At 36.7% G+C, this 144,179-nt stretch overlaps 5 protein-coding genes and 1 non-coding gene across 7 annotated transcripts; 5 read left to right on the top strand and 1 right to left on the bottom strand.

Moving 5' to 3' along the window:
• Window positions 1–71,843: 71,843 nt before the first annotated feature.
• On the top strand, window positions 71,844–80,078 carry LOC136223045 (aldehyde dehydrogenase family 3 member F1-like). Its single transcript, XM_066010831.1, has 11 exons — window positions 71,844–72,039; window positions 72,218–72,512; window positions 74,187–74,255; window positions 74,398–74,494; window positions 74,577–74,783; window positions 74,930–75,054; window positions 75,167–75,271; window positions 76,158–76,330; window positions 77,381–77,471; window positions 77,588–77,737; window positions 79,668–80,078. The coding sequence occupies exons 2-11, from the start codon at window positions 72,315–72,317 to the stop codon at window positions 79,926–79,928; spliced, it is 1,476 nt and encodes a 491-aa protein (XP_065866903.1). The 5' UTR covers window positions 71,844–72,039; window positions 72,218–72,314; the 3' UTR covers window positions 79,929–80,078.
• Window positions 80,079–89,690: 9,612 nt separating this feature from the next.
• LOC136223033 (origin of replication complex subunit 1B-like) lies at window positions 89,691–103,175 on the top strand. 2 transcript variants are annotated; one of them, XM_066010820.1, is made up of 17 exons: window positions 89,691–90,066; window positions 90,803–92,087; window positions 92,167–92,302; window positions 92,749–92,901; window positions 93,003–93,143; window positions 93,232–93,383; window positions 93,459–93,558; window positions 93,694–93,816; window positions 93,900–94,058; window positions 94,155–94,212; window positions 94,307–94,485; window positions 94,651–94,765; window positions 96,266–96,336; window positions 97,586–97,681; window positions 98,019–98,095; window positions 98,746–98,829; window positions 102,916–103,175. In XM_066010820.1, the coding sequence occupies exons 2-17, from the start codon at window positions 90,982–90,984 to the stop codon at window positions 102,977–102,979; spliced, it is 2,814 nt and encodes a 937-aa protein (XP_065866892.1). In that variant the 5' UTR covers window positions 89,691–90,066; window positions 90,803–90,981; the 3' UTR covers window positions 102,980–103,175. The 2 variants fall into 2 exon arrangements, with proteins under 2 accessions (XP_065866892.1, XP_065866888.1); XM_066010816.1 differs by having other exon boundaries at window positions 90,798–92,087.
• On the top strand, window positions 92,809–92,886 carry LOC136216271 (small nucleolar RNA snoR28). Its single transcript, XR_010683265.1, has one exon. It is a non-coding gene; the product is annotated as a small nucleolar RNA snoR28 (small nucleolar RNA).
• Window positions 103,176–104,413: 1,238 nt separating the features above from the next.
• Window positions 104,414–113,742, bottom strand: LOC136223024 (polyadenylate-binding protein RBP47B'). Its single transcript, XM_066010807.1, has 8 exons — window positions 113,527–113,742; window positions 109,412–109,895; window positions 108,397–108,470; window positions 108,193–108,323; window positions 107,426–107,510; window positions 106,183–106,335; window positions 105,097–105,188; window positions 104,414–105,000 (listed from the first exon to the last, which is right to left on the bottom strand). Exons 1-8 carry the CDS (start codon window positions 113,662–113,664, stop codon window positions 104,910–104,912), a joined length of 1,248 nt encoding a protein of 415 aa, XP_065866879.1. The 5' UTR covers window positions 113,665–113,742; the 3' UTR covers window positions 104,414–104,909.
• On the top strand, window positions 110,108–111,429 carry LOC136211143 (calcineurin B-like protein 4). Its single transcript, XM_066002692.1, has 6 exons — window positions 110,108–110,149; window positions 110,232–110,340; window positions 110,455–110,507; window positions 110,736–110,816; window positions 110,919–111,031; window positions 111,366–111,429. Exons 1-6 carry the CDS (start codon window positions 110,108–110,110, stop codon window positions 111,427–111,429), a joined length of 462 nt encoding a protein of 153 aa, XP_065858764.1.
• Window positions 113,743–128,985: 15,243 nt separating the features above from the next.
• On the top strand, window positions 128,986–138,042 carry LOC136223016 (1-acyl-sn-glycerol-3-phosphate acyltransferase 3). The gene is made up of 11 exons (XM_066010797.1): window positions 128,986–129,282; window positions 130,374–130,496; window positions 130,994–131,033; window positions 131,169–131,242; window positions 131,664–131,723; window positions 132,444–132,521; window positions 132,594–132,752; window positions 133,712–133,837; window positions 133,962–134,054; window positions 136,460–136,546; window positions 136,985–138,042. Exons 1-11 carry the CDS (start codon window positions 129,202–129,204, stop codon window positions 137,207–137,209), a joined length of 1,146 nt encoding a protein of 381 aa, XP_065866869.1. The 5' UTR covers window positions 128,986–129,201; the 3' UTR covers window positions 137,210–138,042.
• The last annotated feature ends 6,137 nt before the right edge of the window (window positions 138,043–144,179 follow it).

The following is a 144,179-nucleotide window of genomic DNA, read 5'->3' as shown; positions in this document are numbered from 1 at the left end:
AGTTTTTTCCCAACAGCAAACATCAACATCAAACAGTAAGTAAAACAAACGGGCCTTAAGTCATTATAGAGTATTTCACACAAATTAAAAAATATAATTAATATAGAATCAAATTAATAAATTTACATTGGTAAACTAAAAGAAAATTATCTCTCAATGTCATGGTTGAGGAATAAGCTTTGGAAAGTTCAAAAACATACTGACAAGATAAAAAAAAAAAATTAATGTTTGGACCACAAAATTAAACTAAAATTTTTTACAAACTAGAATAACTTATATTTAGAGAAAAAACTAATTTGATAGAATGACTTATATAAGAGCATCTGCAGTGGGGTGAATTACTTCCCCAAAGTAATACAAAAAACTGTATCACCCCATTGGACTAGAGAGGATTAAGTGAGGTGAGAGAAATTTTGTATCACTTTTGTGATACACGGAGAGAAGAAATAGATGAAAAAAAGGTAGGGACTGAAATTGTAAATCACGCGGGTATGGGCGGCTGAGATCGCGCCTCAGCTGGCGCGTGTAATACACGCGCGCTGAGGCATGTCTCAGCCGCAATTGTGGACTTAATCCACATTATTTTAAAAAAAAAAAAAGGAAAAGCGGTGGATGGGCAAAGCCAAAAGAATTTGAATGTTGAATATTTGAATGTTGAATATTTATTTTTTTAACCAATTTATAGATTAATGGAATTATTTAGATTGAATGATGAAATAATTTGATTAATTGTTTGGTGGAAAGAAATAATAATTTATTTGGAATGTGTAAGAGTTTTATGACAAGTGGGTCCTACATAAAAAGTGATACAAATTGGTTTAATGAAGAGGTAGTTGAGTGTATTAGATTTTTTTGAAAAAAAGTGGGGTTTTTTTTTATATGATACAAAAACCTTGTATCACCCATTGTGGGTGCTCTAAGGGAATTTAGGGAATAAACCGTAAAAAAAAGTAAACTATCCAAAAGTAGTTTTGTATTTGTTTTTAATAAATTGAAGAAATTAAAAACATTGGAGTTAGGCTCTGTTCTTTATCGCTGAAAAGAACTGAACTGAATTGAATTGAATTAAACTGAATTAAAATGAACTGAGCTGAACTGAATGCTACTGAATACTGAACTGAACTGAATTTAACTGAATGCTACTGAACTTAACCGAACTTAACAATAAACGATGATATTAGACTTTAAAATAATTTTCATGATAATATTGGACATTAATGAACTTATAATAATAATAATGGTTCTAATAAATTTAATAATATCAATAATAAATAAATATATTATTAAAGATAAAACTAAATTGAATATTAAATAAAAGCCCGGGTTGATAAAATCTTGGCTCGATAAAAGCCTATAAAATTAAATAAAAATGAGTCTAATTTAAATTAAAAATACAAATTACATACAAACACAAATTTACATATAATTTAAAGTCTATGAAATTAAATATAAATTTTCATATTAATACAAATTTTTAACTTTTTATTTTAATTAAGGGTTAAAATGTAAAAATAACGTTTTGGATCAGGAGTAATTTTGAACTGAACTGAACTGATTGTTACTGAAATTAAGTGATAAAGAACAGGACCTTATTTCTAATACAATTGAATTGAAGAATCATTTGGGGGACCAAAAACAAACAAGCATGCTAGTGGGTCAGGAAATTAGTGCAAAACTTAAATTGATGCGACTAAAAACAACTCTAGAGTGTACCCAACAAAAGACAAAACATGAAAAATAAAAAACTTTGGAGTTGGTTGTTTAATTTGGTAGGAATAGATATTCTAAATAAAGGTAGGAATAAATATGGACATTGCTTTCAAAACAATATGGACATTAAATTTATATAATTTGGGTGAAATATACTCTATCACATAGAAGATTGTGAATTTTAATTATTTATATCGAAATGTGTTATTCTTTTTATGAATTAAATAATTATTTTTTTTAGAAAAAAGGTAAAGTAGTTGTGTTTGATAAAAAAATAAATAAATATTTAATTTTAAGTGATAGATATTATAAATATATAAAATATTAAATGGTGTAACTATTCGATAAATATTAAAAATAAGTACCGAATCTAAAAATATCAATAGATAATGTTCTACTTAAAATTTTCAAAAAATGTTTTGATAGATATTAAAAATGGATTCCTATATACCCACTCATGTAATAATTCATTTTACGATATATAAGATCCATCTGTATAGATATCATCATCTACACTCAGAAAGCCGCATGCTTTGGAAGAAGCTTGTACAGTTTGGGAAGAGGTTTTGATTGATCAAAAAGAAGAATCTACTTCAACCGATATGCCCTTAGGCATACATAACACAGAAATCACACTTGGAAATGGTGGACAATTAGTTAAAGCTGCAGGTGATGTAGCGAAACTGATTGCAAAAGAGGGTAAATCGGCCACATTAAAATTAACTTCTGGGGAGGTTCATTTAATATCCAAAAACTGCTCAGCAACAGTCGGACAAGTAGGGAATACTGGGGGGAACTAGAAAATTTTGGATATGAGAGAATAATTGATTTTTTAACTTAACTGAATTTTTTAAGTGATTTTATCAAATAAGTTGAAAATCAATAAACATTTGATATATTAAATTTAAGTGTTGAGTTTGTTATTAAACAGTCCAAGTGTTTAACATTTTTTTTTGGGATCCATGCAATTTAGTCAATTTGCAAGTAGAGGATGTTGATTTTTTTTTTTTTTTTCCAAAAGAGAGCATATGCTTTTTAAAGTTAGCAAAAATGAAAAAAAAAACTAAATAGTAAGTTGACTTTGATCACATGATACATTAACTTGTTGACTTTGTTAACACAGCATAATGAAATATTGATTTTTGATGATGTACAGTAAAATCTCTATATAGAAATACACTTGGGATCGAGCTATTTATATAACAATTGAGAGGTTATTACTAAATAGAGTTTGGTATAATAACATTTCTCAACACATAAAATAATATGAAATAATACCACTTGAAATTGATTAAGATTATCATACGCATATATAGTTTATATATAATGTATAACAATAGACATTAATTGAACAAATTAAATATTTAGAATTTCAATTTAGAGTTTAGGTTTTTAATATATAGATATTTGGAAGAGTTTTATGAGAAAAATGTAAACATCATTGGGAATACTAGATATTTATAATTTCAAGTTGTAGTTTGTGTTTCCAACTCATGGATAATTTCAATAGTTTTTTTTTTAATATTTTATAATTTAGTTTAAATTATTAATATATATATATATATATATATATTTATATAATTATTACTATATAAAGGCATAGTTTCTAAAGGTGTGACTTGAAAAGTGTATAACAAATAACGTTTTGGAGGTTATTACTATTTATAACTGGCCCAAGTTGGGACCGAGTTTTTTTATAACAAAATAGAGGTTATTCCTATATAGAGTATTTCTATATAGAGGTTTTACTGTAGTATGTTAACTTAAAGACATGAAATGGTGACTTGTGAATGTGATATCTTGACTTAATGATATGATATGTTGACTTGATGATATGACAACTAACTTTATAAAACACATGCCCTCTTTTATAAAAAAACTCACAATGATTTCTTTTTGGCTTAATGCATATATACACACCTAAACTTGGCAAGTTTTGCCTAATGGCACCCTGAACTTTTAAAATAACCTATCACACACTTATAGTTGCCTTTAAAAACCTATCGTACACCTATAGTTGACTTTAAAAACTTATCACACACCTATAGTTGGCTCATTCGGACCTCCTACACACAAAATCGTTGATTTTTCATCTTTGATGGATGAGGTGGCATACCGAACGAACTCCCGCGCTTTTTTTTTTTTATAATACGCATACCACCTCGTTCGTTAAAGATGAAAGATCAACGATTTTGTGTGTAGGAGGTCCAAATGAGCCAACTATAGGTGTGTGATAAATTTTTAAAGCCAACTATAGGTGTGCAATAGGTTTTTAAAACCAACTATAGATGTGTGATAGGTTAGTTTAAAAATTTAGGGTGCCAATAGGCAAAACGTGCCAAGTTCAATGGTGTAAATATGCATTAAGCCTTTCTTTTTTGAAGCATCTTAACATCCTATATTAGGCTCGCACCTCTAAAACATTTCAATGAACAACTAAACTCAAGTATACATGCAATGCAACTAAGCAAGGAAGAATTGTTTTGGATCTGGTCTAACTCCTCGATTTTTTACTTCTTCTGGAAAGGTTGACTTGTGCTGCTATGGAGCTCGGTGTAAATGCTAAGTCACCCTTAGTTGCAATTTGCTGCTACAAATCGAGGTTGAAGACGGTTTTTAAGATTTTATTTCTTTTTTAATTCAAGAAGAACCAAACCATTATGTTTTTTTTTTGTCCTTGAATAAAAAAAAAAGTGGATTACTAAACTTAGCCACAATTTCTCACCTCTGGCCCTGTGAAAAGATGAAACTGCTCTTGCAATAAATTCACTAATCCTCTCAAATTCTCAAATCATCTCAAAAACTCAAAACTCTTTAAAATCTAATCCGACTAATTTGGTAAAGAAAAAACATGGGAAATGACTAATAATACGTAATTCTGTTCGAAAATATGTTTTATTTACGGTTGTTTATAGTAAAATCGAATAATTTTTAAAAAATCAATTTTTCGGTGTCGGGGCATGTGAACAATATGCCTCCATCACAGATGGGGCGTATGAACATCACGCCCCACCTGTGGTGGAGGCATATTGTTCACGCCCCACCTGTGATGGAGACATATTGTTCACATGCCCACGTGTGAATTTTTTTTTCCCAATTTTACATTTTAATTATTATTATTCTAAATAATTGTATCCATGGATCGGTGTGTGATAGATTTAAGAAAGATTGCTCACATGCTGAATTTTTTTTAATTTTATATTTTAATTATTATTATTCTAAACAATTATAATTATTCTAAAAAATTCTAAATATTATAATTATTAACATTATAATTCTAAATATTAAAAAATTACAACAAGTCAATTTGTATGGTTTCATTCCTCCATGGATCAGTGTGTGATAGATTTAAGAAAGATTGTTCACATACCCACGTGTGAATTTTTTTTTCTAATTTTATATTTTAATTATTCTAAAAAAATCTAAATATTATAATTATTAATATTATAATTTGAATTATAATTATTAACATTATAATTAAATAATATACATGAAGTATCAAATATCTATTAAAATGTGTTAAAAGCAATAAATTCACACGTGAGCATGTGAACAGTCTTTCTTAAATCTATCACACACCGATCCATGAAGGAATGGAACCAGACGAATTGACTTGTTGTAAATTTTTAATATTTAGAATTCTTTACAACTTATTGTTTTTAACACATTTTAATACATGTTTGATACTTCATGTATATTATTTAATTATAGTGTTAATAATAATAATTTAAATTATAATGTTAATAATTTTTTAGAATAATTATAATAATTATAATATTTATAATTGTTTAGAATAATAATAATTAAAATGTAAAATTGGAAAAAAAAATTCACACGTGGCCTCACATTATTTAATTATAATGTTAATAATTATAATATTTAGAATTTTTTAGAATAATTATAATATTTATAATTGTTTAGAATAATAATAATTAAAATGTAAAATTGGAAAAAAAATCACACGTGGGCATGTGAACATCACGCCTCACCACGTGGTGAGGCATGTGGCTATCACGCCTTACCGTGTGGTGAGGCGTGATAGCCACACGTCCGCGTTCCGTAGAGAGAAAAAAAAAATTACAAAGACTAAAACAATAAGGACAGTTTCGTCATTTCACGGGGCTAAGGGTGGGAATTGGTGGCTAGGTATAACAACACCATGTATTATAACAAAACATGGACAGACCTAGACCTTGTCATGGGCCGATGAGCCCGCCCGCCCGGTCCGAGTCCAGGCCCATTTAGCCGGGCCTGGACACATAAAATTAGTGTCAGGCCCGGTCCGGCCCAAGCCCGATTAAGCCCGCCTAGTAAATGGGCGGGCCTGGGCTATGTAAATACCCGACGGGCTTGGCCCGGCCCGGCCCGTTATATATATATATATATATATATATATATTTTAATTTAATTATATAAATTTTAAATAGCTATATTTTATTGTTATGTTGTAATTTTAGATAGTTATTTTTTATTGTTATGTTGTAATTTTATTTCGAACTTAACTATTAGTTTGTTATATTTTTCTAAGACTTATTAACTATTATGTTTATTATTTTTTATTAAAAAAAGTTAGTATTTTATTTTAATTGATTTTTTCTTAACTATTATGTTTATTATTTTTTATTAAAAAAAAGTTAGTATTTTATTTTAATTGATTTTTTTTAATATAGATATGGGCTTGGGTGGACGGGTTTGGGATTCCTTGTTTAGGCCCGAGCCCGGCCTGGCCCGAGTCCGAATCTAATTAGTATGGGCTTGGGCTTATCAGGTTTTATCACAGGCCCGACCCGAGCCCGGCCCAGCCCGGCCCATGCCGAGGTCTAGACAGACCCAAAGAAAGGCATTGAAAGCCTTTATTCTTTCGTAATCACGTCTCTGTTTTATTTTACTCTCACCAAAATTTACAAAAACTTCCTACTAGAAAAACTCTGTCTCTTCATCTTCTTCTCATCACTCGTGTTTTTTCTTGCTACCGTTGTCCTCCTCTCGGAAATTTCTAACTCCGCCACTTGATATTGGTAGCTGATTTTCCTTTTCAAAGTAGTTGTTTATCAGTTCTAAACAAACATTCCTATTTATTCCACTATTTATAGTACAAAATAAAAGGGATAATAACCAAATTTAATTCTAACGTTTTCGGTGAAATGTAGATTTGGCTCCAATATATAGAATGGTCTAAATTTAACCCTAATATTTTTAAACAAGATCAATTCTAGTCATATATTACAAAAAATGTGAAGGTTGGTTTAGCTATTATTTAACTGTCACATTGGAGCTTCCAAAAATCAATTACGTCTAAGATATTTAACTGACACAGTTACAAAAGAACTTGTTAAAATACTAACAACTAACTCTACTACATAAAAGTTAATAAATAAAAAATTTGTCAATGTGTTTAAAATGTGTGTCGTGTTACTAATATAGTTATGAATAACCGCTTAAAAATGTGTGAAACTACTTCAGTTTATTATTGATAAATTTGTTTTGACGGTCTGATGAGATAGTTAAATAACAGTCAAACAAACTTTTCCAAATTTTTGGTAACATGTGGCTAAAATTAATCCTGTTTAAAAATGTTAGAATTAAATTTTATAAAATTTTATACGTTATGGTTAAATCTGCACTTCTTCAAAAATGTTAATGTGATATTTGATTTTTATTTTAAAAATAAAAATATAAGCTACAAAAAGGAAACGCCTGATACATTATCAGTTCCCTGAACTTGTCTAAAATAGTAGATTGGCTCCCTGAACTTTGCAAGTGTCCCACCAACTCCCTAAACTTGCTTATTTCGTATCACCAACTCTCTAAACTTGTCCATAAAAGTAGATTAGCTCCCTGAACTCTGGGATAAATTACACCAATAGTACCTGAACTTTACCTATTTTACACTTTGGTACCTAGATTATATTTTGTCCCAAAAATATACCCGAAGACACGATGACCGGACAATTTAGTAAATTTTACCGGTAAATGACCGGTCAATGCAAGTTTGTCTGAGTAAATTACATCAATGGTACCTGAACTTTTCCTAATTCACACTTTGGTACTTGAATTTTTTTGTCCTAAAAATATAACTCAAGTGAAGGTGACCGGATAATTTAGTACATCTGATCGGTTAGTGACCAATCAACGAGAGTTTGACCATTTTGAATTAAAAATTATGACCTACAATACACTCAATGTTAAGCCCAAAATATACCTAAAATATCATATATAAATACGTTAAATTTACATTGAAATCGTGCTAAATATATTCATTTAGAGTACTTTTACGTCTTTATTTACTTCTTTGATGCAAGGTACTTAATTATTTGGTTAAATCCAAATAGGAGCTAAAACGGAGCAAAAATGAGGGAAAAACCTAAGTTACGTGCCAAAAATACGTATTAATCAAAGGACCGACTTAAGGAAACGGGAAGCAGCCGAAAGACGGGGAAGAATACCCCTGTCGCGACTGAGATTTTCAGAATCTCAATCGCGACACGTTGATGCCAGTCACCGGAAATCCGAAGTTTTCAGCTTTCTCCTATGCCCCCTGTCTCAGTTGAGATTCTTGGAATCTCATATGAGATAGCGAAGAATTCTGCACAGTTTTCACATGTTTAATTCCAAAAAACGCGTCTGTTCGTTTGGATAAAAGCGACCCTTCACCAGCGGACATGACCCTTCAATTACAACCCTTCACCAACTATAAATAAGTGATCCATTTCAAAAATCAATGTTGTTGGCTAAGTTAGAAAAGTTAGAGAAATCAGAGAGTTATTATGTTGAGTTTCTGATTCAGAAAGAGTCAGAAAGTTAGATTTCATTTCTGTATAAACAAACTTGATGTACACAAGTTGTTATTAGATTAGTTATAAACACAGTAGTATTAGTTTAGTTTCAAAGGTTGATCAGAGACAAGTTTTCATTCTGGTAGTGGACTGACCGGTCTCTATTCCGAAGATTCAGCGAGAAGAACTAACGGCTGAAGCACAAAGAGGTCTGACAAACCTACGGAGTTTGAGGGAAAGATTGACAACCCGGATCTCAAAGTTTTCGTCAAAATGCTATCCATGTTTCTTCCTCTCTGTTAACTTGTGAAGATTCACAATTCACTAATAATATATTTATTTTATTCAATACATTCTTCCTGTTGTTATTTTGATATTGTTCTGACAAAATGATTTTCAAAATGATAAATTGGTGTTTTTTATTAAAACGTTTTATACAATCATATTTATAAAGAAACTTTGTTGAACACTTGAAAGAATTAGTTTTTACGGAAGATATGATCGTGACCGCGGCTTATCGGATATAAAATACTAATTTGAAAAAGGTAGAAATCTGCTCCGACCCAAAGAGATTTCTACGGTTCAAAGCCATTTAATTGCACAAATTCTTATATTATTACATGTTCATAATCTTACCAAAGTTATAGTTGCTTTCTTTGCTTAATGAAAATAAGTTTTATACCTTCGATTTATTCCAAATACGAAAGCGTCTGTCTTATAATCAAAATCTCAAGACAGAATTGTTCTCTAAGTTCAATATAATATTCTTATCTAATCCTAATTAATCCGAACCAATACAATCAATTAAACGATTTTCTTAAGTTAAACCTAATGTCGTGAATAAAACTGAATTAAAATAAGTTTTAGTTAAAAAGCGTTCCCTGTGGGTTCGATATCTTTTATTACTAAGTTTTTGGCGCCGTTGCCGAGGAACGCCAAATTTTTAACAAAAATTTATATTTTTCGTGTTTTATTCCGAACCTTGGTTTATAGTATATGTATTTATTTATTTTATAGTTTTTTTATTGAGGATGGTCACTAGGACTAAATCCTCGTTGTTATTTCACGTTTGCAATTAGATATTTGCAGATAAAAAAAAATCAAGTTTTTTCAAAGAATAACCTGGAGATTTGATTATCAATAAAATTCACAGAAGGAGTCTACCGAAAAGAAATTAAGCATGCAGATACATCAGAAGGAAAAGAAAATTTTATGAAACAGGATGTTAGACGTGACGGATGATTTTTTCTAGAAAATTTACCTCTTCCCAAACACATTTACCTCTTTTCTATACACTAACCCTTCACCAAAATATCACATCTCTTTGTAAAAAAAAATTATTCAAATCCTACATTACATTCAAATAATTTCTTCTTTTATCATATCATTTCCTCAAACACCTACATTTATCTCTCTAAGAAACAGCCGATCAACTCTTCTCAGACAGATATATCAGCAAGTAGGAATGAGGAATACAGTCAATGAAATTATCTTATCCGCCAGGAAGGAATTGTCGATTTTTACAATAGTTTTGAAAGTTTCAGTTAATGTGCGTAGTTTTTGTTCGTGGCCAGAACTAGAAGTTCGGGCATTTAACCGAAATCATTAGATCCTTAAATTGAGAAACGCTAAAAAAAGAAAGCGCTTAAAAAAATGCTAAAAAAAATAATAATAATAATTTCAAAATTTGGGATACAGTTCTACTTTCTTTTATTCCTGCTTGAAATTATTCCCAGGTAAGCTCAAGTCTAGATGGAATGGACCGTTTGTGGTTAATAAAACGTTTGATTATGGAGCTTTAGAATTAGAAAATTCTAAAGGCGATCGATTTAAGGTTAACGGTAATCGATGCAAAATTTATTACGTAGGAGCTCCAATTCAGGCAATTGAATTTGTGGACGAATTCTATGAAAATTAATTTATTTAGTTTTCATATTTTTAGTTTTTAGTTTTTCTTATCTTTTGTTCATAACTTTTATTTCTATTTTTATTTTTATTTTTTTTATTTTTTATTTTTAGTTTATTTTATTTTTTTTTCATTTCTAGTTTTGTGTACAAATAAGTTTTGTAAAATAAAAATCAAATTTAGTCATGTTTTGAAATTTATTTCATAAAGAATAAAGTGTTTTTGAAAAATATGTATTTAAAAATCTCTGTTGAGATTCCAGAAATCTCAGTTGAGATTGTCCATGTTTTAGAACTAGGGAATTCTCAGTAGAGATTCCAGAAATCTCAGTTGAGATTTTCAGTCAGTTTTATCCAAAAGGTATTAGTTTGACACCTTTTCATTTTCACCAAGGCACAACTTTTCACTTAAGTAACCTATATATTCCTAGTGATTCAGAATTCTTTTATTTCACTTCATCTCTTTCCGAATTCTGGATTTCTTTCTTCATTTCTAAGGTTACAGACACACTTTAATTCTAAAAAATGACTACCTCTCTGAAAAATGCTAAGAAAAATACTTCTGCTCGTAGCAAGCATGTTGATATCTCTTCACGCTATGGAGCATGATTTCCCATCTACAATCATGATGAGGGACGATGATATTTGAGGTTTAGATATGCACAGTTTTGTGGAATTTTGTATAAGGACGAGTTCCTGAATAAAGAACTCGGGATCAGCGATGATATGAATCGCTATCTGACAAACTTAGGATGGACCAAGTTTGCATCCATGAAGTTTCCTATTATTGGAAACTGGGTACTAGAGTTTCTATCTACCGTTCGATATGAGGGTAAGATGTTCACTTTTGGATACCCTGAACTTCATTCTTGGTTTGGTTTTCCGCCATGGGACACCACTCCACATCATCCTGGCAGGGATATGACTTCTACAGATATCTGGAGAATGTTGACGGGATTTTGGAGATTCAATCCACGTCTTGCCGATAACAAATCAATAAATTCTAACTCCATGCTGTTTCTTCACAAGTTTCTCTGTCATAGTTGTTAGACAAGGTGCCGAACGGCCTCGCCCGGTTTGACCGGGGGGTGGACACCTCATGGCGATGTATGCGGTGATTGGCGCCGAAAGCAACCAATCGTGGAATCAAGCTGCTCGGTAGGACCGGAGCTCGGAGTATGGAAGAGTCGCCACCCACGAATGGGAAAATGAACACCGATCCCTTGCAGGAGCCGAGAAGGCTAGCTCCTTTCCGGAGAAAGGCTACTAGGCACCCCAACATCGCCCGGTTATGAACCACCGGCCTCCTACTCAGTGTGTTAGGCGATAACAGACTAATCGCATATTTTTTTAAGTTTAAAATTCATTTGAAACCTTTTCTTTCTCGCTTTGAAAACCGTTTTGAGCATGTTATTGAAAGCCATTTTAGTAAAGAATCACCCATTTTGCATAAATTTAAAGTATACAAGAGAGAGGGGGGAAGAAGAGAGAATTGATTTATTCACAGTGTGATTTTATGCTTTAGACTATACACTAACTCTAAGCTAATCTCACTCCCCGAAAAACGAGTTTATTTACATGGTTCGTACCTTAATCACCGTTGGAACGATTTAGGTACGTTTCAAAACCCCGTTAATTTACATGATATCGACTCGAATCGCCGTTGGAACGATTCGAGTGTTTGAGAGTGTGAGATAAAAAGCTTTAACAAGAAAACGTGATTAAGCATACAAGTCCATTTATTTTTGTACAAAACCATTTGGATAAGAAAACGATTCAAAACTCCATTATGTACAATTTAAGAAACGATTTTAATTATAAGGTTCACTTAATCCGTCGTTGGAACGAATTAAGGTTTTAAAACGTGATGTTTTAGGAAATCGTTTGAAATGATGAAAAACCTTTTATTTACACTTTAAGAATCTCTAAAAAACTCTTTAGTTTAAATAATCAAATTGAAGTCTCTTTTTTGTGGTTTATTTCCCTTTTTTTCACTCAATTGAATCTTTACTTATCATAATCACAACAAATTAAATCACAATTACCAAACAAAACCCATTTAAAATATACATATAAATATCTAAAGAATAAAAAGGAATATATACATATATATACCTTTTTAGTAAAAGATGGTGATTACACCTATAGATTAAAAATAAGGTAAAAACATAATATGTACTATAGTTATTGATATATGCTAATAAAAAGGAAAATAACACTAAGTATAGTATACTTTTTATCCTAATTCAAAATATATAAAAATAATGAATAAAGTTCATGAATGAGAAAATAACATTTAACCCCAAATTAGTTTTTACACAATAGCTATATGGAAATTAACCCACCTAAAAGTACATCCCAATATCAATACCCAAAATAATATCTAATAACCCAAAAGCATTTATAAATCATCCCAAATGGGCCAAGCAAATGATCCACAAAAATAATAATTAAATATAGCTTAAATGGGCTTAAAGAAAACCTATATATACATATATATATATTTTTACAAAGTTAGATTAATATAAATAATACCCAAACACAAAATGAGTAAATATATAATAGATAATTATTAGTTATATACCCCAAAATGATTTTAATAAAATAATTACATAATTATATATACATATATTAGAGACCAAATATCAAAAAGTTAAGAAAAAATGGTTAAAAAGGCATTTTTTTCCGAATTCCAGCAGCTTTACCGACGGAAAATCCGTCGGTAAACCGCCTTTACCGACAGAAAAAGTGAAATTACAGAAACAGCTCTTAACAGTTTCCAGATTTATTCAAAAGCTTTAGATCTAATCTATTCTATCATTTTTGGCCTCCGAACTACCCGAATCGGGTCATAGTCTATAATGGAAACTCCCAAAACGATGTTTTATTTTAAAACGTTAATTAAAACATTTTCTAAATCTAGATCTACAACGTTTTAGTCCCGAACTACCCCTAAATGGGGTCACGGTTCGTATTGGGACATAAAACGAGGTTTTTATTTTAGATCCAAACTCAAGTGTTTGTAGAATGAAAGAAGAAAATTAATTTGACAAGTTTAAGAAATAAAAGTGCAAATAAAAGAGTAAAGGAGTAGATCTAAACAATAAAAACGTAATAAAGAATGAAATGAAAGAGTAAACGGGTCTAGTTCCTCGGATTATTACCTCTCAATCGGTAATGGAGATGCCAAATCAAATCGATTGATAGTGTTTTGAGTCGTTTTTTGGGTTTTTGGGCGAATTCGGATCTCGTCGAATTTCTCCAGGGGTTCGGGTTTTTTCCTCCCTCCTTAATGCCTTGGGACTCCATCCTATTTATAGGCATATGGAGCCCCAAACATAATTTATTTTTGGCTCCAAGCCAACTTGGAGCCAAAGGTAAGCTAGATGGCTTTATTGTTATGATTATTATTATTATTATTATTATCATTATCATTATTATTTGTTATTTCATTTTTTTATTTTTTTTTAATAAAAGCTAACAAATGCACTTGGCCGAATGCCAAGTGCACGGAGGGCTGGGCCTGGGCGGCCCAGTCCTCGTCACGGGCCGTCCAACGGCCCGTGACGTAAATACCGGCCCCGACGGGGCCACGTTTATATATACTGTTAAGCCCAAAATATACCTAAAATATCATATATAAATACGTTAAATTTACATTGAAATCGTGCTAATTATATTCATTTGGAATACTTTTACGTCTTTATTTACTTCTTTGATGCAAGGTACTTAAATATTTGGTAAAATCCAAATAGGAGCCAAAGCGAAAACAGAGCTAGAATGGAGGAAAACCTTAAAAACGTACCAAGAATGCATATCAGTCAGAAGAACGCTCGAGGAGGACGAAAAGCAGTCGAGAGACAGGGAATAATCTCTCTATCGCGACTGAGATTTTCAGAATCTCAGTCGCGACTTGCGGAGGCCGGCTCGGGGGAAAAACGAAGTTTCAAGCTCGCCCCTATACCCCCTGTCGCGACTGAGATTTTCAGAATCTCAGTCGCGATAGCGAACCTCCCTGCACACTAAACACATGTTTTAAATCGAAAAAACGCGTCTGTTCGTTCGGATAAAAGTGACCCTTCACCAGCAGACACGACCCATCATTTACAACCCTTCAACAACTATAAATAAGTGATCCATTTGAGAAATCAAGGTTGGTTAGGTTGGAAAAGTTAGAGAAATTAGATAAGGAAGTTGTTATGTCGAGTTTCTGATTCAGAAAAGAATCAGAAAGTTAGATTTCATTTTTGTGTAAATAATCGTGTTGTACACGAATTGTATTTAGATTAGTTATAAACACAGTATTAGTTTAGTTTTCATTCTGATAGTGGACGAGATCAGTCTCTATTCCGAAGATCCAGCGAGAAGAATTGACGGCTGAAGCGCATGAGGTTTGACGAACCTACGGAGTTTGAGAGAAAGATTGACGACCCGGATCTCAAAGTTTTCGTTGCAATGCTATCCAAGTTTCTACTTCTCTGTTAACTTGTGAAAATTCACATTTCATTAATGATATACTTATTTATTCAATATATTCTTACTGTTTGTTATTTTGATATTGTTCTCACAAAATGATTTTCAAAATGATAAATTGGTGTTTTTATTAAAACGTTCTATTCCATCTTATTCATATAAGAACTTTGTTGAACACTTAACAAATTTAGTTTTTATGGATGACATGATCGCTGATCGCGGCTTATCAGAAATAAAACACTAGTTTGATTAAGGTAGGAATCATCTCAACACCAGGGGGATTTCTATGGTTCGAAGCCATTTAATTGAGTATATCGCTATATTGTTACATGTTCATAATCTCACAAAGTTAAAGTTGCTTTCTTTGCTTTATGAAAATAAGTTCTATTTTATTCCGATTACGGAAGTATCTGCTTTATAATCAAAATTCCAAAACGGAATTGTTCTCTAAACTCGATATAATCCTTCTATCTAATCCTAATTTACCAAAACCTATTCCATCAACTAAACGTATTTCTTTTATTAAACCTAAACATGTGATTAAACCGAATTAACTAAAGTTTTAGTTAAAAAGCGTTCCATGTGGGTTCGATATCTTTTATTACTACAAGCGTATACCGTGCACTTGCGGAAATCGCTCAACAAGTTTTTGGCGCCGTTGCCGGGGAACGCCAAATTTTTAACAAAAATTTATATTTTTCGTGTTTTATTCCGAACCTTGGTTAACAATATATTTATTTATCTTTATAGTTTTTTATTTATTTATTGAGGATGGTCACTAGGACTAAATCCTCGTTGTTATTTAACGTTTGCAATTAGATGTTTGCAGATAAAAAAAATTCAAGTTTTTTTCAAAGATAGACCGGAGATTTGATCATCAATATAAATTCCCAGAAGGAGTCTACAGAAAAGAAATCCAGTACAGATACATCAGAAGGAAAAGAAAATTTTATGAAACAGGATGTCAGACGTGACAGATGATTCTTCCAGAAAATTTACCTCTTCCCAAACATATTTACCTATTTTCTATACACTAACCCTTCACCAAAACATCATTTCTCTTTGTACAAAAATTATTCAATTCCTACATTACACCCCACATAATTTCTTCTTTTATCATATCATTTCCTTAAACACCTACATTTATCTCTCCAAGAAATAGCCGATCAACTTTTCTCAGACAGATATATTAGGAAGTAGGAATGGGGAATACAGTCCTTGAAATTATCTTATCCCCCAGGAAGGAATTGTTGATTTTTACCATAGTTTCAACAGTTTCAGTTAATGTGCGTAGTTTTTGTTCGAGGCCAGAACCAGAAGTTCGGACATTCAACCGAAATCATTAGATCCTTAGATTGAGAAAACGCTAAAAAAGAAAGTGCTTAAAAAAAGAGAAAAAATATATATAATAATAATTTCAAGTTGGGGGTACATTTCTACTTTCTTTTATTCCCACTTGAAATTATTCCCAGGTAAGTAAACAGAACCATTATTTAGAACCGGTCTAGATAATTGACTCTGTCCATAATTCTGATTCTCCTTGAGAATTCTTAAGGATTATCTCATTTTTAGTTTTTCCGAATTCCAGCAGCTTTACCGACGGAAAATCCGTCGGTAAACCGCCTTTACCGACAGAAAAAGTGAAATTACAGAAACAGCTCTTAACAGTTTCCAGATTTATTCAAAAGCTTTAGATCTAATCTATTCTATCATTTTTGGCCTCCGAACTACCCGAATCGGGTCATAGTCTATAACGGAAACTCCCAAAACGATGTTTTATTTTAAAACGTTAATTAAAACATTTTCTAAATCTAGATCTACAACGTTTTAGTCTCGAACTACCCCTAAATGGGGTCACGGTTCGTATTGGGACATAAAACGAGGTTTTTATTTTAGATCCAAACTCAAGTGTTTGTAGAATGAAAGAAGAAAATTAATTTGACAAGTTTAAGCAATAAAAGTGCAAATAAAAGAGTAAAGGAGTAGATCTAAACAATAAAAACGTAATAAAGAATCAAATGAAAGAGTAAACGGGTCTAGTTCCTCGGATTATTACCTCTCAATCGGTAATGGAGATGCCAAATCAAGTCGATTGATAGTGTTTTGAGTCGTTTTTTTTTGGGTTTTTGGGCGAATTCGGATCTCGTCGAATTTCTCCAGGGGTTCGGGTTTTTTCCTCCCTCCTTAATGCCTTGGGACTCCATCCTATTTATAGGCATATGGAGCCCCAAACATAATTTATTTTTGGTTCCAAGCCAACTTGGAGCCAAAGGTAAGCTAGATGGCTTTATTGTTATGATTATTATTATTATCATTATCATTATTATTTGTTATTTCATTTTTTTATTTTTTTTTAATAAAAGCTAACAAATGCACTTGACATTCGGCCAAGTGCAGCAATGCACTTGGCCGAATGCCAAGTGCACGGAGGGCTGGGCCTGGGCAGCCCAGCCCTCGTCACGGGCCGTCCAACGGCCCGTGACGTAAATACCGGCCCCGACGGGGCCGCGTTTATATATACTAAATAAAATAAATAAGTTTAACTAAATAAAATACATCTAAAAACAACGTAAATCAATAACGATTGATTTTCGTCAAAACTGATTTTATTAGCTTTTATAAAATTGATCCTTTTACAAAACCATATATATATATATATATATATATATATATATATATATATATATATATATATATTCTTTGGATTGCTCGAATACCAAAATAAAACCCTCTATCATCCCGAGATTTTATTAATAATAAAATTAGTAAGAAAAGGGTGTGAAATACCCCGAACTCGGCGAGATGATTTAAGATTTCACTCGCGGAACCGATTCGCCCGTCATCTCGATTCGATTTCCGAATTCGATCAAACCGGTCTCTACGGTTCCTTCGAACAACGTTTTTTCATTATTATTTTTATTGACTCATCATTTATTTCAATCGACTGATTTGGATCCCTTTTTATAATTTTTCTTCATTGGTCCTCCGACCCCGGTGTCTACAATAGCCTATTTGGTCGAGTCAGAAGTAGTGTCGTCCAAGATACAGATTTGTATGTGTTAGGAGATATTTTCCAAGGCAACATAGTTAATTCCTCAAAGATTCTAATGGAGGGATTAGTTGTCGCTTCACGTTCGAAGAACCGGAAAATAAGGTTTGGGAATATTATATGTGGAATAATTCTAGGAACCAAGGGATCAGTTTCTGTTCCTTGGACTGATAAGGAACCTTTTCCTATTCTTAATTACGAGTTTTTGGAAAATGAGGGACTTGTCAAGAGAGTTTTTCATTCTGGTCCACAATTTCTTTCTCTTGAAGAAAGACAAATCTTCATTCAAGCAAAGATTAACAGGGCCAATGCACGCCGTATTCCAATTCATAGGGATGTTGTTTAACTCTATTTTGTGTGATTGTATTTATTGTGTATATGTTTGGTGTTTATGTACATAGATGCTTCATTTTTATGTCTATATTTCATAAGGTATTTATTGTAATTATTGTTCATAATGAATAAAATGTTCCATTTTCTTTTTATCATTCCTGTCTTTTCATTCAGGAAACACCTTTGGTTTTCCTTCAATTTAATGTTTCAGTTTTGTTTGTTTAAGTTTCAGGAACTAAACTTAGCATTCATGTTACATAATTACAAGAGGAATTGACTTACTCATGTAGAAATTGTCAAAAATATCCAATTTTTACCCAGAAATTCCAGAATCTCAGTTCAGATTCTGAAATCTCGGTTGAGACAGCAAAGAAACAATTTTTCAGCAGCTTTTATTCCCCTGACAAGCTTGCTGTCGCGACTGAGATTTTCAAAATCTCAATTGCGACACGCGAGGAATATGACGGGATTGGGGCAGTTTTTTGGGTTAATTCCTATTTCTACTCTAATTACTTACCTATTCATATATCCTAATCAATACCTACTTCTTACACCTATTTATATCACCTCTATTTACAACAATCAATCATCTTTTACTCTTCCCAACACAAAGATTCACTCACCTTTCCCATAAATCTTTACCCTATTCATCTTCTTCTTCCCTAAATCACCACCATTATCTTTACTCCACAATTTATCTCTTTCAAATTTTTTCATCTCTTTCACCAAATTTCACACAACAAAAATGCCTAGACAAAAGACAGTTGCTAACAAAACCAAAGCCACTGAAGTCAATAGATTACGGGTTCAATATGGAGCACCGTTTGATATTGCAACGGAGGCCGAAGGATGTAAGTTTCGCCACTTTTCTAATAGCACAATAGAATTCATCGACATGCCTTTTCTCGATACTGACACGGTAAACGTCTTTTCTTTTACCGAACGTATTGATGAATATTTATCCGTTCTTGGTTGGACAAGATTTGCTAGTATGCGTTTTCCTAGTAGTAAATCGCATATTATGGAGTTTTTGGTCACTCTAACTCATGATAAGAACAGAGGTATTATTTCTTTTCGAAATAATGGTATTCGTTTTGAAGTCGGGTATGCGGCGATGGGAGCATGGTTTGGTTTTCCTACTCGAAATTTTTATTCAAAACCAAAGACTTTTAATGTACACACGGTTTGGCAATCTTTAACCGGCTTAGATGTTTTTCATCCGAAGAACACTTCTAGTACGTTAATTAAGGATAATTGTATCTTTTTCTTTCACAAATTTTTATCCTTTTCTTTATTTGGTCGGGTTGAAAGTTCAAAGGTGCAAGTCCGTGATTTGTTTGTGTTAGATTGTATTTTTAAGAATTTGACCATTGATAGTATTGGGATGATATTTACTAATTTGGTCCGAGCTTCTGCTTCATGTAATAAGCAAGTGCCAATGGGTAATTTAATTACCGGTATTGTTTTGGGTGCTCGGGGTGAATTAGCGGATTATCGAAATATGCCTCATGTTGGTTTTCCTTCCTTGGATATCACGGCACTTCAAAGAGCCAATTTATTGAAGAAATTGGGACCACCCACATTTATCTCCTATGAAGATCGTACAAGACGTGTTTTTGCTACTTTAGGTGGTGAAGCTTCAAGTCCACAAGGCTTAGGTGCCCATGATGATGATGAGGAGCATGATGAGGAATATGAGGAGGAGGAGGAGAATGTTGATGCCAATGCCAAGAGCAAGCAAATGAGGAACCGAATGTTGAAGAACAAGTTGGATGGCAACGTGTTTTGAAACAAATGAACGAGCATAACCGTCACATGAATTTGCGGTTAGATGAAGTAGTTGCCAACAATACCGAAATGAGTTCGAGGATAAACACGGTGGATGCCAATATTACTACGTTGAGACGTGAGCACAAATCTACTCGTCGCCGGTTGCTATCTTTCTTCCAACGCCAAGGAGTTGAGACTACGCCTTCACCACCGAGTTCACCTTGATAGGTTTTATCCTTTCTATCTTTCACTCAATTTCGTTATTATTATTATGTTTTGTTCACGTTTGGTACAATCTTTCTAATTATGTTTGGTACACTTATATTTATTATTATGTTTGAATGTTATCGTACCATATTTTTAATTCACATTCGTATGATTTAATTTCGTACTATTTTTCGTGTTTTATCGCTTTTTGCACCAATGAGGACATGGTCCAAATTAAGTGTGGGAGGAGATATTTCATATTCGTTTTAATTTTAAGTACGAATGAATGCAACGAATGAGAATGAATGCTATTTATTTAAGTATAAATTCATGTTGTTATTCAAGTTTAAGTAAAGTATATAATGCAACATTTTCAAAACAGAAATGCAACATTTTCAAAACAGAAATGCAACATTTTTATATAAAGTGCAACATTTTTCAAAAATAATGACAATTTTTCATAAACGTAAATTTTTGTTAAGTATATATTTCATATGTTTCAAATAAATTCTACTTTCAAATTAATGTTTAACATATTTTAAGGTTATCATTATTATTAGAAATAATATTTCTATACGGGCAATATTTTTACAAATATTTTTACAAATCTCCGAAACGCTTTTTATCAAAACGTCTCGAGTAAATGTATATAAGTAAAATTTCTTTAGTTTCAAATCTCTATTTTATATCATGAATTCATGATAAATATAAATCTTATTTTCAATTTTCAATTAGGTTTATAGGCATAAATCGAACTAACAACTTTAGTTTTTTAGCTCGGTATGATTTTCGTCTTACATTAAAAACCAATTGAAGTTTTTAAAGAAACTTTAACCATAATACATGTTGAATTTCAAGTCAATATAGGATGAATGTGCTATTTTTCTTTTCCCAATTTATAATTTTTCATTTTTTATAACTCGTGTTAATTCAATCAAGTAGTCGTATTCTTAACTTTTGGCCACGATTGAGACCAACTTTATCTCGACCGCAGGTAAAGTTGCTTTTTTCTAGCGACCCTAGTCTTTATCTCGACCGCAGGTAAAGTTGCTTTTTTAGCGATCCTAGTCTTTATCTCGACCGCAGGTAAAGTTGCTTTTTAGCGACCCTAGTCTTTATCTCGACCGCAGGTAAAGTTGCTTTTTCTAGCGACCCTAGTCTTTATCTCGACCGCAGGTACTCTTTCGTCTTGAAATTAATCATTCAACCCTAATCTCCTGCTCGATCGCAGGCGTCCTTTCGTTTGTGTATCTCCACATCCATCGTTCGACCCTAATCTCTACATCGATCGCAGGCGTTTTCATGTATTGCAGACCTCCAAATCGAACATCCGACCTTAATCTATACATCGATCGTAGGCGTCTTGCTCCAGCTGGGAGGAGCGAGGCCGGGCAACCGAGGAGAGGAGCCGTGTGGATATAGAGGTCCAGCGGGCTGTTGAGGAGAGTTTGCGGATTGCGGTAAAGGGTCATCGAGTTACCGAGGAGGCCTTAGCCGAGGAGTGGGCACCTTACTTCGGAGGCTTTGATTCGTTTGAGGGATTTTGGGACTTTGGGATTCCTCCTCCTTGATAGTCCCGTCATTGTTTCGGTTTACAACTTCATTAGTACTACCGTGATGTATAGCGGGTATATGTGAAAAAGATATTTGTGTAGGCTTTTTATTTGGTGGTGGGGAAAAGAAATGTATAACTCATGACTTACAATACCATGCATTCAGTCGATCATAATAATTCCAACCATTCTCTTCAAATATATTCATGCCTTTGTTTATTTACAAGCAACAGAAATACTTAGCCACTTACACATTATTCCCATAATTGCTCAAGATATAACTACTGTTACCAGGGCCCACCTTTTTTCGGTTTTCAGGTCCCAGCGATTTTTCAACTCTCCTTTTATCATCCCGGAATTTTCAAATGAGCGCCCTCTTGGGTTTTCACTCATTAGGATGTCCCTTATTGTTGCATAGATCGCCCTTTGCGGGTTTTCAACCTATCGGGAATTTTTATTTCTTTTTTTTTATTTCTTTTTTTTTTACGAAAAGTATTTCTTAAGCCTATCCAGATTGGTAGGTTCGGAGAACTCCATGCTATCCATAGTAGTAAGCTTCACCGCCCCCTTGCTCAGGATCTTCTTCACGAAGAACGGTCCTTCCCAGTTTGGCCTAAACTTGCCCCTAGGGTTAGTGTGCGTCATTCGGATCTGTTTCAGCACCATATCCCCTTCTTTGATAGGGCTGGCCTTAACCTTTTTGTTGAAGGCCCGGGCCATCCTTCTTTGATATAACTACACATGGTAAAGAGCCTCCATCCTTTTCTCGTCCACCAATGCCAACTGTTCATATCGGTTCTTTACCCATTCTGTCTCGTGAATCTCTGCTTCTACCGCGATTCTCAGCGATCGCTTCTCAATCTCAACGGGCAGAACTGCTTCTGCCCCATACACTAAGGAGAACGGCGTTGCCCCAGTTGACGTTCTAACCATCGTGCGATAAGCCCATAAAGCGAGCGGAAGCTGCTCGTGCCAATTCCGATGCGATGCTACTGTCTTTACGAGAATCCTCTTAAGGTTCTTATTGGCCGCTTCTACTGCCCCGTTAGCTTGTGGGCGATATGGAGACGATCTATGATGCTCAATACCGTACTCTTGGAAGAGACTTTTCACTTCCCCTTGAAACTGGATCCCATTATCCGTGATGATGTGGTGAGGCACCCCAAACCTAGTGATTAGATGCTTTTCAATAAACTTCCTCATCTGCTTCGATCCCAGCTTACTAAACGATTCTGCCTCTACCCACTGGTGAAGTAATCAATGGCAACTGCGATGAACTTGTGTCCATTTGATGCATTAGGCCTCACCTCACCGATGATATCAATGCCCCAAGCTGCAAACGGCCAAATGGGTGCCAACACGTGCAGTTCCATAGCTGGCAGGTGATTATAATCGCCGTGGATTTGACAATCGTGGCATTTCTTCACACATTCATTGCAATCTCTTTCCATGGTGAGCCAATAGAAACCTTGCCTTACGATTTTCTTTGCTAGCACTGCTCCTCCCATGTGGGCTCCATAAATTCTTGAGTGCACTGACTCCATCACTTCACGGGCTTCTCCCTCGTCCAAGCACCTCAATTGTAAACCATCGGCGTGTCTTTTGTAAAGCAAGTCATTGTGGATGACAAATTGCTGAGCTAACCTTCTGATCACAGCCTGATCCCTAAGTTCTGATTCTGCCGGGTATGTTCTACTTTTCATGAAGTTTACGATATCGAAATACCAAGGCCTTTCATCTGCCCCTAACATCATTACATCTTCGTAGCATGGTTTGTGAGACCTCCTCAATACCAAAGGCTTTGAGGCAAGGTTCCGGGGATTATCCCATACCGACACTAAAGTGGCCAAAGCATCCGTTGCCTGATTCTGTGCTTGAGGAATGTGATAAAAATGACACTCGCTGAATCTCTGCGCCAGTCCCTCCAATTGGTCTAGGTATGGATGAAACCTTTCTTCCCTTACGTCCCAGTTTCCCTGTGCTTGTTCGATAATCAGTTTTGAGTCGCCCTAGATTTCAACATATGATGCTCCCAGTGCTGTTAACGACTCTAACCCGTAGATGCACGCTGCATACTCGGCCATATTATTGGTGAGAGGGAAGGATAACTTCTTTGCCATTGGGACCCTTTCTTCTTCTGGTGAGATAAGTAGCACTCCTACCCCGGCTCCATTTGAGTTAACCGCTCCATCGAAGAACATTTTCCACGGTATCACTTCGATTGCGTTCAAGTGCTCATCGGGGAAATCATAGTTTATCTCTTCCTCTTCCGCATTTAGAGGCTGATTGGCCAGAAATTCCGCTACGGCTCTCCCCTTAATAACCTTTTTCGTTACATATTCGATGTCAAATTCGGACAAGAGCAACAACCATCGGGGTAGCTTCCCTGTTAGAGATGAAGTTCGGTACAGATACTTCACGGGATCCATCCGGGAAATAATGATCACCTTGTAGGATTGAAAATAGTGCCGTAGTTTCTTTGTTGGCCATACTATTGCCACGCACGTCTTTTCGATCATGTTATACTTAAGCTCGTATTCCAGGAACTTCTTACGCAGATAATACACCGCGTGTTCCACACCGGTGTCCCCTTCTTGGGCCAGCATTGCCCCAATAGATCGCTCCTCGATTGCTACATAGAGGAGAAGCGGTTTTCCAAGTTTAGGCGGTCTTAAAACCGGTAGATTAGACAGATAGTTCCGGACACTCTCCAATGCTTACTGGCACTTATCATTCCAAGCCGTTGGTTGATCTTTCCGTAGCAGCTTAAAGATCGGCTCGCAGATCGCAGTGAGTCGTGCTATGGACCGACTGATACACTGAACCTGCCCTAGAAATCCTCTCATTTCTTTCTCATTCTTGGGTGCTGGCATTTCCTGCATGGCCTTTACCTTGTCGGGATCCACCTCAATCCCCTTGTTACTGATCACATAGCCTAAGATCTTCCCCGATGAAACGCCAAAGAAGCACTTCTTCGGGTTCAACCTTAGCTTGAATTCTGCAATTCGGGCCAAAAACTTCTCTAGTGCAGCGAAATGCCCCTCTCTCGTCTCCGATTTGACCATCATATCGTCCATATAGACTTCCACCTCTTGGCGTATCATATCGTGGAACAGTGCCGTAGCCATCCGTTGATAAGTTGCCCCAGCATTTTTCAATCCAAACGGCATAACTCGATAGCAGCATGTTCCCCATTCAGTGGTGAACGAAGTTTTCGCTTTGTGTTTTTCGGCCATCTGAACTTGCATGTAGCCCATGAAGCCATCCACATTCGTGTGTAAGACGCTTGATGCTGCACTGTCGATCAATACGTCAATGTGAGGTAATGCGAATTCATCTTTGGGGCAAGCCTTATTGAGATCTCTATAGTCGACGCACATTCGCACCTTACCGTCCTTCTTTGCGATTGGCACTACATTTGCCACCCACGGCGGATATTCAATTACTTCGATGAAACCTGCCTCTAACTGTTTCTTCACTTCTTCCCTGATCTTATCTACCCATTCTGGCCTCATGCGTCGGAGCTTTTGCTTTACAGGTTTAGCATCGGGGTATTTTGGAATACGGTGAGCTATGATGGATTTATCGGTTTCAGGCATGTCTTCGTACGTCCAAGCAAACACTATTTCGTATTTTTTTTAATTATTCTCTCAAATTCTTTCCTCTCTTCAATAGTTAATTCTTGAGCAATTTGTATAAGTTTAGGATTTTCATCCGTGCCAAGATTGAAAGTTGACATTTCTATTGTATTGATTTCAAATGTAGGCATGTTATATGAATGAGAATGCATGGAATGATCAGAATCAACATTAAGCAAGTAAGCCAAAATCAGAATTCATTTCATTGATAGTATTAGTGAGTACATCATCAGATTCAAACAAAGCGGTAATCTAGTTATCATCAACAGGGTTCTCGGGTTTCTCATAAGTCTTGGAGGTACTGGGCTCATCCACCGCTCCCACAGTGGCCTCAATAGTGATCACCTGCTCCTCGACATTAAGATCTAACATCATGATCTCCTCGATGAAACAGCTTGCTTCTCTTTTTCCCCAGCCAGTAACATCATTGAAGATCTCAAAACCTGGCAGAATCTTTCCTTCGGTGCTAGCAGCCATTTCCAGCTCATCATCAGACTCATCCCAGATGTTGATCGGAACTCTCTGATTGATACCATCCTCGTCGGAGGAACTTCCCCAAATATCCACGACCATCAGATCCATTACGTGAGGGACGTTCGGATTTACGTAGGAAAGGTCCGACGATCCATACCGAGCCCAGCCTATCAGTTCTTCATAGTCCCTGAGGAACACTCCATTCATTCTTCTAGCGACGAGTGGAATAGCACCCTTTCGGATACACATGAGTTTCTCCTGATCGCTCAAGGTGACCCGACATGAGGCATACTTGAACCTCCATCTCCTAGCATAATCCACGAATGCTTCCTCGGGAAATTGCTTGATCCTTTCTAAATCTTCCAACGACCCAGTCCACGGGATGTACATCTCATATCTCTGCACGAAAGCCTCCATGAGGGACCCCCAGTCCCCTTTTGCCTTTGCCGAGAGCATTCGGTGCCACATCAAAGCTTCTCCTACGAGTGTCTTTGGAAAATGCTGAACCAACTCACTTCGATAGAGTCCTGCATCAAACATGTAGGCACGAAAATAGTTTATGTGGTCGATGGGGTTCTCACCTCCTTTATACTTAGCCATGGTTAACACCGCCTTAGGTGTCTCCTCATCGGGTAACATCGGCACTTCCTCTGGGTATCCCCCTGCGGTGTACTTCTTGATGAATCTCTTAGTCATTTCAGCCCAATTCACTTTAACGTTCATCGAAAGAGACATATACCACACTAGTGACTCTCCCGCCAACGAGTTGCAAAACAAACTCGTGATTTCGTCCTCTTTGAAGCCCAAAGGACCCATAGCGGATAGGTAAAAATGCAAGTGCTCCATGGGGTCCTTGCCTTCATTATACTTGCCGACAGTCGGAAATGGACGTTTGATAGGCCCAATTTGCATCGCGCTATGTTCCCCCACCTGTGTTTGGGCTTTTCGATACTTCACCAAAAACAAGCTTGACATCAGTGACCAATCATGCTTAGTCGAGTCAGGTAGCGATTGAAACCACTTCAAAGGTTCGCCCACCAGCGAGAGATAGAACCATGGAGCGACTTCTTCCACTTTGTATGGCTCCCCAAACATAGCGCACACGTATCCATACAAATGAGCTTCGAGGTCTTCTACCCCACTAAACAGTTTCAACACAGGCATGATCCTCCGAGATGATACTTCCTCGATTTTCTCAATTTTAGTTCCATCATCCATCACTTCTTCCGTTGGCTCCTCTTCCAAAGCCGACACATACAAACCATTTCCCACATTATTCTTCTCATCGGAGTCCAACAACTCCTCCTCGTCTTCCCCGAAGGGTTCCACAATCCAACTCTCTTCGAGCCCAGACCCGATCATGCTCACCCTATGGTTAGGCAAGGGATTATGCCTAGTGGAAGGGTTTGCTGACGAAGGATCAGCTATCTTCTTTTCCTCAATCAAATTTTGAATCTCATGCTTCAACCTCTCACAGTTCTCAATAGTGTGCCCGTAGTTGCTATGGAACTCACAGTACCCCCTAGCTTGCATCTGAGGAGTAGACGGTGCTTTGCCATTAGGAGTGAGGGCTTTCAACAATCCCCTTTTCTGCAATCGTTCGAAAACTTTTGCGTAGCTTTGATCAAACTTGGCGAACTGCCTCTTCTCGATAGCGTTAAGTTCAAGCACTTTCACTGCGGCTGATTCTGTGCTCGCACTTGGCCCTCCGGCACTATATCCAGACTTCGTCCACTTAGTGTAAGCTTTCTTCGGCTCTCCATCCCCCTCAACTGTCAAGGCACAACTATACATCTGATTGAAATCGGTAAAAGGCATATACCGCAGCTCATTCTTAATATACGGCAACGTGTTACCAACTACCATTCGGATCTGATCCTGCTTAAGCGGCTTCTGCTTCATGATTGCCGCCTTGGCTCTCCACCTCCTCACAAAATCGAAAAAAGACTCACCAGTTTGTTGCTTAGTACTCTCCAGCTCCTTCAGAGTAACCTCAAGCATAGTGTTGAAACTATATTGGGCGATGAATGACTTTGCCAACTCCTTCCAATCTCTCTTCGTCACCAGCGGCAACGTATGAAACCATACGAGGGCCGCTCCCTCCAGATAAGTATTGAATAGTCCCAGGACTTGATCCTCAGTTAGGATCATGTGCTTGATTACTGCGACATACTGATTCATGTGAGCCGTGGGATCCCCGGTTCCATCGAACTTCTTCATGTCCGAGAGCCGGAATTTCAAGGGCAAAGCCGTTGCCGATAAGCAGTTCTTCAAATTATAAAAGTCTTGACTCCCGGAACTTCCCCCACGCAGATCCTGCACTTCCTGAGTGATGTGCTGCTTCCACTCCTCTTCCTTAGCCTTCTCTTTCTCAAGCTGTTTCTGGATATAATCCTGATAGTCATCCTCGTTCCCGAAGCGGGGACCGGTGTTTACCTCATTCTCAACACGTTTACTACCACTCTTGTTATCCTTTAATGCCAGCTCAGCTAGCTGGGCCAAAATTGCGGCCAACTGATCGTTAATGTTGTTCACAGAGTTTTCCAATTCGACCACTTTTTCGTCGGTCGCAGACATACTGGTAGAAGACTGAGTATACTCGGACGAAGACGATTCAGAAGCCACAACTGCCGATTCGGAACTGTCAATCTGTAGCTGATCAAACTGCCTGACTAGCCGGTTACTCTCGCGAAACCACAACCGCTTAATGATGAAGTCTACGTGAACGGTCATCCATTAGTATGTATGCATGGTTTATATGCATGATTCGTGGTGTGTGCGTTTATTTATTTACGGATATATAAGATAAGAAGAACAAACGTCAGTCTAATTACACGTATCACAGCATCTCTCTTCCACCCTTATTCCTCCACACACTCGATGGTCCAAGTCTCTTTCCTAGGATTTTGGTTTGGGGCTCACATTGCGGTCCAAGGGACGCGTGATGCCGTCGATTATTGTGGAAAATTAAATCATCCATCAGACAATACAGTTCGTTTTTGACGTATCAACATCCAGTGACTAAGATATCCACCAAATGGATTGTCCTTTCGAATAACTCGTCTTTTGTCATTTCGCGAGATGCATTAGTTCGGGTTTTGATTCCCTCTTGAGCGTATCTCGGATTTAGACGTGGTATGAGTTATTTTTCTGGTTCAATCATTCGTTATTGATAATGACTCGTTCCCTTTTATTCGCGTGGGTTCGTGTCTCGATTTTTGGATTACAACGGGATCTTTTTGGATCTATCGAGAGACATAACCACGTGTTCATTTAGTGATGAAAGCACTTTTTATTTTAAGGAACGGACTCATCGCGTAACGTGTTTGTTTTTAGCGTTAAGAATCCGTTTACTCGTTTTGGCTACGTAAAAAGACGGCGAGTCTTATTTGAGCGCACGGTAATCTTTCGACTAGCAACAAGTTTTTTATTCCTTCCAATCTACGGGATATACCACCCTAGCGTGGTTATAGAAAATCAACTTTTCATTGAATCGCATGCTTATTCGAAGCAGGGATATTACCGTTCTTTTTCAGTTAGGCATGAGTCAAGCAAACACGCAGATCGGGCCATACTTCTTGTAGTTTTGGTAACGGTCGAAATGATCGAGCCATTAATCAAACCCACAGTCTCGTCCATATGGCGCAATTATGCGGTTTTAGCTTAATTCGGCTTTATGATTTTAAACGGCGTACATACCGGCTCGAGGCACGTATTTAACGGCATTGGTTCATTTTCTTTAACTACCCTCGGGATGGATATACATCGTAGATACAGAATGACTTTGGTCGTTTGTTTATTTTTTTTTATTTTATTTTTTTAGTCACTTTTTGCGGATACGTCCATTTCTCTTTAGAACAACGCAAGGCATAACGTAAGAGCTCATCTTTTATTTGGAAGGGACGAGCCATGTTTGCAAAACTCTTTACATTACAACGGGCTCGTTCAAAACAGAAATGTTCTTCGTTTTCGTTTCGTCATAATCTCGTTTTATCCCAACCTATTTAAAGAATGTGAATAACGGCTACTGTTAATATAGTCTTTTGAATCGAGATATAACTATCCTTAATACCAAACCAATTCATACTAATACGTGCTTACGTCATAGCGCATTTCCTGAACATGTGCCTTCTTCGGGACACGGAAAGGGACCAGGCGGGTCGCACAAGTTCATTCATACAAGATGACTAAGTCGTCTTTAGTTCGAATCGTTTTGATGTTTTGGGGTAGTTTGTATATCGGTTTAAGAGTATATATTAACATATCGTTTCATTTTCTTTACATATTTTAGGATTAGACACGTATCATGGCAATTTGAAAACACGAACTGATTCATTTATCACATCAAAAATGGTAACGGGTAATCCTACGGCAACTTCTAATGCTACTATATGCTGACACGGCTGATCGCGGGACCTCACAGGACCGCACAAATTCACCCCTAACGAATGGATGGGGACCCTTTGGCGCCTTACTGTAAGGGGGAACTTACACTAGCCTCTTTCGAGCGACGAATGGACTCTCGCTAGAGGTTTCGCGGAAATTACCCAAAAGGTTTGCAATAATGCTTATGAATGCATACTAAAAGAAATAATATGATCCGTCCCCGTTAAGGGCTTAATACACGCCTTCCGGAATCAAATTTCTCGCTTCCCCAGCAGAGTCGCCACTTGTTAGACAAGGTGCCGAACGGCCTCGCCCGGGCGGACCGGGGGGTGGACACCTCATGGCGATGTAAGCGATGATTGGCGCCGAAAGCAACCAATCGTGGAATCAAGCTGCTCGGCAGGACCGGAGCTCGGAGTATGGAAGAGTCGCCACCCACGAATGGGAAAATGAACACTGATCCCTTGCGGGAGACCGGTGAGGGTTCGGGAAACTTAGGTACGAGCCGAGAAGGCTAGCTCCTTTCCGGAGAAAGGCTACTAGGTACCCCGACATCGCCCGGTTATGAACCACCGGCCTCCTACTCAGCGTGTTAGGCGATAACGGACTAATCGCATATTTCTTTAAGTTTAAAATTCATTTGAAACCTTTTCTTTCTCGCTTTGAAAACCATTTTGAGCATGTTATTGAAAGCCATTCTAGTAAAGAATCACCCATTTTGCATAAATTTAAAGTATACAAGAGAGAGGGGGGAAGAAGAGAGAATTGATTTATTCACAGTGTGATTTTATGCTTTAGACTATACACTAACTCTAAGCTAATCTCACTCCCCGAAAAACGAGTTTATTTACATGGTTCGTACCTTAATCACCGTTGGAACGATTTAGGTACGTTTCAAAACCCCGTTAATTTACATGATATCGACTCGAATCGCCGTTGGAACGATTCGAGTGTTTGAGAGTGTGAGATAAAAAGCTTTAACAAGAAAACGTGATTAAGCATACAAGTCCATTTATTTTTGTACAAAACCATTTGGATAAGAAAACGATTCAAAACTCCATTATGTACAATTTAAGAAACGATTTTAATTATAAGGTTCACTTAATCCGTCGTTGGAACGAATTAAGGTTTTAAAACGTGATGTTTTAGGAAATCGTTTGAAATGATGAAAAACCTTTTATTTACACTTTAAGAATCTCTAAAAAACTCTTTAGTTTAAATAATCAAATTGAAGTCTCTTTTTTGTGGTTTATTTCCCTTTTTTTCACTCAATTGAATCTTTACTTATCATAATCACAACAAATTAAATCACAATTACCAAACAAAACCCATTTAAAATATACATATAAATGTCTAAAGAATAAAAAGGAATATATACATATATATACCTTTTTAGTAAAAGATGGTGATTACACCTATAGATTAAAAATAAGGTAAAAACATAATATGTACTATAGTTATTGATATATGCTAATAAAAAGGAAAATAGCACTAAGTATAGTATACTTTTTATCCTAATTCAAAATATGTAAAAATAATGAATAAAGTTCATGAATGAGAAAATAACATTTAACCCCAAATTAGTTTTTACACAATAGCTATATGGAAATTAACCCACCTAAAAGTACATCCCAATATCAATACCCAAAATAATATCTAATAACCCAAAAGCATTTATAAATCATCCCAAATGGGCCAAGCAAATGATCCACAAAAATAATAATTAAATATAGCTTAAATGGGCTTAAAGAAAACCTATATATACATATATATATTTTTACAAAGTTAGATTAATATAAATAATACCCAAACACAAAATGAGTAAATATATAATAGATAATTATTAGTTATATACCCCAAAATGATTTTAATAAAATAATTACATAATTATATATACATATATTAGGGACCAAATATCAAAAAGTTAAGAAAAAAGGGTTAAAAAGGAATTTTTTCCGAATTCCAGCAGCTTTACCGACGGAAAATCCGTCGGTAAACCGCCTTTACCGACAGAAAAAGTGAAATTATTGAAACAGCTCTTAACAGTTTCCAGATTTATTCAAAAGCTTTAGATCTAATCTATTCTATCATTTTTGGCCTCCGAACTACCCGAATCGGGTCATAGTCTATAACGGAAACTCCCAAAACGATGTTTTATTTTAAAACGTTAATTAAAACATTTTCTAAATCTAGATCTACAACGTTTTAGTCCCGAACTACCCCTAAATGGGGTGACGGTTCGTATTGGGACATAAAACGAGGTTTTTATTTTAGATCCAAACTCAAGTGTTTGTAGAATGAAAGAAGAAAATTAATTTGACAAGTTTAAGCAATAAAAGTGCAAATAAAAGAGTAAAGGAGTAGATCTAAACAATAAAAACGTAATAAAGAATCAAATGAAAGAGTAAACGGGTCTCGGGTTTTTTCCTCCCTCCTTAATGCCTTGGGACTCCATCCTATTTATAGGCATATGGAGCCCCAAACATAATTTATTTTTGGCTCCAAGCCAACTTGGAGCCAAAGGTAAGCTAGATGGCTTTATTGTTATGATGATTATTATTATTATTATCATTATCATTATTATTTGTTATTTCATTTTTTTATTTTTTTTTATTTTTTTTTAATAAAAGCTAACAAATGCACTTGGCATTCGGCCAAGTGCAGCAATGCACTTGGCCGAATGCCAAGTGCACGGAGGGCTGGGCCTGGGCGGCCCAGCCCTCGTCACGGGCCGTCCAACGGCCCGTGACGTAAATACCGGCCCCGACGGGACCGCGTTTATATATACTGTTAAGCCCAAAATATACCTAAAATATCATATATAAATACGTTAAATTTACATTGAAATCGTGCTAATTATATTCATTTGGAATACTTTTACGTCTTTATTTACTTCTTTGATGCAAGGTACTTAAATATTTGGTAAAATCCAAATAGGAGCCAAAACGGAGCGAAAACGGAGCTAGAATGGAGGAAAAACCTTAAAAACGTACCAAGAATGCATATCAGTCAGAAGAACGCTCGAGGAGGACGAAAAGCAGTCGAGAGATACGGAATAATCTCTCTGTCGCGACTGAGATTTTTAGAATCTCAGTCGCAACTTGCGGAGGTCGGCTCGGGGGAAAAACGAAGTTTCAAGCTCGCCCCTATACCCCCTGTCGCGACTGAGATTTTCAGAATCTCAGTCGCGACAGCGAACCTCCCTGCACACTAAACACATGTTTTAAATCGGAAAAATGCGTCTGTTCGTTCGGATAAAAGCGACCCTTCACCAGCAGACACGACCCGTGATCTACAACCCTTCAACAACTATAAATAAGTGATCCATTTCAGAAATCAAGGTTGGTTAGGTTGGAAAAGTTAGAGAAATTAGAGAAGAAAGTTGTTATGTCGAGTTTCTGATTCAGAAAAGAATTAGAAAGTTAGTTTTCATTTCTGTGTAAATAATCGTGCTGTACACGAATTGTATTTAGATTAGTTATAAACACAGTATTAGTTTAGTTTTCATTCTGATAGTGGACGAGATCAGTCTCTATTTCGAAGATCCAGCGAGAAGAATTGGCGGCTGAAGCGCATGAGGTTTGACGAACCTACGGAGTTTGAAAGAAAGATTGACGACCCGGATCTCAAAGTTTTCGTTGCAATGCTATCCAAGTTTCTACTTCTCTGTTAACTTGTGAAAATTCACATTTCATTAATGATATACTTATTTATTCAATATATTCTTACTGTTTGTTATTTTGATATTGTTCTGACAAAATGATTTTCAAAATGATAAATTGGTGTTTTTATTAAAACGTTCTATTCCATCTTATTCATATAAGAACTTTGTTGAACACTTAACAAATTTAGTTTTTATGGATGACATGATCGCTGATCGCGGCTTATCAGAAATAAAACACTAGTTTGATTAAGGTAGGAATCATCTCAACACCAGGGGGATTTCTATGGTTCGAAGCCATTTAATTGAGTATATCGCTATATTGTTACATGTTCATAATCTCACAAAGTTAAAGTTGCTTTCTTTGCTTTATGAAAATAAGTTCTATTTTATTCCGATTACGGAAGTATGTGCTTTATAATCAAAATTCCAAAACGGAATTGTTCTCTAAACTCGATATAATCCTTCTATCTAATCCTAATTTACCAAAACCTATTCCATCAACTAAACGTATTTCTTTTATTAAACCTAAACACGTGATTAAACCGAATTAAATAAAGTTTTAGTTAAAAAGCGTTCCATGTGGGTTCGATATCTTTTATTACTACAAGCGTATACCGTGCACTTGCGGAAATCGCTCAACATATACTAAAAAAATAAATAAGTTTAACTAAATAAAATACATCTAAAAACAACCAAAATCAATAACGATTTATTTTCGTCAAAACCGATTTTATTAGCTTTTATAAAATTGATCCTTTTACAAAACCATATATATATATATATATATATATATATATATATATATATATATATATATATTCTTTGGATTGCTCGAATACCAAAATAAAACCCTCTATCATCCCGAGATTTTATTAATAATAAAATTAGTAAGAAAAGGATGTGAAATACCCCGAACTCGGCGAGATGATTTAAGATTTCACTCGCGGAACCGATTCGCCCGTCATCTCGATTCGATTTCCGAATTCGATCAAACCGGTCTCCACGGTTCCTTCGAACAACGTTTTTTTCATTATTATTTTTATTGACTCATCATTTATTTCAATCGACTGATTTGGATCCCTTTTTATAATTTTTCTTCATTGGTCCTCCGACCCCGGTGTCTACAATAGCCTATTTGGTCGAGTCAGAAGTAGTGTCGTCCAAGATCCAGATTTGTATGTGTTAGGAGATATTTTCCAAGGCAACATAGTTAATTCCTCAAAGATTCTAATGGAGGGATTAGTTGTCGCTTCACGTTCGAAGAACCGGAAAATAAGGTTTGGGAATATTATATGTGGAATAATTCTAGGAACCAAGGGATCAGTTTCTGTTCCTTGGACTGATAAGGAACCTTTTCCTATTCTTAATTACGAGTTTTTGGAAAATGAGGGACTTGTCAAGAGAGTTTTTCGTTCTGGTCCACAATTTCTTTCTCTTGAAGAAAGACAAATCTTCATTCAAGCAAAGATTAACAGGGCCAATGCACGCCGTATTCCAATTCATAGGGATGTTGTTTAACTCTATTTTGTTTGATTGTATTTATTGTGTATATGTTTGGTGTTTATGTACATAGATGCTTCATTTTTATGTCTATATTTCATAAGGTATTTATTGTAATTATTGTTCATAATGAATAAAATGTTCCATTTTCTTTTTATCATTCATGTCTTTTAATTCAGGAAACACCTTTGGTTTTCCTTCAATTTAATGTTTTAGTTTTGTTTGTTTAAGTTTCAGGAACTAAACTTAGCATTCATGTTACATAATTACAAGAGGAATTGACTTACTCATGTAGAAATTGTCAAAAATATCCAATTTTTACCCAGAAATTCCAGAATCTCAGTTCAGATTCTGAAATCTCGGTTGAGACAGCAAAGAAACAATTTTTCAGCAGCTTTTATTCCCCTGACAAGCTTGCTGTCGCGACTGAGATTTTCAAAATCTCAATTGCGACACGCGAGGAGTATGACGGGATTGGGGCAGTTTTTTGGGTTAATTCCTATTTCTACTCTAATTACTTACCTATTCATATATCCTAATCAATACCTACTTCTTGCACCTATTTATATCACCTCTATTTACAACAATCAATCATCTTTTACTCTTCCCAACACAAAGATTCACTTACCTTTCCCATAAATCTTTACCTATTCATCTTCTTCTTCCCTAAATCACCACCATTATCTTTACTCCACAATTTATCTCTTTCAAATTTTTTCATCTCTTTCACCAAATTTCACACAACAAAAATGCCTAGACAAAAGACAGTTGCTAACAAAACCAAAGCCACTGAAGTCAATAGATTACGGGTTCAATATGGAGCACCGTTTGATATTGCAACGGAGGCCGAAAGACGTAAGTTTCGCCACTTTTCTAATAGCACAATAGAATTCATCGACATGCCTTTTCTCGATACTGACACGGTAAACGTCTTTTCTTTTACCGAACGTATTGATGAATATTTATCCGTTCTTGGTTGGACAAGATTTGCTAGTATGCGTTTTCCTAGTAGTAAATCGCATATTATGGAGTTTTTGGTCACTCTAACTCATGATAAGAACAGAGGTATTATTTCTTTTCGAAATAATGGTATTCGTTTTGAAGTCTGGTATGCGGCGATGGGAGCATGGTTTGGTTTTCCTACTCGAAATTTTTATTCAAAACCAAAGACTTTTAATGTACACACGGTTTGGCAATCTTTAACCGGCTTAGATGTTTTTCATCCGAAGAACACTTCTAGTACGTTAATTAAGGATAATTGTATCTTTTTCTTTCACAAATTTTTATCCTTTTCTTTATTTGGTCGGGTTGAAAGTTCAAAGGTGCAAATCCGTGATTTGTTTGTGTTAGATTGTATTTTTAAGAATTTGACCATTGATAGTATTGGGATGATATTTACTAATTTGGTCCGAGCTTCCGCTTCACGTAATAAGCAAGTGCCAATGGGTAATTTAATTACCGGCATTGTTTTGGGTGCTCGGGGTGAATTAGCGGATTATCAAAATATGCCTCATGTTGGTTTGCCTTCCTTGGATATCACGGCACTTCAAAGAGCCAATTTATTGAAGAAATTAGGACCACCCACATTTATCTCCTATGAAGATCGTACAAGACGTGTTTTTGCTACTTTAGGTGGTGAAGCTTCAAGTTCACAAGGCTTAGGTGCCCATGATGATGATGAGGAGCATGATGAGGAATATGAGGAGGAGGAGGAGGAGAATGTTGATGCCAATGCCAAGAGCAAGCAAATGAGGAATCGAATGTTGAAGAACAAGTTGGATGGCAACGTGTTTTGAAACAAATGAACGAGCATAACCGTCACATGAATTTGCGGTTAGATGAAGTAGTTGCCAACAATACCGAAATGAGTTCGAGGATAAACACGGTGGATGCCAATATTACTACGTTGAGACGTGAGCACAAATCTACTCGTCGTCGGTTGCTATTTTTCTTCCAACGCCAAGGAGTTGAGACTACGCCTTCACAACCGAGTTCACCTTGATAGGTTTTATCCTTTCTATCTTTCACTCAATTTCGTTATTATTATTATGTTTTGTTCACGTTTGGTACAATCTTTCTAATTATGTTTGGTACACTTATATTTATTATTATGTTTGAATGTTATCGTACCATATTTTTAATTCACATTCGTATGATTTAATTTCGTACTATTTTTCGTGTTTTATCGCTTTTTGCACCAATGAGGACATGGTCCAAATTAAGTGTGGGAGGAGATATTTCATATTCGTTTTAATTTTAAGTACGAAGAATGCAACGAATGAGAATGAATGCTATTTATTTAAGTATAAATGCATGTTGTTATTCAAGTTTAAGTAAAGTATATAATGCAACATTTTCAAAACAGAAATGCAACATTTTTATATAAAGTGCAACATTTTTCAAAAATAATGACAATTTTTCATAAACGTAAATTTTTGTTAAGTATATATTTCATATGTTTCAAATAAATTCTACTTTCAAATTAATGTTTAACATATTTTAAGGTTATCATTATTGTTAGAAATAATATTTCTATACGGCAATATTTTTACAAATATTTTTACAAATCTCCGAAACGCTTTTTATCAAAACGTCTCGAGTAAATGTATATAAGTAAAATTTCTTTAGTTTCAAATCTCTATTTTATATCATGAATTCATGATATATAAATCTTATTTTCAATTTTCAATTAGGTTTATAGGCATAAATCGAACTAACAACTTTAGCTTTTTAGCTCGGTATGATTTTCGTCTTACATTAAAAACCAATTGAAGTTTTTAAAGAAACTTTAACCATAATACATGTTGAATTTCAAGTCAATATAGGATGAATGTGCTATTTTTCTTTTCCCAATTTATAATTTTTCATTTTTTATAACTCGTGTTAATTCAATCAAGTAGTCGTAATTTTAACTTTTGGCCACGATTGAGACCAACCTTATGTTGGGGTTTAGTGTCCTATAGACAATTGTTGCAGGATACAAACTTAATGTAAATGAATTGTTCTTTATATCATTTGTTTTAATGAGATATATGTTTATAACTATATATAAAGGCAATCCCTTTTAAGCACTAAATAAAGTCTAATAAAAGGAAATTCGTAAGTTTGTTTAAAGTGATTATAAAGTGTTCATACAAGCATGAAGTGAGACAAAACTTTATAATAAACTAATAAACTTAAAACCACCCCAAGTCAAGTGATATGTTTAGGATTGATATATCACTGTTGAGACTTGTATGTAACAATGTCTTCTGTCCGACAGAAAGCTGATCTCACGAGCTTCATATATATAGATATCTGGACAGTTACATAGATCCGATGAAACGTTATTCATTAGGATTGGGTATCCGATTTGAGATAACAGGATGGGTAGATTCATCCTTGTCACCTGTTCATCTCATTGGTATTAATAGGTATAACTAATCCTCAGACTCAAAGGAATGTTAATTGGTCATCCTGAATTACTGAATGTGAGACTTTGATCCTGCGGTCCCACGATCCTTAACAGAGATGACTCTGGGGTGTGAACTGCAAAGGTTGGGTGTCACAGGAGGTAATGTTAGGGTAGTTATACATTGGATTGAGCATTTATCACTCCCGATTAATGGGAGATACATCCAAGGATCGCTTGTGGAAGACTCGACTCTAAATCCTTGCAAGGTGATAGCTTAAGAGTAAGAAATACAGATTTCACTTAACCTATCTATTTGAGTTGACTCGGCCTATATAAGTAAAACGAACGTCTCGCTATATGTGACTTGACATCACCCATAGTCATAAGATTCAGTTCAAGGATGTAGTTGATAAAGGATCGAATTATACTGTAACTAATACGGAAGGGTTAACGACAGAATCAACCTGTCTTCTTAACGGACTCTGGGGGAATGATTACAGACTTGCCAATAACATACTCAGTACATCATTCCGTTATGCAAGGATTAAATATAATTCTTGAAGAAATTAATTTAATAGTTGCATACGGCCAGAAGTAGTAAGAACCTAATGGATCACACATAAGACTTGGAACCAAACGAGAGATGGATGTCATTAATAGATGGAAGCCCAAATGAGCCCAGTAAGGCCCATTTAATTAGAGGGGGCCGAAATTTATATATAATAAATTAGGGAATTATTTTAATTCCGTTAATCCTAATTTGATTAGGTTTGTGAATTAAATTAATTAAGAGATAATTAAGTTAGGAGTTTTAATTAGATTAATATACTCCTATTATTATCCAATTAGGTTATTTATTATTATCCTAAATATATTAGATATATTATAAGATAATAATTAGGAATCCTATTCCGAATTGAATTCCTATTAAGTAACCTATTCCTATCTAACTAGGGTTTAGATACAAGTTATTATATATACCCCCCTACTACATGAATTTCGACTAAGCCTAAACCCTCCCCTCTATGTGATTTTCGAAACCTACATCTAGAGAGAGAAAGTGAATTCGCATCCCCTAGTTCGTGGACAAGAATTCATACGGCTTCCGTCGATTGATTAATTTCATTCATCTCCTTTTCTCTTTGATCTTGTGTTGGTTTATTAGAGGCAATCTATTTTGGTTGCATCTCATAAGGGTTGATTCTAACTTGACCTCACCGTGTTATACTTCGTGCTTGGGAACTCGGAGAAGAATTGTGGGCGCTTCTTTAACAACGGTAGATTGTTCTTCAAAAGGTATTCCTTCTTATCCCTCTTTATATGAAATAACGATTAACGGATCCTATGGTTAAAAGGAAGTAGGCTAAAATTTTTATATTTCCGCTGCTATACTTTAGCCTTAATTTCCTTCAGTGGTATCAGAGCCATCGTTAAATCCGTTATTTCATATATGAAAATTTAGAAGTTTTTCAATAGGATTGAATTAATATTTATGGTTAGGATTAATTAACAAATAGTTTGATTAATTAATTCTAAAGATAAATAAATTTTAGTTAATTGTTAATTAAAATAGATTATGCGTATGTTCCTAATTATTTCGGTTGATAATCATTATAACAAAATCTATTAGTTTTATAGTTAGGTTAATAAAATTAGTTTTATTAATTCTAAAAGATAAAACGGAAATCTATTGTAGTTTTTCCTATTTCTGAAAATCGTTTTTAAAACCGTTTTAAAATCTGATATATATACATATATATATGTTTTAATAAAAAAAATATAAATACGACAGCGGCTCGGGTCGCGCCTCACGGCGCGACCAGCCGCGTGCGCAGCCGCAGGGCTGCTGCCAAACGGCAGCAGCCCAGTTTCGGGCCCCCGGCCCGAATCCCACTTGATTTTAATTGTTAAAACCGGCTTGAAAATATTTTGTATATATATATATATGTTTCAGAAATTAATAGTTTTCTGTTTTGATTATCGAATGAATAATTCGTTTAAATGTTTGTTTTTACCAAGTTGTAAATCAAAGTGTTAAATGAATTGAAATCAAAATAATTGGGACATGCATAATCGACGTTTTATATGGTTATATTAATCTAAGAATTAATATAAAGATACAAAACGATTAGAAGTAAAATTGGATGAAAGTTAATTTGACGAGTTAATGTGATTAACCTAAATATTACATAAGACGGTTATGTAATCAACCAATTAAATTTATTTAATTGAGTCTATGCATGTTTGGAGTTATGGACATATTTGGACCTTCTTTTAGTCTTTTGGTATTTTTGAAATAGGGCCTACGAGTCCTGCCTATCTACTATCTATTGTAATTTCTTCTCTCATCTAATTCCTTTCAATTCAGTTGAAGTTTTCTTTAGTAGTATAGAAATTAATATGTAATTTCAAGGCACCATGGAGAAGACGGAGGACCTAAAGAGAAATATGTAATAGTTAGTATTTTCTTAGGTTTGCCCTTTTATTCCATCTCTGGCTCGACGGAATAATTTAGATGATATGTCCATAACGCCAATGTATGTGAATGTATGTGTCTGATGTATGCTAAAGCAAATCAAGACTAAGTTAGATTATGAGACCTAAAATAAAATCCCTCATTAAAAAGTTAAGTAAATAAGCAAGTTATTAAAATCGGTTGCCCCTCCCTAATATTATAATTCAGCCGGCAGTACTGGGGGCCTTTGGGTTGTTGAGTAAACTCAAGCTCGGGGTCTTATGGTAACACCTGAATTATCGAAAATCGTTCTTTCATGAATATGGGGTAATACTTAAATTAGATTATGATAATTGGATGAGTAAACTCATGTTGTCATAAACTAATGGGCAAGATGGTTGGGATTAATATGAATAGCATATTAGTTACTAATGTGGTTAGTAACCCAATAACCTAGGAATCACATTAGAGATGTGATTGATCATATGAATCTACCTAATGAATGAGACTAGCTTGTTGAGTAAACTCAAGGCAAAATCTCAGGAGTTAGGATCCTAGCTCACTAAAGGATTTGTGAAATTCTTCGAATTAATATGGAGGGCTATTAATTTGGCAAAATAGTGGGAGCAATCTGAAATAAATTAAAAGGCCTATAATTTTAGATTTTTATACTTTAAAGCAAATGAATGACATACGTTTACTCTTTCTCACTCTCAGGTTTTGTTTAAACACACACTCTTAAAATCATGACTAAAACCAATCTGCAAAACATTCTTACCGATAACAAACTGAATGGTTCAAACTTCACCGACTGGTTTCGCAACCTCAAAATTGTTTTGAAGTTCGAGAAAATTGGGTATGTACTTGATACATCGATACCCCCTGTCCCTGAAGATGATGCTCCTATCGAGGAAATTGATGCTTATCAGAAGCACAAGGCTGATGACGATCATGCCGGATGCATCATACTTGCATCGATGGCATCGGAATTACAAAGGCAACATGAGGATATGAATGCCTATTCCATCATCATGCACCTAAAGGAATTGTTTGGGAAACAAACCAGGTGCGAACGCTACGAGATATCCAAGTTGTTATATCGTTGCAGGATGCAAGAGGGCACATCAGTCATGACACATTGTGTCAAGATGATTGGCTACATTACCAAACTTTCTAGTATTGGATTTGCGATGGATAACGAATTAAGTGTTGACTTAATTCTTCAATCCCTCCCAGAAAGTTATTCACAGTTCATTATGAACTATCAGATGAATGACTTGCAAACCTCTCTTGAAGAGCTTGCAAACATGCTCAAGTCAGTTGAGCCCAATATGAAGAAAGACAAGACCATATCGGCTCTTGTAATTGAGGGATCGAAGAAAAGGAAAGGGAATTTTCCCAATCCTAAACATCCCAAGAAAGGTAAGAAAGCTGTGTCCAAGGGAAAGAAAGTGAAGAAGCCCAAAGGAGAGTGCCACTTCTGTGGTAAAGACGGGCATTAGAAGAGAAACTGCAAGGAGTATCTAGCCACCCTCAAGAAGGGAAAAGGCGGTACTTCTACATCTGGTATGTTCTATATTGAAATAAACACAGTTTCACTGTATGAATCTTGGGTACTTGATACCGGATGTGGATCTCATATTTGTACAAATATGCAGGAACTAAATCAGACTAAGGAACTAAAGAAAGGAAGCATAAACTTGCGAGTTGGAAATGGAGCAAGAGTTGTCGCCCTCGTAATTGGAGATTATGTTTTACCTTTGCCCTCTGGGCTTGTAATAGAATTAAGGAATTGTTTATACATTCCTGAGATGTCTCGTAACATTATTTCTATTAGCCGTCTTGTTGATGACGGTTTTCATATTTCAATAAAGAACAATAGTTGCAATTTTTATAAAGATTCGATCTTTTATTTTTCAGGAATATCACAAAATGGGATTTATGTGTTAGATGATAAAACTCCTGTTTTTGCAATTGATACCAAAAGACATAAGATAGATAATTCAACTTACTTGTGGCATTGTCGTTTAGGCCATATAAACAAGAGACGCATGCTAAAGCTACATTCAGATGGGCTTATAGATCCAATCGATCATGAATCATTGGAAACATGCGAATCATGTTTAAAAGGTAAAATGACAAAGACACCCTTTAGCAATAAAGGTGAGCCTGTATCAGACACTCTAGGACTTATTCATTCAGATGTATGCGGTCCTATGTCGGTCCAAGCAAGAGGAGGATTCAGATACTTCATTAGCTTCATAGATGACCATACTCGATATGTTTACGTCTATTTGATGAAGCACAAATCAGAAGCTTTTGAGAAATTCAAATGCTTCAAGAATGAAGTGGAAAATCAATTAGAAAAGAAAATAAAGACGCTTCGATCCGATCGAGGTGGTGAATATCTTTCTGATGATTTTCTGAATTATCTAACTGAATGTGGCATATGCTCACAATGGACACCTCCCTATACACCACAACACAATGGTGTATCCGAGAGGAGAAACCGTACCCTACTAGATATGGTACGATCCATGATGAGCATGGCCTTACTTCTAAAGACGTTCTGGGGCTATGCCTTAGAAACTGCCCTCTTCACCCTGAATCGAGTACCAACTAAATCCGCTAGTTCCACACCATATGAATTGTTCATTGGTAGGAAACCCGTGTTCTCATTCATGAGAATATGGGGTTGTTCAGCGTTTGTCAAACGCATTGCGTCCGATAAACTAGATTCTAAATCTGATAAATGTTTCTTCATTGGATACCCTAAGGAAACTATGGGATATTACTTCTATCATCCAGATGATCAGAAAGTAATCGTATCCAAGCATGCAACCTTCTTAGAGAAAGAGTTTCTTGAAGAAACATAAAAGGGAAGCATGATTGAACTTGACGAAGTTCAAGAAGAAGAAACACCGACTGAAACAACAGAGGCGGTTGAGGTACCCGAAGGAGTCCCATTAGATGAGACCCCAATGCCACCTATTCGTAGATCATAAAGAGTTCGTGAACTCCCAGTTAGATATGGTTTTCCAGTGGGAGATGATAATGAGGTTCCCGTGTTAGACGACGAACCCGAAAACTACGAAGAGGCTCTTACTAGTCCAGATTCTAAAGCATGGCTTGAGGCCATGGATTCTGAAATGGATTCCATGTATACTAACCAAGTGTGGACTTTGGTTGATCCACCCGAAGGGATAATTCCCATTGGGTGTAGGTGGATCTTCAAAAAGAAGACTGACATGGATGGAAAGGTTAGCACCTACAAGGCTAGGCTAGTAGCGAAAGGATATCGTCAGAAACAAGGTGTTGATTATGACGAAACCTTCTCTCCTGTTGCTATGTCCAAATCAATCAGAATCATGCTTGCTATTGCCGCTCACTACGATTATGAGATTTGACAAATGGATGTGAAAACAGCTTTCCTAAATGGAAACCTGCTTGAGGATGTATACATGATGCAGCCTGAAGGTTTCATATCAAAGGATGCAAATAAAGTTTGCAAACTTCAGAGATCCATTTATGGACTCAAGCAAGCATCTAGAAGCTGGAATAAGCGTTTTGACGAAACCATAAAACAATTTGGTTTCGAACAAAATTGCGAAGAAGCTTGCATTTACAAGAAAGCAAGTGGGAGCTCTATAGCATTTCTCATACTATATGTGGACGATATACTGTTAATGGGAAATGACATTGCTCTATTACAGTCGGTAAAAGTATGGTTATCCGGTAACTTCTCAATGAAAGACCTTGGTGAAGCAGCTTATATACTTGGTATAAAGATCTATAAAGATAGATCGAGAAGACTGCTTGGTCTTTCACAGGCTACATACATTGAAAAGGTGCTAAATCGGTTTAGCATGCTTGAATCGAAACGAGGTAACTTACCCATGCTACATGGAGTAAAGTTAAACAATCATCAATGTCCTAAAACTGATGATGACAAACGACGCATGACTGTAGTCCCGTACGCCAGCGCGATCGGTTCGATTATGTATGCTATGCTATGCACTAGACCTGACGTAGCATTCGCGTTATCTGTAACGAGTCGTTACCAAGGGAATCCGGGAGACGAGCATTGGATTGCCGTCAAGAACATTCTTAAGTACTTGAGAAGGACTAAAGACATGTTCCTAGTGTACGGAGAAGGAGATCTGAAAATTGAAGGATTTTCAGACGCTAGTCATCTCACAGATGAGAATGATTTTAAATCCCAATCAGGATACCTGTTTATCTTGAATGGGGGCGCGGTCAGTTGGAAAAGTTCCAAGCAGGGAAGCGTAGCTTTCTCTACGATCGAGTCAGAGTACATCGCTGCTGCGGAAGTAGCAAAGGAAGCAGTTTGGATTAGAAAGTTCATTACAGAACTAGGTGTGGTGCCTGACATTGTCAATCCCATTACTCTGTACTGTGATAACAATGGAGCCATTGCGCAAGCAAAGGAACCATGGTCTGATAATGCATCCAAGCACTACCTAAAGCGATACCACATCATAAGAGAGATTGTGGCTAGAGGAGATGTGAGAATAGAAAGAGTACCTACAGAGGACAACGTTGCAGATCCGTTGATAAAGCCTTTAACCCAGAAAGTACATGATCGTCATTTAACTTCTACTGGGATAAGTTTTAGAAACAATTGGCTTTAGTCCAAGTGGGAGTATGTTGGGGTTTAGTGTCCTATAGACAATTGTTGCAGGATACAAACTTAATGTAAATGAATTGTTCTTTATATCATTTGTTTTAATGAGATATATGTTTATAACTATATATAAAGGCAATCCCTTTTAAGAACAAAATAAAGTCTAATAAAAGGAAATCCGTAAGTTTGTTTAAAGTGATTATAAAGTGTTCATACAAGCATGAAGTGAGACAAAACTTTATAATAAACTAATAAACTTAAAACCACCCCAAGTCAAGTGATATGTTTAGGATTGATATATCACTGTTGAGACTTGTATGTAACAATGTCTTCTGTCCGACAGAAAGCTGATCTCACGAGCTTCATATATATAGATATCTGGACAGTTACATAGATCTGATGAAACGTCGTTCATTAGGATTGGGGATCCGATTTGAGATAACAGGATGGGTAGATTCATCCTTGTCACCTGTTCATCTCATTGGTATTAATAGGTATAACTAATCCTCAGACTCAAAGGAATGTTAATTGGTCATCCTGAATTACTGAATGTGAGACTTTGATCCTGCGGTCCCACGATCCTTAACAGAGATGACTCTGGGGTGTGAACTGCAAAGGTTGGGTGTCACAGGAGGTAATGTTAGGGTAGTTATACATTGGATTGAGCATTTATCACTCCCGATTAATGGGAGATACATCCAAGGATCGCTTGTGGAAGACTCGACTCTAAATCCTTGCAAGGTGATAGCTTAAGAGTAAGAAATACAGATTTCACTTAACCTATCTATTTGAGTTGACTCGGCCTATACAAGTAAAACGAACGTCTCGCTATATGTGACTTGACATCACCCATAGTCATAAGATTCAGTTCAAGGATGTAGTTGATAAAGGATCGAATTATACTATAACTAATACGGAAGGGGTAACGACAGAATCAACCTGTCTTCTTAACGGACTCTAGGGGAATGATTACAGACTTGCCAATAACATACTCAGTACATCATTCCGTTATGCAAGGATTAAATATAATTATTGAAGAAATTAATTTAATAGTTGCATACGACCAGAAGTAGTAAGAACCTAATGGATCACACATAAGACTTGGAACCAAAAGAGAGATGGATGTCATTAATAGATGGAAGCCCAAATGAGCCCAGTAAGGCCCATTTAATTAGGGGGGTCGAAATTTATATATAATAAATTAGGGAATTATTTTAATTCCATTAATCCTAATTTGATTAGGTTTGTGAATTAAATTAATTAAGAGATAATTAAGTTAGGAGTTTTAATTAGATTAATATACTCCTATTATTATCCAATTAGGTTATTTATTATTATCCTAAATATATTAGATATATTATAAGATAATAATTAGGAATCCTATTCCGAATTGAATTCCTATTAAGTAACCTATTCCTATCTAACTAGGGTTTAGATACAAGTTATTATATATACCCCCTACTACATGAATTTCGACTAAGCCTAAACCCTCCCCTCTATGTGATTTTTGAAACCTACATCTAGAGAGAGAAAGTGAATTCGCATCCCCTAGTTCGTGGATAAGAATTCATACGACTTCCGTCGATTGATTAATTTTCATTCATCTCCTTTTCTCTTTGATCTTGTGTTGGTTGATTAGCGGTAATCTATTTTGGTTGCATCTCATAAGGGTTGATTCTAACTTGACCTCACCGTGTTATACTTCGTGCTTGGGAACTCGGAGAAGAATTGTGGGCGCTTCTTTAACAACGGTAGATTGTTCTTCAAAAGGTATTCCTTCTTATCCCTCTTTATATGAAATAACGATTAACGGATCCTATGGTTAAAAGGAAGTAGGCTAAAATTTTTATATTTCCGCTGCTATACCTTAGCCTTAATTTCCTTCACCTTATCACAATCGAGGTATGAAAGGGAAGAACATTAAGTACCGTTTACTTTTGGCCACGATTGCGACCACCCTTATCAAGGTCGAGGTATGAAAGGAACGTTAGAAATTAAAGCAAAATTAAATGTGTTTAAAGTTTTAAGTAACGATTGCATCCACCCATGGCATGGTCGGTACCTCTTAAACGAACACAAAAGCAAATTAATTTATATTAAGTCACGGACGAGACCACCCTTATCACGGGTGTGACTAAGCAAATATATTAAACCTAAGTCCTTAATAAATCTATATTTGTAATAGTTTAGGTTTGGGAAAGGAAATTTTGTGCTTTAAATGCCTTGAGACGAAAGATTCAAAAACATGCGTGCTTACACCGTCCCGAATACTTCAATATAAAAATTGAGATACAAGACGAATGATATATCTCTTTTACACTAGCTAGTTTGGTACTTTGCGTATAAATTTACCATGAAAAGTTTATCTTTCGGTTTAACTAATTTAAAGAGGAATATATGGATATATGTTCTATTTATAAAGAGATTGAGTAAAGAATAAATTCAGTGAAATTTTGCTCGGGACTAGCAAAAGCTTAAGTGTGGGAGTTTGTTAAGCCCAAAATATACCTAAAATATCATATATAAATACGTTAAATTTACATTGAAATCGTGCTAAATATATTCATTTAGAGTACTTTTACGTCTTTATTTACTTCTTTGATGCAAGGTACTTAATTATTTGGTTAAATCCAAATAGGAGCTAAAACGGAGCAAAAATGAGGGAAAAACCTAAGTTACGTGCCAAAAATACGTATTAATCAGAGGACCGACTCAAGGAGACGAAAAGCAGCCGAAAGACGGGGAAGAATACCCCTATCGCGATTGAGATTTTCAGAATCTCAGTCGCGACACACTGATGCCAGTCATCGGAAATCCGAAGTTTTCAGCTTTCTCCTATGCCCCCTGTCTTAGTTGAGATTCTTGGAATCTCATATGAGACAGCGAAGAATTTTGCATAGTTTTCACATGTTTAATTCCAAAAAATGAGTCTGTTCGTTTGGATAAAAGCGACCCTTCACCAGCGGACATGACCCTTCAATTACAACCCTTCACCAACTATAAATAAGTGATCCATTTCAGAAATCAATGTTGTTGGCTAAGTTAGAAAAGTTAGAGAAATCAGAGAGTTATTATGTTGAGTTTCTGATTCAGAAAGAGTCAGAAAGTTAGATTTCATTTCTGTATAAACAAACTTGATGTACACAAGTTGTTATTAGATTAGTTATAAACACAGTAGTATTAGTTTAGTTTCAAAGGTTGATCAGAGACAAGTTTTCATTCTGGTAGTGGACTGGTCGGTCTCTATTCCGAAGATTCAGCGAGAAGAACTAACGGCTGAAGCGCAAAGAGGTCTGACAAACCTACGGAGTTTGAGGGAAAGATTGACAACCCGGATCTCAAAGTTTTCGTCAAAATGCTATCCATGTTTCTTCCTCTCTGTTAACTTGTGAAGATTCACAATTCACTAATAATATATTTATTTTATTCAATACATTCTTCCTGTTGTTATTTTGATATTGTTTTGACAAAATGATTTTCAAAATGATAAATTGGTGTTTTTATTAAAACGTTTTATACAATCATATTTATAAAGAAACTTTGTTGAACACTTGAAAGAATTAGTTTTTACGGAAGATATGATCGTGACCGCGGCTTATCGGATATAAAATACTAATTTGATTAAGGTAGAAATCTGCTCCGACCCAGAGAGATTTCTACGGTTCAAAGCCATTTAATTGCATAAATTCTTATATTATTACATGTTCATAATCTTACCAAAGTTATAGTTGCTTTCTTTGCTTAATGAAAATAAGTTTTATACCTTCGATTTATTCCAAATACGAAAGCGTCTGTCTTATAATCAAAATCTCAAGACAGAATTGTTCTCTAAGTTCAATATTATATTCTTATCTAATCCTAATTAATCCAAACCAATACAATCAATTAAACGATTTTCTTAAGTTAAACCTAAAAGTCGTGAATAAAACTGAATTAAAATAAGTTTTAGTTAAAAAGCGTTCCATGTGGGTTCGATATCTTTTATTACTACAAGCGTATACCGTGCACTTGCGGAAATCGCTCAACACTCAATTAACATAAAATTATAATACGAACCTTTAATATATATGTAGAGCTAAAGAGTAATATTTTATATGTTAATTGAGTGTATGATGAGTCTAAATTTCTAATTTAAAATGGTTAAACTCATGTTGACTCGTCAAATATACTAAATTATCAATTCATCTTTACTTGAAGTGTATTTTTTGGACAAAATAAAATTTAGGTACCAAAGTGTGAATTAGAGTAAAGTTTAGGTACCATTAGTGTATTTTACTCATCACACCTGAATTGACCGGTAAAATATACTAAATTGTCTGCTCATCGTTAGTTCAGGTATATTTTCGGGACAAAATATAATCTAGGTACCAAAGTGTGAATTAGGGTAAACTTCAAGTACTATTGGTGTAATTTACTCCTGAACTCTGCAAGTGTTTCACCAACTCCCTAAACTTGCTTATTTTGTAACAACTAAATACAAAAATTTATTAAACCTAAATTCTAAAGATACGTCTTCATCTATTCGAAAGGTAATTTTTTCGTTTTTTCTACCTTTCAACCTGTTATAAAAGTTAGTGTTGCAGGTTTGAGAAATTGAATGGGTGAGGATCGAGAGTTAGTATTATGGTTTTTGTATTTAGTTGTTATAGAATCAGCAAGTTTGGGGAGTTGGTGAGACACTTGCAAAGTTCAAGGAGCTAATCTACTTTTATGGGCAAGTTTATGGAGCTGGTGATACGAAATAAGCAAGTTTAGGAAGCTGGTGAGACACTTGCAAAGTTCAAGGAACCAATCTACTATTTTGGATAAGTTCAGGGATCTGGTGGTGTATTAGGTCAAAAGGAAAAGTAAATAAACTATTATGGGGTTCCTACATGAATATCATGATTAATTATAAAATTACCACTAAATCAAATTATCAAACTATCAAACTTAATTCTGAATATATCATTATTTTCTCATATAATAAATAAAGTATGTTTTTTACACTCTCGTTTAAAACTTCTAAACTTCAATTCATATATCCTAAACTCTAGACAATATATTCTAAATCCCCAATTTATAAACTCCAATTCTTAAAATAAATTAAAAATAATAATTTTATTGGTTTGATATAATTTAAAATTAGGACTTAACAATGATTATAAATAATTTTCAAATGTGAATTTATATATAAATTTCCCAACCATTATTGTACAATACTTTCGGAACATTATATCTAATCAATTGATGTTACTCGTACATTCTTAGAGGTTGTTTGTTTCAGCTTTTCGGAGGAGCGTTTAATGTTTCATTCCAAACCGCAGGAAATATAGCATTTGTTTAGGTTTATATAACCGCAGCATTTAGCATTTTCTCTGGAAACTGCAGCGTTTTGGAGCGTTTCACGAAAAGCTCCTATTTGGAGCTTTTCATAAATAACTGTTTGCAGTTAGTTGTTATTAACATAATTATCCTTCTTATTTACATAAAATATGTTTATTCTTTCACATTATTTATATTTCTACAACATAATTACTGGAAAAACAATGTTTTGTTGAGTTCAATAAATTTTTTATTTTTTATATAGATTGTTTTTATTAATTTGTGTAACACATTTTTTATTTTATAATAGGATAAGGTGCAAAAATACCCCTAATATTTATAATCAGGAGCAATTTTTTTCTTAACATCTAAAATTGTACAATTATACCCCTAATGTTGGCAGTCAAAAATAATTTTACCCCAAACAATTGCACTATTTTAGACGTTAAAAGTAAAATTATTCCTTTTTTTTGGTAGAAAAGGAAAGGAAAGCAAAGCAAAACAAGCAACTACACCGGGATTAGCCTAGGAAAGCTAACCCCAATCCTATCCTCTAAAAGAAGAGGAGAAAGAGCGATAGGGGGAACGGTAAGGGTAGAAACACCTAACACCCCCTCATGGCTTGCCGCCGCCAAGTGATCTGCAACACGGTTCTGCTCCCGGAAAATGTGGTTGAACTCAAGGATATCAAATGAGGGGCTAAGCCTCTTAATAGCTTTAATAAGGTTGCGGCTATGAAGACCCATGGCATGACTACCCAAAATCATATTGATGGCCTCCAAGTTATCTGACTCCATAGAAAGCCTCTTAACACCCAACCTAATCGCCAGCTGGATCCCAGAGAGAATGCCCCAGAGCTCCGCAGAGAAGGAAGAACCCAAACCCAAATTCTGGGTAAACCCAGAAAGCCAGGCGCCTCCCGCATCCCTAAGAACACCTCCGGCAGCAATCTTACCATTACTGAGGCAGGAACCATCAGTATTCAGCTTCACAACCCCCTCTCTCGGCCTGCTCCAGCTCACGAGGTGGACATCACTACTCGGGGAAGATCTGGCAAGGGACTGACCTTTGAAACTATCAATAATATAGGAGAGTTTCTTCAAGAAGAACTCAGCTAGGTTAGGCAAAAGCACAGCTTTATTATCAAAAATCTCCTCGTTCCTCCATTTCCACACTTGATGACAGATAATGGCAAAGAAAATGTCCCCATGCTCCATATAAGACAATAACTTTCCCCTAATACCATCTGAGAACCAGTCGTTCACAAAATGGGACATGAAGGAAGAGAAAGTATGATGAGGGAGAATTTTCTTCCAAACCTCTTCACTCTTAGGGCAATCCCTAAGAGCGTGGCACAACGATTCAACATGGCCTCTACATCTACCGCAAGCTCTAGAGGTCGCCAAATGCCTTTTGTATCTATTTGAGTTAGTAAGTAATCTGTCTTTAACGCCCAGCCACAGGAAGCTCCTTATGCGGTAGGGGATTTTAAGGGACCAAATGGTCTTCCAAATATCCGAGGGATTATCAGTCCTGTTAAGGGAAAAAGCTTCAAAGGCAGATTTGCAAGAGTAGACTCCATTGTTAGTCAGCGCCCAGCAATGCTTATCCATGTCTTCCTCTTGATTACTCACCTTCACTCCTCTAATTCTAAGGAGAGTCTCAAGGCTAAAGAAAGAATCAAATTTAGGCCAAACCCAGTCCCCTTCAGAGTCCACCACATCGGCTAACCTCCAGTTTTGGATATCACTAGGCGGGGGGGAGGGGGGGGGGGAAGTGCACACATCCATTAAAGGTTTATCCCCAATCCAGGTATCAAACCAGAAGCTTATGGACTTACCATTACCCACATCCAGACCAACTCCCGAGTAAAACTCAGCAAAAACGGCGCTAAGCCCTTTCCAGAGGAAGGAACAATTGATAACTCTCTCTTTCGGGCCCCCAAAGATCTTATCTTTTCGATACTTACCACAAAGAAGGCGAACCCAGAGAGAGGAGGGGCATTGCCACATACGCCAAAGGAGTTTCATTAATAAAACTTTATTATTATCCTTAGCTCTCCTAATGCCCAAACCCCCTGAATCTTTGGGCTGACAAACCTCACTCCAAGGCACCAGGTGGATCTTTCTTCCCTCCGCAGCTTCCCCCCACAGGAACCTTCGGTTAATCTTATCAAGATCATTAAGCACAGGATTCGAAAGCTGACAAGCCTGCATGATGTGGTTGGGAGCAGCGGAATTCACAGATTGAATTAAAGTCAGACGGCCAGCGAGGGAGAGAGTCTTGGCTTTCCACGTGGCACACCTCGTATTGGCTTTGTCCAAAGTATCTTTAAAAGAAACTGTAGACACTCTCTCACTATGGAGAGGAATCCCCAGATACTTCCCAAGAGAATTAGTAAGAGGAATACCAGACAAATCACTTAATCTTTCACAAATTCTCGGATTCATATTCTTAGAGCACATCATCCTAGATTTCTGGATATTAAGTCTCTGACCAGAGGCCGAACAAAAACAATCCAGAATATCCATAATGACACTCAACTGCTCATCATTACCTTCAAGAAAGATAAAGACATCGTCCGCAAAGAATAAGTGGGTCACCTGGGGACAGAAACTGTTGATGGCCACCGGGTGGAAACTCCCAATATCAATGGCATCTTGAATAAGGTGGGACAGCCTCTCCATAGCAATAACGAAAAGGAAGGGACTCATAGGATCACCCTGATGGATGCCCCGACCCGGAGAGAACTCCTCCGACATATCCCCATTCACCATAACCTGAAACACAGGAGAAGTAATACAAACCTTAATAAGATTTCTCCAACTGTCCGGGATCCTAGCTCTCTCCAGACTCTCCATCAGGAAGTTCTAGTTGATGCGATCATAGGCCTTCTCCAAATCCAGCTTAAGAGCCACAATGCCTTTCTTCCCTTTCCTAATCTTCATAGTGTGCACCATTTCTTGGGCAATCACCACATTATCCATCATTTGTCTACCAGGTACAAAACTACCCTGATTCTGACAAATGATCTCCGGAAGAATGCCACGGATTCTATTAGCCACAATTTTTGTAATCGTCTTGTAAAGAACATTACAAAGACTGATGGGTCTCATATGCAAAAAGGAAGAAGGCTTATCAATTTTAGGAATAAGGACCAGGAGAGTTCTAGTAACCAGCTCAATATCCTTAGACCCATTGAACACACCTATGATAAACTCATAGATACCCTCCTTCACAACACCCCAGTGCTTGTGGTAGAAGCCAGCTGGAAGACCATCAATACCAGGCGCTTTAGACGCCCCAATGCTGAAGATGGCATGGTCAATCTCTTTTCGAGAAATAGGAAGAAAGGCACTCTGACTGATATCCTCACTGATCAAAGGAAAGCTAGCAATAGAGTGAGCCCTCTCCAGCTGAACAGGATCCTCTTTGAAAAGCTCCTTATAGAACTCCAGAGCCAAATTCCGAATCACCTCATCTTCATACACCCACTCCCCATCAGAATCTTTGATAGCCTCAATTCTATTCCTCTGCCGCCTGATCATAGTAGACAGATGGAAGTACCTGGTATTACGATCCCCATCCCTAATCCAGGATTTCCTAGACTTCTGGAACCAGAGAAGCTCCTCCTGCCTAAGCACAGCTTCCAGCTCCTTCTGAAGGGTTCTAAGGAGGCCATCTAAACTGTGATCAAACCTCACATCCAACCTACGCTGAACGCCCTCCATCCTTTTTAACAACTTATTCTTTCTTCTAATAATGTGACCAAAGACATTCTTATTCCAACCAAGCACCTTCTTCTTGAACCCTTCAGAAGCTTGCAGGACATTCGAATGAGGTTTCCAATTATCTTGGACGAACTCCTTAAACTTAGGATGGGACTCCCACGCCAGCTGGTACCGGAACGGTCTCTTCCCCCTAGGCCGGTTGCCTCTCAAAAGTCTAAACAAAATAGGGCAATGGTCCGAATGACGGAATGGAAGATTTAAAACAGAACACTCAGGGAAAGAATTCAGGGCAGCCACATTAGCATAGACCTTGTCCAAACGAACAAAGGTACAATTACGTTTCCAAGTGAATCTATGACCCGAAGCCCCCAAGTCAGAAAGCCCACATAAATCCATATTATTTTTATGGTGAAGACAGCGATTAACATAATGATTGGAACCTCCTCTCTGGTCACTCATAAGGCCGATATCATTAAAGTCTCCCGCAATAAACCAGGGCTCAGAGATGCTGCCACTCATCGAAAAAAGGATCTCCCACAGCCGTTTGCGATTAACTAAGATCGGATCAGCATACATAAGGGTAGTCAAGAAGGGAGTAATACCAGAAATGCTCACTTTACAGTGAATGAACTGCTTATCGATACTAATAACATCAAAATGAATCCGATCTGGCCTCCAGAAAAGCCAGATCCCACCAGCTCGGCCAGTAGCCTCCGATCTAACACACCTCCAGCTCTTAAACTTATTAACCACCTCATCTGCTTTCTCTCCACTAATCTTAGTTTCCAGTAAAGCAAAACACGAGGGGTTAAACTGTTTAATTAGGTCATTAATATGGATACGGGTAGCCTTGCTAGCCGCACCCCTAACATTCTAGCACAACAAGTCCATAGAAAGGAGGAGACTGACCGCACCAACTTACCTAAGCCAGGTATTTACTAGGGGCTCCTGAGAGCCTCACCGAGGTACCCGCAGGTCCCCTCTTCTCTGAAAAAGCCAAGGAATTCTGGATGCTTTTTTGTTTGCCCTTTGGCCTTTTCAAGCCAGGTTTAATAACCCCCATTGGATTCCCAATTCCAGGTCCACCAGTAAGAATAGAAGAACTACCCTCATTAGTTTCCTTCATCTTTCGGGCCGCCTGAACCAGGGGGCCCCCCTGAGCTTCATTCTTGGAAGCAAATAGGGGATTAAAAGAATCAACCACTAGCTCAGAAGACACAACAGACTCCAGACCCGGCAAACTGTGTTCCATAAGCTCATCTCCCTGGACAGGCTCATGAACGTCTTCAATAGATAGGGCACCAAACCTAGAGCCAGACCTAAGAGCTAAGCTGGTACCAGCCTCCTCCCTAGCCTTGGGGATAGGCTTCTACTTCACACTAGGGGCAGCCATAGGCTTAGAAGGAGCGGAAATCCCCTTCTTGATAATATCAGGAGGAAGATTCTGCATAATAGGAGGCTGAGTTCTACGACGAGTAGTCCGTTTAGCTACCATCCAAGGACCGAAGTTTCCTTCATTCCCTTGGTTACCTACAGAAATACTCCCACTCTCCATAACAGACTCCTTCAAAACACTCTCCCTTCTGGGGCAACCTTCCTGAGAATGACCATAAATGCCACAATCATAACAAATGTTATGTAAGCCTTCATATTCGATAAAGAACACCTTGTTCTGAACACAGAACTTAGATAATAAGGGTTTCACAAGATCCACATCCACACAAACCCTAGCAAACTTGCCCATAATGGCACCAATAGTAGTCTTATCCACATGGTGGACCTTCCCAACCATGCCTCCTATTTTGCTTAGGAATTTCTCACTGTAATACTCAATGGGAAGGCCCGGAAACCTAACCCAAGTCAAAATCCTGTTAACAGTAGAATCATGGGGATTAAAATTAGGAACCCAAGGCCGTAAAGCCAGAACGTGGTTGGAAATAATATATGGGCCCCCCTTGATCACAGTATTGTAATCCTCAACTCTAGTAAACTTGATGACATAGAAGTCATTTTCAAGGTCAGTAATACTGACTTTCCCTTTCCTAGCCCACTGGGCTTGAATCCTTTGGGCAAAATAATTAAAGCTGATCCTCATCCCCAACACCTTAACTATCAACGACACCTTCCACTTCTCTCTGAGTTCCCTCTTCTCTTCCGAAGACAGTCTAATAACCGGACAAAGAGGATCATCCTGGACACCATCCTCCTCGTCCGAATCAGAGAAAAGATCAGCAGAATCCCCTACCATCTCCACTTCCTCAAAGCAGAGCTCCTCCTCAACCACTCCCATAAAAGTGTCTTTCCAAGACCCTTTACCTATCCCGTTATTGCCAACTGCAGTCCTGGGGGAGGCCATATTCCCCTGTCCCTTAATATCATGCCCAGCCTCAAAAGGGCTCTGACTCGAGGCAACCTGCCCCCCAAATGCAGCCTCAGCCTGCCCAGCACTGACCGGAATAAGACAATCAATGCCAGGCACAATGCCGGAAAAACCAGGCCAACGCCCAGCCCCAGCATCAGCAGGCCCCCTGCGGTGCCCGGCGCCATCGGCAGGGAGGACAGGCACCGCACAGTCCGCAGGCGGCAACTTGCCCACCCGTCCATCCGGGATCACGGGGAGCAAGGGGCGGGCAACCGCATCACCCGATCCCATGCTCCCAACCCCCAAACATCCTGCAACCACTGCCCCAGGCACAGGGCACCGCTCATCCAACCTCCCTGCCGATGAATCCCCCTCCAGCGGCGCCGCCTGCGTCCCAACCGAATCCGCAAGCAAGGCAACCGATCCAGGCGCCACGCCCCTATCCCCATGATCCCAGGCCCCTCCAGCCCCCTAATCCCCTAAACCGGCACCGCATCCTGCCGGATCTAACCCATCGGATCCTTGCCAAGCCCCCCGACCTCGCTCCCGGGAGCGGTCCCTCACCCGCTCGCCATGCCCCCTCTTCTCCCTTGCATCCCCTGCCGAAGCCACAACGCCGCCAGCCGACACTCCATCCTGCACCAGATCCGACGCCCGCCTTACCCCAGCCGCCCGATCCGCCTCACCAAGATCGGAATTGCCGCCATCACCGCCCCCCTCCAAGGTCCGCCTAACCCTAGGTATCTCTCTCTCTTTGTCTTTCGCCATCAGATCTGCGAGAGAGAAGACAGATCTGAGAGAGATAAGATAGATCTGAGAAAGAGAAAACAGATATGAGATCGAATGAAGACAGATCTGAGAGAGAAGACGAATCTGAGAGAGAGAGAAGACAGATCTGAGAAAGAGAAGACAGATCTGAGAGAGAGAAAATAGATCTGAGATCGAATGAAGACAGATCTGAGAGAGAGAAGACAGATCTGAGAGAGAGAAGATCGATCTAAGAGAGAGAATAGATCCGAGATAGAATGAAGACAGATCTGAGAGAGAGAAGACAGTTCTGAGAGAGAGAAAACAAACCTCAAAATAACCAAACCACAAGCCGTAGCTCCCACGAGAAGGAGAAAACCATAGCTCCCATAAGAAGGAGAAAACTTCTCTAATGAAAGAAGGAGAAAACTTCTCTCAAGACTAAAAGTAAAATTATTCCTACTTGTAAACGTTATGGACATTTTTTCACATTTTTCCTTTTATAATTTCATCGTTGATTAATTTAAAACATGTCCATTTTAGACATTTTAAATCCGAACATCAACAGTTCAATATAATTTTACCAAACACTTGTAATTAAACAGCTAATAACAAACAGTTAATAGCAACAGCTAACAGCTTACAGCAACTGCAAACAGCTAACAGCAACCGCAACAGCTATTAGCTAACAGCTGAACCAAACAGGCTCTTAACTCCAATACTTTCTTGTGAAAATTAATGGGTTACCGTAAGAATATAAAATATAGTAAAATTTCTTTAGAAAAAGACCATCTAAAAAGTGCCAAATAATATCGAATTGAGGGTAAATTACATACGTGGTGTACAACCTTTACCCTATTTCACACTTTGGTGTACAACTTTCAATTTTGCACACTAAAGTGTACAAACTTCTGGTGACCTCCCACTAAAGTGTACAGTGAGTAATTGTGACCGGTCAACACGAAGTCAACGCGCCACATCAGCATTTTTTCATCAAACTCATTTAAAAGAGTGGGACCCACTTCTTATCTAATTACTAAAATACCTCATTCCTCATACAATTACTAAAATACCCTTATATCCTTCCTTGTGACTCCTTCCTCTATATTTCCCTTTCTCTCTCTAGGCATTCTCTGTAACTCTTCTCTCTCACTCCTGTCTCTCTCTATATGAACTTTAGTCTTCCCAAATTGATCCAAATACTTCAAAAACTCAATCACATGTGCACCACTGCATCACGATATAACGTTAATGGCGGTTTATGATTTTTCAAATATTGTAAAAAAAAGTATTCCAATCTCTTCTCTTCTGTGACTCGTATCGACTCGGTGGCGCTGTTGAAGAAGACGATCCTGATCCTGATACTGATAATCCGAGTGGAGCTGTTGATGATGGACTCCGTTCACCACTGTTCGGGTCGGGTCCTGAACCTCCTCCTGATGTCGATTCCATGGAAATTGACAAAGATTGAATCGGAAAATTAGAGTATTAAAGAAGAGTCAACCGAACCCTAGACTCTCTCTGCAATTTCCAAAACCCGCTTCAAGCCTGTCTCTCTTTTCCTTTGACATTTCTTAGAAGTCTCCAATTTCGAATCCCGGCCATGGACCTCTAGAGAGCTATGCTTGACGAACTCATGGGTGCAGGTATTTGAAGCTTTTTCACGCATTCAGATGATTTGGAATTTTTTATTCCCACTATCTTTTTCTTATATGTTGATTGTTCTTCAAGTTCTGCTATTGGCTTGCGTCTAATTGTTGTTGATTTCGCAATGGTGAATTTTCAGATCGTAATTTAACTGACGAACAGAGAAAAGATTACAAGGAAATAACTTGGGAATCCAATGATAGATTAAATTTGCAGAGATAGAAAGAGAAAATGGTGGTGGCGGTGGAGAAGAGTTTAAATTTGCATACATGTTTACTTCACGCGCATATCTTTACCTATATAAATTACATTTTTTGTTTATAAATGTTTGGGGTGGAGGATTTCAGGTCGTTTAATTTAGAGAGAGAGAGGGAGGGAGGACTTAGAGAGATAAATAGAGGAGTTAGAGAGAGAAAGTATTTAGAGAGAGAATGGGAAAGATGGAGAGAGGAGTTGCAAGGAAGAAGATAAGGTTATTTGAGTAATTATATAAGGAATATGGGTATTTTAGTAATTAGATAAGTGGGTCTCATTCTTTTAAATGAGTATGGTAAAGAAATGCTGATGTGTCGCGTTGACTTCGTGTTGATCGGTCACAATTACCGGCTGTACACTTTAGTGTGAGGTCACCAGAAGTTTGTACACTTTAGTGTGCAAAATTGAAGGTTGTACACCAAAGTGTGAAATAGGGTAAATGTTGTACACCACGTATGTAATTTACCCATCGAATTGATTAATTAGATTTTTTACTTCAAAATACTAGAGAAATTTATCATATAAATTCATACTTGAAAAACTATTTTCAATTAGATCTGTCCATGGGTCCGGGTATCCGTCCGACCCGCTCAGACCCGTATTTTTTAGATCGGGTTTGGACAATAAAAATTATTCATAGGCTCAGTTCGGTTCAGGCCCGCTAAAGTCCGTCTATTTTTTAGACTGGTTTGGGATTAATAAAAATAACACGGGCTGGCCAGCCCGGCCCGTTTATTAATATTAATTAATAAATATATATATTTATATATTAAATATTTATTTGTAATTATAATATTTATTTTTTATGATTAATAATTTTATATTTATATTTAGGTGGGCTTATATGGGTTGAGCCTGGGATTTGATTTTTAAGCCCGAGCCCAGTCTGGCCCGAGCCCGTCTAAATTAATAGTGGACTGGGCTGGGCTTGGATCGAGCATTTTTACAAAAAAAAACCCGACAGGCCTGGTCCGAGCCTGGCCCAACCCGACCCATGCACAGTTCTTCAATTATGCCAAGTCCTAATTTTTAATTATGTCAAACTAATAAAATTATTATTTTTAATCTATTTTGAGAATTAAAATTATAAATTAAGGGTCTATAATATATTATCTAGGGTTTAGAATTTACTATTAATTAGAGTTTAGAATTTTTAAATTAGAGTGTAAAAATATACTTTATTTGTTATATATAGAAAATAATGAGATATTCAGAATTAAATTTGTTATATATAGAAAATAATGAGATATTCAGAATTAAATTTAATAATTTGATTTAGATGTAATTTTATAATTAATTATGATATTCATGTGTTACATTATGATATTCATATAACTAACCAAAAAAAACTATCATACCGTGTTTCAAAAAAGAAAAAACTATCTTGCTCAAAAAAAAAAAAAGAGGAATTTACACAGAAAATCAACTCTCAATTTTTAATTACATTTATCTATTCTCTATAATTGTCTTTTATCATTCCCTTGTATTTAATTCTGTTTTTGTCAAATTATAGTTAACTGCATTAGAAACTCACATTAGAAAAAAGGGGTAGTTTAAAAAATAGAAAACTGAAACGTCATTTTCTTTCCTTCTCCCCTTTCTCATATGTGATGCTGGAGAAAAACGTGAAGCATTGGCAAAAGCGTTTCAGCATCGGAAGTAAGGCCAACAATGGCTTTCGTTGATAAAAATAATGTGTAAATACTGGACTTTTTTGTGTACAAAATCATACTGCAAAAATGCTAACAATGGCTTCCATTGATAAAAATATTATATGTTTAATAAAATTTGACATAGTTGTATTATTTTCTTAAGAATGAGTAATTTGTAATAAATCAAACCTTTCTCGACTTTTTTTTGTAACTTATCATACCATAATCATTTATTTAAGAAAAAAAGCCCACCAAGAATACAGGAAATGTTACGAAGACTCTAGAGCTCTCTTTTTGGACGGGTTTGAAAGGACGTAATCCTTTTTAAACAGGTTTAAAACATTAGTTGGCATCTAATTTATCTAAAAAATTTGTTTTTACCCTAACCTATTTTGGTAATATTTGCTCTCTAATGTATTCAAAATGTTTATTTTCAACTCGTGATCTATTATTTGATTTCATTTGTTTCCCACTTATCAAGTTGGTGAAATCTCAATGATGGTTAAAATTTCACCAATTTTGAATAAATAATAAGACAAATGTAACCAAATAATATGTTAGAATGTAAAGACTAATATTTTGAATAGATCAATAGGTAAATGTTATCAAATAATAGATCAGGAGTTAAAAACCAATATTTTGGATAGATCATGGATCATATGATATTTTAATCCTTTTAGAAAATCCCAAGTAATGTTGAAATTTCAATGCAAGCGCAACGTATTTTACATCATATGAACTCTGAATAATTAAATAAATTTGGTCATTTACTATTAGGGTAAATTTCAGCAATGGTGTACAACCTTTGCCTTATTTCACACTTTGGTGTACAACCTTCAATTTGTCTCATTAATATGTACGAACTTATAGGTGACCTCTCACTTTAGTGTATGGCCGGTTAAAATAACCGGTCAACGAAAAGTCAACTTGCCACATCATCAATCTCCATCCTAATCATTAATAAAAGTGGGACCCACCAAAGTTCAATTACTAAAATACCCTTCAATGACTTTCTTCCCAAATCCTTTCTCTCTCCATCATTTATTTCTTTTACAGATCCTTTCTCTCTATCTTTTCAGTTCTCTCCCTAACTTCTTTCTCTCTCTAACTTCTCTCTCATCAGAGTTTATCAAAGACCAATATCCCATGGATGATTTTGCTCCAGTGCAAAGAACACCACAACTTGACAATGGATGAAAAGACACATCCCTAAAATCGATTACCTGCATTTGGAGACAAGATAATTCAAATTTTGTGTCCCTTAAACACCCTTGCTATTTTGAAATCTTCAATGACAGAACTTACGACATATCTGGTTCAAAATCTAGCAACATTAGTTTCAATTGAAAAAAAGGAAAAAGCCTTTTCTTTTTTTTCTGCAGTAGAATCATGTATTATGAAATCTGACTATTAATAAGTTGGATAATATGAGCAGTGAATTTATTTGTACATTCCATATATTAAGAAAAAATATGGATTATGACCTTCCATATACCATTGGGCAGATAAATATAATCTATTAATAAGAATATTTGGCCGCAAATTCAATTTAACTCAAAAATAATAAACGAATTCATATTCAATCTAAGCTCCTCCGCCGTCTTCTCTCTCACTGAAGATTAAGCAGCCAAAATTGATATAGAAACAATCCGGCAAGAAGTTCTTAGACGCTCCAATCCAACAACAAATCCTGAAGCTAATGTATACAGTTTCCTCCTGGTAGCTGTGGTGGTTTGTGTCACAGTCGGAGTCAACAACAGTGCCTTGCCTCGATCTCCTCTCGTCTCCTCCAATCGGTGTCTCGATCTCCTCTCGTCTCATGTGCAGTTCCAGAAATGTCAATGAGACTGATTTGGATTTCTGCTATAGACGCAAAAGATGGATGAGATCCTGCAAATGTTGAGTTTTAAGTCTGATGAGAGAGAAATTAGAGAGAGAACTGGAAAAATAGACAGAAAGGATCTGTAAAAAAAATAAATGATGGAGAGAGAAGGATTTGGGAAGAAAGTCATTGAAGGGTATTTTAGTAATTGAACTTTGGTGGTCCCACCTTTATTAATGATTAGGATGGAGATTGATGATGTGGCGAGTTGACTTTTCGTTGGCCGGTCATTTTAACCGGCCATACACTAAAGTGGGAGGTCACCTATAAGTTCGTATATATTAATGAGACAAATTGAAGGTTGTACACCAAAGTGTGAAATAAGGCAAAGGTTGTACACCATTGCTGAAATTTACCTTTTACTATTAGGTCTAGACTTATTAAAATTAGAAAAAATTACGAAACAAATGTTTGTGGTTCGTCCCATTTACAAACAGAGACGTGTGGTTTAAAAGTTTATAAATAAAGGTATGTGGTATGTTTTATTTACAAAACAAAATATTACAATTATACAGTTAAGTTTTGATTACAACCAACGACATTTTTATACAACAACAAAGCCATAGTCCCGAAATGATTCAGGATCGGCTAACATGAACCATCATAGAAATCGTGCAATCAAGTCGTGTCAGCGACACAAATTCCCTCCCTCCACTCTGTCTGTCCTATCCACTACCATATTCTCCTCAATCCCTAATAAACTCATATCACTCTTGATCACCCTCCTCCAAGTTTGCTTAGGTCTACTCCTACCCTCACCACTACATCAATTTGCCACTCTTCAGTCCTCCTAACCGGCGCATCAGGCGCTCTTCGTTTTACATGGCCAAACCACCTTAGTCAGTTTTCCCTCATTTTATTCTCAATAGATGTAATCAAAGACATTTTTATCTTAAAAAAATTATTCTTACATATCAGCAAAACAAAACCTGTGAAAAAACAACTTCCTAAATCAAAACAATAAATAATATGGTGGAATTTTACGTTTTTTTTACTAATCTGACAGTTTATAAATTAAATTGATATTTAAGTTTATTTTACACAGTTGCAATTTGATTTTGGGATATATGTTTCGTCAATATATAAATGTAACTGAAAAAGAAAATAAAAAAAAACTATTATTATCATCAATTATTTAAAAGATTAATTTTAAATACTTTGTTTTGTGAAAAGAGCATACCACATACCTTTATTTGCAAACTTTTAAACCACATATCTCTATTTGTAAATAAGGTAAACCACGCATATTTTTTTTTGGTACTTTACCCATAAAATTATATGGTGAAGATTCAAATTATACTAAAACTTAAATTTAATAATCATATATCTAATAATGAATGATCAAATTTATTTAGTCATTCAAGATTTTATAGTAGCGTATTAAGCGTATTTACAATACGCTCATTAAAATTGGTTATGTGACCGTATACGAGTTTTTGTGCAACATGTTCCAATCTCAAGGTAAGGTAATGAACCCTCAAGAATACACATGGAATATCTAAACTCCCTACCAAGTGTTTAATTTAATAAATGCTACTAATTAAAGCAATCACAATCAATTAAATATGCATTAATATAAAACTTTATTTTTGTTAATTAATTATTGCCAATTCACAAATTTGTTGTTTCATTCTAATTTGGTGAGGCTGGTTGCTTCCCATCACCGGAATATTAGATATTCAGATTTTTAATTTATTGGGATTATAAAATAAATCATAGACTTAATTAAAAGGAGTTAATATGCAACTAACTTTTTGTCATCATCATTAATCATGCAATTATTGAATTTAGCTTTTTATATAAATAATATGTGCTATGCTTGAAAACTTACCAACGCATAAGCTAATAATGTAGAATCCTTGCCTTTCCATTCATTGATAATGTGATATATATACACAAGATATATGTGTGAATATGATAATTACAAATCAATTATATTCCTAAATTACAGTAGAAATATCCATATATAATACACCCCCGTAGTCGAAACGGGAGGTGGTCGAACGTTGAGACTAGAGCGGAAGTCGTCGAAAAGAATTTGTGGTAGACCTTTGGTGAAAATATCTGCAATTTGATGACGAGAAGGAACATGAAGTACCCTAACCTCTCCTTTAGCAACCTTTTCTCGAACAAAATGTATATCCATCTCAATATGCTTGGTACGTTGGTGTTGTACAGGATTACCAGTGAGGTAAACTGCACTCACATTGTCACAATATACCAAGGTGGATTTACTAATAGGGCAATGAAGTTCAAGAAGAAGATTTCTAATCCAGCAAGTTTCAGATACGACATTAGCAACACCACGATACTCTGCTTCAGCACTAGAACGAGATAAAGTGGGTTGCCGCTTAGCAGACCAAGACAGAAGATTGTCACCAAGGAAAACACAATATCCTGAAGTAGAACGTCGAGTGTCAGGACATCCCCCCCAATCTGCATCTGTATAGGAGACCAAGGAATCTAGTGAAGAGGTTGTGAATGTAAGTCCGAACTCCAGGGTTCCTTTAACATATCGAAGAATCCGCTTGATAGCTGCCATATGAGACGTTTTGGGATCGTGCATGAATAAACAGACTTGCTGAACAGCATAACTGATGTCTGGGCGAGTGAGAGTCAAATACTGTAATGCACCAGCTAAACTTCGATACTCAGATGGATCATGATAAGCAGAACCAGATGAAGCACTCAGTTTTTGCTTAGTGTCAACAGGTGTTGTACAGGAATTTGCTGAAGAAAGACCGGCTTTAGAAATGATCTCAGTAGCATACTTCTTTTGAGACAGAAAAAGAGAGCCGGCGCTCCGAGTGACAGATATCCCTAAAAAATAACTCAATGGGCCAAGATCTTTCATAGCAAATTCGGAACTCAATTTGTTGATAATTGACTCTCGTAGAGCAGTGGAAGAAGTAGCTAGAACGATGTCATCCACATATAAGAGTAGATATGCCATCTCTGCTCCCCGACGAAAGACAAACAGTGAATGATCAGATTTACTGTGAGAAAAACCCATGGTAGACAAGAAAGAGGCAAACCGTTGGTACCACGCCCGTGGTGCCTGTTTGAGACCATAAAGAGACTTTTGAAGAAGGCATACATGATCTGGATAGTTGGGATCCCGAAATCCCAGTGGTTGATGCATATAAACAGTCTCATGAAGATCCCAAGCATTTTTTACATCCAGCTGATGTAGTGGCCAACCTTTAGAAAGTGCAATACTTAATACAGCTCGAATTGTTGCTGGCTTAACAACTGGACTGAAAGTATCACCACAGTCTACCCCAACAAGTTGATTCGCCCCATTTCCAACAAGTCTTGCTTTGTATCTTTCAAAAGATCCATCTGCATTAAATTTGTGCCTGAGAATCCACCAACTACGAAGAACATTAGCATTAGAAGGACGGGGTACGAGGACCCACGTCTTATTTTCAATAAGAGCCTTATATTCTTCAGTCATGGCTTGTTTCCAATTAGGGTCTTGTAAAGCAAGTGAGGGATTAGAAGGAATAGGAGAAATAGTGGTGGTGTGTAAGTTGAGCTTTCTTTGGGGTTTGAAAATTCCAAGTTTAGCTCGGGTTGTCATAGGGTGAGTCGGTTGGGTTGGCTTGGCGTGTATAGGATCGGGAGAAGGCGGGGAAGTGGGCTGTTGTGGGGAGGTGAGCTGTTGTGGGGAATTTGTGTTTGGGCCGTGTTGAATTGGAGAAGGAAAGGGACTGTCGAGAGGAGAAGGGGGAAGTGCTGGGCTGTTTTGGGAAGATGGGTTGGGACTGTTGGGCCGTGGTGAAACTGGGCTTTGGTTAGGAGTGGACGCATTAGTGGGGAAGGGAATAATGGGTTGGGTTGTTTGTGTAGGTGAGTTGGAAATAGAAGAAATGGGAGGGGAGGCCGAGACATGTTGAGTGGAAAATGGAAATTTGCTTTCATTGAAAATAACGTGACGAGATATAATTATTTTCCGCGCGGAGATGTCGTAACACTTATAGCCTCGATGATTGGATGGATATCCAAGAAACACACATGGAGAGGACCTAGGTTGAAGTTTATTTCTAGAGGAAGAAGGGACAAGTGGGTAACAAAGACAACCGAAAGTGCGTAAGTGAGTATAAGAAGGAGTACGATTGTAGAGAATTTGAGTCGGTGAAAGAAGACTAAGATTTTTGTGAGGGAGAATATTTAAAAGATAGGTCGCATGAGCAAGAGCATGAGGCCAGAAAGAATGAGAGCAAGAAGCATGTGTTAGAAGAGTGCGAATTATATTATTGATTGTTCGCCACAATGACATTCTGCCCAATTTCACAAAGGCAAGGTCCATGTTATTATTGGAAGAATCTGCCCGTAAAAAACGCACAGCCGCCACCGTCGGATCTGAAATTGCCGCCGTTACTATCGCCCAACAGTCCCCGTCGAATCAAGCTCCTCCATATTCAAATCACGTTCGGCCTTCTTTCCCTCAAAATTCTGGCGCTGCTCGCGGTGGGCCGGGGTTATTATCGCCGTGGCAGAGGCGGACGGGGCAGAGGCGGACGATGGCAGCAAAATAGCGGTCCTCGCTGGTCAGGGGCTGTTTCTTTACAACAGCCATGGGGGTACGGGCCATGGACTGGACAGGCGCCCCAATGGGCCTATCCCCCATGTCCTTATCCTTCTTGTCCCAATTCTTCACATGGTGCAACTCATGGTGCAACTCGCGGGCCTGTTTTTAATAACAATTCTTCTGCAGTCCAGCCAGGCATATTAGGAGCCCATCCGCAGGCCCATCTGGCCCAGTATTACACTCCAACAAACATTGAGGCGGCTATGCACACCTTGACAATCACACCACCTGCAGAACCTTGGCATATGGACACCGGCGCCACTTCTCACATGAGCGGGGATGGAGGTAAACTCACATCTTATTTAAATAAGAGTCCTAACACGAGTATCGTAGTAGGTAATGGCACTTGTATTCCTGTTATCGGTCTTGGTAATGCATCCTTAAAAACAAACAACAAAACCCTAGAATTGAACAATGTTTTACATGCCCCTAGATTAATCAAAAACCTTATATCTGTGCGGAAATTTGCTATTGATAATAATGTGTCCGTTGAATTTGATCCTGTTGGTTTCTCTGTGAAGGACTTGCGCACGGGGATCCCTATTATGAGATGTAATAGCACCGGTGATTTATATCCAGTCACATCCTCCTCTTCAGAGTCTTCTTATGCTTTAAATGCTTCTGTTTTATCTCCTTCAGTTTGGCACAATAGATTGGGCCATCCTGGTCCTCAAATTTTAGACAATCTTCGAACTAATAATTTTATTTCTTGTCCTAAAAATGTTGATTTTTCTATTTGCAATTCTTGTGTGCTTGGGAAACATATTAAATTGCCTTTTTATGCTTCTAAAAATATGTCATCAATGCCGTTTGATATTATTCATAGTGATATATGGACATCTCCTGTTCTAAGTTCTAGTGGCTATAGATATTATGTTCTTTTCCTAGATGATTATTCTAATTTTCTGTGGACTTTTCCCTTAGCAAATAAATCTCAAGTTTTTTCTGTGTTCCTCACATTCCGAAATTACGTACGTACTCAATTTGAAAAAGATATCAAAACTTTTCAGTGTGATAATGGTGGTGAGTATAACAATAGTCATTTTCATGATTTTTTTAACAATAATGGTATGCAATTCCGTTTTTCATGTCCACATACTTCCTCCCAAAACGGTAAATCTGAACGAACGATTCGAACAAATCAATTATATTCCTAAATTACAGCAGAAATATCCATATCTAATATAAGCAATGTTCGAGTCGTGTTCATGTCGTGTCATTTCAGGTTCGTATTAAAAAAAGTAAACTTGAATCCAATCTAAAAAAATTCGTGTAATAATCGTGTTAACCTGTTTGGATTAGTGTCAATTTCGTATCATGTTTTCGGATTACGTGTAATTTTCTTATACATATATTAATAATAACTTTTAAAAATATAAAACGATATAATACTATTTTTAAATACTTTATATCATTTTTTTATATTAGTATGTTAACACTAACCATCGAAAATCTGCTAAAATTATATTAGATGGTTATGTAATGTGTTTATAAATATTTAGGGGGTTTGAATCACGTCTGCAAGTAGTCATTATAATTTTATTATCTTCATTAATAAAGTGACATATAAAAATATAAGAGAATATAACAATAATTCGGATTAGTATATCAACCTTAACCCAACTTAAAAATTTGTGTGTCAGTTTCGTGTCAACCAAAAAATGATATATTACCTACTAAGTTAAACCCTAATACTAAAATTGCGTGTCTGTGTACTTTTGTCATCCCTACATATAACCCTCTTTCGGAAAAGAAGCATTTTTAGATTTATACTAATATTTTCGAATTTTATTGATTTTTTTTTTTTTTGAAAAATTTAATTCATAATTTTTTAATTTAATACATTTGTTTAAGAAGAAAGATTAAATGTATATTTATAACAAAAAAAACACCTCGTTATAAATAATTAAAAAATTACAATCTAAAAATAAATCATATGAGCTTTAATCCGCATCTTCAATTTCATAGATCTTTAATAATGATAGACAATGTTTGAAACTGTCTTTGACACAATGACGAGAAACACGGTCCATCGAGAATCGACCTCGGGAGAAATTCTGTTATACTCTCAATGCAATACACTCTTCCAATCAAATAATGTCATTTGTATATATTTATTTCTTAGTCGAATGTATGACATCTAATGCATAGTAGAAGTTCTCCAACTTAAGAGTTTTTATTTCCAAAAATGACTTAATGATTTTTTTATGAGTCAGAATTTTTTGGCTGCTAGGATTTCACTCTCCTCTTTTAATTTGATACATTAAATCATCGATCACTTATAATCATACACATTAAGTATTTTAGGAGTTGTTAAATAATTAAATATTTAATCCCCACAAAAAGTGTATTGATCAATTTTAAATTTAAATGATAAAATGAGACAAATTCAAAAATAACGAAGGTAATACATCTTTAATTTTTTTTTTTTAATTCATTGACATGTAGTAGTCACGTGTTTAACCTCTTTTTCAAATTATTGGAGTTGTGGACACTAAAACAGTCCTTATAATTTCGGTTAATTATAAATAGATGTTATGTGGTTTCAAGTAGGGCTATAATCGAGCTGAGTCAAGTCGAGCTTTGACTTGCTCAAATTCGGCTCGCTATAAAATTAACGAGCTCGAGCTTGAGCCGAGCTTGCTATAAAATTAACGACCTCGAGCCTAAGCCGAGCTTTGGCTTGCTCAACAAGCTTGAACCGAGCTTCGAGCTTGTTTCGAGCCCAAAATCCTCTTTAGACTTGGTTCATTAAGAAAATTATCTAACCATTAATTGTTTGTGAGTAAATCATTAATTATATTGATGAAGTTTGCTCGCAAATAACTCTTTAATTGTGTACATAAACAAGCTCACAAGCAAAGTTCGTGAATAAAGAAACAAAATGTTTACAAATAGTTCATCTATTACTCATTTATTATGTATGTGAACGAACTCATCTAATAGCAAGTGGAATAATATTAAGTTTAGATATTTGTGAACTAACACAAAACTATATAGTTTTCTATAAAACTAAAATTTGTTCATAAATGTTCTAATCGAGCCTGCTCGTGAGCTTTCGAGCCGAGCTTTGGTTTGCTCAAGCTTGGCTCGTTTACGAACTGAGCCAATAAATCGTACTCACGAGCGGCTCGTTTACAAATCGAGCTGAGCTTTTATCGAGCCGACCACTGAGCCGCTCATGAGCGGTTCGAATCATTTACAGCCCTAGCTGTAATCGAACCGAGCCGGGCTTTAGCCTGCTCAAGCTCGTTTCGTTATAAAATTAACGAGCTCGAGCCCAAGCCGAGCTTGATATAAAATTAACAAGTTCGAGCCCGAGCCGAGCTTTGGCTTGCTCAACAAGCTCGAACCGAGCTTCGAGCTTGTTTCGAGCCAAAATCCTCTTTGGACTTGGTTCTTTAAGAAAATTATCTAACCATGAATTATTTGTGAGTAAATCGTTAATTATATTTGTGGAGTTTGCTCGTAAATAACTCTTTAATTGTGTACCTAAACAAACTCACAAGTAAAATTTGTGAATAAATAAACAAGATGCTTACAAATAGTTCGTTTATTACTCATTTATTGACGAATTTATCTAATAGAAAATGAAATAATATTAGTAACGGATGTAGTATTATAGATATCAATTTGCAAATTCGTCGACCGTACATCTATTTGTAATTAAACGTTATAATTTATTGTCACGAGAACAAAACTTTAATGACTTGCAGGTTGCTTTTCACCCATAAGGAAACTACTAATTGAATGAAGAACTCCACAGAGCAGTTACAAGACGAAGCTTCATTACAAGAAAGTGCCAGTGGTATCATGTGAAGAGGAGAGAGGATTCCAATTCCAGCAGCAATCATTCGGATACCCTACGGTGCACAAACTGACATTGAATCAGATCAAAACGGACACCAATATTCAATAACCCGTCATAATCAGGTAAATCAAAGGGGTCTACATTCTTTATTTCTTTCTTAATTTAGCAGATTAGTTGAAGTAAATTAAAAATCCGAAGTTCCTATCGGTTCAGTTACGGAAAGTGAAATGTGATAAGGTAAAGGTACCTTTCCTCCTGTATCCGATTCTGCTGGATTTATTAATGTGGGTACCTACCCAGCTATGTGAAGTAATTTTGTGCAGGAAATGAGCATGTATAAATGGTGGGTGTGGTGGAGCGGTGATTTCAGTCGCCGATTAATTCTATTTCGGGAAATATGGAGGGAGCCGAGGGATTGGGGATTGAAATTCAAAGAATGAGGGAGTATTTTAGGAGTGGTGTCACTCGAGATTTTGCTTGGAGACGTTCTCAACTTCAAGGGCTGCTCAAGTTTGTTCAGGATAAACAAGTTGAAATCTGTAAGGCTTTAAGGGAAGATTTAGGGAAGCATCATGTTGAGGCTTTTAGAGATGAGGTATGTTTGTTGTTTTATAATTATCCATCAATCATTGTTTTCATTTCCTGTGTTCTATTGCAACATTGTTTTCCGTCCCTTGAACCGCTCCTTGGTTAGGGCTTTCATGCTGGTATCATTCTCTTCATATCTTGATGTTGTCTCAAAATGGTCGTTCAATTAAATCACTCCAACCATTCAATTCAATTTGTGTCAATAAAATCATGCAATTTTGAGTTTTGTCTCAATTAAGTCACTCCCACGATTTCAATTTCAATGATTAAAAATGATCTGAATGATGACATGAGTGACACATCTCAGATCTCTAACCGAAACGACACATGACATCCACGTATGCAGCACTTGGCAGCCATGTGTCTCGATATTTTTATGAAAAAAAAACAAAATTTAGTTTTTTCTTTCATAAAAATAACACATGTCGTTTCAGTTAGAAATTTGAGTTAACTCATGCTCACTTAGAGCATCTCCAATAGAGGGTGCCTAAAAGAGTGTCAGCTGATGTGGCATCAGGGTTGGCAACTTTTAAAGGGTGCCCACTATTGGAGTGATTGTGTGTGCCAAGGAAAGTTGCCAATTTTTGGCAACCTCTTGGCAACCTTGTTTAATTATTTTTTAATATACTCTCCTAGAAATAATAAAATCTGGAACATTTTATTTATAATAAAATAATAATTTGTAGGATTATAGTGGCAATTTTTCAAGCAACCTCTATTGGAGCATTTTTTAAGTAAAAGTTGCCAAAAATAATGTGGATGAAAGAGACAATAAAATACTATATTTTAGTAAGTTTTGGCACTCTTTTAGGCACCTCTATTGGAGATGCTCTTATCAGCCATGGCATCATTCCGATGCATTTTAACCACTAAAATTGTTGGAGTGGCCTAATTGAGATAAAACTCAAATGGAGTGATTTTATAAGTTGAGTGACCATTTTGAGACAACAATGTAAGTTCATTGTTTAACCCGGTCATTGCAGGTCCACTAGCTTCCATCTAATTCGTCCTCAAACCAATACATTGTGCGTGGAGAGTTATCTATCATACTAATTGAAAAAGTCATAACACGATATGTGATATATATATATATATACCACGTGATTATGTATGATATAAATGCATCAAAAACGATAATCATGTCAAATGGGGTTATCTATGTAAATCGCTTAGGTATGTCATATATTAACAGTTCTAAAATCTCATTTTTCCGGCCTTACGACTTAAAAACGCGTATGCATGTATTGAAAACAAACCTTGTTGATATAGCACAGTTTTTTCCCCTATACCATCCATTTATGGCCTCTCCCTATGCCGGACTTTCCATTCCGACGCTATCCCCTTAGGAACAGGTCGTTATAAATTCTGTCTCGTCCCAATTTCTATAAAAAAAAAGGGCGGCCCGGTCGCATTACGCGTCCCCGCTGAGCGAGGGTCCGGGGAGGGGTCCCACCACAAGGGTGTATTGGGGGCAAGCCTTCCCTTGCCAATTTAATTGGCAAGAGGCCGCTCCTAAGACTCGAACCCGTGACCTCTGGTCACACGGCAACAACATTTTACCGTTGCGCCAAGGCTCGCCCCAATTTCTATAAAAAAAAAAAAGGAACAGGTCGTTAATTGCATGAAATTAAGATTAGTGGAAGAATATCGATATGAGATTTTGTTACAATTGATTTTGCAGGTTGGCACTTTAATAAAAACACTAAACTATGCATTGAAAGGTTTGAAAAGTTGGATGCAAAGCAAAAAGGTAAATTTTCAGTTTTTAGCAAATTACGTTCTCTCTAAGTATGGCTTTTCATTAATGGATCTGTTAACCATTTCCAATTTAGTAAACAGTTCCCATCTTCATCTTATTTTATTGTTAATGGATGATTTTGTTCCGAGTATAGGCAAAACTGCCAAATATTGCAGTCCTCACAAGTGCAGAATTGGTTCCAGAGCCTCTTGGCCTTGTCCTGATTATATCATCCTGGAATTTCCCTTTTGGTATGCAGATTTTCAGATGATTTTCTTCTTTTCTTACTTTGTTTCAAAAAGATAGAAACCAAATTGTTTTATTCTTTTACAGGCCTATCTATAGAACCAATGATAGGAGCAATTGCAGCAGGAAACACAATGATTCTAAAACCTTCAGAACTGTGTCCTGCTTCTGCTTCTTTGTTAGCAAATACTATGCTTAATTACTTAGACACTAATGCTATTAAGGTTGTCCAAGGAGGCTCGTCTGCCGGTGAATATCTTCTGCAGCAAAAATGGGATAAAATTTTCTTTACAGGTATTCGTAACAGTCTGGCCAAATACTATGTAAATAGTGTCCGTTTTGGTCAGATCGTCACTGTTTTTACGTCTACATGTGTTGAAAACGACTCTTTTACTAATACAATTCAATCACTCTTTCTCCATTCCCGATGGTGCTTTAAGGTAGTTCACGTGTGGGACGGATGGTGTTGTCAGCAGCTGTGGAACATCTAACACCAGTTGTTCTTGAGTTGGGTGGGAAATGCCCTGCTATTGTTGATTCTTTACAATCTTCTTGGGATCAAGAGGTACTTGTTTTTCATGTGTTGTATGATTTTCTTTTCTTTTTGTTTCATTTTAAAGTATCATCAAAGATGATCTTATTCCTGATAGGTTGATCTGATTTGTTCTAAATTTTAGGTGACTGTAAATCGAATAGCTGGAGCGAAATTTAGTCCGTGTGCTGGTCAAGCATGCATTGCTGTTGATTATGTACTTGTTGAACAGAGATTTGCTTCCAACTTGGTATGACAATCTGAAAAATAGGGAAAACCAAATTTTCTCTAATGTGCAAATTTGACCGTAACCTATATAATGGTACAAACTTACTCTTAATGTTTCCATCAAGATGAATTTTACTCCTACATTACTGAAAATGTGTAAAAATTGATTTGACTATTATTTAACAGTCACATCAGACCTTCTAAATATTAATCTTGCTTGAAAAAATTAAGGTTAAATTTGTACCATTGTTGGGATCAAACATACACTTCTCGTTAGGATCAAATTTGGAAAAAAATTGGTTGGAATCAGATGGTGGATTGTCCATGTGGCATTACCAGTCTATAATATAATCTAATAATAATGACATGTCATTATCTAATACCCGTTTCATATAGCCCCAGGAAATCTTTTTGACTTTGCCTTCAATTATATCCGAGAACGACATAAAAATATATATTTAAACATAGAAAAAATATTGTGATTGATATGGTATGCCATGTGGGCACTTCAGTTTCTGATTCCATTCAATTTTGGGTTTTAGTAAATGAAGTTGAAGTTTCTTTTGGCTACGAAACGTTTCGATGAATATTACCTATAAAATATATTTTCATTTCAATTGAATTGATAATCAATTTGGTTTTTGAAGTTTATTAGTAGAAACGTGTTAAATCGGGCTCAAATTGGCCCGTTTTAATATATGATTAATAGTGTTATTTAATACGTGTTGCATTAATTTGATTACAAATGACAAGTTGAAGGGCCATATTAATATTTAAACTTAATTTTGAATTGAATTAATCCTACTAGATGATAACTTTAGGAGCTAAATCGATCCTTAATTCGGTTTCAATTTGTGACTATATTTCCTAATTTTCCCTCCAATGGTTCTTGCTTTCTCTGTGATCAGGTGGAACTAATGAAGGTTTCCATCAAAAATATGTTTGGAGACAATCCAAGAGAATCAAGATCTGTGGCAAGGATTGTTAACAAACAGCATTTTAACAGATTGAAAGATCTTTTAACTGATGATGGTGTCCAAAAATCTATAGTCTATGGTGGTTCCATGGATGAAAAGAATTTGTAAGTTACCAAACTGCTCTCCCAATCCAATCTGTTAAATCTGTTAGTAATGTTTTTACTCGGGTGGGTAAACTGCATCGCCGGTCATATAAAAAATAATAAAATATATTTTACAAAAGTTATTTAACTTCATTTTCTTTTAGCAAAATTACATTTTCAATAAAATTATCCTAGTTAAACGTTGTTGTCGTGTGACTGAGAGGTCACGAGTTCGAGTCGTAGGAGCGGCCTCTTGCCAAAAAATTTAGCAGGGGAAGGCTTGTCCCTTATACACCCTTGTGGTGGGACCCCTCCCCGGACCCTCGCTTAGCGGGGACACGTAATGCACCGGGCCGCCCTTTATATATATATATATAGCAAAGAATACATATGACTATATATCAACTTAGAGCATAATGAATTGTTTTAATTATATATAATTTTTAATTATAATTTTTAGTTATATATATTTTTTAACTATTTAATAATATATATATATATATATATTTTAAAATATTTAATATTTAATACTTATTATTAGTTAAATTAATTGTTTTGTAAGAAAATATATATTGTTAAAAAATAAAATAAAATAAATGTGATTTGATAGTGAGTCTCGTATGATTGAACGGTTGTAGAGTTTAGCCACTAGAGTGTGATATTTAATGAAATGGAGTTTATTATATTAATATGTTGCATGATATCGAGTGGTTGTAGAGTATGAGCATGGAAGATGCTCTTAATATCATGCAAATTATATCTAGTTTTCATGGCTGACGTGACAGTCGGGTCTGTGATACGTGGCACATTCTAAACAATTATATTTTCCAAAACATTAAGTTCTTGTTTGACGCGGTGTTTAGCTGCCATATATAGTCAATTGTTTTCTGTGTCGCATCAATATTTCGATGAATTTTTATACATTAAAATCAAATGTGAAGTTTAGTGATTTTAGTGAAAGAAAATGAAGTTCAGTAACAATCTTTATAAAATAAACCCGATATTTCAGTGACCGTTTGTGCAATTTACTCGTAAATTTGTATGCATATAATAACTTCCCTGTTCTTGCAGGTTTGTAGAACCAACAGTCCTGCTAGATCCTCCTCTCAAATCAGCAATAATGACAGAGGAAATCTTTGGTCCAATTCTACCTATAATTACAGTGAGAGATACTGCTTATCAATTGAATTTTTTTTGTCCTTCTTTTATATTTTAATTTGTGTTCTTAGATAATGCAAAAAAATGAAAATTAATGAAGATTGTGTGTTGATTTGGTAGGTGGACAAGATTGAAGACAGTATTGAATTCATAAGTTCAAGGCCTAAACCACTTGCAATTTATGCCTTCACTAAGAACAAACAATTCATGAAAAGAATGGTAGCAGAAACATCATCAGGAAGCCTGGTATTTAATGATGCCATAATCCAGGTATTTCCAGCTGTTGATTTTTAAATTGAGGGGTAATAAATTGGTGGGTCGTAAATGTGTCGTATCGATATACTCTGATCAACTGTCAAGAGTCAAGTGCGTCCCCGCTGAGCGAGGGTCCGGGGAGGGGTCCCACCATAAGGATGTACTGGGGCAAGCCTTCCCCTGCCAATTTATTTTAGTAAGAGGCCGCTCCTAAGACTCGAACCCGTGACCTCTTGGTCACACGACAACAACGTTTACCGTTGCGCCAAGGCTCGCCCTCAATTATATCAATTGAATAAAAAGGGCGGCCCGGTCGCATTACGCGTCCCCGCTGAGCGAGGGTCCGGGGAGGGGTCCCACCACAAGGGTGTATTGGGGGCAAGCCTTCCCTTGCCAATTTAATTGGCAAGAGGCCGCTCCTAAGACTCGAACCCGTGACCTCTGGTCACACGACAACAACGTTTTACCGTTGCGCCAAGGCTCGCCCTCTAATTATATCAATTGAATATAAACAAAAAAAAAAAAATCTGTTTAAGAGTGAATTAAGGATCAATTTAGTGTTTAAATTAGCTAGCAAGATTGCAAAATCAAGTTTGAGTATCAACTTAACCCTTCAATTTGGCATTTAGTGTCAAATCAACCCAAAAATAACTCGTGTTACTATACGATTGGTAGTTATTTGACACGTGTTCTTTCTTCATATTGACATGTGTCATTTTGGATTATTTTGATCCCAAATGCTAAGTTGAAGGCCTAAATTGATACCTAAACGTTATTTTAAACTAAAATCGATTGTACTAGCCAACTTCAAGAGCTAAATTAATCCTTAGTTCGTAGAAGAATATCTATATACACACTAACGAAGATAACTGACTTATACACCCATAACAGTATATATTATTTATAAAACATAGGCTTAATATATTATTTGTCTCATAAACTTGTCCAAAAAGTTAATGGTCCCTGAACTTTCAAAGTATCTTAATAGCTCCCTCAACTTGTTTAAAATATCTTGATAGCTTCTTCAACTTGCTTAAAAAGTAGTCAATCAATCATCGGTTATAAAGAAGTAAGTTGCATACAGAAATTGTGTTGCACTCGCCTTGAAATGTTATTACATAATTCAGAAAATAGATTAAAATATATTAAAAAAAAGTTCTTACTCGTTCAACTATAAAAATTGTGTTGCACTCGCCTTGAAATGTTATTACATAATTCAGAAAATAGATTAAAATATATTAAAAAAAGTTCTTACTTGTTGAACTATAAAAATTGTCCACTCTAATATTAGAAGACCATACTCCGACCATGGTCGCTTAACTATACGAAGCACGTGCAACACACCTTCTGCATGTAGATTACTTCACTCCAACCAAGTAATTGACTACATTTTAAACAAGTTGAAAGAACTATCAGGACATTTTAATTAAGTTGAAAAGGCTATTGGAACACTTTGAATGTTCATGGGGCGGATAATGTATTAAACCTAAAATATATTTAGGGCTTGATTGGATGAAGGGTAGGGAAGGGTAAATAAATGAAGGATGGAGAAGGGTAGGGAAAGGTAAAGAAGGGGAAGGAAACGTAATTTCTAACCCTTCAAAACCCACGGAATTAGTGGGTTGAAAATTGGATGAAATTTCTTAAAAAAAAACTCTTCAAAACCCCTCCATTACCCTTACCCTTCTAATTTTTTGTGTGTTCCAAACATGGGTTTGTAAAAACCCTTCCCCCTCCCAAACAAGGGTTTCTATCAACCCTTACTAACCCTTCCCTTATTAACCCCTTTAAACCCCCAATCCAATCAAGCCCATGTTAAACAGGTTGGATTGACTCACATGACACGACCACCAATTCGTCAACCCGTGACATGACCTATTTATTTTGCGAGTTAAAACCGGTTTATGATCCGAACCCATTAATTTTGGTTGTTCTTATAATGCAGTATTTAGCAGATAGCTTGCCATTTGGGGGAATAGGAGAAAGTGGGATAGGGAATTACCATGGAAAATTTTCATTTGATACATTCAGTCATTACAAAGCAGTAGCATCAAGAAGCTTTCTGGTTGATTTCTGGTTCAGATTTCCTCCATGGAATGATCACAAGTTGCTTCTCTTTGAATCTTCTTATACTTATGATTATCTTGGAATGCTACTTACCATCCTTGGCCTTAAGAAGTCAACTAGGAACTTTAATTCCATTTAAAACCATATCTTTTACATTAATTGCATAACATTTTTCTTTAATTTCAATTTTCTTGCTTATATCCACTACTTTATGTACACGTTTTCATTTTGTTTATTGTCAACAAATTTGCTATCATAATAATATAATCAAATAAATTATAGTTTGATATCATTATATGGTATTAATGGAATAAATTAGTTTGATATCATTGTATGATATTAATGGAATAAATTAGTCTATGCTATTGATAATATTATATTTCATCCATTAAATGTGCAATCATGTAAATTTTTATTTTGTTTACAAAATTTGTTTTTTCATTGCTTTACATCACAGGAATTTTAAATTCTATGCTTTGTTTATGAAAAAGAAATATAACCATTGCTTAGAGTTAGAAGCAATTTTACTCATAACGTATAACGTCTAAAATAGTGTAATTTTACTTCTAAAATCAGAAGCAATTTTACCTTAACGTTGACAAATTGGGGTAATTTTAGAAATAATACATCGTATTGTCTTTTCAGTCGCAAATTTTATCATCTACGTTTTACATATACGTCATTTTATTACTCATTAGTAACAGATCACAAACATATAAATAAACGTGAAAAAAATAAAACAATTATAATGTATTTTGTATGAGTTAGACAGAAAAATTTAAATATTTTGTCGAATTTAAAAATATTAATCTCTAATTCTATTACTAATTTTAGATGTTAGGAGTAAAATTGCTCCTGACGGTTAACGTTAGGGGTATTTTTGAACATTATCCCAATAAAGAATGAAAGTTGTTTAGAATTGTATTTTCCATGAAATCTTCGTATTTAATTTTCTAAATCACAATTTTGATATTTGTCTCTCTACACTGTCACTTTCTCTTTTGTAACCAAACTACAACTAAATGATCTCGAAACAAAAAAAATCAACAATTAAAATTGCTCAAAATATAATTTTAACAGCTCTATAATGGATGATTACATGCTTTTGGAGGTATTATATTGTTGAATGTTAAAATGGATTATTATGTTAGTAAAGTTTAAAATTCAAGGATTATAATATTTGGTTTTGAAATTCAGGTAAGTGAAAAGTTCAAGAGCCATATGCGTAATTTACGCTTAGAATATTTGAAAATTATTATGTGTTTAGTTCCGTTGTTTTTTTTTTATTATTATAAATAATATTGTAACCGATTATAATTCTAATTAAACACTATATATTACTGAGGAGTCTTAGCTTGAATAATTCTGATCCCTGTGTTATCATTGGGGACTTTAATGATATGCTCTCTCATTCTGAGAAGAGAGGAGGTAACAGACACCCACCTACCTTGATAAGGGGATTCAGTGATGCTATTACAGATTGTGGGTTGTTAGAAGTCAGTATGAAGGGTTATCCGTTCACGTGGGAAAGAGGTCGTGGTTCAAAAAATGCTATAGAAGAGAAACTTGATCGGGCCCTTGCTAATAACAGTTGGTTTACGAAGTTCAGTTCGGCTTCTGTCTTGAATGAAGATGCTCAATGTAGTGATCACACGGTACTCTTTTTGTCTCTAATTAACACTATGGGTTCTATGTCTCGCCGCTTTCGGTTTGAAAATGCTTAGACCAAAGAAGCTGATTGCAAAGACCAGATAAGTTTGGCCTGGCAACATTCAAATGCCAAAGGAATTCTGGTTAAATAGGAAAAATGTGGCGAAATACTGGCAGCTTGGGGAAACAACATTCGCAACCGATTTAAGAAAGAAATTCATTGCTGTAGATCAGAAATTAGAAGACTAAAATCTTGTACTGATAGGCTGGCGATCGAAGCACTATTGACTGCTAAGAATCGCCTTGATGAGCTTCTCCTCCAACAAGAAGCCTATTGGAAGCACAGAAGCAAGACACTTTGGCTCAAAGCTGGTGACTAGAACTCAAAATTTTTTCACTCGACTGCTAGCAGTAGGCGCAAAAGGAATGAAATTCGACGACTGAAAGATGAGGAAGGAAACTGGGTCGACTGGGAGATAGGGTTACCTTCTCTAATTTCAGACTATTTTACAGAAATCTTCACATCTTCAGGGTGTCGCTCTGAACCTATTTTGAACAATATTCAGCCAAAAATCTCGACAGAGCTAAATGTTGATCTTCTCCAACCATATACTGCGGATGAGATAAAGAGGGCGGTTTTCTCAATGCATCCTGATAAAAGTCCTGGTCCTGATGGTTTTAATCCATGCTTCTACCAACAATATTGGGACTTGGTAGGCCCTGATGTGATTCAATCATGCATTCAATGGCTGAATGAAGGGCTGTTTCCGGAGAGCATCCATGACACAAATATTGTTCTAATCCCAAAGAAATCTTCTCCAGAAAAAGTTTCAGATCTCAGGCCCATAGCATTATGCAATGTTATTTACAAGATTCTGGCAAAAACAGTTGCTAACATGCTAAAAAAGGTTCTGGATATTATTATCTCGCCCACACAGAGCGCTTTCATCCTGGGACGACTGATCACGGACAATATTATGCTTGCGTTTGAAGTAAACCATTTCCTGGAACATAGAACTCGAGGTAAACAAGGGTATGTTTCTCTTAAGCTTGATATGGTCAAGGCTTATGATCGGATTGAGTGGGCGTTTTTGGAACAAATGATGCAGAGGTTAAGCTTTGATGACCGGTGGATATTTATGGTAATGCAGTGTGTTACAAAGGTCAGATATAATGTTACTCACAATAATCATGTGATTGGGCCAATTCTGCCACAGCGTGGCCTGCGTCAGGGTGACCCTATCTCTCCCTATCTTTTTTTGATTTGTGCAGAAGGTTTATCAGCGTCGTTGCAAAGTTTAGAAGCTCAGGGTCAGATCCATGGTTGTCGGATAGTTCAATCAGCCCCGTCAATCTCTCATCTCTTCTTTGCAGATGACAGTTACTTGTTCTTCAAAGCGTCAAAGGAAGAGTGCTTAGCGGTTCAGCAATGTTTGTAAGAATATGAAGCAGCTTCTGGACAGAAGGTAAACTTCTCCAAATCCTCAATCTCGTTCAGCAAAAATTGTAGTGCGGGTCTCCGTTCGATCTTAAGTTCGATTTTTGGAGTACCATTGGGGCTGGGCACTGCAACATACCTTGGTCTTCCGGCTTTAGTTGGGAGAAGTAAAACACAAGTGTTCTAATACATTGCAGACAGAGTCAGAGCAAGGGTCACAGCTTGGAAGGCAAAAATGTTATCTTGAGCTGGTAAGGAGATTATGTTGAAATCTATTATACAAGCCCTCGCCTCCTATGCTATGAGTATATTCCTCTTACCTCAACTTCTGTGTGATGATCTGAAAAGAATGATGAATTCTTTTTGGTGGGGATCTGGTTTCGAGGAAAGAGGCCTACATTAGAAGTCATGGGAGAAACTGTGTGTCCCGAAGAGCTTAGGAGGATTGGGTTTTCGAAAGTTACATCTATTTAAGATTGCTCTTCTAGCTAAACAGGGTTGGAGGCTACTAACTAATCCAGATTCATTACTTGCACCGGTATATAAGGCTAAGTACTTTCCCTCTTCTTCCTTTCTAGAGGCGGATCTTGGTAATCAGCCCAGCTTTATATGGAGAAGTATACATGTTACACAGTCACTTGTTATTTCTGGAGCTAGACACGTTGTTGGGACAGGGGAGTCTATTAACATCTGGGAAGACCCTTGGCTGCCTGACCCTGACCACCCTTTTGTAGAAAGTGCGCGACTCCCGGGCCTTGAGTTGGATACTGTGAATAACATCCGACAGCCTTCGGGGGAGTGGAACTTGGAATTAATCAATGGGATCTTTGTGGATCGAGATACAGAACTTATTCGTAGGATTTCTCTAAGTCACCGTCTGGTGTCTGATGCGTGGGGATGGTACTGGGGAAAGAGAGGCAAGTTTTGTGTGAAAAGTGCGTATAAACACATGTGGTCTGAAAAATATGGCAATAATCCATCATTGACAATTGTCGGAGTTAATTGGAATATGGTGTGGCACTTCAGGTTCCGCCCAAGGTAAAAAATTTAATTTGGAGAACCTTGGCTGGCTGTTTACCGTTGCTGAGCGCTTTATCTGCTAGAAGGGTTCCGATCAATAACCTGTCTCCATCATGCCTACAATCGAAGGAGGACGACTTCCATGTCTTAGTTGGTTGCCGTCAGGCTCGACTTTTCTGGGGTTTGACTAGCGTTGCAGGACTGGGAGATTCTTGCTCTTCGTTTAGGGAGTTTTGGGAGAAGCTGGCGTTATTGTTTCCGTCGGAAACTGGTACGGTGGCGGTCTGCTGCTAGTTCTTATGGCTTAACCAGAACAATATAGTATGGTCAAAACAAGTCATGACGCCTACCATACTCTTCTCCACTGCCATGCAATTTATCTCAAGTTGTAAAGCTGCCCAGAGCCAGGGACGTGGTGCAGTGGTGACGACTGCTGAAGTAACTCAGAAATGGTGCAAACCCCCGCCAGGTATGTTAAAACTTAATATTGACGGGGCCACATTTTCTACCTCGGGTACTGCTGGTTATGGATTCATCCTGCGGGATAGCGGTGGCGGGTTCCAAGCTGCAGGTAACGGTACTATTTACTGTTGTCTTGACCCTTTTTTAGTTGAGGCGATCTCGTGTCGTGAGGCGTTGAGTTTGCTGAAGGATTCTGGCAGGCAGAACGTATTGGTAGAATCAGATTCACAATTGCTAGTGTATGCTATTCAGTGAGAAACTAGTGGCAATTCGGCTCTGGATCTAGTTATTGAAGACTGCAAAATCCTTATTAAGGATATAGGTAATGTGTCAATCTCATTTATTCGTAAGTCAGCGAATTCCATTGCTCACTCTTTAGCCTGTGCAGTTACACCTGCTTTTGAGAGGAAGGTCTGGATTTCAGTACCTCATTCTTGTGTCTGTACTGCTCTTGTTGCTGATAATTAATAAAATGATTCTTCCTTGTCAAAAAATAAAAAGAACAGTGGTTTTTTACTTTAGCAGTGATCAACTAAGATCAAATGAATTTAGTCCGTTATCATTAAATATAAATTTATTAAATTTAAATTTATAATGATTTTAATCTTAATTAAGATTAACCAAATAAATTTACTTAGTCAATCATTTATCGGATGAAATTGATTGGTTTTACAGGTTCTTACAATTGTTATGAAAGGAAAATGGGGGCATTTATGAAATTTATTTCCATTATAGATTTTGATTTAAACATATTACCCACTGTGGGTCTCTGTTAACTAAGATCGAAACTGATAGTTTTTCTACCGGTTTTACTTTACAAAGAAACTAGTAGATTAGCTATCAGTTTCTTAAAATATTAACAAAGTAAGTTCATCTAATGGTGGTAAAAACAAAGTAACGCTTACTTTGTCAAAAACAAAGTAAGCATAGTCTAACCCTTCTTGCAAATGAGTTTATAAAGTAAAACAGCGCCCTGACGGATCAATTGAGAGATACAAAAAGATCGATTAGTGGTTCGAGGATTCTCACAAAAGTATGGCCTGGACTATGAATCAGCCATTGCTTTATTAAAGAGTTTTGTCATCAGACAATACAACAGTTCAAATAAAGAATCAAAGCACACGTCTCAACAGGAGAAAGGCACCATCCCCTAAAATCATAAAACACATAAATCCAGATCAATAACAAACATTAAACTATAACGAAGACTTATCCAAGATGTATGCACGTGACAATTTTTTTATAAAGCACACTAAAACAACATTATACTAACTTATTCAATAGACTCACGTAGAATGATGATAGTAACAACATTTCAATTGCATGCAAGAATAGGGCATACAAAGAGTAAATTACACCAATGATACCTGAATTTTATCCTAGTTCACACTTTGATACCTAGATTACATTTTGTCTCAAAAATATATTTGAAGTAACGATGATCGAACAATTTAGTATATTTTACCGGTCAGTGGTCAGTCAATACGAGTTTGACGAGTAAATTACACGGATGGTACCTGAACTTTACCCTAATTTACACTTTGGTACCTAGATTTGATTTTCTCCAAAAATACACATCAAGTAAAGATGACCCAATATTTTACTACATTTGAGCGATTAGTGATCGGTCAATGCGAGTTTGGCCATTTTAAATTAAAAATTAAGACTCATCACACACTCAATTAACATAAAATTACAATACTACTATTTAGTTCTCTCTCTCTCTCTATATATATATATATATATATATATATATATATATATATATATATATATATTAAATGGCAATATTATAATTTTATGTTCATTGAGTGTATAGTGAGTCTCAATGTTTAGTTTAAAATGGTCAAACTCATATCCGGTCACTAACCGATCAAATGAACTAAAATTTTCAGTCACATTTACTTGAGTTATGTTTTTAGGATAAAATAAAATTCAGGTACCAAAATATGAATTAATATAAAGTTCAGGTACCATTGATGTAATTAACATATGAAACTCACGTTGACCGGTCATTAACCGGTAAAATATACTAAATTGTCCGGTCATCGTTACTTTAGGTATATTTTTGAGACAAAATGTAATCTAGGTATCAAAGTGTGAATAGGGTAAAGTTCAAGTACCATTAGTGTAATTTACCGGCATACAAATAACACATACCATTTGTCTATGGAATCATGGGCGTTTTTGGAATTATGCTTATAGGGGTATTTGGGTCTATAAGACTGCAAAATGACAGGTAAGGGTACGAAGAAAGGCAAAAAGGTGGGTCCTGATCGGGTGAAGAAAGTGGAGAAGATAAAAATAGGGAAAAGTATAAAAATAAACCTTGTGGTTACATTCATTTTCGAACCACATCCATGTGGTTTAAAAGTTTGCAAAGTGGTACCATGTACTTCATTCCGTTAGCAAACATAGACATTTTTATCTAACGGTGTTAAAAAAGCTGACTGGGCAGTCAAAGTCAAAAAGTTAGAGAGGCATTTTTGTCTTTTCATTTATTTTATATTTTCTAATTTATTATATTTTTAAAACCTGATTTGTCCCATTCAATTCAATTTCCATCTATCAGTTTCCACAACAACTTCACTCTTCCCTGTTAAGCATAACACTGCATTTTCATTTCCAGGAAATCTCTCATGCTTCAAACTAAACAATCTGCTCCAAAACACCTCCTTCCCCCCTTTTATCAACACCAAACCCTCTAAACACCTTCCTCTCCATTCACAAAATACACACAACCTATTTCCTAATTGCCCCAAACTTGCTCTGCAGATTTTCGGATCGAATTCATCAGCCAACGAAATCACTTCCTCGAATTTCTCCTCAACCATATCGAACGAAACGATCGTGTAAACTTCCTTAAGATCGATTTTCTTCACTTTTAACCAGTACAGAGCTCCATTCCAGAAAATTCCTGACCGTTTAGTAACCGAATCGGAATCGGAATCGACGACGGCCTCGATCTTTCTCCAGGTATTCCTTTTCAACGAATAGAGTTCAATTAAAGTTTCTTTAGTACCATTACCAACTGAATCGGTAACAGAGAGGACTCGGTAATCATCAGTAGAGACATTGTAGCCGAAACCATGGAGGAAGATAGTGTAAATGGCGCCGTTTGGGTTCGGCAATTCCTTGTAATGTCTTGTAGCTGGGTTCCACAAGAACATTTTGCCATAATCGTCGAGCAAGCAAATTAGGCCGTTACAGGATCCCAAAATTCGCACGGAAAACGTCGGAGGACCTTTGAGGATTGCCGGAAAGGCAACGTTTGTTATGGATTGATGGGAGGAGTATGATTCCAGATCTATGGATCGAGGAATAGAAGAAGATAAGAGGAGCCTGTTGCAGTGGAGATTGGTGGTTTGTTTTGTTCGTTTGAGATGCAGCTTGGCGAATTCAGGATCGGAGATTATAGATTGCCATGATTTGCAGACGGATTTCAATTGTTCAGCTTTAAAAATATAATAAATTAGAAAATATAAAATAAATGAAAGGGCAAAAATGCCCCTCTAACTTTTTGACTTTGACTGCCAAGTCAGCTTTTTTAACACCGTTAGATAAAAATGCCTATGTTTGCTAACGGAATGAAGTACATGGTACCACTTTGCAAACTTTTAAACCACATGAGTGTGGTTCGAAAATGAGTGTAACCACAAGGTTTATTTTTGTACTTTTTTCATAAAAATATCCAAAAATTAAAAGAACATAAATAGATTATAAGGGCTCAATTGGAAATTTTAAACATTTATACTCAATTTTACTATTTATTTTCTCCATTTTTAAAGTATAAACATAATATACACATACGGATGACTCATAAATTATAGGGTTAATTATAAATAAATACCATGTGGTTTGGCCGATTTGCAGACCGGTACATGTGGTATTTTTTTTTTTCAAACACAATCTTTATGGTTGTAAAATTTTACATGTTTTTTTACTTTGCCAAATTTAGCTGATAACGATCTCAAAATGAAAAATTTCAAGAATTAAACTTGTGTTGAATAATAGAAGTAATTGTATTAACTTGTGTTGGTTTTAGAAGAAGAGTTTTTTCTTATTTTTTGCATTTTAATAAATTGGTTAGTCATCCATTACTAAGTACCTGTAGTAGAGAATATCCGATGAAAGAAGAAGAACACCGAAAAAATAATTGGAATAATCAATATTCGTGATGCACATATTTATGGATTAGATCAAAAAGGTCTTTCTTGCCATAAAAGAAGTTTTTTTTTTTTTAATATGGAAAGAAAAAAAATGTGTTGAATAATAGATACAATGAATTAACTTGCTGCCAAAAGTATACAACAAGGGTTATGTATACACAAAGAATTGTAACCTAGTACTAATAACCTAGGTTATGTAAGTAAACCTAATTGAATAATTAATTGGCAAAAAGCATCATGTTGTCCTGATCTTTTATTGTTTGGTGCATTAAGTTCTCGATCTTTTATTTAGACACATTGAGCCCTTGATCTTTCATTGTTTAGTGTATTAAGTCCTCGATCTTTCATTTAGACACATTGAACCCTTGATCTTTCATATATGGGTATATTAGACCATTCCTTAAATCAATTCATATATAGGTTTATTAAAAACATGTTTGGTTTGGACACTGCAGCATTTTGGAGCTTTTCACGAAAAGCTCTTTTTTAAAGCTTTTTTCATGAACAATTGTTTGTGGTTACTTGTTATTGAGAAAATTATCCTTCTTATTTCCACAAAATGTGTTTCCTTTTTAACATTATTTTTAATTTTAGACCATAATTATCGAAAAACAAGGTTTTGTTGTGTTAAATAAATTTTTTCTTTTTTATTTAAATTATTTTTATTAATTTGCATAATACATTTTTTATTTTGTGATTTATTTGTTGATTAATTTAAAACAGGTCCATATTAGACATTTTAAATACTAACAGCAGTTCAGTATAATTTTACCGACCAATAATAATTAAACAGGTAATAAAACACAACCAACAACAACAACAAACAACTAATATCAACAGCAACATTTATTAGCTAACAGTTGAATCAAACAGACCCTTAATACACCTATATATGAATTGATTTATGGAATGGCTTAATACACCCATATATGAAAGATCAATGGCTCAATGTGTCTAAATGAAAAATAGAGAGCTTAATGCACCAAGTAATGAAAGATCAGGGGTTCAATGTGTCTAAATGAAAGATCGAAAGCTTAATATACCAAACAATGAAAGATCATGGGTCTCGGGATACTTTTTACCTAATTAATTATAGCAGAGGTATAATTCTAGTGGTACGAGAGCAGAGACGGATCTACATTAGGGACAATGGGCATTTGCCTCCACTGAAATCTGAGAAGAAATAAAATACCAGTTTATGATTTTGAATTCTGGAATTTTGCCCCCTTAAAACTGAACGGCGTCGTTGCTCTCAAAATTAGGACATTTGAATCCTCTTCTCCGTAATACTGTATCTCTCAAAATCCCCAATTTCATCGATCTCCTCACCCTAGTCTGTCGATCTCTCCTCCTCCGTTCATTCCGTCATTGCTCTTCTCTTTCCCATCCAGCGTCCGGCCATCGTCCCCTCTCCTCCTCCATTCGTTCCGTTGCTGCTCCTCTCTTTCCCGTCCAGCGTCCGACCATCGTCCCCTCTCCTCTCCTCTCCTCCGTTCGTTCCATCTCCGCCTCCTTCAAGAATCAAACCGAAGAAGAAGGTTGAATTGAATTTTGCTGATATTATCTTCAATTGTGTTAATTTTTCTGCTATTATCTTCAATTGTGTTAATTATGTTAATTGAATTTTGCTATTAATTATCTTCGCTGCTATTCAAGAATCCATCTGTATATGTTATAATAAACTTGATTCAAGTTACTTGAAAAGAATATTTTTAGTTTTATAATCAAAGTTCTGTGGAATACTTTGAGTTTTGCAATCAACACAAGATTTATGTAAGCTGATTTGAGTTTTATTCTCGTGTTAATTATCCATATTTGAATATGGTGGAAGAAATGTTATTCTTTAGCCCTGAATTTTTCAAAAAATTTGATTAGTCCTCTTAACTTTTAAATTGTAGTTCTAATAGTCCTTTCAACTTGTATAAAATGTTAATTTATATAAAATGTAATTACTCATTATAAAAAAAAAAAAAAATACGTTAAATGGGAGGGTAGAGTTGTAGGTACTAACTCTAACAATTACTACTATAACATTAAAATCTATATCAATAAAAATTGGTAAAAACACGAAATGATAACATAGCTTCTTTTAATAAAATTTATGTCGCAAAAAATTATGATAGTTGTTATTTTTAACAGATTTTTATTGTTTTGATATTTAATATTACAATAATAAAGTTTAAAGATTTTTATGATACGAAATTAGGTGTTATTACAGGGGTCATAATAAATTCCAAATTAAAATGTTATTTTGGTTTATCTTTGAAAGGAAAGTGAGAAGAAGGTTAGCAATACGACGACGGGTTAAGTGTTGAACCCAAAATAGGAGGGAAGATTTTCCCGCCATTTGTTCCCTTCAACATCTGCAACAGCAGACCTTGTGACGCCCCCAGCAGTTCCTCCTCCTCCTCCGTCGGTTTCTTACTCTCTTCTGTCTCTGCAAAACCCTAGCAATGGCAGATACTCCGAAGAAATTCCTCCAATCCCCATCCAAGAAACCCAAACAAACCTCTCCTTCCTCAATTCTACTCACCCCTCAAACCCCCCATACGGTTGATCCTCCTCGCCGATCCACTCGCCGCTTATCTCTGAAGCTCGATGAGGCCGCCGTTCCTCAACATTCCATCTCCCAATTGGAGAAACCCACCAGGAATCCAGTAATTAAAGAAAACCCTCGAAGATCAGTAGGAGAATCGACCAGAACTCGGAGAAATTCGACGATGCATGAGCCTGAGCCCTCAAATGCTAATGAATTCGAAAGAACCCCAAAGTCGAGGTCCATAGTTGTGGAGGCTGAAGATTCATTCTCTCCCATATCAGTCCGAGAATCGACCAGAACCCGGAGAAATTTGAAGATAAATGAGCCCTCAAATGCTAATGAATCCGAAAGAACCCCAAAGCCAAGGTCCAAAGTTGTGGAGGCTGAAGATTCATTCTCTCCTATATCAGTCCGAGAATCAACCAGAACCCGGAGAAATTCTAAGATAAATGAGTCCTCGAATGCTAATGAATCCGAAAGAACCCCAAAGTCAAGGTCCAAAGTTGTGGAGGCTGAAGATTCATTCTATCCTGTATCTTCAGATCAATCAGAGATTAAGAAAAGGAAAAGGCATGGTGAAGAGGAGACGAAGGTCTTAACAAGAGCAATGAAATCTAAGAACTCCACAAATGAACAAAAAAGCAGTAAGAAGAGGGTTTATTATAAGAAAGTGGTGTATGATGGGGGTGAATTTGAGGTAGGAGATGATGTTTATGTGAAGAGGAGAGAGGACGCTAACTCCGATGGCGAGGAGCCGGAAGTGGAGGAGTGTAGAGTGTGCTTCAAGGCGGGTAAATCTGTGTTGATAGAGTGTGATGATTGCTTAGGCGGTTTCCATTTGAAATGCTTGAAACCTCCATTGAAGATGATTCCGGAAGGGGATTGGATATGTGGGTTCTGCGAGGCTAAGAAATTGGGCAAGGATATTATGCTACCAGCACCACCAAAGGGGAAAAAACTTGCTCGAACATTGAGGGAGAAGCTTCTATCCAGTGACTTATGGGCTGCTCGTATTGAGAGGTTGGATCATTTACATATACATAGTTTATTATTTTGTTGAGTTAAGTTTGTGTCTGAAATTGTTCTTCATTATATGCAGCCTATGGAAGGAGATGGATGGTAGCTATTGGTTTAAGGGGCGATGGTACATGATTCCTGAAGAGACTGCTGGGGGAAGACAGCCTCATAATTTAAAGAGGGAGCTTTATAGAACAAATGAATCTACCGATACTGAGGTGATGGAAGCTATCATTTTCAATTATTGATTATCAAATCTGACAAGTGCTGCATAGGTGGAATTCTTGATATAATTTGTTATGTCCTTTTATGAGATTTTTGAGTTTAATTGGTTTACTTGCTCTCTCATGGCACATAAGTTGAGTTGTGTAGTGGAAGATATACATTATAGACCAGTATGCTTTTCTAATCTCATCATTCCTGACATGGTGTTATCTTCTTGGCAGTTACTTTGAGCCCTATTCTGTTTGATTAGATCAAATTCTTAAACTGGCTAGAAAGTTTTTAGTTTTATAGTCATGTTCATGTTTTCACTTGATGTTAAAGGACTATCTTAGCTCTTTGGCTTTTCCAACATTCTATTTGCTCAACTAATCACCATGTCCAAGAGAGGTGGTATTTATCATATTAAAGCTAATAAACGCATGTATGCTTGGTGTTGCAGATGGAATCTATTCTTCAGCATTGTTATGTCATGAGTCCAAAGGAATATGCGAAGGCAACTAATCAAGGAGATGATATTTTCTTATGTGAATATGAATATGACATTCGTTGGCACACTTTTAAGCGCATAGCTGAGATTGATAATGATGATGAGGTGAGAAAATAAAGACAATGTTTCAATTTCTTATCTTGCAAAAGTGCAATTAATCCTATGTTCAAGTTTGCAGAAAATATTTATAGACTACTTATTTTTAGGATGGTGAAGATGCTGACAGTGATGAAGATTGGATTTTTTCCAAAGAAGCAGAATCTGATACAGATGAAGACATAGATTATGAAAAGGAAAATTTGAAAGAGTTACAAGCAAAAACATCAACAGCTCATGATTTGGCTGCTGTATGGAAATTCTCATTCTTATTTATTTGTGGCTTTGAGCTTAGGGACTACTGAATACTGAAAGTAATCAACTATGATATTGTGACAGAACTTGCGAAAGGGCCAATTCTTTGGACTTCAGAAGATAGGGGTTAAGAGAATTCCAGAGCATGTACGATGTCACAAGAAGACTGAACTGGAGAAAGCAAAAGCAACACTTCTGCTGGCAACACTGCCCAAGTCTCCACCTTGCAGGAACAAGTATGTTGACTTGATAGCATTTTCTAGTTTAATTTCCTTCATTATAGTTTCTGATGCAAAACACATTTTCTATAGAGAAATGGAAGAGATAAGTGCATTTATTAAAGGTGCCATTTGTGATGATCAATGTCTGGGTCGTTGCCTTTACATTTATGGTGTACCAGGAACTGGCAAGGTAAATTCTTAAAATTTTAGTCAAACGACTTTCTACTGAAGTCTAATTATTAGGCTTGTGTGCTAATTTGTTTCAAAAAAAAAAAGGCTTGTGTGCTAATTTTCATTCAGTTTTTCTGTTGCAATGATTTCACAGACGATGAGTGTACATGCTGTATTGAGGAACCTGAAATCTGAAGTTGATTCAGGAAATATGAGACCATATTCTTTTGTGGAGGTTAATGGTCTAAAGTTAGCATCAGCAGAGAACATTTACAGGGTAATATGTTTAGAAGTTAACATATTCATATTATATGACTGAATTCTCTGGTTGAGTTATACTATTTGTTCTCTATATTTCAGGTTATATATGAAGCATTAAGTGGATACAGGGTTGGTTGGAAAAAGGCTCTCCAATTACTGAATGAGCGATTTTCGGAGGGAAAGGTTGGGAATGATGATAACCGGCCTTGTATTCTACTTATTGACGAACTTGATCTACTTGTAACCCGAAATCAATCGGTAACTTACCTATCATTTTGTTATATAATATAGTAACAAAGTTTTTTGATGTTAAAGAGGGCGTGTGATATGAATGATTTTTTTCTCTCTATCCAGGTGCTGTACAATATTCTTGATTGGCCTACTAGGCCACACTCACAATTGATTGTGATAGGTAACTCTCACTGCATTTGTGCATAATGTTGTTTATGTTGAGGTGAAAAGTAAGATGATCTTGATTCTAATGCAAAATATAATGTGGTATTCAGGAATCGCAAATACGATGGACCTTCCAGAAAAGTTGCTTCCTCGTATTTCAAGCCGTTTGGGTATACAAAGGCTCTGCTTTGGACCATACAAGTATCAGCAGCTTCAAGAAATAATTTCAAGTCGCCTCAAAGGAATTGATGCATTTGAAAATCAAGCTATAGAATTTGCTTCAAGAAAGGTCTGTCCTGTGTTATTTGTTTCCCTATAGATATTTTGATTTGCTTCATATGTTTTACTGATCTTTAAGCACTTGTTACACATATATCTGGACTTGAATTTTCTTTCATTGAACTTGACAAATTTCTAAAGTGACAGCTTCTTTTTTCTTTTTTCCAATCTGCAGGTAGCAGCAATTTCAGGAGATGCGCGACGTGCTTTGGAAATATGCAGGCGTGCAGCAGAAATTGCAGACTATCGTCTCAAGCATTTAAGTCCCAAAGCTGATTTAACTGCTACAGGTCCATAACTCTTTTTTCTGCACCAAGTTTTTTTTCCCCAAACTTGAAAACAAGAACAAATACCGAGAAACAATATGAATCACTAGTTTGTGCATGTTTTCAAGATATCAAATTTGATCATTAAAAAAGTTCGGAGCAGCAAGACTATGATTCCCAAGCAACTTTGTGTGCTTTACCACTTCAACCACTTGTAGGTGCTTTCAGAACTTTTCAATTGCCTTAGGCATCAAAGTGTTCTTACAATAGTTATTAAAGGCATAGGGTGCACTTAGGCTCCAAGGGGGTTCTGGAGCCTTGGCGCATGGCGCACAATGATGCTGCGCGCCTGAGCGACACAAGGCGCACTAACAAAAATAAAATTTATAAAACTATTAATGATAATACTTAAACTATAAGAATGGAAAATTCTAAAATAAAAATGTAATGAACACTAAACCATGACAATATTCCTAATCTTAAGTAAATTCTAACATGCAATAAACGCCGTATTCTATATCTGAAGTTCAATTGTTCAACTAAATAGTAAATCCTTAGTTGACTAATAGCTACTCCTCATCAAAACTCTCCAAATTCGTCACTCATCATTCATCACTATCACACTCCTCATCTAAAAATCATCAAACTCTTGTTCAAGAAATTGGTCCTCTTACCAAAGGAGCATAGCTCAGTTGGTACACCTCTGGTTTCACATCGAATCCATCCTCTTACAAAAAAATATCAAAAAAAGAAAAAGAAAACTGGTCCTCTTCATCCTCATCAACAAAATTAGTTTCTTCTTCCTTCTCATCTCGAAGAACTCCAGGAGCTTTCCCTCAAGCATTAGAAGAAGATACTTTAGCCCTTTTTCCTACTCGTGTTATAACTTATAAGCACTTGCTTCAACTCCAGCAGCCCTACTTATTGAACCCCATTGTTAGATTATCATCTTCAAACACGAGTTCATAAATCATTCCACAATTCTCTCTCATTGGCTGCTTATGTTTCACTTATGTTTTGTTTCTTTCTCTTCTGTTTTTCTGCTTCTTTCTCTTTCAATAATTTTGCGACTTTGTCTCTTCCTCATTATTGGTTTGCTTATTTTGGACCCTTAGATGTGTTTAGTACAAAGGTGAATATCAAACCTACATTAAATACTTTAAAAAACCCTAAAACTGCACATGTCACAGAGGCACGCCATGGTGCACCTCTGAACACTGTGTCTTGGCGCACAATGGCGTGCCTGGCAAGCGCCAGGGTGACTGCAGCCACAATTGAGGGTGTTAAGGTGCTAAGCATGGAGCCTTGTGCGCCATTAAGAACTACGGTTCTTACTTCTATGAGTTTTACAATCTGGAAAAGTTTCAGTTAGTATTCTACGGAAACTGTGTATTTTTTACTTCTCTAAGCAGGCAGTTTGTAACTTCCAAATCACACATTTATTTTGTATGGAAATACTTCCTGTTGATTGGTTGCGCAGCATGTATATCTTCACACTAAATGAATCTTGGTTTCATTTTCCAGGAAAAGGTCTTGTTGGTATGTCGGAGGTTGAGGCAGCTATTCAGGAAATGTTCCAGGCACCTCATATTCAAGTGAGTTTAATTTCTAGTTTAAATCATGCAAATCGTGAGTGGTTGATGGCATTGGACATAATGATATCTTGATCGTCACCTAAATACTGTCGAAATATGGATGCATGTCTGCATGCTACTGTGATGTCTGGATTGACAGTCCATGTTTGCTGGATATCGCAATAATAAACAAGAGAAACAGAGGAGAACATAGAATGCTCTAACACAAATAATAGCTGTAACAGTGGATGAAATAAGGAATGGGTGTTATTTGATACTAAATGACCAAACAGGAAAGGAAATACAAAGAGAAATAACTAGTAGAACCTCTCCTACTGTCCAAGCTCTCAGCCGATTCCAAAATAACAAACTATCCAAAAAGCATGCCCTTGAATGCTATCAAGTCACCTATATAACAGCCTCTGAACTCACACTCTCCGAGGAAATAACTAACTCTATCCATCATTAGCCTCCATGTGTCCCCATCTTTTCTTCATCGCATAAACTCTCCAAATCTTTGGCCCATGGGACAATTCATCAATGGGAGGCCCCTTATCGCGATCTCTATCAATGTTTTTCCTAGAGGTTAATCATCCATGTGATAAGAAATTATTTACATTATTTTATGACAAGCAAGGATCGGGTGAGTAATGAAATAATTAGGACAAAAGTAGGGGTCACATCTATTGAGAATAAAATGAGAGAAAACCGACTAAGGTGGTTTGGCCATGTGAGACGTAGAGCGCTTGATGCGCCGGTTAGGAGAACCGAAGAGTGGCAAAGGGATGTAGTGGTGAGGGGTAGGGGAAGACCTAAGCAAACTTGGAGGAGGGTGATCGAGAGTGATATGAGTTTACTGGGAATTGAGGAAAATATGGTAGTGGATAGGACGGAGTGGAGGGAGTGAATTTGTGTCGCTGACACGACTTGATTTCACGGTTTTATATGATGGTTCATGTTAGCCGACCCCGAATCATTTCGGGACTAAGACTTTGTTGTTGTTGTTGTTGTATTTTATGACAAGCAACAAGTAATGACACATCAAGAAAATTGTTTGTCTTAAATATGCATTTTGAAATTAATGAGGTGCCTAAAAGTTGCATCATTTGTATGAATTTTTGCTGTGACATTAATTATCAAACTGAAATTAATGGGAAAAAAGAGAGTGCATGTCAGTTTGTAGAGAGAAGTTGTTTCAATTGCAACTTTTATTTATTGTCCTAGTGAATAACTAAGCTTTTCTTATGTTCTTTTCTTTTTCATTTTATAGGTAATGAAAAGTTGTTCAAGGATCAGCAAAATTTTCTTGACAGCTATGGTGTATGAACTCTATAAAACGGGGATGAGCGAGACAACCTTCGAAAAGGTTAAAGGCTAAAAACACTTTGAACTTCTATTCTGTTTCTTTCTACACTGGCATCATGTTTTCAATATGAAAATGGAGGGTTCAAAAGCCAAAGGAAATATGTGCATTCTTCACCATTCACAGAGTGTGACATTAGTTTCGTTCAATTGCACTAAAATGGAAAAAAAAATGTAGGCAAATTTTCCCTGCAAAACAGGTTACACGTGAAATACATAATCAGGAACATGTGGATGATAGGAATTATTTTAAAGGGATTTCATTTACCATTATCCTCGTGCACAAATTTAATTTGCAAGAAATCAAGAGTTCTAGTACTGAGAATTTTTCTCTGTTACAGTTGGCAACGACTGTTTCATCTCTCTGCACAAGCAATGGCGAACACTTTCCTGGTTGGGACGCTCTCTTGAAAGTTGGGTAAGTTTTATCCTTTATCCTTTATAAACTGTTAACTGCAAATACTGTCCATTCATGGTGATTATTCCTTTGAAAAATCCTTTTAGAGACTTTCAATTGAAGAATAATGGAAGTCATGGCTTAACATCTGGTGTTGCCAAGTAGTTGCTTGAATATGGTATAGTGGATACCTCATATTCTCTAGGAAAATTGAACTAATTTGAAGCCCTTGGGTTATGGAAGCACTCCATTTCACTCCTCCCTCTGCATATTCTAATAGATAATGAAAAAGCTATTTTTAGCCCTTATCAGTTAAACTTTTAGGTCAGTTGATTTCTTTACATAATATTAAAACCTCTGAGATCAAGTGATCTATGATTTAAATCCTTACAACTCCATTTGTTAATGGAATTCTAACACAGTAAGATGAGGTTGCGTTGTATACCCTTCAAGTCTAATCCAATGGACGTTTGTGTACGGTGATATCTCAAAGATAATAATAAAAGATGTCTATTCATCATGATTTTTTTTTTTTTCTATTCTTTTTAGAGACTGCAATAAAAATTGTGAAATTTCATTTCCATGTTTCAGATCCTTGAGGTTGTTTTCATTTCCTTCTCGAGGTATATGATCAACTTAAACTATTCTGATCCAAGTTTTTGCTTTGATAGATGCTTGCTGGGTGAAAGCAGAATAATTATATGCGAATCTGGAGCTAGACACATGCTGCAAAAGTTGCAGCTCAATTTTCCAAGGTAAGTTCCCCAGCAGTTCAATCATTTTCATATTTTATACGTACGATTATGTTTACTTTATTTCGCTAACCTTGATAATCTTAAACTTCGATTCTAAAATCTATTTAACAAACCTCTAACCTGCCAATACCACGTTGAGTTCGTGTAATATGTTCAAAGGTTGCGTGTAATTTTACTATCCTTATTAAGAATGACATGTAAAAATATGAGGTTGGAGTCATATTTGCATGTGACACTTGTAATTATTTGGGGAGTGGATTTAGTCTCAATGTAGAAAATAATGCAATCTTAAATCTAACGTTTGTTCGTTGATGTTATTTCAAGCCTAATTGATGAAAAATGAGTTTTTTCATGTGTTGGCCACCCTCCAATCTCCAGCATTCTAGTCACCCATAAGGCTTGAAACTGCACATATTCTATTAATGAAAAGAGCTCATTTTTTGTCGATTAGGTTTGAAATTGTACAAACTAGTAAACATTAGGCTTAATATTGCACTGTTCTATGTGGAGGTTAAATGAGTCTCCATCAATAACCATAAAATTAAATTTATACCTTATAAGATGACATGTAAAATTGTAAGAGAATATAAGAATAATTTTAAGTATTTGTGTCATTTTCGAGTTAAACTCCGCCTGTGAGGGTCACTTGGTGGCCTTTACAGCCGGTCCCAAGCCCGGACAAAGGAGGAGGGTTGCGGTAGGTTTGTGGCGGCCAGCGTAAAACTTAGCCACATCTTATGACATGAACCATAATATAAATACCGTTGGGGCGTTCCCTACTCAGCGACGCGCTGCACTTCCTAGACCCGGGTGTAGTGATAAATGTGCAAGGGTTGCTAGGTCGTCGCCCCGAAGCGGCGCGCCACCCCAGGACCCGGGGGTGGTGTCAAATATGCAAGGGTTGCGGGTAAATAAGCTAGTCCACGGTAATGGTAGGGGTAGGGGTAAGGGTAGTAGGTTACGCTTTGGGACATGGAACATAGGTTCTTTGACAGGAAGATTAGCTGAAATTGTAGATGTTATGAAGAGGAGGAGAATAAATATATTATGCCTACAAGAAACCAAGTGGGTTGGAGCCAAGGCTAGAGAGATAGCTCCTTGGGGTTATAAGCTTTGGTACTCAGGAAAGGATAAGGGTAGAAATGGAGTAGGTATTCTTATTGATAGGGAGTATATTGATGAGGTAGTAGCGGTGTCTAGGAAGAGCGATAGAATTATGAGTGTTAAGCTAGTGATAGGGGATGAGGTTGTGAATGTCATTAGTGCATATGCGCCACAAATAGGATTAGATGTGTCTATAAGACAAACTTTTTGGGATGACTTAGAGGAAGTGGTGCAACAGGTTCCTAGGGATGAAAAAATGGTACTAGGGGGTGATCTCAATGGACACGTGGGTTCTAGGCGAGATGGGTTTGAGAGTGTTCATGGAGGGTATGGTTTTGGAGATAAGAATGAAGCAGGAAATGATATTTTGGAATTCGCATCAGCCTATGACTTGAGTATCATGAACACATGGTTTATGAAGAGAACATCCCACTTAGTGACTTATCGGAGTGGCGGTAATGCGAGCCAAATTGACTTCTTCTTAGTAAGGAGTGCTTGGAGAAAGAGTTATATTGATTGTAAGGTGATCCCTGGTGAGAGTACGACAACCCAACATAGAGTAGTGGTGCTAGATTTTCGAAGTAGGAAATGTATAAGAAAACAAACACCTCAAGTAGAGACTAAGATTAAGTGGTGGAAATTGCAAGGGGAGAATCAACAAAAATTTGTGGATGAGATGACCAAAAAAGATATTTGGACTTGCAATATGAATTCAGATATAGATTCAATATGGAATAAGATGGAGCATAGTATAAGGGAAGTAGCGAAGGAAGTTCTAGGGGAATCTAAAGGTAGCATGCCACCGGGTAAGGACACATCTTGGTGGACAGAAGAAGTACGACAAGCAGTAAAGAGTAAGAGAGAATCCTATAAACTATTGGGGAAATGTAGGAGTGACGAGAACTACGAAAAATACAAAGAGGCTAAAAGGGAAGTAAAGAAGGTCATACGAGATGCTAGAGCAAAGGTGAATCGGGATCTGTATACAAGATTGGATACGAAAGAAGGGGAAAGAGACATATATAGAATTGCTCGGATGAGAGATAGGAAGACGCGAGATCTCGGAAAAGTTAAATGTGTGAAGGATGTGGACCAGAAAGTCCTAGTTGGAGATAAGGATATCAAGGAACGATGGAGGTCCTATTTTGATGACTTATTTAATGGAGATCGCCAACAAGATGTTGGAGATATAAGTATCCATCACGATATGATAAATCATGAATGCCTGCGGAGAATTCAAAAGGGTGAAGTCAAAATGGCATTAAGTAAGATGAAGTTGAAGAAAGCAGTAGGACCTGATGGCATCCCTATTGAGATTTGGAGATGTTTGGGAGAAAGAGGAATCGAATGGTTGACGACGTTCTTCAACAAAATTTGGAGAAACAATAAGATGCCATCAGAATGGAGGAAAAGTACCTTAATCCCTTTGTATAAGAACAAAGGCGATGTCCAAGATTGTGCCAACTATCGGGGAATCAAATTAATGAGTCACACTATGAAACTTTGGGAGCGAGTGATTGAACAAAGGCTAAGGAGGACGGTGAAGATCTCGGAAAACCAGTTTGGCTTTATGCCGGGAAGATCAACTATGGAAGCCATCCATCTAATGAGACAATTAATGGAGCACTATCGAAATAAGAAGAAAGACTTGCATATGGTTTTCATTGACTTGGAGAAAGCATATGATAAGGTACCAAGGGAAGTACTTTGGTGGGCCTTGATAAGGAAAGGCATTTCGCGGAAATATATTGACATCATAAAGGACATGTATGAGGGAGTATGCACGAGTGTACGTACTAGTGTTGGGAAAACTGAAGAGTTTCCTATTACGATTGGAGTGCATCAAGGTTCCGCACTAAGCCCATTTCTTTTTGCCATCGTTATGGATGAACTAACAAGTTCACTTCAAGATGGTATACCATGGTGCATGCTGTTTGCAGATGATATTGTGTTGGTTGATGAGACGAAAGAAGGAGTGGAGATGAAGTTGGAACTATGGAGGCAAACTCTAGAATCTAGAGGCTTTAAGTTGAGTCGAAGTAAGACAGAATATTTGGAGTGTAAGTTTAGCGGCCGTAGGAGTAGGGAGGCAGGGACAATCACCCTAGATGGGAGAGTTGTTCAGGCCTCGGATTGCTTCCGGTATTTAGGATCTATTATCCAAACGGATGGAGAAGTAGATGGAGATGTTGCCCATAGGATTAAAGCTGGTTGGTCGAAGTGGAAGAGTGCTACGGGTTTCCTTTGTGATCCCGGCATGCCTAATAGATTGAAGGGAAAATTCTACCGGACGGCAATTAGACCAGCATTGTTATATGGTACGGAGTGTTGGGCAGTGAAACACTGCCACATCCATAAGATGTCGGTGGCGGAGATGCGTATGTTGAGATGGATGTGTGGTCACATGAGAAAGGACCGGGTGCGTAATGAAATAATTAGGACAAAAGTAGGGGTTACATCTATTGAGAATAAAATGAGAGAAAACCGACTAAGGTGGTTTGGCCATGTGAGACGTAGAGCGCTTGATGCGCCGGTTAGGAGAACCGAAGAGTGGCAAAGGGATGTAGTGGTGAGGGGTAGGGGAAGACCTAAGCAAACTTGGAGGAGGGTGATCGAGAGTGATATGAGTTTATTGGGAATTGAGGAAAATATGGTAGTGGATAGGACGGAGTGGAGGGAGCGAATCTGTGTCGCTGACACGACTTGATTTTCACGGTTTTATATGATGGTTCATGTTAGCCGACCCCGAATCATTTCGGGACTAAGGCTTTGTTGTTGTTGTTGTTGTGTCATTTTCGAGTTAGCGGGCCAACTCTAATCCAATCTAAAATTTGCGAATGACTGATTATATGTTTAATAAAACACTAACCTGTATATTCTTGTTGAGTTTATATTGATTCTCTGTTACAGCCAATTAACATAAAAAAAAAAAGCCATTGATGGCATTGTAATTTGACCATTTATCTCGTCTGTGGAATGCAGTGATGATGTGGCTTTTGCACTGAAAGGAAGCAACGAGTTATCTTGGCTAGCCAAGTATTTATGATCAAACAAGACTGCATTCATTTCTTCATTTATATTATATGAACAATTTTGACTCGGTTCTTTCTTTCTCTGATGAACTATGTTTTAATTTTTAATTCTTGCGGGGAACTGTATTTTATTTGGAGGCACTGCATTGGATATGGAAAACAAATAACAATCAGAGGATAATATTTATTTATTTATTTCTGTTTCTTCTCTATGACCATTCTGCCAAGATCTACTTTTAAGCGTATAGCCATTACTTAGCCATTTTCTGGATATCGTCTAGCAGGATTTCCACGTCTATCAACCCTCGATCTTTACAGGAGCATGCTCTATGAGCCTTGTGATTCCATAGTCTCAATAGGGCTTATTTCTTAGGTAGGGAGGTACTGTTAAGAATTGAAGTTCAGTGGCCATATCGTTAAAAATTGAAGTTCAGTTACTATACCATTAAAAAGTATAAAATTCAATGATCATACTATTAAGAATTGAGGTTTTTTTTTTTTTGGTAATAGTTAAGAACTGAAGTTGTCGGAATATTAAAATGGATCAAGTTGGTCATAAGTGTAATTTACATCCATTATTATCAAGAGTGCTAAAAGAGATTATACTGTCTCATATCAAGAACATAACCAACACATGTCGGTGTTGCTACAATGCCATCGTACATATACAATTTAACCGTTCTAATACCATGAATTTTACATGTAACATCATTATTCATCAGAACATCACCCGTAATAAATTCAAACCTAACATGCCACTTTTTATTGCAAAAATTGCAAATTAGGTTTTTATGAGAATGAAAGAATAGCGAGACACTCCAAATATACTTACTGACCACAACAGAATGACATCATTGACACATTAATGGGAGAATAAATTAGAAAACTCAATGTATGTCTAATGTTGGTTTGGATAAGAAGTTTTAGGTTGAAACTGTTGATACAACTTGTTATTTTGTGAATCGATCTTCATATATGTCCCTTAATATAAAAACTACCGAGGAGATATGGTTTGGAAAACTTTATAATTATTCTAATTCAAAAGTTTTTGGTTGTTTAACATATATGTATATCAATAATAATAGTAGATTACAGTAGTGATCTAGAACCTAGAGCTAAGAAAAGACGGGTTTAATAGTTCTATGGTTAATGCTTATTATTGTCCTAAAATGTAACTCTAACAAGTGAACTTGGTACAAATAATATACTGATAAGTAAATTACCGTCTCCACACATACTGAGTAAATTACTTGAACATCTACCAAACAATCTATCCGTGAGTCGATGTATGTTCTTTTTAATGGTTTAAAATGGATCTCATGCAATAATTATAAAATTAACTGGGAAATTATAGATCTGCGAGTTTTTTTTTTTTTTTTTTTGATGTAAATGAATGAATTTTATTTTATATGTTAAGAATAAGGCAAAGGATAAGAAAATAATGCAACTTCAATGGCAAATTATTAACTTATTAGATTGTCAAGGAGGCATAATTCTTTACATTGCAAATAAACTATCATATGACTGAGTAGAACTGTCAAATTTTTATAGGACAACACGATTCACAAAGACAATTCACCTGACACGATTATCAATTCTATTACTATAACATTGTATGAAATATATAAATCACATAACACAAATTCTAACATGACATTCCGTTTTGACAATCCTAAGTATTCTTCTGGAAAAGTTATTCCTGTCTTCTTCACAGGCAAAAGGCACAAGACTAGTTTCTTCTACAAAGGAAAATGAAGCTCCAAAGAAACACAAAATTGGCACAATAACTTTCCTCTCCCGGTGCCCTGCAGTGTGCAAATCCGACGAATTTTCAGCATAATACAATCCTCCTAGGCAACAGATTTTGCTCATCTAAATCTACTTCTCAATTTCCATCCTATAGAACTATCTGAACAGGTACATCAACAAAAAAGTCCCCGACAGCTATGTTTGCTGGGAAACTGGCAAAGATTTCATCCATAAGGGCCGGCCTAAAATGGCATTTCCATGGATTGAAATGTAAGCAGCATTCAACCTGAAAACAAAACTCAAATAGGTAAAATGAGCAGCCTATAAGCATAAACATGTATGTAGGTACTAGTTGAACCACAAAAGCTGAGAGAGACTTCACTTGTCAACATCAGGAGCAGCTAAGGGATCATAAAGTTCCTCCCTTTGTTCTGCAACTGGAACTATACCCGTCATGTCTTGAGCACCGTCGACCTAAATGTATAATGTATCAGTTAGAAGCTATGTTGCATGGAAATGGAACTGATACAGAAACAGAAACGGATACTAGGAAACCATATATGTAAAAATATAGAAAACGGAAACGTGGGAGGAACATGTAAATACTACAAATGTAGCGGTATATTTATAAATTTTGAAATTATTTGTATATATAAAACAAGAAAAATTATATGTAAGTTTATATATGATAACGCGGTTAAACTGGAACCGGAGGCTATACCGGTCCAAAAACTGGCAATCGGGCCAGGTCAATTGGTGACCATTGACTCAGATACGGTTCTGAGGGTCAAAACGGTTCTAACTATACAAATTTCAGATCCTTATTTTAATAAAATGACAAAAAATAGAGAAGATCTGATTTCATCTTCAACTTCAAGTCGATCAATGGTGTCAAGGAAGGACTGAATAAAAGAAAGTGACATAAACTGATTAGAAGATCTAATAATGTGTTGTCTCCTTCTAAAATCCATTGTATTTTAAGAAACGAGTTTCCAATTTTCTTAAATTATAAAAACGAGGCCCTAAAACATAAAGTTTCGGTTTGCAAGAGTTTAAATGCGGAAACTCTTTGAAATCAAGGTTTTCGTGCAACATAGGTTAGAAGTAACAAATGATCACCACAAAGACACCCTCCACGGAATTCGGAAATTGCGGTTACATTTCATAGTACAAAAATATTAGAACTCGTGGAGCTGGATTGTTAGGTGACAATTCCTAGTACACATCATGGTAGAAGTTCAGCAGTTTGGAACTACAAAAATTTACAAAAATGTGTAAAGGCCTAAAAGACGACCAATTAGTCTTCATAGCAACTATAATAACTTCCCTACCCACAATTAGAGGTGACAATTTGTCTAAGTGGACTCGTGTCAATTATCAGATTAATGGCAAATGAATCAACCCATACCCAACCCACAATATACCATTCTAACGCAGTATTCATGCAGCAAAAGTTAAAAATATTCACCTGTTGAGGATACTGTGGATAGCCAGCATATGCACCATAGGCATATAATGATGGATCTTGTGTTGCTCCATAAGCATAGGCATCATACCCTTGTCCATAACCATAGTAGGCACTCCATTGATCTACTTGCTGACCCCAACCAGCAGTTGCATCCTACAATGAGTCAATACCAAAAATTATCAAGGTCTCTCCCGATGTCAGCGCCAAATTTAAGAATTTTCCTATTTGGAAAACTCCCTCATTTTTGGTTGATGAGAATTCAAGAACATTCATTCAACATCAGGGTTTACAGGCATAATCACAAACAAAGAAAAATGATGAAACAAGATATTGATAACTGCTGTGTGGAAGGAGGAGGCAATTGAATGGAACATATCAATGTTTGTTCCTTTTAGACCTCAAGTAGGTATAAGGACTACTATAAGGGACAGGGACCACACAGTGTAGGATCTCTACCACCCGTGCGTGAGCCAATGAACAGACACTTGGCTTAAGTGATCCACCCTAGTCTATCAAGGACAAGGAGGCTGGCATTTATTGCCTTGGGAAAGAGAGGCGTGATGTTTCCAAAGGAAGGAGCCTTAGGGACACTATGAGGCCATTGGGCCCATAGTGCACGCTCCTATGAAGGCCAAGGTTTGATACATACGGGGAATCTTATGGGACGGTATTCGGAAGTGGTTCACGAGTATTGGCTTATGTTCAGCTATACTCTTAAAAGTAGGACTTGACGGAGTTCTTAAGAGGGGAGAAATTCTCTCGGTATCGGTTGGCTGGCTCGATGGCTTGGGAAAGTCTCGATGCCACAAAAAAAAAAGGGCGGCCCGGTGCACTACACGTCCCCACTAAGCGCGGGTCCGGGGAGGGGTCCCACCACAAGGGTGTACTAGGGCAAGCCTTCCCCTGCCAATTTTTTTTGGCAAGAGGCCGCTCCTAAGACTCGAACTCGTGACCTCTCGGTCACACGACAACAACGTTTACCGTTGCGCCAAGGCTCGCCCTCTCGATGCCACACAGGGACTTTAATTTATTCCAAGTTTATTCCGTTACACTATGCTGAGTCCATTATGATTTACGAGAAGTGTCATTAACCTTCTCCATATATTCAAATTTTTTATTACTTATTTCAGGCTAAGAAAGCAAGCATCGAAGTTCAAACCATGGGACTAACACAGAAAAACACATCTCAAAAGAATACGCAAAAATGGTAAATTCTCCCAAGGCGAATAGAAGTGAAATTTACCTGTTTCCTGCCCCAAGAAATCCGAACCGGGTGTTGACCAATTACGTGACCTTGCATCCTTTGAATGGCTTCTTCAGCAGATACCCTACAAGGGAACAGTAGAGTTTAGAAACACTGAAGCAAAGTTGATAAAGACCATCAAAATTAGGGATGGTAATTTCCAACAACATAACACGATTTACATAGAATGCCCGACTGACACGAATGACAAAATTATCATTTTTCTTGCATTTTATATCATATATAAGTATATGTTCCATATAGATATAACATAAGACGATTTTGACAATATAATCGGAATTGTCATCCCTAATGAATATTGCATGTTATGAAATAAGGGCAAGGCGCTATATGACTATCTTCACCCAGTGGTCTCTGTCTATCTCTAGACACCAACTATTTTCTATCAACAACAAGAGAAATATAGTAGGAGCTACATGTAACGACTCGATCCTGAGGGGTGTCACCGGGGTGGAAAACCCGAGCAAGGAGCGATCCTAAAGGATGACGATGAGGGCATCAATAAACTGAATCCCACATCGGAAATGGAGAGGGAAAGATTAGATTATATTAGTAAATGTGTTTCTAATATATATAGACACACTTTACAGCCGTGAGCCAAAGAATGGGACTTGGGTCAAAGCGGACATATCTACATAGTATTAGACAAGAGTGTTATAGTACACATGAAATTGAGGAATAGAAAACAGAATGTTTGAGGAATAAATATCATCATTTTATTGTAGAAAAATGAACAGTTTGCAGACCTAGTTGCAAATTGTACAAAACCACATCCTCTGCCCACAGGAATCTTGACATAGGGAATTTCCCCAAACTGCAAAAAGGTTTGCCTCAGTTCCTCTTCTGTGACATTGGGGTCCAAGTTACCAACAAAGATCTGCAAGAAAAGAATAGTAAGAGATTTGGCCAAGAACAACTTAGTGAAAACGACTAACATCTGGTTAGCTTACGGTGGTATTAGTGATGTCATTATCCGCTGGAACCACTTGGACTGGTGTAGTATAAGCTGGAACTGGATACACGGCTGCAGAAAATTAACAGATAAGCAAAATCTAACATAATAAACAATTACCGAAAAAGGGCTACATATTATGTCAAATCATCTACTTTGTAGGATAGAGATAAGTGCAAAGAAGAGTTTAAAAAGCTTTTAGAAATTAAAGTTTCTAAGTAAACACAAGGCTTAATACATTAAGGCCCTGTACTTCGCTAAAGAATGCGATTGCCACCCTGAACTTTGGAGATGTTTCATTAGCCCCATGAACTTGCTTAAAGTGACATGAGCAAAGCGGTGATTTGGACAAGTTGAAGTGCGTATCACTTTAAGCAAGTTCAGAGGGGAAATAGCAAAGTTTAAACAAGTCCAAAGGATCAATAGGTCACTATAAGCAAGTTCTTGGGGTTAATGAGACATCTCCAAAGTTCAGGGGTCAATCGGATTATTAGCCCAAGTACAGAGGCCCTTATGTATTAAACCTAAAAATAAATTATTTTCGGTCCTTGCATTTAGGCTGGGAAAACTTGGCCTCTCATGTTCTCTGGAAATGAAAGAAAGAAAAGGAGACTGCTTAATGCATCAGGGAACTACTGTACTTGGTCCGAAAAAACCGATTTTATTTAAAGGACCTATTGACCCCCCTGAACCTACTTAATGTGATCCATTGGCTCCCTCAACTTGCTTAAAGTGACACATTGGCCCCCTGAATTTACTTAAAGTGATATGCACTTCAGCTTGCGCAAGTCACCTCTTAGTTTACCACATAGCACCGGGGGTTAATTAAGTCACTTTAAGCAAGTTCAAGGGGCTAATGGGACATCCTTAAAGTTTAGAGGGCCAAAAAAATATTTTCGGGCCGAGTTAAGGGACTCCTGGTGTATTCAGCCAAAGGACACCTATCAGCAAAAAGTAAATAAATGACTAAGTTCTCGTATAGTTCTGATAGAACTATAAGACTAAAAAATTACCTTTTGCTGCAACGAATGGCTGTTGATAGCCAGTGGTCTTCTTTGGTGTTGCTAAACTGATACGCATTGGCCTAGTGGAGCAATAAACACCATTCATTTCAGACATGGCACGATTCCTTTCATTCTCATCACCAAACTTAACAAACCCATATCCCTTAGAACGCCCAGTATTAGGATCAGTTACAACCTTGGCACCTCTTACGGATGGATAATTAGCTCTGAATGTTTCTTGTAAGAGAAAATCTGTAACATCAGGTGCTAAATCTCCCACAAAAATGGAAAACTCAGGACCAGCATCAGCTCGCCTTTCACCGATACCGAATGAAGCCCAGTTTAGCCTAAAAGTTTGTTCAGTCCCTGGCATTTGTGTCCCATTGTATGTGTGTAGAATCCTTTCAGCAGCTGCATGAGAAACAAACTCCACAAACCCATAACCTTCTGGTTGGCCAGTGATCTTGTTTCGTATTATTTTAATTGAAACTACCTGGATTGAGAAGAATGGTTTTGAAGTTTTAGTTCATGGTGCAAAACAACAACCAACAACTTGCAAGAAAAATCAACTGTACCATTGAGTTTACTTTCTTAAGAAAAGAATATCATTTCTAATTCATGAAATCAAAATTGATAACAGGCAAATTACTCAAAATTGATATCATTTCTATAACTATTGAACAAAGAAAGAACAATTGATTTATGATGAATGCAAAGTTTAGTAGTTGTTTCAATTCAGATCCTGTGGTTTGTCTTCAATAATCATTCATCATTGTTTGTCCAATGAAGATTTGCTCCCTATAGGCTATAGTATGTTGAATGTTTGCAGATATTTGATCTTTTTGATGTCAAACGCAATGGGCATATTGACTTTGGAGAATTCATCCTTTCTTTGAGTGTCTTTCACCCAAAAACTCCTGATGCAGTCAAAATTAAATGTAAGAAACTCTTTCAGTGGTATTTGTAACCAGCCTATCATTCATCAGATATTCTTTATGTTGCAAGTTAGTTAATGTGTTATAGCTACTAAAGCAGAAAACCTAATGTGGCAGATGCGTTCAAACTGTATGATCTGAGGCGTACTGGTTACATTGAGCATGAGGAGGTGCATTCTTTCTTCCCGTCCCATTTTGCTGTCATTTCACTTAGCTCTTGCTTTTTGAAATTTGTATAAATTGAAGTAATTTTGATTTCCTTTAGTTGGTTTTTGTCCTTCGGTTATGTCTACTTGAAACTCACAATCAGGTAGCTTCCAGATTTTATGAGATTTTTCCAAGAATTGTTCAAACTGTATTAACTATGGGAGTGGAAACACTGATGATAATGTTGACAGTTGAAGGAGATGGTATTGGCTCTATTGGAAGAATCTGATTTGCATATATCTGATGATGTTATTGAAACAATTGTAGACAAGGTATGAAAATATGCGAGATTATACTCTTAAGGGCTCTCTCTCACTTTTGTTTCCGGACTTGTGGTTTTGATGTTTATTATCTCTGCTTTGTCTATTATTCAGACATTCAATGAGGTCGATACAAAAGGCGATGGACGGATTGATCAAGAAGAGTGGGAAGAATATGCGGCGAGGAATCCATCGCTCCTAAAGAACATGAAACTACCTTATTTAATGTACTCTATCTAAAAACTTACAATGAAAACTTACTTTTCAATTAACCATCTTTTAATTCTGTATTGAAATCATGCTTCTTTGCAATCAGATTACTGCTTTTGCTTCTTTTCATGTTTTATTTTGTTGGTGATTATATAAAATATGACCCTCGGTCTGGTTTCATGTCGTGGCTTTGCTTTATCAACTAATGGTTTCAAATGTGAAGTATAATAATGCTTCTTTATCTTCTTCTCTACTGCATTGACAGTCTGCTTTCTCAAAAGTGTAGTTTGTTTTTGTGTATCAACTGCAATTTTTCTTTTTGTGTTAATTGTAGTTTGCCATTTATTTCAGGGATGTAACAGGAGTATTTCCCAGCTTTGTGCTAAACACTAAAGCACAAGAATCGCAATTGTAGACCACTCATACACATGAAGAAGACAGAAAAGGGAACAAGTTTTGCATCTATCTTCAATGGCTTGCTTTGCTTGCCAATAGAAAAGAGAAGGGAAGGTTGGCAGTTTCACAAGCACTGCTCGGATCGGAGAAGACGGCTTTCGATTCTCCAAATACCAACTGGTCAACGTCTAGCTATTCTTTCTTATAGTTCATCAGATTACTCGGTTCGAGCTATTCTTTAAAAAATGCATATAAATACACGAGTTCTCTGGTGGCATTAACAAAGAAATTTGTTTGCTTTTCTTTTTATTCTTCTTAACTAGCCCAGCACTAACATGTGGCTGAGTTTCCTTGTTCAAATTTTAAACCCAACCCAACCTGTGAACAACTTTTCTTTTTACCCCTCACATGTTTGAGGCATAAAATTCAAATTGAGATGTGACACGATTATCATTTTTATTGCATTTACATCATATATAGATCATGTAATGACAAAACAACCTATTTTGACACTCCTACCTAAAACTCAGCTTTCAGTGGCCCATCAGCTCAGCCGTCTGAATGGGCATGACATATATATGGAATAACATGCTCCAGTGTGCTTTACAAAGATTAAGCTTCAATCTCAGAGCAACAACAACCAGCCTACTAGACATTGTGAACCCAGAACCCCCTTACCTAATAATGTGTTAGATATCTCATATTGCTTAATTAGAGAGCTATATGACTCCTTATATATGTGAGATAATCCTCCTCCTTTGAAGTACCTTTTGGGATAGACCTTTATTTACATGATATCAGAGCTTTGTATTCAATGTTGCTTCACCCATGTACAGTAAAACCTCTATAAATTAATAATGTTGGGATCACGTAATTTTATTAATTTATAGAGATATTAATTAATCGATAAATTAATAATTATTAATTTATAGAGTGATTTTAATTTTTTTTAAATAAATTTTAAATTACTAATTGTTTCAATAGCAATTTGTTTCAAACATTGCAAAATTCGTATAGGAGATGAATCTGTCACAACGAATTTAGAGGAAGCAATCATTGAATAAGAAATTCATGAACTTGAGGGAATGATTGGTTAGCTTGGTTACTGCAATCAAATGAATGTCAATCAAATACATATTGGATTATCCAGGTGAAAACAATGAATGCTCACAAGTCCAAAGTTTAGAAGAAATTGTGTCGAACGTTATGCACTGGAACTTTTGAAACCAACCACAAGAAAGGAAACAATTATAGCATCATCCACATTTTACAATTTTTTGTTACAATTTGACAAGGATACACCAGAACTTTTGAATGCACTGAGAATAATTAGAGATGAAATTCAACTAGATTTAAATTTCAAGAAAAAACAAAATACTGTAGATTCATATTTTTGCTAAATTATCCTAAGTATGTATATCTATATATATTTCGCATATGTATTTGAGAAATTATTAATTTATAAAGGTAATAATACAATGTATTTATAAAGGGTTGTTCCAGAAAATTATTATATTATTAATTTATTAAAATTGACCATTTTTTGAACCGGCCCAAGTCAGGACCAGAAGAAATTATTATTTTAAAGAGTTTATTAATTTATCGAGTATTAATTTATAGAGGTTTTACTTAAATATCTCATATTACTTAATTAGAGAGCTATATGGTAACTATAAAAGTCGGGCACTATATACCTAGGCACACAAGCACTACTTTCTCTCTCTAACACCATCGTTTTACATGTCAGTAGAGGGACTTCATCAAAGAATTAGCAAGGAATCCAAAAACTACCCATTTGTTGACATCAAAAACTGATTAGCCTCCTAAAACTACAATGAAGAAAATCAAGAAACAATCTTTTACAGAGATAAGACTTTTTTTTTAGGTTTCACAGAGATAAAGACTTAAAACTGAAAAAAGCATACTACGGGTTCCTTCCAAAAAGGTAAATTAGGCAAAAAAGAAGAAGTGCACACCAAAATCCCTCTTCATAAAATAACAATTATCGACTAAAACAATAGCTAAACTTTGAAACAGTCAAAGCCATGATGAAATTGAAACTCAAACACAAAAATCGACACACAGGTATGTAATAGTGGGGAAGAAAGAAAGAGACCTCGCCAGTGTGAACGAAGCAAGAACTTAGGTAGGTTTCATCGACCCAATACTGTAAATCCCCAATCCAAAGGGTTCTGACTTCTTCTAGAGTAGCCGGTTGATGATACCCTCCTGGGTTTGCTGTTGCCGCTGCCATTAATCCACACCTGCTACTATTGCTCCTTTCCTCTGTTTGATCGTGTTATGATTTCACCAACATATGTTTTTCCTTTTATGTGACGCCGTTTTAGCTTTTGCTATAAGCATTTCAATTTTTCAATATATAAGATACCAAAACTTGCGTAATGTTTGTGGGGAAATATCATGTACAAAATATACAGTACTAATGTAGGCTTAACATTTAAAAAGGATATCAATTTAGGTTTCGATCACGAAATGTGCACGTTATTTATATTCAGTGGCGGAGCCAGGACTCTAAGCTCGGGGGGCTTGACCATGTAAGAAGGAAAAAAAAATCAATGGTACTTAAACATATTAATAAAAAATAAAAAAACATTACAAAATGTAAATTAAATCATAAAATGTGAGTACATAGTTTTTTTTACTTATAATAAGAATACTACTGCCTAACAGGTGGCAATTTACCCCTTCGGGATGTCATATTCTGACAATTTTTCACAATCACTTCATTTTCTATACAGATAAAAATTCTTTCCTCAATTTACCGATGTCATAAGTTTTACAAGTTTTTAATAAGTTTTAATAAGGTTACAAGTTTCTTACAAGCTTTTCAATATCATATTCAATTCAATCCTAAATTCAATTTAATTCAATTCAATATCACATTCAATTCAATCCTAAACTCAATTGAACCCTCAAAATATCCAATTCAATTCAATTCAATTCAATCCTAAACTCAATTCAATTCAATCCTAAATCCAATTGAACCCTAAAAAATCACATTCAATTCAATCAATTTCAATCAATTCAATTCAGTTGGCTGTATATCGTCAGGGCTACAGACAGATGAGCGGACTAAGCCCGGGTTCCGAAAAACTTGTGCGTGAAATGAGTTCAGCTCAAGCTAACCATTGTGCTATTTTTGCTGCCATCAAAGAAAAACATCTAGAGGATTGCCCGACACAAAGACAGGTCTATAACTATAGGGAGAAAATCAGGACTGAGAGCTTTGAAGGTCGGCTTGCTATAGATAAGGAATACGTACATTGGACGCAAACGGTGCCGGGCAGTAATATTATGACTCACTTATTTATGGCACATCCTACATCGATCACACTGTTCCGATCTTATTACTTGTTTGTTGGTATGGATTCAACATATAAAACAAATAAGTATAAGATGCCATTCTTTGAGATCATTGGAATGATGCCTTCAAACAAAAACTTCTTGATCGCCTATGCAATCATGAAGGATGAAACTGGGGGAAGTTATATGTGGGTGTTACAAAAATTGAAGCTTTTGCTCCAACCTGATGTGCATCCGACAGCCATTGCTACGGACCGGTAGTTAGGACTGATGAGACCGGCTCGTGAGGTATTTCCTCATAGTCATCATTTATTGTGCACATGGTATATTAATAAAGATGTGAAGGATAGAGTAGGCAAGTTATGTGGAATGAAGAGTTTTGGTGAACTTTTTAAGAATGGAAAATGGAAACGTATAATTGAAGCCCCGGCAGTAGCCGAATATGAGGCGGCAGTGGTATCCATAAAGAATACTACTGCCAACTGGCCTCGTGTAATAGAGTACGTGGAGACCACATGGCTAGTGCATAAAGAGAAGTTTTGTCGAGCATGGACGAATAAGGTGTTGTACTTAGAAAACACTACAACCTGTCGAGTGGAGAGTTCACATGCACAGTTGAAACAGTGGTTGAATTCATCTACTGGTGCACTCGATACAGTGTGGGCGAAGGTGCACAAGGACATTGAGGCTCAGATCGATGCGATCAAGTAAGACATTTATTCTGTTATTTAATTTAATCTTTTAAATTGTAATACATTAGTTTTGTAATCCTTTACTGTATATAATCAGATACTCACTCAAGGACTCGAGAAGAAGATCTGCGGTGGCTCACTGTAAAGAACCTTTCCAGTATCTTGACTTATATGTTTCACATTACTGCTTGCGTGTACTGAATGATGAGCTCAAGCGTATGCGCGGATTGAGTATGGATGTGGTAAGTGAATGCGGATGCGTGTTGCCCATGACTCATGGCATTCCGTGTGCATGTGAGCTTAAAACGTATATTGACACGGACACATCGGTCCGTGCTGACCGTATCCATCCTTTTTGGAGATCTCTTGCGTTTGAAGGTTTGAGTGACATACCAGTTACTGCTCCCGTATATGCTGACGGGTCTGAAGATCACCAGTTTTTTCACTCTCTTGTGGAAAAGGTTGAAAAATTAGATCCTTCAATGGTGCGTAGCATATCGATGATGATTCATGATCAGATAAACCCGGAACAAAGTGGCTTCAAAGAACTTGAGGTCAAAGACACTGTTAGGGGTAGACCAAAGGGGAATTCATCAACGAAACGAAATCCGAGTGCATGGGAGTACAGTCAGGCACCACGAGGTCGAGCACGGTCCTCGGGTTCGAGGAGTAGTCGTAGTCGAGGTCGATCCTCATCCTCATCTGTGCATAACAAGGAGATGCCGGGTATATTTTATTTTAGTAATATATATGTTAAAGTTAAAGTATATGTATTTTTTGATGAATTTCATATATTAATATTTTCAGCCGGATTTGATGCGGATATCGCCGGTTACCACCATTTACATCGGGTTCAAGGTCTCATCGTACCATTTATTACTGGATACCATGATACTGTAGCAGATAGTAACTTTGGATTTCGTGTTTTAGCCGATGCCATTACCTATAACCAGGAGGAGTGGAAGCTGGTGAGAGTGCTCATAGAGAATGAGATGCGGGCAAACCGTGATCTGTATGCGCCAGTGTTTGGGAACGGATTCGATGCTGCCCTCACGCGTATTAAATGGGCAGGAGCGGGGTGTAGTGAGTCCCACTGGATGGTGAGTCCGGATGACTTATATGCTGTTGCATCTGTTTTGAATGCAGTAATATTCCTTTTTACTACATCACAGTTAGGATGTTGCACTATACTGCCGATGTGTTCGGATGATGGAAGACCACCAGAGCGAGAGATTGTGATTTGTCATTTGGGGAGTTATCAACACTACATACGTCTTTATTTAAGACCTGGATTTCCAGTGCCTCCCATTGCCACCTAATGGCGTATATTTCGTAATCCGAGTGTTCGTCACTTGCACAATCTATACGCTGAAAGGAGAGTGGCTTGGACTAGATTATATTAGTTTTATGTGTTGTAATTAATAATATTTATTCATGAACTTATATTATTGTTACTGATTTTAGTTAAAATTGTATGGTATTTATAGGTTTTAAGTACAATTCTGTAGTTACGGGTTTAACAGCCTATTTACGGGTTTAATGGCCTATTTTTTTTTTGCCTTTTCGGCACGCGGGCGTGTGGCTATCACGCCTCACCGTGTGGTCGGGCGTGATAGCCACACGCCCTAACACATGGTCGGGCGTGTGGCTATCACGCCCGACCACACGATGAGGCGTGTGGCTATCACGCCCGACCACGCGGTGAGGCGTGATAGCCACACGCCCGCATGACGGAAAGGCAAAAAAAAATTAGCTTTTCACCCCATAACCCATGAAAGGGCATTTTCGTCCTTTCACGAGGCTAGTGGTGGTAATTTGGAGCTGGGTTTAATAACACCCTAAAATTAACACATATTTAAATGTTTAAGTTAAATGAAGGGCACATAAGTCATTTTTATAAATTTTTAAAAGCCCTAATACAACTAAAACCACGTCATTTTAGATGTATAATTGAAATAAAAAAATAGAATTACAGAGAACCCATCTCCATCGAGCGATTTCTGCACTTAACAGCCGCGGAGCACCCTACCTTGGGGTTTTCCAGAGGGCCGGAGAGTCGGCCGACCCTCCATGACCCTCCCTAGCTCCGCCCTTATATTACTCCATACAATTAAAAGAATTTGATGTATCACGTTCCGTTATTGAGTATGTTTTTTTAGAAACTACAAAGTAGCTAGAGAAAGCACCAAACATATTACACAATCCATTTTGATTTTTTTTTTTTGTAAAACTGAAAATTAATTAATTAAAAAATATTAAATTTTAAGTATTGTATAATAAAATATTAAAACTGTGAAAGTTTAATAAATAATAAAAATAAAATACTTAATTTAAAGATTTAAAAAAATTTAAAATAAAAATATTAATTTATGATTTTTTTATGTGAGAGGTGATAATATAAATATATTTCTTATGTAAAAATGTTGAAAATACTGTATTTGATATGAGTCCAATATAATTCGTTAAATAAGATGGATATAAACTAAATGAACAATTAGAGTTAAGATTCAGTTAGTGGTTATAAATATATAGTTACATCTCATAACCTAATCCTAATGCATAAGTTTGGAGAAACAACCCAGTATCATTCATCTCTTTAACATGTGTCACTCTCTCTTTTTTTCAATCGTGCTTTTAGTTCGTGGATCAATCGTCTCTTCTTTCACTAACCTCAACGTAATTTATTCATTACCGGTAATATAAAGGTCATGATTTACGTTCTTCCGTTGCAATCATCTTAACGAGTTTCTACACTATAAGAGTTAACTCGTATTCATATTTATTTATATATGTACTACAAACCTTTAAAAAGTTTAGAAATTTATTGGCAATAAAGATTGAGTTTGTGAAAAGAGAAAAGATCTTAATGAAAATTTGTGTGGTTTAAAAAAAAGTAAGAATATTATTATTGATAATATTTAATTTAAAATTTAAAGTTAAATATTATAGCTAATTAGATTAAGTGTTTATTTGATTTAATTTAATTTTTTTAAGATGTATTTTCTAGAGAAAATATAATTGTTTAATTCATAGAAAAATAATACAACTCGATATAATTAATTTTGAAACTGTTTTTAGCATAACGACGAGAAACGTATTTTATCTAAAATCGATTTCATAATTTTTTCTCCAAAAATAAATTCACAATCTTGCAATAAGTCAGGTCTATGTGATAACATGTATACAGGGAGATAAACCATATGGTCAGTGACTGACCAGGTGAATTTGGTCAGTCATCGTTAGATCTGGCCATGGATCGGGCTGGACCGGGCCAGACGAGCTTTTTTATAAAAGTCCTCAGCCCAAGCCCAGCTCAGCCCACTAGTAATTTAGGCGGACTCGGGTTTAAAAATCAAATCCCAAGCCCAACCCATATAAACCCACCTAAATATATATACATAATTTTTTAATTATAAAAAATAAAATTTATTACTTAAAATAAATATTTAATATATAAATCTATAAAATTTATTAATTAATATTAATAGGCGGGTATGGCTGGACCAGCCCGTGCTATTTTTATTAATCCCAAACCTATCCAAAAAATAGGCGGGTTTTAGCCGGTCTAGGCCTAACATCAATTCGCATTGTCCAAGCCCGGCCTAAGGAACACGGGCCTGGGCGGGCCGGACGAATACCTGGGTCCGTAGACAGGCTAAGATTCACACCTTCTAGATCTAACGGTGACTGACCAAATTCACTTGGCCAGTCATAGATCAGGTGAAAATTACTGATCATCCATGTATGAAGACAAAACAAAAAAAATATAATAAAAAAATATCAAATCTAATAAATCAATCAAAAAAATTTATTTAATAAAGAAAAAATAAAAAAAGGTTTATCTTCCGGCTAGAAGCCGAAAATGATGTAGATTGAAGTCGGGTGAAGGTTTTAATCGTAAACCAACAAAGATTACAAACTTCTCTAGCTTAACTAGAAGGTTGAATAAACCCACAAGGATGAACCTTGGTGCTCCAATGGAGGCTTTGCAATTTCAATATTATCAAATTTGTTCAACATTACAAAAAGAGAGGCTTAAATACTTCCTCTAAACATGTGAATAAAGACTACCGAATAGGGTTTCTTAGCAAAGCATGGGAACAAGGGTAAGATGGGAAGGTTAGGGAGTAATGGTAGTCTAGTAAATAAGGAGTGATGGCAAAATGGTAATTATCAAGAGTAAAAATGGTCCCCCTACATGGTGAGAACTTGGAGGAGAAGCAGTCTCCAGCGTAGTACGCCCCGCGTGCCTGGAGTTACGCCCCGCGTGTTTGAGTCTCTGAACTTGGGGACGCTTGTTGATGGCCTTTACGCGTGGCGTCTTCGGGACTACGCCCCGCGTAGTTGAGCTCCTTTGGTGGCTCTGTAGGTTGGGATTTACGCGTGGCGTCTTTGTGATTACGCCCCGCGTAGTTGAGCTCCTGAACTTGGTGGCCCTGTTGGTTAGGATCTACGTGTGGCGTCCTAGGCGTACGCCCTGCGTACTTAACCTCCTAAGATGATTCTCGCTCGAAACTGCTACCCGCGCCTTACGTACTAGTTGGGACGCCCCGCGTGGCTGAGTCGCTGGGCTTCCCTTCGGAAATAAGGGTCTCCACGCTCCGCGCGCCTTTAGACACGCACCGCGTGCTTGGTTGAACGTTGTTGCCCTTGATTTCCTCCCATGGTTCCTCTCGTGCCTCGTTTTTAGTATCCAGGTTCATGTTTGCGGACAAGATGCCCTCATCATTATCCCCTTCTTTGAAAGAGTCGGACTCCGTCTCGGATCCCTTGGTTGGTAACGACCCATCCGGCTTCTAGAAACTCAAATCCTGCACATTAAAAGAAGAAGACACCTTCCCAAGCCAATTGGGGAGGGTTAGTTGGTAAGCATTGACACTAATTTTCTTCGTGATCCGATAGGGACCATACTTCCTCGGCCTCAACTTGCTACTTGGGGCATGCATGAGCCGCTCCTTGCCCAAGTACACCATCACCTCATCCCCAACCTCAAACGGTATATCTCTCTAGTGTTCATCAACTTTGGCCTTAATATTGCTATTTTTCTCCTCAATGCTATGTCGGACTTCTTGGTGCATTCTATGATAGTCGTTGGCTAAGTTGTGGGCGGCTACACTCTTCTTCTCCCCCTTGGGAATCTCCCCCAAATCAAGTGAATGGTTGGGTGCCTTGGTGTACACGATCTTGAAAGGAGACTTCCCGGTAGTAGAACTCACGGCGGAGTTGTAGGCAAACTCGGCTTGGGCGAGCATATAATCCCACATCTTGGGTTTGTCTCGACACTTACTTCGTAATAAATTTCCTAAGGTCCGGTTTACTGCTTTAGTTTGTCCATCCGTTTGGGGGTGAGCCGTGGTACTAAACTTCAAGGTGGTTCCGAGGATGGTCCAAAGAGTTCGCCAAAAATGGCTAACGAAATTCGTGTCCCTATCCGACACTATACTCTTTGGAACCCCATGTAGCTTCACCACCTCTCGAAAAAACAGTTTGGCAATGGCGGTGGCGTCATTCGTCTTTCTACACGGAATAAAGTGAGCCATTTTTTAGAACCGGTCCACCACTACGAAAATGGAATCCATCCCCCATTGTGTCCTTGGTAGCCCCAACACAAAGTCCATGGAGAGATCCTCCCAAATGGTTTCGGGAATCGGGAGATGCATCGTAGTCCAGCATTAGTGGCATGCCCTTTGAATGTTTGGCACGTCTCACATCGCTCCACGATGTATGCCACATCTCTCCTCATCCTAGGCCAAAAGTAACGGGAACTAACCACTTCAAAGGTCTTGCCCTTCCAAAGTGTCCTCCTAACACCCCTCCGTGTAGCTCTCGGGATCACCCTGTCTCGTATAGACGTACTCGGAAGGCACAGTTGGCTACCCCTCATAAGAAACCCGTCCACTAACTGATACTCGCCTCTGTCGGTGCTGCTCTTACACTTCTTCCACTCACTTCCAAAGTCCGGATCCTCGTTATACTCTCCTTTGATGTGCTCAAAATCCACTAACTCCAAGGCTACAGTTTTCAAAAGGGCTACTCTCTGGCTCAAGGCATCCGCCACCTTGTTTTGTTGACCCGCTTTGTGGAGAAGCTTATAAGGGAACTTATCCACAAAAGCAGACCATCTAGCATGCATGGAGCTCTGGATTTGTTTTTTACTTCCCAAGTATTTGAGGGCTTGGTGGTCGGTGTATAACATAAATTCTTTTCCAATGAGGTAGTGCTCCCATGTCTTGAGAGCCCGCACTACCGCATAGAACTCATTGTCATAGGTGGCCCATTTTTGCCTCGAGTCACACAACTTCTCACTAAAATATGCGATGGGCCTCCTCTCTTGCATCAGCACTCCCCCAACTCCTACTCCACTCGCATCACACTCAACCTCGAAGAGCTTATCAAAATCTGGAAAGGCTAAAACCGGAGCGGTGCTTAGTTTTTCTTTATCAAGGCAAAACTGCTCTCTTGCTCATCTTCCCACTTGAAGCCTCTACCCTTCTTCAAACACTCGGTCATAGGAGCCACAATAGCGCTGAAATTTCGGATAAACCGCCTATAGAAAGTAGCCAATCCATGGAAGCTTCTAATATCCCCAACGGTCTTCAGAGTCGGCCACTCCCGAATAGCTCTAACTTTCTCTTCATCAACCCGGATTCCATTCCCACTGACCACATATCCGAGAAACACCAAACTCTCCATCACAAAGTCACACTTCTTAGTATTGGCAAAGAGTTGATTCTCCCGGAGTAAAGTTAATACGGTCCTCAAGTGCTCCACATGCTCTTCCAACGTTTTACTATGGATGAGAATATCATCGAAGTAAACCACCAAAAACTTCCCAATCACCAGACGCAAGACTTGGTTCATCAACCTCATGAAAGTGCTCGGTGCATTGGTCATTCTGAATGGCATCACTAGCCATTCATACAATCCATCACGCGTCTTAAACGCTGCCTTCCACTCATCTCCTGCCTTGATCCGAATTTGGTGGTACCCACTCCTCAAATCAATCTTCGAAAAGACCTTGGACCCACTCAATTGGTCTAGCATATCGGAAACTTGTACCGAATGGTGATCTTGTTGATGGCTCAGCTATCTACACATATCCTCCATAACCCATCTTTCTTTGGTGTCAACAATGCCGACACTGCACATGGACTCATACTTTCTCTAACATAGCCCATTCTTAGCAACTCTTCCACTTTCTCCTTCATCACTTCACTCTCCTTGGGACTCATCCGGTAGTGAGGAAGGCTAGGCAAACTAGCTCCCGGCACAAGATCGATATGGTGTTGGATGTCCCGTAGGGGTGGTAGTCCATATGGTAACTCCTCCGGGAACACATCACGGAACTCATTAAGCAAATTTCCCACTTCCTCCAGGACTTCTTCCCCTTCGCTCCCTACTCTTTCCGACGGTGTACTAGATTTCACCATCACTACATAGACCGTTTGACTTTCCTCACACTCGTTAATAAACGCCTTGTGAGTTGGGCAAACGATCAAAGTAGATTTTCCCTTGGTTTCCCTATAAGAGGTGTAAGCACGTAACGAACCCCATCCTTCACAAATCGATAGGTGTTCTTTCTTCCAGAATGGGTAGCATCTCTATCAAATTGCCACGGGCGTCCCAACAATAGGTGGCAAGCATCCATCTCCACAATGTCACAGTAAACCTCGTCCCGGTACTCCCCTATCTCAAGAGGTACCCTACACCTTTGGGTGACCTTCATCTCTCCCACATTCTTGATCCACCCCACACTATACGGACTAGGATGCGCTTCAATCACCAACCCAAACCTCTTAGCCGCGGTGTCGCTAATAATGTTCTCTTGGCTGCCACTGTCGATGATCACATTACATTTCACCCCTTGCACTAGACATTGGGTTTGGAATAATTGGTGTCTTTGGTCCGTTTCCACTCTACTCGAAATCAAGAGCCTCCTCACAACATTTATGGCTTGTCCACCTTCATACTCTCCCTCATAATCATTATCAACCGGGTCACAACAAATATCCCCTTCATCATCGTACTCCTCATCATCATCATACCGCTCAACCATGTTGGCACTTCTTCTCTTGGGACACTCATTAGAACGGTGACCCGGCTCATTGCATCGGAAACATTTGAATGGAGTCGGCCTCGCATAGGGGTTGTTTCCCTTAGGGGGTTGTGTCGCCTTAAAAGGTCTCACATCCCCACTAGGTGCCTTTCCCGCACTTGGCACCTTAGGATCGCTTGAACTTGCAATTCCCTTGCCCTTATCAATCACCTTGGGAGCTCCTCTCCCTCCATAAGTATTGTCAACACCGGCTCTTTTATAGCCCTCATGTCCCCTCACATTCAACTGTGACTCGACCTTCAATGCTAAATTACGGGCGTCTTGCACCCGAATCACCATTTGTGTTCCGATCCGGTCTTGGATGTCGTACCTCAATCCTTCAAGATACCTTGAAGTTTTTTGGCTTTCGGTTTCCGACAAGTTAGCCCTTGCCGAAAGCCGTAAGAAATCCGAGGTGTACTCGTGCACACTCCTTGCACCTTGAGAGCAATTCCGATAGGAACTGTAGATGTATTGCTCGTGGTCGGGTGGCAGAAATCTCTCCCTTAACATCGACTTCATTCTAAGCCAAGATCTAATCGACTCCCTTCCTCCTCTTCTTCTTCCTTCTTTCATGTTATTCCACCAAACTGAAGCCCCTCCTTTCAACCGATAAGCCACTAAATGGACTTTTTGGTCCTCCAGTATTCCCGTATAATCAAAGAACTGTTCCACCTCTAGCAACCAATCAAGAAAACCTTCAATGTCGAGTTCTCCCCCAAACGTCGGCAAATCCACTTTTAGTTTGAAGGCATCATCCCTCTCATAGTTTCCCCCCATAGACCATTCTCAAATTTGGCTCACCTCTATATCCGCCTCTATCATTACCTCGACCCCCCATACGGGTCATTCAAACCAACATTCTCCCTCTCATAACCACCTACAACATTATCATGCACGATATCCATATTCCCAGCACGCACATGCGCAGGACCAACAACATCATTCATATGCATATTATCCCTATGCCTATCATTCAAAACATCATCATCCATTCTAATCCTCATATTCCTAGCAATCCTAAGCATCTCAAAATCATCAAATAAATCTCCATCGCTATCACTATCAACATTTCTAATGTTCACGAGATTAGTTCGTCTTACCTCTTGAACCTGAAGGTCCATTGGTTGTGGTGCATGATTTCTTCTAGGGGGTGGTGTTGGTTGTCGTTCAAGTTGGGGCGGATTTGCTCCTCATGTCGCCGGTGAGGTTCTCCGGTGAGGAGAGCTTGATTGTTTCGACCCTCAAGCTTTAACCCTTCAATGGCGAGAAGGATATCTCAGGTACTCGTGGCATATTTCTCATCCAACGCCCTTAGAGATTCTGTTAGATGCTCCACCTTGACATCTAGTGCATCTACTCATTGCTCCATGGATCCGGTGGCTTCGTTTGTGATACGTGGTTGAACCATTTCCGAGAAGAAGTCTCCGGGAAGGAAAACTACTCGGCTCTGATACCAACTGATGTAGATTGAAGTCGGGTGAATGTTTTAATCGTAAACCAACAAAGATTACAAACTTCTCTAGCTTAACTAGAAGGTTGAATAAACCCACAAGGATGAACCTTGGTGCTCCAATGGAGGCTTTTCAATTTCAATATTATCAAAGTTGTTCAACATTACAAAAAGAGAGGCTTAAATACTTCCTCTAAACATGTGAATAAAGACTAAAAACCCTTGAATAGGGTTTCTTAGCAAAGCATGGGAACAAGGGTAAGATGGGAAGGTTAGGGAGTAATGGTAGTCTAGTAAATAAGGAGTGATGGCAAAATGGTAATTATCAAGAGTAGAAATGGTCCCCCTACATGGTGAGAACTTGGAGGAGAAGCAGTCTCCAGTGTAGTACGCCCCGCGTGCCTGGAGTTATGCCCCGCGTGTTTGAGTCTCTGAACTTGGGGGCGCTCGTTGATGGCCTTTACGCGTGGCGTCTTCGGAACTACGCCCCGCGTAGTTGAGCTCCTAGATTTGGTGGCTCCGTAGGTTGGGATTTACGCATGGCGTCTTCAGGATTACGCCCCACGTAGTTGAGCTCCTGGACTTGGTGGCCCTGTTGGTTGGGATCTACGCGTGGCGTCCTAGGCGTACGCCCCGCGTACTTGACCTCCTGGGATGATTCTCGCTCGAAACTGCTACCCGCGTACTAGTTGGGACGCCCCACGTGGCTGAGTCGCTGAGCTTCCCTTCGGAAATAGGGGTCTCCACGCTCCGCGCGCCTTTAGACACGCCCCGCGTGCTTGGTTGAACGCTGTTGCCCTTGCTTTCCTCCCATGGTTCCTCTCGTGCCTCATTTTTAGTATTCGGGTTCATGTTTGCGGACAAGATGCCCTCATCAGAAAAAACATGAAGGGACGAGAATTTCTTAACGGCTGAGTTTAGATCTCAACCAACCAACCAACGTGGTCTTCATGGACAAAGGAATTGCATTCTAGGTTGAAATATTTAGTAATGAAAAAATCTAGGTTGAAATTTTTAGTAATGAAAAATTAATTGAAACCAATTAAGGTTGATTTAAATGGTTAATGGTTTCAAGATGCTTAAACTAGATCTCGAGTTCGAGTTCAAACGTACGTAAAAAAAAAAACTTTAATTGGGAAAAGATCCATTTAAAGGGGCTCTGACGGGTCTCGAACCGAAAAATCATCTAAATTATATAAAAAAATTAATTGAATGAAATTTAATATTGATGCATTAATTTTATGTGATTTTAAATTATCAAATATCATCTACGTGATGTGGCTAATAGAATCCGCTGCATTCTTCCTGAGATCATCTGTCAGAATCAGGGTAGTTTTGTGCCTGGTAGACAAATGATGGATAATGTGGTGATTGCCCAAGAGTTGGTCCGCACTATGAAGATCAGGAAGGGAAAAAAAGGCATCGTGGCTCTTAAGTTGGACTTGGAGAAAGCCTATGATCGCATCAACTGGAGTTTCCTGATGGAGAGTCTGGAGAGAGCGAGGATCCCTGACAATTGGAGAAGGTTAATTAAGGTTTGCATCTCTTCTCCTGTTTTTCAAGTTATGATTAATGGGGATATGTCAGAGGAATTCTCTCCGGGCTGGGGTATCCGTTAAGGGGACCCAATGAGCCCCTTCCTTTTCGTTATTACAATGGAGAGGTTGTCGCATCTGATCCAGGATGCTGTTGATAATGGGAGTTTCCACCCAGTGGCTATCAATAGCTTCTGTCCCCAGGTTACTCACTTATTCTTTACAGATGATGTTCTGATCTTTCTAGAAGGTAATGAGGAGCAGTTGAGTATTATTATGGATATCCTTGATTGTTTCTGTTCGGCCTCTGGTCAGAAGCTTAATGTCCATAAATCTAGGATGATGTGTTCTAAAAATATGAACCAGAGAGTCTGTAAAAGGTTAAGTGATCTCTCGGATATTCCTCTGACTAACTCTTTCGGGAAGTATCTGGGTATTCCCCTCCACAGTGAGAGAGTGTCTAAGGTGTATTTTAAAGATACTTTGGATAAAGCAAATTTGAAGTGTGCCACTTGGAAAGCTAGGACTCTCTCTCTCGCTGGCCGTCTCACGTTAATTCAATCTGTTAATTGTGCGACTCCCAATCACATTATGCAGGCTTGTCATCTTCCTGAACATGTGCTTAAAGATCTTGATAAAATTAACCGTAGATTCCTGTGGGGGGAAGCTGAGGAGGGGAGAAAGATCCATCTTGTTCCTTGGAGTGAGGTTTGTCAGCCTAAAGATATAGGGGGTCTGGGCATTAGGAAAGCCAAAGATAATAATAAAGTCTTATTAATGAAACTCCTGTGGCGGATGTGGCAGTCTCCTTCAGCTCTGTGGGTCCAACTCTTATGCGGGAAATACCAGAAGGATAAGGTGTTTGGGGGGGCCTAAGGATAGAGTGGCTAATTGTTCCTTTCTTTGGAAAGGCATTAGTGCTGTTTTTGCTGAATTTTGTTCTGGGATTGGGTGGAATGTGGGTAATGGAAGGTCCATCAGATTTTGGAAGGATATTTGGGTAGGTAAGAAGCCTTTATTGGAGATTTGTACTTCCTTGCCTCCGGTGGACATTCAAGACTGGAGGATTGCTGATGTGGTGGATTCTGAGGGTGAATGGATTTGGGATAAATTTGAGTCCTACCTCAGTCTGGAATCGCTCCTTACTATTAGAGGTGTTCACATTAGTAATCAAATTGAGGACAAGGATAGTTACTGTTGGGCGCTGACTAACAATGGAGCATATTCGTGTAAATCTGCTTTTCAGGCGTTCTATCAGGATTTGGATTCTCAGTCCCCTAGGGTGTGGAAGACGATTTGGGCCTTAAAAGTGCCGTACCGTATTAGGAGTTTCCTGTGGCTGGGGGCTAGGAATAGGTTGCTTACTAATTCGGATAGAAAAAGGAGGCACCTGGTGGATTCTGGAGCCTGTGGCAGATGCAGAGGTTTTGAGGAAACGTTGTGTCATGCTCTCAGGGATTGTGAGAGAAGTAAGGAGGTTTGGAGGAGCATTCTCCCTAGGGATGTGTTTCCTTCCTTTTTAGCCCATTCTGAAAATGATTGGTTTGTTGATGGAATTAAAGGGATTCTTCTGCCTGGGAGTCAAGGTGTTCTTCTTTTTGTGGTGGTTTGCCATCAGATTTGGAAATGGCGGAACGAGGAGATCTTTGGAGGAGGAGTGGTTTCTCAGCCTAATGTCCTTGAGTTCTTCTCTAAGAAGATTAGTACCTTGGTTGAGAGTTTTGCTGATGACCCCTTACCTAGGGATGTTCAGAGGAAGGAAGTCAATCTTTTAGGCTGGTGTAGGCCGAGGGAAGGGGTGGTTAAACTCAACACTGATGGTTCTTGTCTTAGAGACGGGAGAATTGCCGCAGGAGGGGTCCTTAGAGACGATGGTGGCAGGTGGGTTTTTGGCTTCTCTCAGAATTTGGGTATTGGTTCTTCCTTTTCGGCAGAGTTTTGGGAGATTTTCTCTGGCTTGAAGCTTGCTAAGGATCTGGGGGTGAAGAAGCTTCTTGTTGAATCGGATAACCAAGAAGCGGTTAAAATGATTTCTGAGGGCAACGCTGTTTGCCGGAATAACCTGAACATTATTAAAGGTATTAAAAGGATTGGCTCTTCCTTTGAGTCTATTAGGTTTGCTCACATTTATAGGGAGCAGAACCGTGTTGCGGACCGTCTTGCGATGGAAGGGCACTCTAGTGTGTTGGGTCTTTCTACCTTTTCTTCCCCGCCGGTCTTCATCTCTTCTTTGATCCTCGAGGATGTGGTAGGGGTCAGTTTTCCTAGGCTGATCCCGTGTTGAGCGGTTTTTTGTTTTTTTTTCTTTTCCTTTCCTACAAAAAAAAAAAAATCATCTACGTGAAATTCTAATTTAATTTTTAATATTTTGCAAAAAAAAAAATTTAATTTTTAATATTGATTTGTATTTTATTTATTATAGTTATATAAGATCTATATTTTATTTATAAATGCAATGCAAATAGAAATACAAAATATGAAAAGGAGACACTCCATGGAATGCTAACGGCAGGCAAGCTAGTATCAATGATCATCCTACACATACCCGCCTTCTTCGTTCATTGTCATTTGTCACCCATTAAACCGCTAATTCTTCTGCGACTAACAAATCCGAATCCAAAGCGTTAAGTTTTTTTTTCATAATCGAAAATTCGTTCTTCTCTCTAGTCTCTGCAGCATTTGCAGAGTAAAAATGGCGTTCCCAGCTGCATTTGCGATCGTACCTATTGGGATTCTCTTCATGGTCTCTGGATTCATTTTGAATCTTATCCAGGTTGATTTCTACTACGCATTTGTTTCTTTTTCATTTTATGCATTTTGTTTGCTGAGCTTCTTTTCCAATTCCCCCAATTTTGTTTTTGAAATTTCAAATAGCAGGAGTTATTAATCATTGATTGTAATTGGAAGGATAACGAGTTAACCCTAATTTAAATACATTTTCAATTCTAGTTTATGTTATTGATTAGGAGGTGTGTACAGTGGTAAAACGGTATCAATTGTTGTAACCTGCTTGAAATGGCTAAAGGATCTATCTGTTTTTATTGCCAAGTCAAGTGTGGTTTGGAATTGATGAGTTTGGTAATTTAGGAGGTGTGACATTGTTATGTATGTTTAAACCGATTAAGGGAATTGATGCCACTCATGATCCAGTGGCAGGGATGCATAATGTTTTCCTTATGATGCATTCAGTAGCCAGCTGCAAATTGAATGGCCTTGTTGGACACTTTTTATCCTATGAGTTAGGGATAAATTGCACGCATGGCCTCTCAACATTGGTATTACTAACATGATGACCCCTGAATTTCAAAATTGGAAATAAAAGTCCCCAAACTTTGACATATACTAGCAAAAATAATTAACCAATGTATATACTGTTTGACCATGTGAATGCCAGTAAATCATAGTCCTTTACTAACATGATGACCACTCAATATTGAGGTTACTAACATTATAGCCCCTCAAAGAGTGTGATTTATGAACTTTTCACGTGGTCAACCGGTATTTACACTTGCCAATGGTCATTTGGACTTTTATGTTAGTATATATCAAAGTTCAGGGACTTCTATGTCGGGTTTTCAAGTTCAGGGACTGTGGCCATCATGTCAGTAACATTAAAGTTGAGGGCCATGAGTGTATTTTACCTTATGACTTAATGCTTGTTTGGTTCTCCTTTTCGTAGCTTCTTTTTGTTGTTTTACTCTAAACAAAGTATTTGGTTAGGATTGAGAAACAAGTATTAATAGTTATTTTGGAAGGAAAGAAAATCAGCTAACATGTACCAACAACAAATGAACCAAACAGACCCTTAGAGTTGCTAGGGCTTGCTTTCAGTTTTTTGAGTCATTATTCGTTTACTCTTTGCAGGCAGTTCTCTTCATCATTATTCGACCATTTTCGAAGTGTTTATTTCGAAGGACTAACAAGATACTTGCAGAACTGCTATGGTTGGAGCTCATATGGCTAGTGGATTGGTGGGCAGGTCTGAAGGTGCTTAACTTCTCTTTCTTCAAGTCTTCATCACTTCTGCATTCATGAATATGTAGACTAGTTCTTTTTTTTTTTGATGAAATGTATACTAGTTCTTTTACTTCACATTCTAGATAGTATTGTTTAGTAATTATTCACAATATGAGTTTATACCTTAGCTCGTGGCGCATAGGTAGAAACAAATTAATGGGAAATGAGTTTTATTGAATCTTCCGTTAACGAAGTCTGAAATTGCTCGATCTACAAAATGAGTGCTAATGTAGCACGGTTTTACATGTGGAGTCTAAATCTGTTTTCCTGCAATAACTATAATTCTAAATTTCTTATCCCACCATGATAGCTTTGCAATATTAGAAATTACAGGTTAATGAATTTCCATGTGCTTTTTAGACAAGTGCATTTTGTTCCGAGTAGTATACAAACGGGTTTTCCTGATTTTTGGGTAGAAGATTTCTCCTTTTGGTGGTCTAAATAGTATCATAATCTTCTCAATGCAGATTGAAGTGTATGCGGATGATGAAACTTTTCAATTAATGGGTAAGCAGGAAGGAGTTTACTGGTCTATTAATTGAGGTTCTTTTCTTTTTTTCGTTTCTTGCATTTTTTTCTGAAAATGCAACCCCTATTAGTATCACATATTGAAGACTTGTCTTCTATTTGTGAAATTTCCAGGTAAAGAACATGCACTTGTCCTCTGCAATCACAGGAGTGATATTGATTGGCTTGTCGGATGGGTCTTAGCTCAGGTGCTAATTTATGTATGGTTAAATAAATGAAACTTGTGCAAGTCTGTTTGCATCAGCTCATTTTTCTGAGCCTAAATCTACATCTGCTCTCTCCGTAGCAATACCTAAAGGTCTTAGATGCCCAAGTTGTAATGTAACTACACATCAATGCTCAGGCAATCTGTGCCTAGTTCTTGTGAAGAATAGTTTCAGCTTCTTTAGATATGAAGTCATTTTTTGCTCAAATTTTGTATGCATGGTGATATTTTTCATAGATATTTCCAGTAAGGTACACATAGATGTAGAGTGAGTATATTGCATACTTCATAGAGTTATGCATGGGTGCTTTCACAGCCATGATTGTAGTTATTTCATATTTCACCGCACCATTTTCTATTTTGCTCTCTCTTCCTTGTCTGATTGAGTATTGGTCTTATAATAGCGCTCGGGCTGTCTTGGTACTTCACTGGCTGTCATGAAGAAAGAAGCACTTTATCTCCCTGTAAGTTTTCTATCTTACCAATTAGGCCTAACATATCCTTAGTCCTCCAAACTTGTCCAAAAAAGTCTAATGACCCCTTCAAAGTTCGGGGGGAATCTTTTATGGCCAACTTGGAGGGGCTGTATATGTATTAGACGTACCAATTACCTTGTGCTCTTATTTACTACAATCAGATAACTTTTAATAGTATTATTGCACTATTGCTATTTCCTACATTATCAAATGGCTAAAACTATTTGTCACTTTAAACTTCAAGAGCTGTTGTTTCCTCTGAAAGCAGCAATAATTTAAATCAACTGCCAAAGAAAAGTTTTCAGGGATGTACATAAACCTTTGTGCTTGATTCGCTGAGTGGGAAGGAGTTGAGACTCCTGCTTGTCAGGTTTAGAGTTCAACTTTTCACTCAGTCCAAATTTAGCCCTCTTTGGCATGCAATCCCTATGAACTGAAAGATTACAATTGACTGTCTCAAATTGATGCAAAAGGAGTTCATACCCTAATGCTTGAGCACAATGTTGTTTAGTCCCTTTTGCTCATCTTTCTCTCCTAAAAGTTCTGTTGTTTATCTAATTTGAATGTTTTAGTGATTCTAAATTTTGAATAAATGGAATTCCTTACTCGAGTTTAATCATCTCACTTTTCTATATTATTGGTAATGTTAGAAGTTGTTAGTTGGATTGTTATGGTTGATTTGCAAGTATGTCATGTCATCTAATGCAGATCTTGGGTTGGTCCATGTGGTTTTCTGATTACGTGTTTCTGGAACGGAGCTGGGTTAAGGATGAAACAACGTTGAAGGTACCATCTATTACAACCGGTATCACATGCAATTTGTTTTCCTGAATATAACTTATGGATTCAGCATTGCAGTCAGGTTTTAAGCGGCTAGCAGATTTTCCTGTGCCTTTCTGGTTGGCTCTTTTTGTCGAAGGAACTCGTTTTACAGAAGCTAAACTTCATGCAGCCCAAGAGTTTGCTATTTCAAAAGGGTTGCCTGTTCCTAGAAATGTATTGCTCCCTCGAACCAAGGTAACAAGCTTAAAATTTCACAACAATGTCTTTGGTTTTTTGATAAATATCCTTTGAAGTCTTAATTTTCGATCCTTTTTTGTTCCAAAGTTCCTACAATTCATAGTTCAATTTTCATTTCATTGATATCTTTCTGCTAAAATTGAAAATTTTAGAAGTTTGGCATCTAAATTTTAGATAAGGTCACTTTTGTAAATCTTGAAGATTACATTGTCTATAAGTAGGGGTGGCAATTCCTGTAAGTGGATGTGTTCGTATCTTATTGATTGTCGGGTTAGTGTCACATGAGTCAACCCTGACCTAATCCATTTTTTTTTGTCTCATAGCCATGTCAATTCAATTGGGTTAATGTCGTGTTCGTGGGTCACATGTAACTTTAATACCTCTGTTAATGGTGACATTTAAAAATATAGGAGGATATAGTAATATTTTTAATATTTTTGTCATTTTTGGATTAGCAGGTTAATTCTGCCTATCCAAAACTTTGACCCAAATTATATATAACAAACCCCTAATCTACATATATTATGTTCGGTTCATGTAATGTGTTCACAAGTCACATATAATTTTACCATCTCTATTAAAAATGACATGTGAAAATATGGGAGATACTAGTAGTCGTAGTCGTGTTTGGGGGTGACAATTGTAATTTTATTACTTCTATTAATGTGATATGTAAAAACATGAAAAAATATAACAATAATTTTAAATATTTGTGCCATTTTCTAGTTAGTAGGTCAATCATAACCCAACTCAAAAATTTGCAAGTCAGTTTCATGTCAACCAAATAAAACACTAACCCACGAAATTCATGTTGGTTTGTGTCGTGTTGTCAGTATTGTATACACATGTTTGACCTCTATCTATGGTTGAGTGTGCATTGTCTCAAAACGAAGAAATAATGTTGTTAAAGGCTAAAATTTTCAGTTCACAGATGAAGTTTCCGATGTTGGTTTCAGGGTTTTGTATCAGCAGTAGTAAACATGCGGTCATTTGTGCCAGCAATTTATGATTGCACGCTGGCTGTTCCCAAATATCAGCCAGCTCCTACTATGCTCAGAATATTCAGAGGACAATCTTCTGTTGTACGCTCAACTCTACTTCATTACAAATTGCATTTGGATTTGGATTTGGCACACAGATTTCTTTTTTCCTTTTCTTGGTATTATTATCATTTTATTAATGCTGCTATTTGTTGCTCTGTTATAGATAAATGTGCAAGTCAGGCGGCATCCAATGCAGGAACTCCCTGAAACTGCTGATGGCATTTCACAATGGTGCAAAGATGTATTTGTGACCAAGGTACGAATAGTTTTAGGCTTAATCTATGTTGCACGAAAACTTTCAATTTGAAGCGCTTCATGTTTGGGGAAACTTTTCGGAAACCGAAACTCTTGGAAACTTGTACAAAATGTTTCGGATCACGTTTACCCTTGTATTTTTTATTATTTACACGTTTGGCCATGTGAGACGTAGAGCGCTTGATGCGCCGGTTAGGAGAACCGAAGAGTGGCAAAGGGATGTAGTGGTGAGGGGTAGGGGAAGACCTAAGCAAACTTGGAGGAGGGTGATCGAGAGTGATATGAGTTTATTGGGAATTGAGGAAAATATGGTAGTGGATAGGACGGCGTGGAGGGAGCGAATCTGTGTCGCTGACACGACTTGATTTTCACGGTTTTATATGATGGTTCATGTTAGCCGACCCCGAATCATTTCGGGACTAAGGCTTTGTTGTTGTTGTTGTTGTTGTATCGTTTCTTGGTGTCGTTATGGATGAACTAACGAGTTCACTTCAAGATGGTATACCATGGTGCATGTTGTTTGCAGATGATATTGTGTTGGTTGATGAGACGAAAGAAGGCGTGGAGAGGAAGTTGGAACTATGGAGACAAACTTTAGAATCTAGAGGCTTTAAGTTGAGCCGAAGTAAGACATAATATTTGGAGTGTAAGTTTAGCGGCGATAGGAGTAGGGAGGCAAGGACAATCACCCTAGATGGGAGAGTTGTTCAGGCATCGGATTGCTTTCGGTATTTAGGATATATTATTCAAACAGATGGAGAAGTAGATGGAGATGTTGCTCATAGGATTAAATCTGGTTGGACGAAGTGGAAGAGTGCTAAGGGTTTCCTTTGTGACCCCGGCATGCCTAATAGATTGAAGGGAAAATTCTACCGCACGGCAATCAGAGCCGCATTGTTATATGGTACGGAGTGTTGGGCAGTGAAACACTGTCACATCCATAAGATGTCGGTGGCGGAGACGCGTATGTTGAGATGGATGTGTGTTCATACGAGAAAGGATCGGGTGAGTAATGAAATAATTAGGACAAAAGTAGGGGTTACATCTATTGAGAATAAAATGAGGGAAAACCGACTAAGGTGGTTTGGCCATGTAAAACGAAGAGCGCTTGATGCGCCGGTTAGGAGGACTGAAGAGTGGCAAAGGGATGTAGTGGTGAGGGATAGGGGAAGACCTAAGCAAACTTGGAGGAGGGTGATCGAGAGTGATATGAGTTTATTGGGGATTGAGGAAAATATGGTAGTGGATAGGACAGAGTGGAGGTGGAGAATTTGTGTCGCTGATCCGACTTGATTTCACAGTTTTATATGATGGTTCATGTTAGCCGACCCCGAATCATTTCGGGACTAAGACTTTGTTGTTGTTGTATCGTTTCTTGGTGTCCATCTCCATTATAGTTTCCGTTTTTGTATAACTTAGGGCTTCACATATACCCAACCCAACTTGCACTCAAACGTGTAATGACCCTCCAAACTTTCAAAATGACTTTTATGTCACAATAACTTCCTTGAAACGACCTTTCTGCCACCTCAACTTGCGGAAAGTGACCTTACCGCCATCTCAACTTGCTTAAACTACCAGTAGTGTGCGGTGCCGCCACGTGGAAATGAAGAGTTAGCCATGGCATTTTAAGCAAGTTGAAGGGGCGAAAAGATCGTTTTGAAAGTTAAGGGGTCATTAGGCGTTTGAATCCAAGTTGGGGGGACGGAATTAAGAGAATAGTTTTATGCAAGTATATTATCTAATAAAGGGTAAGGAATTTTTGGCTCTGGAATTTTTATTTTTTAATAAACTTCTGACCTTCCAATTTGATACATTGAACCCTCCATTAATTATAACAGCAAAGTAAGCCGTGAACATCAAACTAAGTGTCTTGCCCATTTTATTTGACGACGGTCATTAAAGTTTGGGGTCTGTTTCACAAAGGTCTTTGAATTTCATTTTCTCTGATAAAATCACTAAACTTCACATTTGATTTCAATGAGGTCAGACCAATTTTTGTACAAAACCTCACCGGAATATTAAGGTGCCACAAAAATAGTTAACTATATGCCAACTAATCACCATGTTGTACAATGATGTGATTTTTAAATTTCCTCTTTTGGCTTAGGTGTGCCACATGCTACCATGTCATCAGTAAAAGTTCATCATTTACATTGTGGTACTTAGTTGGCATATGTCAACGGTCTTTCGTGTCACATGAGTTTTTGTGTACGTATTAGCCGGAATGACTTTATTGAATTTAAATATGAAGTTAAATGAATATTTGTTTGAAAGAAAACGAAGTTTAATGATCTTTTTAAAACGGATCTCAAACTTCAGTAACCATTAGCATTGTGTCTGCACTTGAAATATTTGAAAGCAGTTGTTTATATACTTAATGTAACTGTATGTTGAAACAAACAGGATGCTATGCTGGAAAAATATATTACAATGGGCAAATTCAGTGACAGAAAGCATCAAGATATTGGTCGACCCATCAAGTCTTTGATTGTAAGATGAAGCAACAACAATAGGCTTAATACATAATTACACACGTAAATTTGTAATTTTTTACCGTTTGACACCCGGTATTTATATTTGGACCAATCACACACTTAAACTTATAACTTTTTATTGTTTGACACCCTAAACTTGTCAATTTTAGGCCTATGACACCCTTATTTGCTGATTTGCACACTTCAAATTTGAAATGTGGATTTTATTTGAAGTTTAACAAATCAGCAAATAAGGGTATTGGATGTTCAAAATTAACAATTCAGGATGTGAGACGGTAAAAGGTTCAATGTGTGATAGATAGGTCTAGTATAATTTCAGGGTGCCAAACGATAAAATCGCATTAAGCCATAACATTATGATTTGAAATTGAAGTACAAATTCAGTTCTGCTTCTTTCTTCCATGTTTTAGTTTTAATTTGTTTGCTTAAACAGGTAATAATTGCTTGGTCAAGTTTGCTCGTGTATGGCGTTATTAAGCTACTCCAATGGCTGTCATTCCTCGGAACATGGGAAATCGTCTCATTTTCAGTGACTTTCTTGGTTCTGGTTACAATTTTGATGCAAATTCTTATTCACTCGTCCGAGTCAGAGCGTTCTTCTCCTCCACGCAAGCTATCTGCACTTCCTGAACTCAAGCAAAGTTTGCTTCCCACATAAACCAACAAAACATACTATTCAGCTCCCAACTAGCACTTAAACGCCAGGTAAATTGCATCCACTGTCACTAAAGTTTTGGGGTCAGTTTCGAATTTCATTTTGTTTTAATGAAGTCTTTGAACTTTCCTTTTTTTATTTCAATAAAGTCACTGGAATAGTGACGTGATAACCACGTTGAAAAGAACTTACTTTTACTTATAACATGACATCGACATGGCAACCACGTGTATGCCACATGACAAAACAAAATGCATTTTTTGGCTGTATATGACATTATAAGCAGTTGAATTAAGTATTAAGCAAGAGTTAATCATTTCAACGTAGTTGTCACATCATTATTCTAGTGATTTTTTCTGTCTCAGATGGCCAGAATGACTTTATTGAAATAAAAATAGAAGTTTAATTACTTTGTTGAAACAAAATGAAGTACAATGACCTTTTTGAAACTGATGCGAAACTTAGACCATCGATGCAATTGACCCCTTTTAACGCTTCTAAACTTTTAAAACGATCATTTCACTCTCTCAACTTGCTTAAACCGTCATGAATTAGCTCTTATTTTCATGTGACGATACTGTATGCTCTATGAGTCACTGAAGTTTAAGCAAGTTGAGGTGGTGAAGAAGTCATTTCAAATGAAAAGGTCATTTTTCGAAGTTTAAGAGATCATTAAGCGTTCGAGTGCAATTTTGAGGGACTGGATATGCATTGAGCCTAATTACAAGCATGTTAATATTGATTTCTTGTAAGAAGCCTGAAAACTTCTATGTATTGATTGTATTATATATTGGTTTTCATTTGAGCTGTCTCCTGAGTTAATATTTACGTACATTTGCAGTTGCGGAACTAGAACTAAATACTTGGGTTAATTAAGCAAGAGATAGATTTTTTTTCTTTGGGATTAAGAATCAAAGACGGTAATATCTATCTAAATTTCGCCAGTGATGTCAAATTTATCACAAATTTTAAAACTAACGAAATTACTTGACAATTTTTTTTTTTTTTTTAGTTCGAAAATATCGGTCTATATATCGTTTGTGTAAATTTCTCTTCAGAGTTGGGAGAGTCGTCACTGTGGCCAGGGTGATTTACAATGGGGCATTTGCCCTCGTTGTAAATCTTGGATTGGTATTTATAAAACTCGGTTTTGATTATATGGACCTTAATGACCATGTAGTATTTGATCATTCACCTTTATATCTAGGTTTATTAGAATTATATGATGGAGATTCAAAGTATTATAAGACTTAGATTTAATAAGCCTAAATCAGCGAATGACCAAATTCCAAGGTTGATGTGAACATTATTGAAATATGCATTAAGTAAATAATACTTAATTCAATAACATTATGTATAACCATTAAAATATGCATTTCACTGATAATCATTTAGCAGTTGGTAGGAAAAATGTTTTTTGAGCCCCTCATTCTTCATTTTTTTATTGCATTAAGCCATTGACTTTTTACCTATTAAGTTTTTGATCTTTTATTTTTTTTTTATCACATTAAGTTTCTGATGACAATAAAAGTCAAATTTGAACATAAAACTCGGTTAATAGAGTGCGATTCATCTCACATGCGTTCGATTTTTTTTTTAATTTTAGCAGTTTTTGATGTAATATCGCAATAGAGAAACTGCAAAAATCTCATTTTGAGTTTAAAAATATATTTCAAACACAGATGGAATGAATAATTATTTTTTCACTAAATTAGATTTTCACAACTAACAAATTTGGAAAGTAGGGGCTTTACGTTACCAAAAATAACCGATTAAGGACTTGATGTGTCCAAATAAAAAATTAAGAACTTAATATGTCAAAAAATGAGAGATCAAGGGTTTCATGATATTTTATATCTAGTTGGTAATAAAAGATAAAAGTAACAAAAATAATCGCATATTTGGATTTAGATTTTGAGGTTATGAGAAATAATAATAAAGGGTATTATTGGACCTTAACTATTAGCTTAAAGTTTTAGTTCAAATGGTTTATTGATATGGTATTAGAGCCGTATAAATCAAGTGGTCGAATTCGAATCTTAGTAACATAATTAATTGGTGGAATTTAAACACATTATAAGATGAACATATGTTACATGCGCTTCAACCCTAGGGGCATTCGCCTAGAGGGAATGTGTTAGAGATAATAATAAAAGTTAATATTAGATCTTAACTATTACTATAAACTTTTAGTTTAAATAGTTTTTTTGACAGATGCGTATGTATAAATTTAGTGGGATAAAGTTTTTCTTGCATTCTCTTGGACATCCTTCATATTTGAGATGTACCAATGAGATATGCACACACATTAAGAAAAATGAAGATAATACTAAGCTATTTAATTACGTTTCTCATTGTTATTTTACATGTTTAGCTTGTTGCCACTAGTAGAAAATCCTAAATTCGTTCTTGTCCGTGACTCCTTCTAGTTCCGCCCCTAGGCCAAGTTTTCTATAAAAGTAAGAAAGGTTATGACAAGTTAAGTAGTCTTTCTGAAAACTCGATGCCACTAATTATAGGGGTGTAGTCAGAAAAATCAATTAGTGAGGTCAAAATATATAATAAATTACTAAATTATAAATTTATCATTAATTGAGGCCAAAATTTTGAATTCATATGTGAATTTTAATTTTTCCAAAATATTTTTGATTGATTAACCACCACATCCATATAATTGACATTCTTTCTCCCATTAATATCTTCAATGGTGCTTTTCCAATAAGAGGAAACCAAACTAGCTTGTTTCCAAACTACTTTCACTTAAGGATATAATTTGAAAACATGGCGGCTAGAGCCATCTGGGTGTTCACAGAACACATATCGAATGGGGATCCAAATCCCCTTTCTAGCAAGGTTTTCCACATTAGCGAACACGTCCTAGTTCTGAAACAGTATAATCTTGATAATACCCTGAATCATAACGTAATAATATATTCTGTTGATTCACTTGTGCAGATCAGCCTTATATAGAGTATCCAAGATTAGTTATTTGTTCATGTTTGGCAAGTTGAAATCATGAGGCAATAAGATATTAATCTAAAACATCCATAGTCTGTCATTATCGCGGGAACGATGATGAACTAACTAGGTTCTTCCGAATGTTAGACACATGTAAGATACATTTTTTTTTTCCAGAAGTCATCTTCAGAATCACAGTTTCGGTTCCCTTGATTTTGAGGTAGAAGAATTTCCTATAAAAAGCTTCTTTTCAGTCTTAGGAGTCAGTCCGGCAAAGGACTATTTGTCACAACAAACATGACGTGTGGCACCATATCATATCCAGCCACCAGTCCCATGAGTTGGAATCAAACATATTGACTTTTGAAACCACATCACAAAGGTCAATGTCAGATACATTCTTTCTAATAGCTTTTATAGCGTTTGCTTCATTTGGCTTTATCCTTTTCGATAGTCTACAATCAGATGACATGTGGCCTAGATTGTTATAATTGTAGCATTTTCTATTGAACTTTGACTTCTTTGATATGCCACCCTTAGGATCCCATTTGGACCCATGTTGAGGTTGCTTGCTATTCTTAGAGTCTTTCCTGACCTCCATTGTATTTGCTCTAGCCACATATTGATTGGCCACATTTAAGCCTTTTTTCTTAATGTCTCTATTGTCTTTCTCAATTCGAAGTTTGACAATAAGCTTCTCAACAATCATTTACTTTTCGTTTATACTTAAGGTAAATTTTGAAGTTTTTCCATCGAGGTGATAATTTTTCTAGTATTGCAGTTCGACATGTATTTTATAGATAATGAGCTGTAATTCTTACACCCGACTTACAACTTTCTTGACACCTGCATCCTCTGATTTATATTTGTAGACCATAGATTTTCAAAGTTCCTTCACCATTTTTTTAACACCATAATTGTAAAGCATATCAGTTAAAACGTTTAAAATATAATTCCGGCAAAGGAAGTGATCATCCTTCAAATATTTTGCAAGATTGAACATAGTCAAGTAAAACAACATTTTTTGTTACCATGTCTTGAAATTCACACCGGTGAATTTCTCTAGTTTTTCGTTGTAGCTTATAGGTGTTGCCAATAGTAAGCTAAGTGTGGAGCCTTATAAATGACCATTGGTTCCTTTAGCGGACCAAATGCAACATCACTAACAATTCCAAACATTTCTTATATGAAATTCAAATAAATAAAGTTAGTAAGAAATAAAAGAAATTAAAGCTCGTTTATAATTTTTAATTAATGCATGTTCAAACAAATTAATCAAAGTTTATTTATATTTTGTCCAAACAGCCGTAACAAAACCCATAGTCAAGGTACATTCCTTAAAGTCCATAGTCAAGGTATAGTCTATAAAGTTTGTGGTCAAAGTAATTCAACGTTTAAAGTAACTTTATCCACTTTTTATACACAGTAGAACCTCTATAAATTAATAATGTTGGGATCACGAAATTTTATTAATTTATAGAGATATTAATTAATCGATAAATTAATAATTATTAATTTATAGAGTGATTTTAATTTTTTTAAATAAATTTTAAATTACTAATTGTTTCAATAGCAATTTGTTTCAAACATTGCAAAATTCGTATAGGAGATGAATCTGTCACAACGAATTTAGAGGAAGCAATCATTGAATAAGAAATTCATGAACTTGAGGGAATGATTGGTTAGCTTGGTTACTGCAATCAAATGAATGTCAATCAAATACATATTGGATTATCCAGGTGAAAACAATGAATGCTCACAAGTCCAAAGTTTAGAAGAAATTGTGTCGAACGTTATGCCTGGAACTTTTGAAACCAACCACAAGAAAGGAAACAATTATAGCATCATCCACATTTTACAATTTTTTGTTACAATTTGACAAGGATACACCAGAACTTTTGAATGCACTGAGAATAGTTAGAGATGAAATTTAACTAGATTTAAATTTCAAGAAAAAACAAAATACTGTAGATTCATATTTTTGCTAAATTATCCTAAGTATGTATATCTATATATATTTCGCATATGTATTTGAGAAATTATTAATTTATAGAGGTAATAATACAATGTATTTATAAAGGGTTGTTTCAGAAAATTATTATCTTATTAATTTATTAAAATTGACCATTTTTTGAACTGGCCCAAATCAGGACCAGAAGAAATTATTATTTTAAAGAGTTTATTAATTTATCGAGTATTAATTTATAGAGGTTTTACTGTAATAGATAAAATTCTGTCTTAAGATTGTTAGTCAATATTAATTATGTTTTAAGAAACATACCATAATTACTCGTATAAATGAAAAGAGAAACTATTAAATCTTTTATAACGGTAGATCAATCAAAAAAATTTATTCAATAAATGGCTTAATACATCATTTGCCTCCTAAAATTGTCCAAAAAGTTTGATTGGTTCCCTGAACTTTCAAAGTGTCATAGTAGGTCCCTCGACTTGCATAAAATGTTCATTTAGCCATCTAAATTTGTGTAAAATATAATCAATTGATCACTCAATTACAAAAAAAGTATGTTAAATGCAGAAAATATATTCCACGCATATTAGAATGTTATTACATAATTCAAAAATAGATTAAAAATGAAGTTATTATTACTTCTTCAACTATAAAAACTTGTATTCTCTAATATTAGAACTGCATACACCGATTTTGGTTGTTTTACTTTTTTTAAGACACGTGCAATAATTTTTCCGCATTTAACTCATTTTTTTTTACAACAGAGTGATCAATTGATTATATTTTTACGCAAGTTCAGGAGGCTAACTGAACATTTTATGTAAGTTAAGGAGTTATCGGGATACTTTGCAAATTCAGGAGCGAAGTTTAAAAGAAAAATGATGTATTAAGCCAAAAAAAAAAAAACAAAGTAAAATAAAGAAGAAATTTATCTTCTGGTTAAAAGTTGGAAGAAAGCCCTTGGATGGAGAACTATTGTCCAAATTGATATTAAATCTATAAATAAACAATCATTTATTTATTTACTTGTGTAATAATTAGAAAAGTAATACAATTTCATGACATGATTAATCATTAATCCACATGAAGTAATAAAATTAAGGCTTAATATATTACAATTTCCCTGAACCTGTCCAAAATAGTGGCTCTCTGAACTTTGTAAGTGTCCCACCAGTTTCCTAAATTTACTTATTTCGTCTCACCAGCTCTCTAAACTTGTCCATAAAAATAGATTAGCTCCCTAAACTTTGCAAGTATCTCACCAACTCCCTAAACTTGTTTATTCTCTAACAACTAAATACAAAAACTTATTAAACCTAACTCCTAAAAATACGTCTTCATCTATTCGAGAGGTAATTTTTTCGTTTCTCCTACCTTTCAACCTATTATAAAAGTTAGTGTTACATGTTTGAGAGATTGAATGGATGAAGATCGAGAGTTAGTATTATAGTTTTTGTATTTCGTTGTTATAGAATAAACAAGTTTGAAGAGTTTGTGAGACACTTGCAAAGTTCAGGGAGCTAATCTATTTTTATGGACAAGTTTGGAGAGTTGGTGGTATGAAATAAGTAAGTTTAGGGAGCTGGTGAGACACTTACAAAGTTCAGAGAGCGAATCTACTATTTTGAACAAGTTTAGAGAGTTGTAGATGATTAGGCCTAAAATTAATTATTTTTCTATTTCACTTTTATTAAATTTTAGGCAGATTTTCTATTTTTCGTTACATGACAGAATTTTCCAATTTTTGGTTGGACAATCCAATCCGTTATCAAATGCTAAATTAATTAAGCAATTAATCACGTTTTTAATTTAACTAATTTCGTATTCTAACATATGACATATATCAATCATCATTATCCCACACCTCAACACCATATTTTCTTATTTTAGACAATAATTATTTAGAATTTTCTTTTTGGAAGTTACTTTTTTTTTTTTGTTGCCAGAGAGATTAATTAAAATAAATCATTTGAACTGAACAATTCTTTAAAAGTTATATAGACTTTAAAAAAAAAACTTGATTATTATAGCAGTTATTATTAG

This window comes from Euphorbia lathyris, chromosome 1 (genome assembly GCF_963576675.1).
Source record: "Euphorbia lathyris chromosome 1, ddEupLath1.1, whole genome shotgun sequence".
Lineage (NCBI taxonomy): Eukaryota > Viridiplantae > Streptophyta > Magnoliopsida > Malpighiales > Euphorbiaceae > Euphorbia > Euphorbia lathyris.
Note: the sequence above shows the minus strand (reverse complement) of the source record. Positions and strands in the feature narration are given on the sequence as shown.

What these genes read in the sequence shown, in the direction of transcription:
- LOC136223045 (XM_066010831.1), top strand. Translation starts at nt 72,315, where the DNA reads ATGGAGGGAGCCGAGGGATTGGGGATTGAAATTCAAAGAATGAGGGAG. An exon ending in TTGAGGCTTTTAGAGATGAG is followed by an intron (nt 72,513 to 74,186) that starts GTATGTTTGTTG and finishes TTGATTTTGCAG; the next exon opens with GTTGGCACTTTAATAAAAAC. An exon ending in GGATAAAATTTTCTTTACAG is followed by an intron (nt 74,784 to 74,929) that starts GTATTCGTAACA and finishes TGGTGCTTTAAG; the next exon opens with GTAGTTCACGTGTGGGACGG.
- LOC136223024 (XM_066010807.1), bottom strand. Translation starts at nt 113,664, where the DNA reads ATGGCAGCGGCAACAGCAAACCCAGGAGGGTATCATCAACCGGCTACT. An exon ending in GCTTCGTTCACACTGGCGAG is followed by an intron (nt 109,896 to 113,526) that starts GTCTCTTTCTTT and finishes TTCTCAATCCAG; the next exon opens with GTAGTTTCAATTAAAATAAT. An exon ending in TTTGTACAATTTGCAACTAG is followed by an intron (nt 107,511 to 108,192) that starts GTCTGCAAACTG and finishes GTTCCCTTGTAG; the next exon opens with GGTATCTGCTGAAGAAGCCA.
- LOC136211143 (XM_066002692.1), top strand. Translation starts at nt 110,108, where the DNA reads ATGAATGCAAAGTTTAGTAGTTGTTTCAATTCAGATCCTGTG. An exon ending in GTTTCAATTCAGATCCTGTG is followed by an intron (nt 110,150 to 110,231) that starts GTTTGTCTTCAA and finishes GAATGTTTGCAG; the next exon opens with ATATTTGATCTTTTTGATGT. An exon ending in ATGAAACTACCTTATTTAAT is followed by an intron (nt 111,032 to 111,365) that starts GTACTCTATCTA and finishes CATTTATTTCAG; the next exon opens with GGATGTAACAGGAGTATTTC.
- LOC136223016 (XM_066010797.1), top strand. Translation starts at nt 129,202, where the DNA reads ATGGCGTTCCCAGCTGCATTTGCGATCGTACCTATTGGGATTCTCTTC. An exon ending in TCGGATGGGTCTTAGCTCAG is followed by an intron (nt 131,243 to 131,663) that starts GTGCTAATTTAT and finishes GTCTTATAATAG; the next exon opens with CGCTCGGGCTGTCTTGGTAC. An exon ending in AGGATGAAACAACGTTGAAG is followed by an intron (nt 132,522 to 132,593) that starts GTACCATCTATT and finishes TCAGCATTGCAG; the next exon opens with TCAGGTTTTAAGCGGCTAGC.
- LOC136223033 (XM_066010820.1), top strand. Translation starts at nt 90,982, where the DNA reads ATGGCAGATACTCCGAAGAAATTCCTCCAATCCCCATCCAAGAAACCC. An exon ending in CAGCAGAGAACATTTACAGG is followed by an intron (nt 93,817 to 93,899) that starts GTAATATGTTTA and finishes TCTATATTTCAG; the next exon opens with GTTATATATGAAGCATTAAG. An exon ending in TAGAATTTGCTTCAAGAAAG is followed by an intron (nt 94,486 to 94,650) that starts GTCTGTCCTGTG and finishes TCCAATCTGCAG; the next exon opens with GTAGCAGCAATTTCAGGAGA.